Source organism: Myotis daubentonii, chromosome 6 (genome assembly GCF_963259705.1).
Source record: "Myotis daubentonii chromosome 6, mMyoDau2.1, whole genome shotgun sequence".
Lineage (NCBI taxonomy): Eukaryota > Metazoa > Chordata > Mammalia > Chiroptera > Vespertilionidae > Myotis > Myotis daubentonii.
Genome location: NC_081845.1, coordinates 10,233,278 through 10,353,697, shown reverse-complemented (window position 1 = coordinate 10,353,697; position 120,420 = coordinate 10,233,278). Strand labels below are relative to the sequence as shown.

Sequence of the window (120,420 nt, the reverse complement as noted above, 5' to 3'; positions counted from 1 at the left end):
GGGGATGCCCATCAGGGGCCAGAATAAGACAAAGAACAGGATCAAACCACACAGTAGTCAACAAAACACCATGGGCACTCTGAAGTGCCCAAGACCAAAGAGAGAGGCTGGCCATTCCATCCCTATAGCGAGAGTTTATTAAGGGACCTTACGAGGGGCATCTTGGCAAGATGAAGGAACAGCCTCCTTTCTGTGTGGCAGGCAGTAAAGAATGATCTAGAACAGAGCAGGGTGAGTAGGGGTACTGGGCGTGACCTGGCCCAGATAAGGGCAAAATGCCTTACATACTTGCCTAGGTAGGACACTGGCCTGTCCCAGGAACCCAGGAACCAGCACACCTGGCTGGGGCACAGGTGAGGGGTCGATCAGACAGTCTCTGAGGGGATTTACAGGCAGCGACCTGTTTGGGCCCTGATCTGCAGCAGTCACATCATGGGACACACTCTCCTCCAGGGTGACCGGTTCAAGGACACGCCATCAGCCAGTGGGTCGGGGCGGATCGGGCTGGGTTAGAACCTGGGAGCAGGTGCTAAGGAAGTAAGAATGGCACATGGTAACTGGGATTCACTTCTCTTCTTTATTCCCTCCTCATTTGTCTCCCACAGAAGAGTTGAGGCCATCTAGAAGATTAAAACATACAGAATGGGATTGTTGACATAAAAATTAAAAGTACAATCTGAAACCAATAGAAAAAGGAACACTTTCGCCCTGACTGGTTTGGTTCAGTGGATAGAGAGTCAACCTGTGGACTGAAGGGTCCTAGGTTCGATTCCAGTCAAGGGCATGTACCTTGGTTGCGGGCCCATCCCCATTGGGGGTGGTGTAGGAGGCAGCTGATCGATGTTTCTCTCTCATCAATGTTTCTAACTCTCTATTCCTCTCCTTTCCTCTCTGTAAAAAATCAATAAAATATATTTTTTTTAAAAAAGAAAAAGGAACATTTTGCTAGGAACCTAGATTAAGATGGTCACTTTGAGCACTAATTCAAGCTTCAACGGATTGTCTAACAGCAGCTACCATTTGTCAACGTAATAATGAAATATAACTTTAAAATGCATTCCTGCCATCTGCTGAGTTTGCAGAATTTGTGAGACCAGTTTTCTACTCAGGAGGTGCCCTCCACGTGCCACACGAGGGCCTGTTCTCAGGACCACAGGCCAGACCTCGCCACACTTCCTACAACGCAGATAAGGGGAGCACTGTCAACAAGCCAGTCTTCATTCTGACCCTACAGCATGTCAGAGTTTTCCTAAAAGCATGTCTGTCCATGACCAAGTTATTTGCATCCTATCTAATAATAGACAAAGAGGGTAATTGACCGTACCTTCGCAACGCCTCCCATTTGCTAATCAGCACGGTATGCAAATTAACCACCAACAAAGATGGCAGTTAATTTGCATACGTAGGCTCCAAGCGGCAGAGCGAAAACTGGAGGTGAGCCGGGACCGCGAAGACGGAGGACGGAAGGCGGCAGAGGAAAACCGGTGCTGGCAGCCAGAAGAAGGGAAGGCCTATTGCATGAATCTCTTTGTGCAACAGGCCTCTAGTTCCTTTCTATAATGCCAAATGAGTGATTATGTAGCAAAGATAGCAAAACGTTAAAGTTTTTTATTGTTGTGGTGCCCATTCCACATTCTAGTTCTGCAGCAACGTGGCTACCAATGCACAAGGTCTCGGCTTCCACATTGTCTCCCCTGGGAAGCCGGCTTTCATGGGAATCTGGATTGGGCGCTATCCAGAGATAGTGAACGAATGGGAGGCAATGCCATCTGAGGAACTGAGGGCTGGCCCTTAGGGAAGAGCCTGTATACAACCCCCAGAGCAACTTTTCTCAGCTCCCCAGTGCCACCCACATCTTTAACCGGGAATATGTTCTACTTTCCTGCTGCCTGAAAAAGCAAATCCATGCTTCTCAGCTTTGCACTCAGTGCACGCCCTTCCCTAATTTCCTCCTCCCTTCCGATGCTCACCACTCTTCCGTCCTCTCTTCAGTCACACCATCACATTGTTCTTCTTTCCATCTTGCCCCTGCTCTTGACTCACGTTTTCTGACTCAGAATCCCAAGCTCTGCCCACCAGACCAAGCTGCCCTTGGAGAAACAAAACAAAACAAAACTTTTCTCTTTTTCAAGAACCACAGGTGAGTGTGGTCTTAGATCCACGACAACAAAGCCACACTTTTCCTAAGTTCTCTCTTTATACAAGCTCTCTTGCTAGTGCGTTGCCATATTTGCAATCCTTTAGGTGTCTCAAGCTTCCCAGTGTCCTAAGCAAAATAAAATAATAGCAATACAACTTTTTAATTGCACATAAAACACCCCTCAAAACCCCCGCCCATCTGCCCATTCGATACACAAGGACTAGGAGAGGAGGCAAACAAAATTAACGCTAATCAGCAGTCTGCTGTGGAGTAAGATCGGTAAGAACAAAGATTGCCCCAGTAGCAAGAATTGAGAATTACCTGCTTAAAAAAAGAATTTTTTTTTTTGAAAATTAAGGGGATCTCCATATTCTATCGTTTAATAACAGGAAGCACAAGCTTCTCTAAAATTTCCCATCAAAACAGAGTTTCATAGCAACAGCCACTGAAAGGTAAAGGCCTCTGTGATTTCGATTTTACTAGCTATTATGCATTCTTTGTGACTCAGTCTAGATGGGTAAGAAACGTCAAACTTGAGATTAAAAATTTTTATGATCAGTGGAAAACAGATATGAAATATATTTCAATAACTAAAAAGCAACAAATTTATTAAAAAACATTTGTGTGAGTATAAACTTAAAGTTTCTCTGCTTTGAGCCTTTAATAGTTCAGACCAAAATCCTTCAAATTTCAACTGGTAAAGAGATTAACCCAGCCCAGCCGGCATGTTTCAGTGGTCGAGCATCAACCTATGAACTAGATCATGGTGCGATTCCCGGTCAGGGCACATGCCCAGGTTGCAGGTTCGATCCCTTCATCTCTAAAATCAATTTTTAAAAATTTCTTAAAGAGATCAACCTGAAACCTTGCAGCAAGTTATAATGAGTGAGCATTTTTAATTTCAAAATCACATGGTTGCTTTAACCTAGATGTTAATAGTAGTAACAGAGCCCCAGACTGCCCTGTAAGTCAAGGGTGCCTGATGGACACTGTGGTTAGGGGCCATCGCCATTAAAATCACTTCCTGTTAACAGAACTTTATTTCCATACATACATCTCTTGTTAAAACGACAGTTTTTCATACCTAAAATGCCAGCTTTTGCAATTAAGGAAAATTTTTCCTTAAAATGCTAGGTTCAGAAATTTTTACTACTTTTATTTTTCCCCACTAAACCTACTGAATTCAAGTTTCAGAAATCAGTAGGTTATTTCTTCTCACTACTATCATATTCAACCATTATTTCTCCCTTGCTCACTTCAAGGCCACATTTTAGAGTTCTGTATGGACAATGTTTATCTTTCTCTATTCAGGGTGGTAGTTTCTTTTTTAAATAGATTTTTATTGAGTTTTAGAGAGAGAGAGGAAGGGAGAGGGATAGAGAGATAGAAACATCCATGAGAATCATCAACTGGCTGCCTCCAGCACAGCCCCCATTGGGGATGGAGCCCATAACTTGGGCATGTCCCTGATCAGGAATTGAACCCGCAACCTCTTAGTTCCTGGGTCGATGCTCAACCGCTGAGCCACACCAGCCAGGTGGGGGTGATAGTTTCTTATGTAACGTCATTACCATTTTCTCTATTGATGGCTAAGAGTTATGTAGTGGAGGTTGGGGGCTAAAAGCCTCAGGCCAACAGTGAGGATGGATGCTGATGAAGACTAGGTTTGGGGCCTGAAAGAGAGTTGGGAAGCTGAGTCTAAAATCTTCACATAAGCCCTGGCCAGTGTGGCTCAGTTGGCTGAGCATCATCCTGTGCACCAACAGGTCACCAGTTCAATTCCCAGTCAGGGCACATACCTACATTGCAGGTGCATTCGGGAAGCAACCAATCAATGTTTCTCTCTCACACTGATGTTTTCTCTCTCTCTCTCCCTCTCCCTTCCTCTCTCTACAATCAAAACATATTTTTAAAAAACTTAAAAAATATAAAATCTTCACATACAGCCAGGTGATTAGAAGGGCTCACCTTCAGAGAAAGACTAGGCTAGAATAAAACATCTGCAGACATCCTCCCAGCTCTGCAATGATGGAGTCGGGGTAGACCTTAAAAGTAGACTTGTTTTCCCTAATATTTTTACACTGTGTATGTATACATATTTTTTAATAAGTTTTAAAATAATGAAGAAAAAAATATTATTTGCAGATATTATTTATCGCTCACATAAAACCTTACAGATTTTAAATTTAGTAAAATGGATGGATGTAAGAACAGTAATTAAAAATATAACTCACTTCAGCAGCACAAATACTAAAATTGGAATGCTATAAATATGATTAGCATGGCCCCTGCACAGGATGTTACACACATTTTTATTTTTTTAACCCTTTTGAAAATCTAAAATTAACTCAAAATAAAAAGTTACAAAATATATATGTAACTTCATAGGTCAGGAAAGAGAAAATCATATTTTTAAATTATACTATTTATAATAGAACATTACGATAAGGAAACCAGGCGTAAATTTAACAAAGAAAGTTCAAAAGCTTTATAAAGGAAATTCTAAGAATTTAAATAACTAAATGGAAGGATATGCTATCTTTATGAACAGGAAAATCCAAAATTCAATATTATGAAGATTTACCCCCCACAAAATGATCAACTATTTGAATGCAAAGGTAATTAGTCCCAACAGAATTCTTTGGAAAACCTGAGAAGTTGGTTCCACAACTGCACAGAACAAAAGGTAAAGGCATTCCTAATGAAACAGGTGGGGGACTTGTGTAAATACTTTCTATAAAGCTACAGAAATGTAGATGTTTGGGATTGGCAGTAGGATAAACAATAAACCAATGGAATAGAGAGCCCGTGAAGCAAAACCCAAACATATATAGAAACATATATGAAAGAAATGGAACTGTAGGTCAACCAAGAATAGACAAACCATTCATTAATGGAGTGTGGACAGTTGGACATATCCATATGTTTAAAAAAAAGGTGAATTTGGATCTCGATATCACACCATACACACACACACACACACACACACACACAATTTAATGAGGATTAAAGATTTAAATGTAAAAAAACAAAGCTTTATTTATAACTTTTAGAATATAGAATATCTTTATTAAAGATTTCTTAAACAAAATAGAAAAGGCCCAAAACACACAGAGAAAAGCAAATAAATTTGACATTAAACTTAGAAATTTCTACCTAAAATACAAAACCCAATTCTAATCAGACACCTAGTCCTAACTTCCAGTTTACAGGAAATAAAGAGGTTAGAAACACCATAATGATGCCATCAATTCCAGAAGTGGAACATTTTACAAAACAACTGGCCTGAGCTCTTCAAAAAGTCAACGTCAAAGGGACATCTGTAATACTTTCAACAATAAATTTAAACGTAAGTCATCATTAAAAAGAAGGGAGGTAGACATAGGTGGATGGGTAGGAAACTCTCCTAAATGAACAGAATAAACTGACAAGAACAACTTGCAGTGCTTGAACTTGATTGAGTTTAGATTTAAAAACAAATCAACACCTTGACACAATTGACATTCTTGACACAATCAGGGAGTTCATACAGGGTTTAGAATAGCTTTCATTCCCAACAGCCAGAACGGAGAAACCTCATACCAGACCAGGCACAGGGCAGATTATACAGAAAGGTTATTACCTAAGGCTTATCTGGAATTAGCCCTAACCAAAGGCTTTTCTAGTCCTACCTCATTAAGCTTAACAGGAAGCTATGAAAGGATCAAACTGCTTCCAAGTAACTTAATTATGTCCCAGAATAAAGCTCAACATATTTAAAGGAATATAAAAAACTCCAGCACCTAACAACGTAAATTTAAAAAATCATCAGGCATGTGGAGAAGATTATAATCTAATGGGGGGCGAAGGGGAGTCAACCAACAGAGACAAACCAGAAATGACACAGATGACAGAATGCACACGAACATTAAAACACCGATTACGAATATACTCCAGATGTTTCGAAGATAAAAAAAAATGCACGAGCATGTTAAGGAAAGACATGGTAGATATAAAAAAATAAAATTAAACTTCTAAAAAGATTAAAAATATAATGTCAGCCCTAGCCGGTTTGGCTCAGTGGATAGAGCATTGGCTTGTGGACTAAAGGGTCCCGGCTTTGATTCCGGTCAAGGGCATATACCTCAGTTGCAGGCTCGATCCCTGGCCTTGGTTGAACCTGTGATATCTCTCTCACATCAATGTTTCTCTCTCTCTGTCTCTCCCCCTCCCTTCCACTCTCTCTTAAAAAAAAAATCAATGGAAAAATATCCTCAGGTGAGGATTAACAAAAAAATGTTTAAAAATATAATGTCCAAGGTCAAAAATATACTGAATGGAATTAACAAGACATTAGATAGATACTTCAGGAGAAAAGATTAACGAATTTGAGGACATGATGGAAAATGTCCGACTTGGCATACAAAGAGAAAAGACTTTAAAAAAACCACCAGACTGTGAAACAATTTAATGTGGCCTAACATACAATTGGAGTCCCAGAGGGAAAGCAGTGAAAGGACAGGAAAGACAATTATTATTATTATTATTATTATTATTATTATTATTATTATTGAAGAAATAACAGCCAAAAATGTTCCAAATTTTATGAAAACCATAAAACCACAGGAAATAGCCCCAGCAGAAGAAACATGAAAAAAATCTACTCCAAGCACATCATAATCAAACTGCTTAAAACTCAAAAAGGTCAAAGCAGGCAGAGAAAAAGGACACATAACATATAGAAGAACAAAAATAAGAATAACAGTGCTCTTGCTGGACACCACAATAAGATGCCACTTAAACTCCATAAGATTGGCAAAATGAAAAAGCCTAGAATTAAGTGTTGGAGAAAATGTGAAAAAAGGTAACTCACATAGTGCTGGTAGGGTATAAACTGGTACAGCCACAGAAGAGTTGCATTATCTTGTAAAATGAAGACTTCCATACCATATGGCCAAGCAGTGTCCCTCCTAGATATACAATGTTCAGAGCAGCATTGTTTGCAATAGCAAAAACAAAACCAACAAACCCAAACATCCATCCACAGGAGAAGGGATAAACTGTGGTCTATTCATAGAACTATACGGCAATAAAAATGAGTGACTCCCAAAAAGTACTAAGTCGAAAAAAGCAAGTCATAGAAATGAGCATACATTATGCCATTTATATAAAATTCAAAAACATACAAAACTTAACATTTCATCTAGGGATACATATATTGTAAAACTAGAACAAGTGAGAGAATAACAAACACAAAATTCATAATAATTATTTGAGAAGGAGAGGGCACATGAGGGACTTTACCAATATTACCAAAATGCAGGTAATATTCATTTCCTAAGCTAGCTGATAGGTACAAAGATAATTATTTTTAATCCTTATATATACATGTGTGTGTTTTTTATGTATGAAATACTTCATTTTTAAAAAGTGGAAAATGTGAAAGACTTGAAAAATGAATACTATTTATGTTTAACAATAAAATTAGTGTAAAAAAATATACAAAGAAAATGTTCAATTCTTTATTGTCTTTCTGTGCCCCACACAATCAGTATTAATCTGTAAGGGGGACACTTAGAATACAGGAAAAAACCAAGTGGAGTCTTTAACTGTTTTGACAGAAAATCTGAACATCTATTACTCTAAGTTAGACAAGAGTAAGTATTTTAGCCACTCATGTCTGATTCTTCATGTTTCATCTGTACTTAGATTTTTCTTTATCTTTGGATTTCCTGGGACTCCTGCTTCGGTCTCTCTTTTTATTCCTTTCTCTTTCATAGGGATCTGTTTGGTATTTGGATTTGTGGCTATTACTGTAGTGACCATCCCTTTCTCGAGATCGGCTACGACTTCGGTTTCGAGGTCGGTCCTTCTTTTCACTCTTTTGTTTCTCCCAACAGCTTTCTTCTTCTTCAAAGTGACCAAACCCCATTTCCCTGTAGATATCCTGTCAAAGGAATAAAGAGAATTACAAGTGAATCCATGGAATCACTGTCAGTTAATAAAACTTAGACAAGCCCACCATTAGCAAGCAGTCGTAGTGGCTCAAATTTGAACACTACCACTAATGCCAGACATTTTGTAAATTAAAAAGCAAAAATAATTCAGAAAAAGATTTGACCATTTTTCTAATCGATCTCATTGGTTTGTATCTATTTCAGCCAAACTGAAGGATCAGAACTAAAAACAAAAAAACTGAAATTGCTCAATTGAAATTAGAACAGGTCTTTAGAGCAAAATTGAAATACTAAAAATTCTGGTTATGTATGGTTACCTTTCCACCTCCCCCTTCTCCACTCCCCAAAATGTTCTATTCTTCATATTAAGTAGCAGAGGTACTTTTCCCTATATAGGAGAGGGCTAATTATAATTCTATTTCTGCTTGTATTCTGCCCTTAATTAAAATGAGTTCTCTCAGCAAGAGGCTGAAATCTAAAATGACCAGAGCCAGTGCTCTTTGAAGAGATGGCTTATAAAATTCAACTTTCTTAAAAGATTTCTCAGAGGAAAGGCAAAATCCTAAGGATTGAACTACCAAGGGTCTCGCCTCTATCACCATAGATATTATTAAAGTAGATGTAAATGTCAAGGTTCAAAATCTAGAGTAATGGGTACCCCTGGTTAAAGACTGAATTTTAAACGAATGGCTCATAGTTATTCCATAGCTGTCTAGAGACTGTACAATACGCCTGTCATGGAGATTGCAGTATGTGAATAGAGATCTAATGGGATCACTATAATCAGTGTTTGTGAAATACAACATTATAAACATATTCACTATTTCCCACACAATCCCTATGGCTCTTATCATGAATTGGTATTTGGTTTAACCCTTTACCAATTATTTTCTAACAAAATATTTCATCTTTAGATAAAAGAATTTTTGTGTCCTGTAACAGATACAAAAAGTAGCCATGTACAATTCTGTCTGTACACCTATTTTATGAATTGGTTGAGACAATAAACTTTTAACATAAAGAGACAGTTAGCTGATGTATAACTTTGTAAAATTTATAGTACATTATTACATACTAGAAGCCCAGCGCATGAAATCACGTGGCCCCGCCCACCCACGCAGCCTGGTTGTGCTCGCAGCCCCACCCACCCGTACCGATCTTTGGTCATTATGGCATTAGGGCCACTGGGTTTTTTTGTTTGTTTGTTTGTTTGTTTTTTAAATATATTTTATTGATTTTTCACAGAGAGGAAGGGAGAGAGATAGAAAGCTAGAAACATCAATGAGAGAGAAACATCGATCAGCTGCCTCAGCTGCCTCCTGCACATCTCCCACTAAGGATGTGCCCGCAACCCAGGTACATGCCCTTGACCGGAATCAAACCTGGGACCTTTCAGTCCGCAGGCCGACGCTCTATCCACTGAGCCAAACCGGTTTCGGCATCACTGGGTTTTTATAATGTAGATATTGGCACTTAAATGCTTTAAGAGTTTAAAACGAGAGAAAGAGAGGGGGATTATGTAGCACTTAATTCTTTGAAAAAATTGAGGAACCTGAAAATCTAAAATGGACTGAAACCTTAAAACCTCTCCAACTTGGAGTAATTTCAAAGCTACACAAGCTTTGAAGTCAGGCAGCTTTAGGTTCTAATGGTCTTTGTCATTTCTTGAGATTAGGTTTATCAGAGAAGGTTTTATAGAAAAGTTAGAACTTGAGATGAGCCTCAAAGATTGAGAGGGTTTGGGTTGGATTGGCAGTGAGCAGGCTAATGTAAGCAGTGTACGTGAAAACTGAAAAGCAAGGAGAATTAGCACTGAGAGCATGAAGGAGGAAAGTGCAGGTGTCTGGGAGAAACCACATTAGAACAGGTCCTCGAAGTATGGGCTAGCACAGTGCTAAGTGCTTTTGAAGTACAATATCATCCTCATTCCAGAAATAAAAAAACTGACACTTGAGGTCTGCACAGGTTGGAAGCAATGATTTAACTGATCAATAATTGGATATATAAAACGGAAATAGGGGTGATAAAGAATAACGAAGAAAACCCACACCTGACTGAATCAAAATAAACATTAAACTTCCAGCTTTCCCACTAGCTATAAGGTCCACAGCCTGTGGGGCCAGGCTCTCATATCTAAAGTGAAGGAAATGAATCAGATGAGCTCTAAGTCCTATCCAGTACAGACTTTAAACAATTCTATCATTTTATATGTTTAAGACATAAGACAAGATGATTAAACTAGCATGTGGCTAAAAAGAAAAGAAAACATAAAGTGGCCAATTTAAAGTAACCAACCTAATCTATGATTTCAAAGTAAAAAAAAAAAAAAAAAAGTCTAATCTAACTAAAAATCATCCTTGCTCTGGTCACTGGAATTAAATCAAAGATTTAGCTAAATCTAAATCACTAAAATAACATTAAAGGATTAAAATGACAGCAAAAATAGAGTCCCAAATTATAAGACTACTAAACACCTATGAAAACCACAGAGGACTGACAACCAGTATGAATACATCTGAGCCAGGCAACCCACAGCTGAGGACTCATTTCCTGTAACCCTAGGAAAACCCAAACCTCAACAACACAGAAACCATCTTTGGAATTAAGACACAGGTGGAAAATTTAAATAGAGAAGTTTTCAAATTGAATAATAAGGTTGCCACTAAATAAAAAACAAAGAACTTGAAGAAATAAGTTAAAACATTCTTAGGAAATGAGGCTCACCAAGCAAAATGGCAACAAATAGAAGAAGTTGAGCTATACACAGAAATTACCTAGTATTGAAAATTCCCTTTAATGATTATATTTTTGAGACTGAAATCAAAAGGATGAGAATCAGAGTAATAGAAAAAATTGGGGCCCATTTAAATCTTAAATATAGATGTTGTTCTATTATAAAAAATAGTAACAGAAAATTAGTATAGCTATATTATTAAATGAAAATATAAAATAAAAAAACATTTACTGTAACTCAAAGATATAGACAACAGATTGGTGGTTACCAGAGGGAGGCAAAATTGGTACAGTGACGACTAGAAACTATACTGGTAAGCCCACTATAGTGTACACAGATAGCAAATTACAATGTTGTACACCTGAAATTTAAATAATGTTATTAAACAATGCTACCTCAATTAAAAAACATCCATCTGCTTTAATACACTTTAAAGGGAGAAATAAAGTTAGGAGATTACTATTTGGAATTTAACAATTTCATAGTTGTCAACTACCTTAATATTCTCTAAAAAACAACAGTATTCCCCCAAAATATCACTTGATGCTTTTTTGCTCTGTGCCAAATGAGGATATTTGCTAATGTAAAGTTTTAAGTAAGCAAACAGCAGGATAGAAAAGATTCATAAGCCCTGGCCAGGTGGCTCAGTTGGGTGAAGCATTGTCTCATAACCAAAAAGGTTTCAGGCTCAATTACTGCTAGGGGCATATGTCTAGGTTGTGGGTTCAATCCCCAGGTGGGGCACCTACAGGAGGCAACTGATCCATGTTTCTTTCTTTCTCTCTCTCTCTCTCTCTCTCTCTCTTTCTCTCCCCCCCCCCCACCACCCCCACTTTCCTCTCTCTCTAAAATCAATAAGCATATCCTTGGGTGAGAATTAAAAAAAAAAAAAAGAAAGATTCATAATAAGGGGAAGAGATAACAGACATAAAATGCAGCCAGTCTTTGGATTTTCTTTAAACCTTATCTCAGACACACCAGTGGGTGTCTCAGGCCTAGAGTCATTGATGATTCCATGTACAAGTGCAGGATGGTGATCTGTAGCTGAAGGCGACACATGGGGTGGGGGCGATAATTAAGGGGTTTTAGTGAAAAACATTAAATATTCGTAGAAATGTGATATAGCCACCATTTAAAAAGCTAAGTAGCCTGGCCAGTGTGGCCCAATGGTTGAGCCGCGACCTATAAACCAGGAGGTCACAGTTCAATTCCCAGTTTTGGGCTTGATCCCGAGTTGGGGGTGTGCAGGAGGCAGCCCATCAATGATTCTCTCTCATCATTGATGTTTCTCTCTTCCGCTCTGAAATCAATAAAAATATATTAACAAAAAAAGCTAAATTTATAAGAGTACAAACATTAGGAGGGAGATGTTCCTATTAGATCACACTAAATTATTACACTATGGGATAAATTGTATTAGACTAACAGTAAGATTTAGAAAAGAAAACTGACAAATATATTCCAGCTAAGAAGAGCAGCAGTAAATTTGTTAGGAGTACAAGTCTGAATTTAAATTGTGTCTCCACTATTTATTAGCTATAAAACTATGGACAAGCTGCTTGACCTCTTCCGTTTTCACAGTCTTTGTTGTGAAATGGGGCCAACAGTATCCACCTCACTGTAAAGACTCTGAAGATGTTAGCGATTACTGATTCATGTGCGGATCATTTAAAGGACTGACAAAGGTGTCACTTAAAAACAGAAACCAGGGCATGAAGGAGGGCAAGCTTTAAATAGCTAAATGGCTGTGGAAAGGAGAAGGTATACGTCTGGTTAGACAACAGCAAAGAATAAGAATATTTGCTATCCAGAAAATAGGGGGCTAAGAATATATATAAAATATATGCTTGCTGAAATCTTTTAAATGAAGAATAAATCATAAAACACACTACATGGTTAACTACAAGGGGGGGGGGGGTGGCATTACCACAAAGAAAGTACTTCAACTGATTTAAAACATCGTAATTTGACTATATAAATAAAAGTAGTAACAAAAGCCAGTGTAGAAAATGATTGCACACATTTTCTTTTCACTTCGTCTGAAGAACATGCCTGTGAAGTAAGTATTACCTCAATTTCACAGAGAGGAAACTGTGGTTCAGAAAGGTAAGTAACTTGTTGAGGTCCCATCAATGACGAGCAGTGTGGAAAGTTAAACCTGGCTTTTCTGCCAACCATATTGCATCTCTCCATGGTGTCTCTGCCTGACATCCTCCCCGTCTCGAGTTCCTTCTCACCTGGGCCTATGACACCTCCTCCTCCACCAGGGCCCAGATGCCTTCACTTGGTAAAACAAAAGCAGGAGCTGTAGTGCAATTTGTTTTCATTTAACTAAGAGCCAAAATGCAGGCTGGAAATGCTTTCTTCTCTTTATAATCCATTTTTCTTTGGGGAATTTTTACTATTTTTGTCTTAGAAAATGCATTGTTAAAGAAAGCTTTGGGATGATCAATTATGAGCACTGTTTTCATTTCATATATACAACACAGAAGGGAACAAATGTTTCACAGGTCCTAAGCCCTCAAGAGTTTTAAGTGCAGCACACAACACTTGGTGATAAAACGCTCAGTGAGAACTGTTTGAGCACAACCACACTTGCTTTCATGGGAACAGAGGAGTGTCCACAGGTGGTATGGAAATCACTCGCTTCACAATGGGAAACTACATACTAAGTTAATTCAAACGCAATCTTTTATAATTTGTGATACATATTCTTAAAAATTAAAGTTCATTACCCAGTGAAGCCATTCTACATGTTAGACTTAGAACATGCCCATCACTACAATGTAATTTATAAAGGGATAAAGTATTTATTTCTCCACCACTGAGCCTGGACATTAGCAGTACCTGATTTGTATTTTTGATTGGCATGTAGTTCTCATCTTCTTTTTCTTCGGAGCAGTGACGGGTTTTCTTCTTGTGTTTTTTACTTGTGTGTGAGTGACTTGATTTTGAGTCTTCTGACTGCTCCTCTAATATAAGATCATACTTTGCACTGCAGCAGCTAGTTAAGGACAAGCGTGAGAACGAATACTGGTACATCAAAACCTAAGAATCTAGTGAACAAAGGAGACCAAAAAGTTAAAGGTAACTTTTTAAAATAAAAGCATCTTACAAGTATAGTTTATTTCTAAAACAAAATGGATTCTTTTTTTTTCCCATTATATAGAAAAAAATGGGAAGAACTCTGATTGTATATAGGCAGTTAACAATTATAAGTGGGCAAAAAATATGGAGGGGGAAATATAATATCCACAAATTAAAATATAAGTATCTGAAAAATAAGGAAACATTTGTCAATAATGAGAAAACCTAAACTTAGAAAATGAGGCACATGTTTAACTAGAAAAAATTAAGATAATACAAACTCCAAAGCCAGAAAAGCTACATAAGATAAAAGGTACATTCATGTAACTCTTCTTCTTCTGAGCAAATTAGCTCACCTGATAGGAGGATATTTAGCAGTGCATGTCAACAGTTACTATGCTTAAATTCAATTAAGAATTTATAAAAATTCTGTGGCATTTCAGAGGGAAGGTGGAGGTGGATGGGAAGAGAGCAACCAAATAACTTGTATGCATATATGCATAACCTATGGACACAGACAATAGGGTGGTGAAGGCCTAGAAGGCGGACTGGGGCAAGTAGAAGGGGTCAAATGGGGGAAAAAGGGGAATATATGTAATACTTTCAACAATAAAGATTTAATTGTAAAAAAATTAAATTAAATAACAAGTTAAATGAACAAAGGAATACATAATAGGATTATTTTTAATGATAAACTAGGAACAATAAATAGCCTAGTAATAACTATAGATTCAATTATATTGTAGTACTTCAACATGATATTTTGTAAAAGAAGTTATTAACAATGATAAATTAATGCTATGAAAAACCTGGGAAGGTGTTTCTGAAAAATTAAAAGTGAAAAAAGCTCAAAGCAAAAACCATATATATCATACAGTGATTATAAGTTTACATAGATCACATCTTGAAGGAACAAGAAAAAATAAATATCATTTGTCTAGATGGTAGAACAATGACTGAATTTTTAAAATTCCACATAAATATGTTATAAAAATAGTGGTAATGTTTTAATTCAGAGATAGGTATTTTCTCTAATATAAATAAAACTAACCCATGTCTTAGAATAAGAGAAAATATAAAACTACTACAACCTCTGCTGAAAATAATCTCAATTTTGAGGAAGGCCAGAAGAGTGGTTTTCAAAAGAAAGCTTATGAGGAAGCCCCACACGCAGGGCTATTTTAGCGGCGTGGGGGCCTAGAGCAATCGCAGACCCACTTCCCTAAGGACCAGAGTGTCCCATCTGTTTCCACAATGCCACAGTCTATGCTTTCCTCAGGGGTGACTCACTTCTACCTCAGATTAACCAGGAAACCACTGCACCTTTTCACTTTCACAAGATGGCTAAAGACGCCTAGTCAGCCTGTACTGTCCTATTATTACTCTATTAGGGGCCCGGTGCATGAAATTCATGCACTGGGTGTGTGTGTGGTGGGGGGAGAGTGTCCCTCAGCCCAGTCTGCCCCCTCTCACATACTGGGAGCCCTCAGGCGTTGACCCCCATCACCCTCCAATCGCAGGATCGGCCCCTTGCCCAGGCCTGATGCCTCGGCCAGAGGAGTTGATCCTCATCACCCTCAGATCACCAATCACCGGATCGGCCCCTTGACCAGGCCTGAGGCCTCTGGCAGAGGTGTCAGCCCTGGGCAGGGGACCCCCAGCTCCCCCCGGTTGCAGGCTCCGCCCCTGCCCAGGCCTAACGCCTCTGGCCTAGGCGTCCGGCCCGGGCAGCGGGGACCCGCAGCTGCAGCGGCCCCGTGATCATGGGCTCCACTTTAGGCCCAGGCAAGGGACCCCTAGCTCCTGGGACTGCCAGCTTCGACGGTGCCCAGCTCCCATCGCTGGCTCCACCCGTACTTCCTGCTATCACTGGCCAGGGCGGAAAAGGCACCTGATTCTCCGATCATGGCTGGGGGGCAGGGCAAAGGCGGCCCCAGGGCCGCCTTTGCCCTGCCCCCCAGCTCTTAGCTCCCCCCTGGGTTTCAGATCACTGTCAGTGGCAGGGGGCTTCTTCCTGCTTTCCCTTTCGCCTCCCTGCATTGTGCCTACATATGCAAATTAACCGCCATCTTGTTGGCAGTTAACTGCCAATCTTAGTTGGCAGTTAATTTGCATATAGCCCTGATTAGCCAATGAAAAGGGTAGTGTCATACGCCAATTACCATTTTTCTCTTTTATTAGTGTAGATTATCTCTGACTTCTTTTCTCTTTTATACTATGGCATACCATATCACACTGTTTACAGGATACCTTCTGGATCTTCTCCTTTTTCAGATACAAATTCAATAGTCCTTGCCTATGACTTCATCTTAGTGTGTAGCTTTTCACATGCTTCTCCCTCTGTCCAAAAGGCTTTAGAGAGGTGTTTTTAAAAATGCTGGTCATGATCCAGCAATAGAGTTCGAAGTCTATTTAGTGGGTCACAGCCAGCATTGTTTAGTAACATAAAATAGGAAACAGAGTGCAGGGTCAGACTCATGAATTTCCTTTTTCTTGTTCAATATTCCGATTGAGGATAATTAGCAGTGGTTTACACCAGGACATATCTGTCTTCTCCATCAACTTCAAAAGCCTAAAGCAGTCACTGTTCACTGTAATTGTTTAAATTTAAATTCATTAAACATGTGGTTAGTAGCTATACAAGGCAGTGGAGACATAATAGGTTTCCATCACTGTACAAAGTCCTATTGGACAGGACTGGGCTAGAGGTTTATCCTCAAACATGCCTCATTTCCTTTCTTCACTCTTAGTAATCTATCATCTTGAATTCAAACCACTGTAACACTACATATTCTTTCTTCTCAGCCTGAGCTAATTCTATGGGGGAAAAGACGCCTGCTTCTATTTTATACTCTACGACTGTACTTCCTTTTATTTGTCCTACACACCCCTTTTCTTCCAGCTGCAGTTACTAGTATGTATCCTAAAATTAACTATAGTTAATTTTAAAGATTTGATAAATCTCAACTGTATTTCACCCATACCTTTTATGATTTTAAGATTTCAATCATATCCTCTCTGATGTTTATCTTTTCAGGCTAAATCTTAGCTCACTGTTTGGTCTGTTTGCAAGTGAAAGCCTCTCCTCATGCCGATTATGTCGGCATACATACTGCAGACTTTACCCACTCTAACCTCCAGAATGCTTTATCTATTGTAAACAACCAACACTGCTTTAAAAATCTATCCTATATAATAAAAGGGTAATATGCAAATTGACCCTAATGACAGAACCACCAGGACCGACTGCTCGGACACGCACTGACCACCAGGTGGCAGATACTCAATGCAGGAGCTGCCCCCTGGTGGTCAGTGCGCTTCCACAGGGGGAGCACTGCTCAGCCAGAAGCCAGCTCATAGCTGGCCAGTGCAGAGATGGTGGCGGGAGCCTCTCCCACTTCCGCGACAGCACTAGAGATGTCCAATTAATGGCTTAGGCCCGCTCCCCGCAGGCCTAAGCCATTAGTCGGACATCCCCAGAGGGCTCCCAGACTGCCAGAGGGATGTCTGACTGCCAGTTTAGGCTTGATCCCCCAGGGAACAGGCCTAAGCAGCCTGTCGGAAATCCCCCAAGGGGTCCCAGACTGTGAGAGGGCGCAGACTGGGCTGAGGGACCCCCCAGTCAAGTGCATGAATTTTCATGCACTAGGCCTTTAGTCTATAATAATAAAAGTGTAATATGCTGCCCTAGCCGGCTTGGCTCAGTGGATAGAGCGTCAGCCTGGGGACTGAAGGGTCCCAGGTTCGATCCCGGCCAAGGGCACATGCCTGGGTTGCAGGCACATCCCCAGTAGGGGGTGTGCAGGAGGCAGCCGATCAATGATTCTCTCTCATCATTGATGTTTCTATCTCTCTCTCCTCTCCCTTCCTCTCAGAAATCAATAAAGAAATATATATTTTTTAAAAAGTGTAATATGCTAATTAGATTGGACATTCTGGACGACCTTCTGGACGAAGCCAGGGCTGTGAGGGAAGCCCAGGTCCTGGGTGTCTGCCAGTGGCAGGAGGGAATGACCGGACAACTGGCTGGTAGCTATGGAGCGCACCAATCCAGACCTTGCTGCTGGGGCCCTGACAGCCCCGAATCTGGTTCACTGGCACCCCAGACCCAGACAGGAGGGAGGAGACAGCCCAATTCCTCGTGGAATCGGCTGTGCCTTACCTTGCTGCTGGGGCCCTGTGAGCCCTGAATCTGGTTCACCCACACCCTGGACCCAGACAGGAGGGAGGAGGGAGCCCAATTCCTCATGGAATTGGCCATTGGTTAACTTGCTGCTGGGGCCAACCTTCGGTAGTCCCTTCCCCTGTCCAGCTGGCCCCCCTGATCAACCCCAATTGGGGGGGGGCAGCCAGCCAACCTCCCGCAGTCCCTTCCCCAGCTGGCTAGCCCCCCAGATTGGACCCAATCACTGGCCACGCTGAGAGATCCCACCCGTGCACAAATTCGTGCACCAGGCCTCTAGTAAGTACATAACCGTCAGCCCAATATTCATCTTTCCTTGATGACTGCTTGGAAAAGAAATGTTCCATATACAGTACAGGAAAAGAGAACCCCTAAAACACCAACAGAAACTTGAAAACAAAGAAACCATTAAAGAAAGAATCCCAAAAGAAGTAAGCTTTACAATGTGTGGAGTGATAAATTTATAATGAAAACATCAATGAAAAATTAAAATGACATAATATGAACAGTATGCTTCATTGCTCCTTACTTGTCTCAACCTAAAACTTGGAAAAACCTAAATAAAATGGTCAAGTCAAAGACTTTCTTTAATCCTATAAAAGTCACCTCTTGCACACAAGTGAAGCCCAACATGTATTTGTTGCTAGACTGACAATGTACTAAGCAGAAAGCAGCCTAATTATGTAAGGAACGACAGGATTTTGTTGTCCACATATTCACCATCTCCAAAGTTAACTATCCAAGGAAGGTTAGCACAAAGGATTTGGTTCGCTATAATAAAGAAATTTCTGACTATGAGGAATTTAAAATATTGCAATTATATAGAGAAAATATGAATCTTACCTGAAGATCTTCTGCGAATAAGTATTAACTTTAATCTAAGAGTAGGGAGGGAAAAGAAGGCTAAAGATTTATTTCAACCCTAACTTTCTCCATGTAATAGAGAATACACTGAAAAAGCAAAGTATATATAAGACAGTAAAAAGAGATAAACATAATGCCTCCTTCACAAACCATCTGGCTTAGGGACTTTTCTACAGCCTTTGTGACTTTTTAAAATATATCGCACAGTACTCTACACAGAGTGTATGGTCAACACATATTGACTAACTGCTTCCTGAGAAGGATACTCCTGTTTGGGCTTTACTTTATCTTTCAGAACCAAATTAGATGATTTATCCTGTTCCTTTTCATACTCTTTGAAATCACTCTTGGTATATCTTCCACCTATTTATCAAAAAAAGAAGAAAAAACTTAGTAAGAAAAATTCCCTAATTAATCAAGGACAGAAATCACTTTATAAGAGGTATAATATACAAGAGCGATTTTATAAGTGCCATATATATCAGGGGCTAGAAAAAGGCTGAGAAGAGAACAAAAGAATCATAATAATTCATTCTCCATTACTATTTTAACTGGTAGCCATATGCTGCCACCTAATGAAATACATGAATATTACAACACCATACTTTCAAATCCTAAACAATTCAGTGCATACATACGTTCACTGGAAAATAATGCGGTGTTTAAGTAAAGCCATTATATCCATGAGAACATTAGATCCAAGGGAAGCTAAGGGTTTGGGACTTGAGTCTGAGATGCCAGAAACTTACAAGTTTGGAAGAAGTGAGGCTTTAAAGACCTATGATCTGTCAAAAGAAACACTGTCCCCAAATCTCAACAGAGCACCAAGCAGATAGGGGACAGCAGGATATGTGTAGAAGTTTGCTGAGAGATGCAAGATGGGAGGACTGGTGTCTCTGCTTTAAAATTCTTGCTTAAGAGCACCTTTATTCCTCCCAAGAGCCAAAAATGAAATCAACAATGATCTCTTCAGAAAAACAGGACCTGTTCCTAAATCCTGACTGGCCTACAGTGGCAGGGCAGGAAAGGAGAGAGCATTCCATGCAGCCTCTCTACTCTCAAGCCTAGTCTTCTGCCAGAGGAGGATTTAGCTCCTACCCATGGCCCAGACCTGCTGGCTGCCCTGCCTTTCCTGTCTCCTCCACAGAAATGAGGAAATGCTTCTAATGGGAGGGCTTCCTACAGAAGGGCCCAAGACTGAATGTACAAGTAAAGTAAACTGGAGGCACACAGGAAGGTGTTTTGATTGTATATAAAATATATACAAGGAAAGACATGAAATGAAAGGAAATTCTAAACATAAAACAAACTTTAGGCAAAACATATTAGGGGTTTTGCATCTAGAAGAACCAAACCACCACAAACATAATAATTGGAAAAATGTCATGCCTGAAGTGGGTAATTACAAGTAATTTATAATATAGTCAAACATAGAAAATATATTAATCATCAGTTTAAAATACACACACACACACACACACACACACACACACACACACACACACACGGACCCCTCTATCTTAGATTTTAGGAAACAGCAATGTAAAACCATATAGGGCAGGAGTTTTATCAAAGAGCATTTCTCCAAATTAAGAGGACTAAATCAGGGGACACACATACACACACACACACACACACACACACACACACACACACACACCATGGAAAACAGAACAGGAAAAAAAAAATAAACCAACATACCTTTTCCTTTCCATTTAACCTTTGCAACAGACTGGCTAAAATCCACATGTATTCTTCTGTCATCTATAAGTACATTGTCCATTTTGAAGAATGCTTTCTCACAATCTTCTTCCTATAGTTATAAAAAAATTAAGCATAAATGTTCCTGTACATTGGGATCCCAACTTTAAAAAAAAAATACTGATGCCTGAGTTCCTTTTTTCCTTCTCCATTTCAATGTAATTGGTCTGGGGTGCAAACCTGGGCATCAGGATTTTTCAAAGCCCTCCAGGTAGTTCAAATAGGCAGCAAAGCTAGAACCACTGCTTTATAGACCACACTTGGTGCTCTTGTGTCTTGTATGGTTGTTTATCATCATTTTCACACATGTTCTGTGTCCCCAACATGAATGTATTTTATATGGCAGCTTTCTTTCCAGGGTGCTTTCCAAGCACTCAGTAAACATTTGCTGTGACTGCTGCTGTTGAAATTGATGGTTTACTAGTGGTCGGCAAACTGAGGCTCGCGAGCCACATGCAGCTCTTTGGCCCCTTGAGTGTGGCTCTTCCTAAGCCTTAGGAGTACCCTAATTAACTTATTAACAATGTACCTACCTATATAGTTTAAGTTTAAAAAATTTGGCTCTCAAAAGAAATGTCAATCGTTGTACTGTTGATATTTGGCTCTGTTGACTAATGAGTTTGCCGACCACTGGTTAGCCGATCTGCAGTGGGGCTCAGGCATCGGTATTTTTGAAAAAGCACCTCATGTGATCTTACTGGTGCTATCAGGTTGCACATCACTAGGTTGGCTCCTACAGCTCCAGCTGATGGTTGCTATGGAGAAATTGGGGTGGAGGAGTGCCAAATGTTCTGATTTTTGCAGAAGAAACTTAAAACCCAGATTTTTATAATGTGTTGTCAACAAATTTAGATTTTTGAAAAAACTGTGTGCAAACAAAATAAACCACATCTGCAGGCAAAAAACAACAACAACAACACAACTAAATCTTTATGAAAATTTTTCAGAACAAATACTGAAAATACAAAATATGTTGTTACAAAATGAAGATTTGAATGCTTACTACAACCAAATGCTATTAAATTATTTGCATCTATTACCTCAATTAACTCTGATGACAACTGTATGAGGTACTATTTATTATTATCTTATATTTTCTCAAAGAGAAAAGAGAAATTCACAAAGGTACCCAAGTTGCCAAAGGTCACAGAGTTGGCAAGGGTGAGTCCAAGATTTGAACCGAGGCAGTCCAATTGTAGTGGACATACATATACTTACCAATTGACTTTTTTTTTAACATGCTTTTTATTGATTTCAGAGAGAGGGATAGAAACATCAATGATGACAGAGAATCACTGATCAGCTGCCTCCTGCACACTCCCTCCTGGGGTTCGAGCCCACAAGCCAGGCATGTGCCCTGACCAGGAATTGAACAGTGCATGACCTCCTAGTTCATGGTTGATGCTCAACCAGAGCCTCTTCTGCAGGGCACCAATTGTCTTATCTAAATCTACAAACCCTTTTAGTCAAAACCCATAAATATCCTGAAAATTGAAAGTTGTTTTTATAAATCTGGGGTTAAAATCCATTTGACAGCAAAACCTGACCTAATGGGAGGCTGTGGCCTTAAGTTATCCCATTTAGTATGACTATTCATTTGTTTCAATGAAGAACTGCTTTTGTGTTTGATTATGGATGCTGACCCAGAGGAGAATTATATCATTCACAGATTGTGTCAAACACACACTTATTACAATGAAATACCATGCAGAAACATATATAAATCTTACAAATATAACACTGAGCAAATAAAGCTGAATACAAAAGTACACACACGTGTTGACATATCACGTTTAAAATTAGACAAAACCAACCTATGCTGTCAGAAGTAGCAGTGATGGGGAAATTATCTGCAGGGGACACATGAGGGCTTCTGGGATCCCGATAATTTTTTCCTGCTAATGTTTTATTTCTTGACCTGAGTGATGGTTCTACATGGGTATGATAACTGTGGTAATTTGTCAAGCTGTTTACTCATGAGCTGTACATTTTCTGTATGTGTTTTACTCTTCAGTTTAAAAAATTGGGGGATCAGATTATCCAAAACATATAGAACTTGCCATACATGCAAAAATACAAACTAAATGATGAACACTTACAAAGAGGCTACGGGCCATGAGAAATTATGAAGCAGAATGATGTAGCTTAATCTGATTTTCAAGAAATGATAAAGGTCACAAAAGATCCACCTCAAAAACAGAAATGCTGAATCATGATAAAGAACTCATAGATTCTATAAAGTTGAACTGCACTACATATTCATGGAAAATGGTATATCTGCAGAAGACTGAAAAAACACAGGCAGTCAATAGTCTATGTGCTATAAATGAAATGAAATTATATTTGTGAGTAAATAAATAATATATCCTATAGTGTCAATGATGGAATGACACTGTCAGGTCTATAAGAAGTATCCATAGTAAACTAAAGCACCAATGTACCTTGTAGATACCATTTCTGGTACACCCAACAATATCTAGGTAAAATTTGTTAGGTGTCTGTCTTCCCAACCCTCCATTATTCATCTTGTAATCCTAGGACTTATCACACTGATATATAAAAGGGGTTCAATAAATACTTTGGGATAACTATAATTTAGAATGAGCTACTATTGGACATATATCAGTCCAAAGCTGCATTAAAAAATAGCCTTACCTAGCATAGTGGCAAAAAGCAATGTGAACTTATTTAAGTTCACACATATGAAAGTTCAAATCCCAGGTATGACATGATCTTAAATAAGTCACGTTATCACTATGTGTTTCAATTTACTTATTTGGAAAAGGAGGGCAGTACCTATCTCACAGAGTTGTAAAGATTAAATGCATAGCAAGTAGCATAATGCCTGGCTTAAAGAAAGTTATTTAAGTAACATAAGTTATCATTATTATTTTAGACCTAGAAGGTACCATCTAATCCAATACACAAGCTTTATTTATAAGGACGTTAACACCTGGAAATAAGAGTTCTAAACTGCCAAATGTCATACAATAGCTGATCAGTGACAAAGCTCAGATTAATATCTAGAACTTAACACCCAGTCCAGTTCTTTTTCGTTACTCGATTATATCTATGTAAATAACACTGAAACATCATTTATAGAGTGTGAAGGACTTTACCTAAAACTTTAAAGTTTTCAAGATTCATGAACACAGACTGCCTCTGAATCTAATGTAAAGGTACATACATTAACATCAACAGATGTTGAATTTATCCCCTATTTGACTATAATACAGTTAGTTTTCTTTGTTGCCTAAAGAAAGGGCACAATAATTTCCTAATCTTAGGGACTAGAACAAGTTCTTGCAATTTTCACATTTTAAAATCATAAAAGAACAAAAAAATACCAAACTTAATAGATCTATATTATGACCTACCTTTTCAAATTCAATAAAAGCATAACAGAGGGATTCTCCTGTCTTCCAATCTCGAATAACTTCACAACTGAAAGAAAGTTTGGGAGAAGTGACTTTTAAAAAAAGCATTCACTCTCACTCTTCATAACTGAAGAACAAAATAAGACAGTTATTAAAAGACAAAGTTAAATTTTTCCAATAACAATTTTTTAAATAGTTCACCAGGCTAGTAATCACATTATCTAATTCTACTCTAAATGCCCTATATAGGCCTGCAGCCCTAAATTCCCGAAGAACTAAAGGAAAAATAAGATAAAAATATTTAATTTGCCTATAACAAAAGTAAACTACTGCTAAAAAGTTTTTAAAATCATAATTCATTTCTAGTCCCCAAATGTAGATAAATTATAGAATATCTAATGTTACTATTAGGATAATGTATGCACATTCATACATGTATAGCACATGTTTAGTAAGTTTATGCTTTGGAGTTTTTGAATTTTAATACAAACCAAGCTCAAATTTAACCCCACAGTATAGCTAGTCTACAGAACTAATCCACCTTAACAACCAAGAGAAAGGGCCAATAAAGTTGAACTGAAAGGACCGGCTTGTCCCTTTCCTGACATATCCTAAGTCTCATTACATTAAATGGAACAAGAAAATAAAACATTATGAGAAAAAGGAAAAATAATCACATTAAAGAAAATGGTTCAGCTGTTACGGTAGTTACATACACATTAAAATGTACATATTGAACAATGACCTAACCATAATTATGACATAACCAAAGTAGCTGGAAGAAAGAATGAACATGGGGAGTTATTAATAGAAGTAAAATCCTCATCTTGTTTAGCAGGAAGTCAGCATATGTCTAAAACTGAAAAATAAAAAGCAGCAGTATAGGAATATTTTTTATAAAAATGATATAATGTAAGTAGGTGAAGGAATAAAGTTGGGTAATCATTTACAGAAAGATTTTTATTTCAACAGGAAGAGTTAAGAATGGCTTCATGGGAGAAAAACATGAAATGAAATTCTAAACATAAAATAAAAATTTTTTTAAATTGATTTGAAAAAGAGAGAAAGTGAGAGAGAGAAACATCGCTGTGAGAGAAAAACATCAATCAGTTGCTTCCTGTACGCATCTAACTGGGATCTAACCCGCAACCTTTTGGTATATGGGATGATGCTCCAACCAACTGAACCACCCTGCCAGGGCCATAAATTAATACTTTTTAATTAATTATAAAATATTTCCCTTTCTCACAGGAATACTAACTTAGTAGACTTTTGCATTAACAATGCAGAGGAAATTAGCCAAAAGAAATATTTGGGAAAATTTAGATTCAAATTAATTTTGATACAGATTGCTGGTAATTCTAAGGAGAATATAAATGAGATAAATGTTTTTAGTACTAGATTTAAACTGTTCCATCCACCTCCTGTGAAAATGTGTTGTAAATCATTCAATTATATATATACTGTATATGTATATGTATATATGCTTATATATACTTACACATATACATACATTATTTTTCTTCCCTCTGTCCCAAGGATTCAAGTGTAAAATTCACCTGTACAAAATTCACCTAGAATTCATAGCTTCATCGAAAATATGTCATTAGAAAGCCACAAATTAATACCTAGTTTTCCTAAAATCTTTCACTAATTCTAGAGATTACCTTCTTATTGGCCCAAATCTTGAGAATATTATCTCCAAATCCTCATCTGTGGTCACTGGATTCAATTTACACACAAACAGAACATTTTCTGGAGGTTTAATATCTGCATCAGGTAGGTCTCCCACCTAAATTATAAACAAACAAAAATATAAATCAATTCCTTTATTTATTTTCCATTCTAAATACTCTATCCACATCAAAATGCCAATTTTCCTAAAACATCTAAATTTACATTATAAACTGCAGGATCAGAAAAAGAAATCTAAATAACACCTCAAAATTCATTACGGACAATTCTTAAAATAATAATCCATTTTGTGAAAGTGGAATTCAAAAAGGTTAAATAACTAACTTGCCCCAAGCCACACAGTGATATGCAGCTGAGTTGCGATTTGACTCAAGTTTATCTGGGTTTTATCTTCACTTTTTCTTTTTCCTATTTGATATATTAAAACGGAATTTATGTAAAGTATATCTAAGTTATGAAGCATAAACATAAAAAACAGCCATGATGACAACTAGCTTAAGAACTAAAATGTCTCCTGATCCCATTATCCCTCTGCCTCTCTTACCAGATATAATAAATATCCTACTTCTTGGTTTTTCTTTTTGACCATCCCCTTGCATATCTTTAGAATTCAGCGGTTCTCAACCTGTGGGTTGCAACCCCTTTGGGGGTCGAACGACACTTTCACAGGGGTCGCCTAAGACCATCAGAAAAATATATAATTACATATTGTTTTTGTGATTAATCACTATGCTTTAATTATGTTCAATTTGTAACAATGAAATTGGGGGTCACCACAACATGAGGAACTGTATTAAAGGGTCGCGGCATTAGGAAGGTTGAGAACCACTGCTTTAGAGTTTTACCAGAGAGGTATGTATTCCTAAGCAATATATTATTTAGTTTTGCTTGATTTTAAACTTTTGAAAAATCTTATCTTATTGAATCTAGCCTTATGTGATTAGTAATGCCAGTTCTTTCCACATTATTGTTCAATATGGAACAGCAATAATTCCTGGATAGTGTTTCTAGCTTTTAACTCTCACCCTCACTATCATCTCCTTCAGTCACATTGAAGTCAACTGCACAGTCAACCACTACTCTGAGCAGAGCAATCCACTTCTCACTGAAGCAGCAGTGAGGGCAACAGCGAGAGAAACCCATAGTGGTATTGGTTTCATTGTGGGAAAATTATTATTTCCCATGGCCTTCATTCAAAAACTCTGAGATTATTTCTCATAAGATTATCACATAAAGAATTTCCTCTTTCAATAAACATGCTAAAACAAAAGGAAATCATGAAAATCAGAAACAGCAAGAAGAAACACCACCAGTAAGATCTGCTCAGTGTCTTCAAAGCCTTCAAAGACAAGCACCACTTATGTCCAGTAAGAAGTATCACAGCACATATGGGGAAGAGCAAATCAGTAAAATCGCCAGAAGCACCTACAGTGCAGAAATATCACATCTCAAGGAAGCACAAATAAAGAACTTTAATGTTAGGAAAATACTTACTATACTACTTGTCAAAGATAACAAGGAAATTTAAAATACTTTTAACAGTTATGAAGTTCAAAACACTGGTTAATAATGCAAAACACCAGTTAAATTATCATTATATTACTTACACACAAATAAGTAAGAGAAACTGATGTGCTTAGAAAATAGAAGATAATAGTGAGGACCAAAAAGGACAGGCTCATGTATTAGAATGGTTAAAATCCAAAACACTGACAACACCACATGCTGGAAACGAGACAGAGCAACAGGAACTCTCATTTATTGCTAGTTTGGCAGTTTCTCACAAGGCTAAACCATACAACCCAGCAATTGCACTCCTAGGTATTTATCGAAATGAGTTAAAAAAAGGTCCACACAAAAATGTACACACAAATGTTTACAACAGCTTTATTCATACATGTTAGAACTTAGAAGCAACTGGTATTTTAATAGGTGAATGGATAAACAAACTGTGGTACATTAAGAATCAAAAGACATGGAAGAACCTTAAATACATAATGCTAAATGAAAGAAGCCAGTCTGAAAAGCTACATACTGTATGATTCCAATTATATGACATTCTGAAGAGAGACAAAAATGATGCAGACAGTCAAAAAAGATCGGTAGTTATCAAAGGTTGTGGGAGATAGAGATGAAGAAGTGGAACGAAGAAGATTTAGGGGAGTAATGAAACTATTCTGTGTGATACTATAATGGTGGATACATGGCATCTGTCAAAATCCACAGAATGTACAACACAAGTTCATCCTAATGTAAATTATAGACTTTAGTTAATAATAATGGGTTCTATACTAATATATAAGTTCCACAAAGGCAAATCTTTTTTTCACTGATATATCCTATTAAACACAAAGATATGCATCACCCTTCTGGGCTTGACAGGTTTTGAAAGCTGGATTCTACACTGGGGTGGGGTAGGGAGGGCAGAGCTATAAAGAATATTTCCGAAATAACTTACAAAATTGTAGCATGAACTGCAATTTCTATTGATATTTAATTTCCTGATTTCAATAACTGTACGATGAATATGTAGAATGATAATGTTGATCTTAGGAAATACATAGTGATGTAGGAGGTAAAGGGGATGTTTGCATTTAATTTCAAATGGTCCAGAAAAAATAATAAGTGCATGTACACATATCATCAAAAACATAAAGAGGGGGAGAACAGAGAAAAAGAGAGAGGAGGGAGAGGAGTGGGAGAGGAGAGAGAATGAATGATCAGGCAGATGTGGCAAAGTTAAAAATTGGTAAGTCTGGGTAAAAAGTATATAGAAGTCCTCTACACTATTTTTTTGAAAATGTTCCATAAATTTACAATTATCTGCAAATAAAAATTTTTAAAAACACATTAGCCCATTTTCTTCAGGCATGAACTTCTTATACTTTTGCTGCTGAAAATTCTGATGATAATCTACTGTTCTTTTCCTTATATGTCACTTATTCTTGTTGCCCAGTTGTGGCTCAAAGGATTTTTCTTATAATTTGACTTGGTGTTGACTGTTCTGGGTCAATGTTCTCTGATACTGTGTGCTCATTAAAATGTATTAATTTCAATTTTTTTAAATCAATAATGTTATTCCTGAATTACAGTCTTTAATACTTATTCCTTCAGACTGATGATGCTAATATGAATTTTAAAACAGACTATGAGCCCTGGGCGGGTGGCTCAGTTGGTTGGAGCATCGTTCCATGCACCAAAAGGTTTCAGATAGGATTCCCGGTCAGGGCACAAATCTAGGCTTCTGGTTTGATCCTCCTGGTCAGGGATGAGGCAAGCAATGTTTCTCTCATATCAATGTTTCTCTCTCTCAGTTCTACCAAGGTTTATTTTATCCTGTAACTACTATTCTAATATTTAATCTCAATACTTGAGCTGTACAAAGAATTATTTGTTAATATATATATAAAATTGAATCCAAGAAATGCTCTTTTAAAATGATGAGTATAACTATTAAAATCCATTAAATATTTGTAAGTTGGATATCCCTTCCCCATTTTTTAAAAAGGCACTTGACACTTTATTAATAGTGGAATCAAATTTGTTTACTTTCATGTATTATTATTTTACACAAAATCTATCCAGAAAAAAACTCTTAGCTAAATGTTTATATTTTAAGACTATCAAAAAGCCAGAAATAGATAAACCAACAGTAAGTATGTATTAAATATATTACTGAACAACTATTTGAACAAATAAAATTACTTACCATTTCTAATAAAATAGCTTGAGTTTTGGCCTCTTTTTCTGCCTTTATTTCTTCTACTTCTTCAGCTGATCTTCCTTTGAAATCATCAATTTCTTCATCTGCTCCTATTCGACCACTCTGTAAGACAAAAGTTTCTCATATATATGTATATATATATAATTTAAAAAAAAACAAACAGAAAAATCTGGGACATTATACTTTATTCTTAGTTCCATCAAATGCATTAGAATAGAATTACTTCATTTGTTTCACGTATGTGAAACTTACCTCTGAAAATTAATGTAAATTCATTCAATATTATTAGCCAGACTAATCTTCTAATTTATTGTTACCTCAAAATAAACATTTATATAGAAACTATCTGTATCCAACTAACTGCTGAATGCAGAAGACAAATGATGTTAGAAATTAAGCATCAAATCCAATTATAAAGATAAATTTAGCTTTAAGGGAAGTCTCATAAGCAGAAATTTATACTTTAAAGTATCTGAGGAAAAACTGCATTATTCCACAGAAATTTCTGGGTTCTAGCCTGGCTTCAGAGTATGTCCCAGCTGAAAAATTATTTTAAAGGTTGATAGTTTAATTTAGCCTAAAATTCTTGAAATTTTAGTTAGGATATTAAAAAAAAAAAAAAAAAAATTTTCCCGAAGTAATCATATAAGCTTCCAGAGCTAAGGCTCTTCTGGTGGAACAGAAACTGAAGAAAGGATATTATGATAAAAGCATAGCTAGAAAAATGAATTGCCTCCATAGAAAAGAAAAAGAACTCTACACTTATCCTAGAATAATTGATCAAACAAGATAGGCATTCTGAAGAAATGTTTTAATAGGCTAAAAAGCAAAAGCTATGCAAAGCATTAATATGCATGAACATTCAATCACAAGAGGACTCAACTTACATCTAGTTGTTCCCTAGTAGGTTCTGGTGATCGATCAGGAATTAATAAATCCGGAGGGTCATCAAATGGATCATCTAAAATCACTGTATGATTAATCCTTACAAAATAAATCCATGTCAAAGGTTATGGTTACATTGCTTCAGAATCTGTTTTACTTTTTGCAAATATTTTAACAAATGTCTATGTATCCTTAAAGCCAAAAACCATAACCTCCTAAATTTTATTGCACCAGGAGGGTACTAGAGTACTCTGTCACAATTAATGTTACTGTTTTTGATTGTTTGATATTATATTTATTACTCTGCATTACTCTAAAATAATGTCTAATTCTTAGTACTTTTGCTGTATTTCTCAATAACCTATATTTTTAAATACTAAATTAAAGGCTTAATAATTCCTCCCAGAATATGCAATTATAAATAATTAGTACAAGTGTAAAAACATAAAAATGTAAAAACATAAAGATTCTTATAGTCTTTATTCAAGAAACAGTCTTACATATACCATCACCACTACCATGTCAAACACCACAGTATTAAAACATTCTAATACATTCAGATAGTAAATTGTAACCATACCTGATATCTTGATATGGTACAAAATCCTTGTCAACAAAGGTCTCATTAATTTTCTTAATTATGTCCATGCCTTCTGTCACCTCACCAAACACTGTATGAACACCGTCAAGGTAATCTAGATTATCTCCTGTAGTAATAAGAAACTATAAAGAAAAACACAGAACACAAAAGCATGTGTTTGTATGCATATATATGTAATATATATATATATACACACACAGTGGGGGCCTTGACTTACGAGTTTAATTCGTTCCGAGACCAAGCTTGTTAAGGAGCTCCTTAAGGAGCTTGTTAACTCAAATTACTCTATCAAATCAACGCAAAATATCGGCAGAGAGACAGCTGGTATCTCAAAAAACTCGCTAGTCAGGACACTCATAAGTCAAGGCCCCACTGTGTGTATATATGTATATATATACACACACACACATACATACACACACATACACATACATACACTGAGTGGCCAGATTATTATGACCACCCCATCAGTACTTCATTGACACTTCCAAAAATACTGAATATTGAAAACTTCCTAAGCAAATACTCTCAAGGTTTTACTATTATTATTATTATTTGCATAACTAATTCACTTCATTGTACTGACGGGGTGGTCATAATAATCTGGCCACTCAGTGTGTGTGTGTGTGTGTGTGTGTGTGTGTGTGTGTGTGTGTGTGTGTGTATTTCAAACTGAAATTAGTTAACAGACTGACAAAAAATACACAAAAGATTCTATATTAACTTCATGGATTCTTACCCATTTGTTACTAGTAGTAAGTAAAAAGTTTATACATAAAATGTCAACACATACATAGATGTTGCTCTGATTGTTTAAAATACTTGGCCAAAGCAAGGCTCAGTTTCTTCACGTGTAAACTGTGAGGGAATAAAAGCATCTTCCCCAAATGGGGTTTCAGTGAGTATTCAAGAAGGCAAAGAATGTAAAGTGCTCAACATGGCCCGTTTTGAAATAAGTAATAAATACAGAAAGGAAACGGGGCACAATGTGAACAGTGTTGATCCATGAATGGTAGCATTGGGGGTAATGTTATTTTCTTCTTTGTACTTTTCAGTGTTTTCTAAATTTCTCACGATGGACATGCCTTGCATTTAAAAGAACAAAATAATTTTTTTCTTTTTTTGTGATGTCATATAATTTTTGTTATAAAGAGTGTAGTATTTTTCCTTTAACAAATATCTTTGATTGAAATGTTCTCCTTACTGGGTAATTCTAACTTTGTAGGATCCTTATAGTCCCTCATTTTAAAGCAAAACCCATCTTTTCACCCACTTCCTAACCTGAGATCCATGCTGATCACTGCCATTGTTCACCATGGACACAGTGCCTTTCTTCTTGTGCTTAATTCTTGGTACTTTTTCTGCATCGAAAAACCTTGCTTGATCACCATACAGTTGACTGAAAATACATACAATAAGGTATAAAATATAAGTATTCTCAACACAAAATATAGAAGTACTAGTAACATATAGGGTTGCCATTTCTTTATAGAAATATCAGTATGATTCAAAATATTCCTCACTTCCAGTGGTCGCCAACCGGTGGTCCATAAGGTCCAAAAGGTTGGCAACCGCTGCAGGAACTTGGAAAAAATCTAATTTGAACCATATTTTAAAATGCAGACTGAAATATGCTAGTTAAATAATGTAAAGAGGCAATTCTATTTTACTCATTTAAAAATAAAAGAACTTACCCAAAAACAGACTCTCCTCCACGGCCAGTCCCTGTAGGATCACCAGTTTGGATGATAAAGTCCCTCTATAATATATAGGATACTTTATTAATTCACATAATTTGCTAGATGGTTCCAATAACAAAGAACATGACTAATATCCAGCAACTCACCTGTACATTGTGAATAAGGCAATAATTGTAATATTTTATCTTGCACAACTTCAGGAAATTCAAACAGGCTGAAAGAAAAAAATAGTAAATTTATCACAGTAGTTCAAATACATTTTAAGCAAGTACAAGAACAGTTAGTATAATTTAATTTCTAAATTACTATACAAAACCTCCCCCAAATGGTCAAATATTCAAAGCCATAAAAAAAAGGCAGTGAGCTTAAAAAAGAGCAATATATTTTAAACTATTTTTTTATTCTTTTTCTTAGGGTTTCTTGGGCATATGAGCTAATGCAGAAAACTGACAATTCTGAGATAAGCAATCATTTATAAATTGATTTTATAAGAGAAAAAAAGAAAAATTAGTTACAATACTGGCCATATCTGAAAATACCATTTCTGCCACTTAAATAGTAAAATGTAGGTTAAAAAAATGCCACAAGAGTTCAAGAGAGGGATTGTTTCTGGCTAGAGAAATTAGAAGACCTCGTAGAGACTTTTAAAAAAACTGGATTGGCAGAGAACAGAGAATGTACAACATGTACAATGTTACAGTCTATACAATAAAACCCTAATATGCAAATAGACCGAACAGCAGAACGACCAGTCAACGCGCACTGACCACCAGGGGGAAGATACTCAATGCAGGACTGGCCCCTGGTGGTCAGTGCGCTCCCACAGGGGGAGCACTGCTCAGCCAGAAGCCAGGCTCATGGCTGGCGAGCGCAGCGGTGGCGGGAGCCTTCCCGCCTCAGCAGCAGCAGCAGCAGCAGCGCTAAGGACCCCTCGGGGGTCCTAGACTGTGAGAGGACGCAGGCCGGACTGAGGGACTCCCCCCAGTTCACGAATGTCAAGCACTGGGCCTCTAGTGGTACAAATAAATATACAAAAGATATATGATGCTGGTAGGAAATAATGACAATTAGGGGATGCTGTACATGTGTGGGAGTAGGGGGTATATTGGACATCTCTGTATCTTCCCCTCAGTTTTTCTAAAAAGCTAAAACTGCTCTAAAAAAAGTAAAGTCTTAATTTTTAAAAAGGGAGGGGGAGAACCTATATATTAAAAGAGATCTAAGAGATATATCAACCAATATAATACTATATGGTCATTGTTTGGAACCTAAATTACCGAATATTTTTTAAATTCTTTATTGTTTAGCCCTGACCGGTTTGGCTCAGCGGATAGAGCGTCGGCCTGCGGACTCAGGGGTCCCGGGTTCGATTCCAGTCAAGGGCATGTACCTTGGTTGCGACCACATTCCTAGTGGGGAGTGTGCAGGAGGCAGCTGATCGATGTTCCTCTCTCATCGATGTTTCTAACTCTCTATCCCTCTCCCTTCCTCTCTGTAAAAAATAAATAAAATATATAAAAAAATTCTTTATTGTTTAAAGTATTACATATGTCTCCCCCCACTGACCTCTCCCAGGCCACCCCCACCCCCCAGCACATACCCTCACCCCCCTAGTGTCTGTGTCAATTGGTTATGCTTATATGCATGCATACAACTCCTTTGGTTGATCTTTTACTGCCCTGCCCCCGCCCTTCCCTGCCTTCCCTCTGAAGTTTGGCATCTATTCCATGCTTCTCTGTCTCTGGATCTATTTTTGTTCATCAGTTTATGTTGTTCATTATATTCCACAAATGACTGAGATCATGTGGTATTACCAAATATCTTCTAAATGTTTATGACACATTGGGAAAATACAAATGATACTAAGGAAATAGTTTTTTATAATAAAAAGTAAAAAGGAAAGAAAAAGAATGGAGAGAGGAAAAGAAGGAGGAAGAAAAATAAATCTGGATATGTTTATTATGGATTGATAAGTAGTTATACATATAAACAAATAACTGATCACATGCTTACAAATACATATAAACGGAGTGGGCTTATGTTCTTAGTGTTCCAAGGTATCTTTGCAAACCCATGCTTGTCTGTTCTAATTAGGTGTTGATTAGGTGGAGTAACCCTACCTCTCCTTAGTTCCTTATAGCTCTGGGGAAAGAGGCCCACTCATTTGCCAGGTGCTGGTCCATGTGAAAAGTGGCAACCAAACTCACAGGAAAGCAAAACCATAATAGGACAAATACAATTCCCTGTAACATCCTTTGATCCCCTGGATCCCACCATCCTTATAGCCAAGCTTACTCCAGTAACAAAAGACAATCATTTTCTTTCAGCCAGTTTGACTTGAATTTCTCCCACTTGCACAGAAAGTCCTAATACAACACACGTATATGGATGAGTCAATATAATGAACCTTCAATGTGTGCCCTCAAAGGGTCAGCTGAGCATTACACGGAGTGTTCAGGATATAGAGATAGATTATTAAGGCACAGTCCCTGCTCTCTTGGAGTTTATATTTTTTGGTTTGGTTTTGTTAATCCTCACCTGAGGATATTTTTCCCCATTGATTTTAGAGAAAGTGTATGGGAGGGGAAGAAAAGGAGAGAGAAACATTGATGTGAGAGACACACATCCATTGGTTGCCTCTCGAACACGTCCCACATGTTCCAACCCGGGATCAGGCCTGCAACGAGGTCCATGCCCTTTACCAGAACTGAACCCACGGCCCTTCAGTCCGAGGGCGGACGCTCTAACCACTGAGACAAACCAGCGAGGGCAGAGTTTATATCCTGAGAGGAGATAAGACTTGCAAGTAATTCCAGGACAACAGATAAACGTCTTAACAAAATCTGTGTTGTGTGATTTATAAAAGACTTGAGACAGAGCAGACGAAACAGATCTAACTCTGCTTAGGGACAATGGAGAGACAGCAGCGATCATACCTGACCCGAGATATGAACGATAAGCAGGAAGTCTGCCAAAAGGACAACAGAGACTGTGGGGTTGAGGCAACAGGATGAGAGGCATGGGTATACGGTTGAGTACCTAGTGGTGAGGGTGGGGGTGAGTGTGGGAGGGGTGTGTAACCCGAGGCGATCACTGTACTGCGCCGTGGCTTGTTTCACCCGCTCTGGTAGACTCTGCACCCCATGCGGGCAGGACCCTGACTGTAATAATCTCCCCGGGCCTCCAGATGGCCCTTATGCTGACACATTCTCCACACCGCTGCCTATTACCTTCCTAAAACAAGTTTGCCATGCCTCGATCCTGTTTTTAAAACCTTCGAAAGCTACTCTGGTCGTCGGTAGGGCTCGCAAGCCCACTCCCGATCTCACGCATACCACCAGACTCGCAGTCTGCCGTCCCGCGCCACACACCATTCCTTCAAGCCACACCAGGCTCCTTGCTGTTTCCAGAAAATTCCAAACGAACTCAAAGAAAACCCTCATTCCCACTCATCTTTGAAAGAGCGAGTTCAAGTGTTCTGTATTCTTTGCTTGCTTCCCTTCTCCCCACCCCCCACCAGAAAGACTCTGGTTTCCATAGCAACTCACACAACCTTCCTCTACACTGAAAAGTTCAATGGGTTCCAGCGTCGATCACTCCTCACCCACCCCCCGCCCACCCCATAGAAAAGTACACCCTCCCGGGAAGGCGCCTCCCCAAGGCTTGGCACAATCTTGCCCAGTCGGCGATGAATGAGCGCCTGCTCAGGCTCCGGGCACACCTCGGACAGCCCTCCCGCCATCCCGGCAGGATGTCCACGCCCACTGGCCGGAGCACGCCCTCCCGGCTCTCACCGACTCACAGTCCAAGGAGGACCGGTTGTGCTCGGGTCCCCAGGAAAGCGCGGTAAAGCCGCTAAAACTTTGGGGGCCCTGGGTATGCCCCCCTGGATATGCCACACACACACGCACTGGAAGACCACAAGCACCCGCCCCCCACTGGCCAGCACCAGGCCGGGGAGAAGGGCTGCGCCCCATGAAAACTTCTCTAACCGAGGCCCGCTCATCGGAGCCGGGTCGCGGGCACGGGGACCGGGCGGCACAGGGAGAAAGGACGCCGCCGCCCGGCGAGAGGTGCGCGGGGCGGGCCTCACCGCGCGGCCGCTCCTCGGTGTACAGGTCGATGACCACGTCGCCCAGGGTGGTCTCCAGCAGAACCGCCATGGCGCCCGCTCCTCCTCCGCAGCCAGCCCCGCGGTGACAGGCGCAGTGCCCGTCGACCAGGCCTCGCGTCACCCCCGGCGCGACGACTTATGACGTCATCCCTTCGGCGACACCGCCCCTTCCTGCGGCACTGGCGGCGGCCCCTCCCGTGGGTCCCGCCCCCGGCGCGGCCCGTTTTGAAAAATCTTGGTGCGCCCTGGGCTGGGGCGGAATCCCGTCCCAAAAGGGCCTCTGTGAAGGATTCGGTGTCCTGTTTATGTCCGTCTCAAGGGCCCGGGGAGCCCTAGCCGGTTTGGCTCACTGGATAGAGTGTTGGCCTGGGGACTGAGGGGTCCCGGGTTTGATTCAGGTCAGGGGCACAGGCAGGCTTACTCCCCAGTGCGGGGTGTGCATGGGGCAGCGAATCAATGATTCTCTCTCATCATTGATGTTTCTCTCTATCCCTCTCTCTTCCTCTCTGAAATCAATAAAAATATATTTAAAAAGAATAGAACCGGGCGGGCCTCTGAGCGACCTGTTCCTGCCCCTCAGGCCGCCTCAGTTATAGCTGAGGGCCACCGCGGTGCCACCCACTTGGGGGGAGGGGGGACACACGTAGGCTTCAGCCCCAAATCTCTACTGATTTTGTCAATAATCTTTAACTTAGAAGACATACAAACTACTTTCTGAAAGATCAGACAGAGGCCGAAAACCAGGACTACAGGCTTTATTAGAGGAGAAGGGCCTGCCGGCTGTCTCGCAAGGGGAGGATGGCAACTCGTGCAGGGTGGGCGCCCCTTTTGAGGGGCGGAATGGGAAGGAATGGGGGCTTAGAGTACTCGGGGCCGCTGATGGGTGGCTTACTGTATGATCCATATAGGAACAAGGGCTTAGGGTGTTATGCCCAGAATTCAAGATCCCCAAGAAACCATGCCAGGGAGCCAGTCGATGCAAAAGCAGAGGGTCTCTTATACAAGCTCGCTTGGTCCCCCCCCCTTGCCTCCATTACTGAGTGCAAGAGAGAGCCCCGAATCCCAAGAGAACAAAGAATTTATAGGGCTTGGGGTTGGGGGTGGGGGGGTTGGGGCAGGGTGCAGCTAGGGTCTGGTTACACAAAGACAGGGGGGGTGGCCAGCATACTTTTGGCCTTGGGCTAGTTTCCCCCGCTTTCCCATTGGCCGAGATAAGGGCAGGCTGAGTAACTTATACACTCTGCGGCTTTTTCTTGGAAGAGGGGTTAAGGACACAGCCATCAGTCCTGCTCTGTCCTTTCAAGGGCAGTGGTTCTCAACCTTTCTAACGCGTGATCCTTTAATACAGTTCCTCATGTTGTGGTGACCCCCAAACATAAAATTATTTTCGTTGCTACTTCATAACTGTAATTTTGCTACTGTTATGAATCGTAGTGTAAATATCTGATATGCAGGATGTATTTTCATTGTTACAAGTTAAACATAATTAAAGCATAGTGATTAATCACAAAAACAATATGTAATTATATATGTTTTCTTATGGTCTCAGGCGACCCCTGTGAAAGGGTCGTTCCACCCCCCCCCAAAGGGGTCGCGACCCACAGGTTGAGAACCACTGGCTTAGGGTATTTGGCAGGTGTGGATAGGTGGTCCAATGTATAGTCCATATAAGGTATATGGTTAGTCGCTCAGGTATTTCCCTGCTGCAGGTTACATCATACTCCGCCCACCAGTTGCGGGAAAGGGAGGATCTATCACTTTTGGCCTTGGTAGAGAGTTTCTATGCAAAGCTTATTCCCCAAACTCTCCAGGACAAGCTGATCACTCTCATTTATGCCATTTTTTACATACTTCTAACCTCCAATAACTTCATGTCTGACAATGGTACTGATGCCAATATGCTGGTGCACATGCAGCTTGCTGTCCTGCAAGAAATGATTGTTTGGCTCTGACCCAGGGGTCTCATATCTCACACCAGCACCCATGAAACTGGCAGGCTAACTTGTTAATTTGAAAATAGGGCAAAATCTCAGACTTCTCATGGTTTCTGACAATTACTTCCTAAATTCCAGTCATTATCTTACATATTTTTTATTAACGTCTTACTTATAGCGTTTTTCTCAGACACTAATTTACAATCTGCTTTTTAACAACCTTGGGTACAGAGGTCTTCTTGCTTTTAGAAACTCGGTGGCCTGGAAAACCCCAGAGACAGTAATTTTTAAAATTGCCCCAGGCAATTCCCCCATGTACAGCTAAGGGTGAGAACTGCCGACTTGATAAAATTTCCCCGCTCAACGTGATATATCTTCTTTTTAGTATATAATAGTGGTCTGACATACGGCAGTTATTTTCACTTTATAGACAGAGGTGAATATATATATATACACACACGGAGATATAGCTATGTGCATAGACAGTATAATACGTACTAATTTTTTTTTTAAATATATTTTATTGATTCCTTACAGAAAGGAAGGGAGAAGGACAGAGAGTCAGAAACATTGATCAGCTGCCTCCTGCACACTCCCCACTGGGTATGTGCCTGCAACCAAGGCACATGCCCCTGACCGGAATCGAACCCGGGACCCTTGAGTCCCCAGGCCGATGCTCTATCCATTGAGCCAAACCAGTTAGGGCTAATACGTACTAATTTTAAAATAATGCAACGAAAATGCTTACACTCGTGTAGGCGGAGAAATCCTCCAATCCAGAGCGCCCGTCTAATGACGCCAGAGGACCTTCTCCGACTTGACTCCGCCCCTCGACATTGTGCGGCGCCGCGCGTGCGTGGTCAGCTCTTCCCGAGCCGTCAGAGTCGCTCCTCTACCTTGCCCCGCCCCAAGCCCCGCCCCAAGCCCCGCCCCCAGAGTGGGTCCGCCCCGCCCAGCCCTGCTCGCACCTCGCCGGCCGCCGTTGGCCAGTCCAAAATGGAGGGCGCTCTGCTGGCGCCACTCGCACTCCGTCTGCTCTTGCTCGCGACATTGCCGGCCGCAGGGTGGCTGCAGACGGGAATCCCTGAGCCGCCGCCGCCCGGAGCTCCGAAGGTAGGACAGGGCGGGCGCAGTGTGGCCGCTCCGCCGCCTGGACCTTCCGGGGAGGCCAGGGCCGGGGGACCGCGGCGTCCGCCAAGATGTATCCCACCTCAGGCCTCCTGGCCGTGGACTGCGGTCCGGGCGCCCAAAGGAGAAATCGGGGAGAAGCGCCCCAGGAAATGGGGGGGGGGTGGAGGGGGTAGTGGGAGAGCGAACGGGGCTCTTGGATGTGTGGTTAAGCCTCGCGACGCGAAGCTTCGGGATCTCACGCAGTCTGAACTGTTGCCATCCGGATGGGGTTTCGCTCGAAAATGTACGCGATCGCGAGTGACCCCAGCCTTGGTCATGGCTGCTCCCTGAGTAGAGCCGGGCCTGGGACCGGGCAGCGTCTCTGTGCTCGGGAAATGTGGAAGTTGCTCAATCGGAGCGCGCGCCAGGGCGATTCCAGGTACTGTTTACCCGGCGGGCGGCGGGGTCGCCTCCCCCCGTGCAGGGCTCGGGCTGCGCGCCGGGCCGGGCGGCCGAAGGAGAGACGGAGGCCCCGCAAGTAGCCTGGCGGTGATGTTAGCGAAGTGGTTTTTGGTGGGACCAGCAGCACCGACATCCCCTAGGGACCCGGTGGAGAGGCACTAATCAGACGCTGTGCGGTGGGGCGCAGATCTGTTTCCGTGGGTGATTCGCAGGTCAGCTGAAGTGTGAGAACCACCGCATCCTGGTGTGGAAGGGTGTTTGGTCCGCACCGTTGTTGTTGTTGTTGTTGTTTGGTGTGTGTGTGTTTTGTTTTGCCCGGGAGTCCTGCATGTGTGTGTGTGTCTGTGTGTTTGCCCTCCCTAGAGTCGTGCTGACCTAAACCAAAATTTGCTTTTCATCTATTGAATGTAGGCTGGGAAAAGTTTTCCCAGAATGGAAAGATACAGTACAGGTACACCTTTTCTTACGAAACGGGTACGACTTTTCAGAGGATTTGAATACTCTGAACTCAGAGACAACTGACACTATGAATGTCACATTTTTACTTTCAGTTAATTTTTTAGAGTTATGATATTATTCTCCCGGGTACAAACATAAAACTATCTCAGTTTGAGTTTTGCTGAGGCATTCAGAAAAGCCACAACAGTGCAAGCCCTAAGGACCCCTGACAACTGGAAGTATATGGAAGACCACAGTTGCAGCTGGTCAAAAATATGAATGTGGTGGGCAATCACCAAGACAATAAATAAAAGGGAAATCATTTCTGAAATTCAAATAAGACATTGTTTTCCCCCTTTCCAAATTTTAAAGATTCATTATAGTCACTTTTGAACCCAAAAGACATTTGAGTCTGTCGCTATAATCGGAGAAAAATGCATTTTGACTTCGAGCTGAAAATACTCCATACTGTGGTCTCTTAGTTCATCATTTCAGTTCTCCTTACTACCCCTTCATTCCAGTTTGGAAAGTTCAGATCTAAACTTAGAATTTCGTAGATGAAATGAGTGTGGAATCACTAGAAGGAGAATCTCATTCTGTGGAAATGTTTATATGGGAAGCTGACAGCTGTTGACCTAAATATTTCATTGTTTTATTGACTGGGAATCAAACCCTCGACCCTTCAGTCCGCAGGCCGATGCTCTAACCACTGAGGAAAACTGGCCAGGGCTTCAATGTTTTATTGTAAAAAATTTCAAGTGTGCAAAACATTTGAAAAAATTTTACAGTGGTCACCCATATTACTTTATACAATGATGTTGTATGGTCTGCTCTCTCCATGACAGTAGCCATTGGACTACTGTGGCTATTGAGTATTTGAAATGTGGCCAATGAGACCGAGAAACCAAGTTTTAAATTTTTTATTTAATTAGTTTTGATTAATTTAAATGAAGAAAGCCACATATGGTTAATGGGTGCCGTATTGAATAGTATAAACTTAGACTACCATGAAGGTTTTACTGTACTTGCTGTATCACATATTTGCTCATTTCTTCATTTTTGTATCCACCCTGCTCTAAATGTAAGAACATTTGTTGGGAGGTGGGAGTGGGCGGGGAGAGGTTAATGGGGGGAAAGGAGATATATGTAATAGTTTCAACAATAAAGAATTTTTAAAACTTAAGATAAAAGAAAATTTGTTTAAGTCAGGAATATTTTCCCAATTTCCCCTCAGTGATTCAGATTTACTGGATTATAAACATTTTTGTTTTGTTTATATATGGAGTTGTCAGAAGTTGAGGTTAGATTATAAAACTAATAACATTTTTATAGTATATTCTCCTAATATTAAAATATATGGTCACCAAAAAGAGGCATCCAGAGGACACTTATTTTCTTATATGTGTTAATATTTATTTTATATATTTCCCTCAAGAGTTACTCATTTATTTTAAACTAGGTATCTATAGGAACAACAAATACACACCTATCAACAAGTGAATCTAAAAATCAAGTGAATAAATAATCTGATGAACAGAATAAACTGATGATTATAATAGAATCAGGAGCATAGAAAGGGAGTGGACTGACTATTCTTGGGGTGAAAAGGGGTGTGGGGGATGCAGGAAGAGACTGGACAAAAATCATGCACCTATGGATGAGGATAGTGGGGGGAGGGGAGGAAGGACCAGGAGAGGTTGGCTGGCTGTGGGAGTGCACTGACCCCCCCAGCAAACCACCTGCGGTCCCTCCCCCTGACCCTCCAGCCCCATCCAGCAGGCCCTGTCTGGCAGCTGGCAGGCCCCCATGGCCCGGCAGCCCCAGCAGCTCCACCCAACAGGACTGGGCAAAATGGCCCCCAATAGGCCCTGATCGCCGGCCAGGCCTAGGGACCCCACCGGTGCATGAATTTTGTGCACCAGGCCACTAGTCTTGTGAACAAAGAAATTAGAGGAAGAGTTGAAAATGGGTGAGGAGAAATTTCAGTTCTGCCACCCATTTTCTTTTTTATAATAGATTTTTATTGATTTTTAGAGAAAGAGGAAGGAGAGGGATAGAGAGATAGAAACATTGATGAGAAAGAAACATCATCTATTGGCAGCCTCCTGCACACCCCCGGGCATGTGCCCTCTGCCACCCACTTTCTAAGTATACATCACTCTGGTTGGTAAACCTGAATTTCCAGTTCAGTTAGGTTCTCAGGAAGAGTAACAAATACAACCTCTCTCTGAACTTTGCCTCAGGAGGCAATAAGGGATTAGAATCTCTTCTGAAATGTAATCATTCAGAAGGACCCCCCAAAATTGAACTTAGTTCTTTAGAAAATACACTATGCTAGTGTCTGTTAATTGTCTTTTACAAATCCCATCTTTTACTGGGCAAGTGATATATGTAAGTGCAGTTAATTATTAACAGTACAGTGTATGTTCACTACTGAAAGGCAGGAGCTATAAAGCAGTTTCTTAGAACATCGTCATTGGAAAGTTACCTCTGCGCTGTAAGAACAGTAGTCTACAGTTAACAGATCCTCTAGTTTGAAAACAGAAAATTTTGACTAGAATTTGTACATATACAGACAGTATAGCCATTAACTTGATGGCTTATTGATTATTGGTTTGTTATGGAGATGAGTTTATTGATTCTAGCTTAATTCTAGAGTAGGGTGGGTTAGGAGAAAGCTGGGCTGATTCTGAGGAATCACTAGTGCAAAAGCTTCCTAGGCTCCAATGGGAGTTGGGACGTGTACAGAGTCAGCTTTAGTGTATGGTGTGGGCCTTACCATGTTAGAATCCCGTTCTGCTGTTGGAATCAACTCAACCTCTTAAAATCAGTTCAGTCTTATCCTCTCATTTGTTGGAAATATAGGAAGTTCTGGGGATAGTCACAGTACTAAGAAATATACTTATATATTACTTTGATATTTATGAAGGATTTTCTTATTTTCAAAGTTAAGAATACCCCAAGTAAAAAGTATTTTAGAAGAGTATTGTTTTTTATGGAATAGCAACATGAATAAACTTAGAGAAGAATATGATTTACAAATGTGAAATTGTAATTCCTGTGGCCAGTGGTGAATACTTCTTAAAATATTGCTCTCTTGTCTATAGAAAGCATGTCATTAATATACTTCGCTATTGGAGTAGACTGCTTTTGAGCATATCTTGGGAGGCACTAAAGCTGATTGTACACTACACATAACTTGTCCGTGGGTAAGAGACAATTTTAAAAGGGTCAGAGAACTTTGTTTATGAAAACAAAAAGTTGGAAACAATTCAAAGGTCCGTTGATAGTGGAACAAATAAGTAAATTTGTAATCATTTGATGGAATTAATTATGCAGCACTGTAAATAACACTACATCTGCATGCATCAACAATTTTAAATAGGTCAGTATCTCTGATGAACATAGGTGCTGAAATCCTCAACAAAATATTAGCAAACGAGATCCAGCAATACATTAAAAAGATCATACACTATGATCAAGTGGGATTTTTTTTCTGGGGATGCAAGGTTGGTCCAATATCCACAAATCAATAAACGTAATAACATCACATAAACAAAATGAAGGATAAAAATCACATGATCATATCAATAGATGAGGAAAAAGCTTTTGATGAAATCCAGCACCCATCTATGATAAAAACTATCGGCAAAGTGGGAATAGAGGGAACATACTTCTGTGTAATAAAGGCTATATATCACAAACCCACAGCCAGCATCATCCTCAGTAGGCTGTCAGAGGGGAGGGGGTTGAGGGCAGAGTGAAAAAGGTGAAGGGATTAAGAAAAAAACAAAACAAAACAACAACTCATAGACACAGACAACAGTATGGTGATTATCAGAGGGAAAGAGGGGTGCAAAGAGTAGAGGGTTAAGGGAGGATAAATGTTGACATAAGGAGACTTGACTTGGAATGGTGAACACACAAGACACTATACAGATCTTTTATTATAAAACTAGCGGCCCAGTGCATAAAAACGGCAGTAAAATGAAAATGTGTTTTTTTTTTACAAGTGTTCTTTTAATGTTATCATAAGTGATTATACCATAAATATAATTGAGGGAGGGGGAAGAACAGTTAATTTCAGTTTGTGAAATGCATACATATTCAATTTATATCATATTTGATTTTCAGGACAGCATAAGAATTAATGTAACTACCCTGAAAGATGATGGGGAGGTATCTAAAGAACAGGTTTGTCTCCTTTGATTGTTTTTAATATCACTTAGCTAAATATTATGTAGCCTATTTTAATTTAGATAATGTACTTTTATATGAAGAGTTGTCATTTATAAACCATATGTATATGCTGCTTTATTTTAAGGTTGTTCTTAACATAACCTATGAGAGTGGACAGGTATATGTAAATGACTTCCCTGTAAATAGTGGTGTAACCCGAATAAGCTGTCAGACTTTGATAGGTGAGTACTAATAAATTATTTCCATAATTTTGCTGTTTTTAATAATTGTAAATTAGTAAATCAGTTCTTTGATGTTATATATTTTCATTTTTAATTAATAATTTACATTATTACTAATGTTTTAACACTGTTTTCAGTTTACATTGGTTATTTCTGTATATTCACATTTTTTCATGAGATTGGCATTGATGGAACTGCATTTGTAGTAGGTTGACAGCATATTAAGAATGTCCATAGAGGTAGTAAATGGAGATTTATAAGCAAGAGGCAAAATCCCGGGGAAGTGGCTTTTCACATTTGTGAAAAAGAAAAATTGTCTGATTCTTTAGTTTTCACTTTCTTCTACTCCTGTGCCTGCATAACATTATTCTTTTTAACTTTTAAGTTTTTTGAGTTGTTGAAAGACAAAATTTGTTACATTGGAATATGTACCATATTATTTGAATGAAATAAAAAATATGAGAAATACGTATATGTATATTTAAATGTATGCATTTAAGATAGTAAATTTTTCTCTGAGCACTTATAGCCTGTACTTGTTATAAATTTTTATTATCATTTAGTTTGTAGTGTCTTTTAAATTATTTGTTTTGATATTTTCTTGTTCTATGAATCGTTTCAGAAATAGATTGTTTAATTTCCAAATACTTTGGGGGTGTTTTCATCATTCTTCTTCATCTGATTGGTTTTTATATTAATTTACTGTTCTTTTAATGGTTACCCTTGAGATCAATAAACTAGTACTTTTCTCATTTCCCAAACAATGCAAGAATCTTAGAACACTTAAATTCCATTTATTCTCTTTCTGGTTTTGTGGTGTTGTCATGCATTTTAACTCTGTGTACATCATCATTACTGTTGTTGTTTCCTATGGTCCAGTACTCATTTTTGTTTGCCCTCACAGTTACCCTTTCCATTGCTCATTCCTTCCTGAATCTCTGTGTTCCTCTCTGGGGTAATTTTCCCTTTGCCTAAAGCAGTGGTCGGCAAACTGCGGCCCCTTGAGTGTGGCTCTTCCACAAAATACCACGTGCGGGTGTGCACGTGCAGTGCGATTGAAACTTCGTGGCCACACTCAAGGGGCCAAAGAGCTGCATGTGTCTCGCAAGCCGCAGTTTGCCGACCACTGGCCTAAAGAATTCCCCTTACTATTTTTTTTTTTTAGTGCAGATTTGTTAGCAATGAATTATGTAAGCTTTTGTTTGTCATCTTCTGTAATTTCTGCTGAGAATCAGTGTGTCATTGGTCCATTGGGAATATTATTTTTCTGGTTTTTTCTGGTTGCTTTAAAGATTTTTTTCCTTTGTCTTTGATTTTCAGTAGTTTTACTATGATGTGCCCAAGTGTGGGTTTTTAAATCTGTGACTTAATGTCTTATGTCAGTTTTGAGAAGTTTGGGGCCATTATCTTTTCAACAAATGAAACAGCAAAGTCAACGAGGAACAGTTTTATGAAGACAGTCAGATTGAGCTAAAATGCCAGGTTCTCAATAGAAATGTCTGCACCTATTTAAAAAATTTACAAAAGTGGGTCTATACCATCTAGAGATTTTGATTTATTAAGATTGAAGTAAGGCTCTGTTATCTATACTGTTCTAGGTGTTTCTGATGCACAGTTAGAATTTAGAACCAGACCAGGTGTTTGAACATTTATATTTACTTTAAATTAAGTGTTTATAATTGTGAATGGAGTCACTGTTTAACAAAAGCTATAGAACAAAAAGCTTGATGTATATTCCCAAGGAATTCAGCCTAGTCCCGGAGGCAGGTTTATAAGCAAAGAGCTACCATTAGTGCTTTAAAAATCAGAAAAGGTATGAACTCAGCATTGTAGGGATACAGTGCTAAACTTCCTAAGTTGGAATTTATTCTTAAAATGTGTTTGGGGGAGAGTGAGAAGTACAGAGCATTCCAGATAAAGGGAATAGCCCTCTAAAGGCACAGAATCAGTTTAAACCACTGGGTCTGCATTTAAAATATCTCTCTCTGTTGCATTTTAGCAAATAATCCTCAGATGATAACATTTGAGGGACAGAAACTAAATGTTCTTTTGTGACAGTTTCATTGGTGTCTGTTGATTTATCCTTTTTGTAGCTTTCTGCCTTAGTAAGTACCATGAACTCTGTAAACTAGCTTCAACTGCCACACCCCATCTCTGCTTGGGCGGGAGGGGGGTTCTTAGCTAGAGAGGAACATGGTCCGTAGCTAATCCTACCCTGCATCCATTAATAGGGAGTTGTTACAGGGCTTTCCCACTTTCTTCCCCTTTCCTTTCCTTTCCAACAGTAACAGATCACTTACTGGGGAAAGGATTGAGCAAAAAGTCAGTTGTCTTAGCCCTGTCTATTACTGGATTTTGTGAGTGAATGAATGAATGCATGAATGTGCTTACTTTGCACACGGCATTGATTGTTCTGACCTGCTTTGTAAATAGTTATGCCATGTTGGTTAGGAAGGATGTTGCCAGTGTGGTGTTTCCTACAAAATCTACAGACCATCAAGCAGTTTTCCCTTTCAAATGACTGTAAGCATTGTAATGATCCTCCAGGTCGTCTTTGTTTTCATAAATCTGAAATATCAATGAGGTCAGAGATGAAGAGAGCCTAAGAAATCAGCTTACAACTATCTTGTTCCATGTAAATGTCATCAAAATAATCAAATTCAGTAGCAGATTTATAGTCATTTTTTTGTTCAAAGCTGTCACTTTTTTTTTTATATAGTGAAGAATGAAAATCTAGAAAATTTGAATGAAAAAGAATATTTTGGAATTATCAGTGTAAGGATTTTAGTTCGAGAGTGGCCTATGACATCTGGTTCCAGTTTGCGACTAATTGTCATTCAAGAAGAGGTAGTAGAGATTGATGGAAAACAAGTAAGATAATATGCTTATTAATTGGGAACTAAATTGTAAAGATTTGTGCTAGTTTTTATGCATGTGTTCAATTATTTTATTATTTATTTCTGACTTCATAGGAGGAAAGGTACCCTTAATGTTGCCTATATTTAGTTAGAATTTTTTATTTGTTTTAGCATTTACAAGTAAGTAAAGAGATTGAATTTGGTTCATAACTGCTACCATTTCCTCTGGCTAAGTCTCTCTAAGTTAATGAAATAGAACTGAAAGCAAGCAGATATTAATGAGTGCTGCAGCACACAGGAGTATGATTAAAGTTGCAAATTAAATGCTTCAGAATGGGGGGGGGCAATAAAAAGAAATTGTGTGAATATGACAAGTTTCTTAGTTACAGAAATTAGGAGGGAAATTTCAGTTTTAAATTCTTAGGGGATTGTACCATTATTTAAAATAAAGAGTAATTGCCTTTTTCTTTTTTAATAGGTTCAACAAAAGGATGTTACTGAAATTGATCTTTTAGTTAAGAACCAGGGAATACTCAGACATACAAACTACACACTACCTTTGGAAAAAAGCATGCTGTATTCCATTTCCAGAGATGATGACATTTTATTTACCCTTCCCAACCTTTCCAAAAAAGGTACTTTAAAAGGCCATTATTGATTTCTTTAATTGGTAGCTTTTAAATCATAGTTAATATGTTTGAAATAAGCTTCTTTCAGAAATGCTTTATAACATGTATTACTTTATATATCCATTTGAGGACTCTTTAAGTCTTAATAGAGTATTATCAATGCTGATTGTATAGAGATATTTTACTGTAATTATCAATTCTTACTCTGGGTAATCACCATATAACATGTAATAAGATTATCATTCATTTAAAGGAAGAAGCGTTCATTTTTCCCAATGAAATGGAACTTCTTTTTTTAAAAATATATTTTATTGATTTTTTACAGAGAGGAGGGGAGAGGGATAGAGAGTTAGAAACATCGATGATAGAGAAACATCGATCAGCTGCCTCTTGCACACCCCCTACTGGGGATGTGCCTGCAACCTAGGTACATGGCCTTGACCGGAATCGAACCTGGGACCCTTGAGTCTGCAGGCCGATGCTCTATCCGCTGAGCCAAACCAGTTAGGGCAAAATGGAACTTTTGAAAATTTGACTATGTGACAGAATCATAACTGCTATAGTTTCCTTTTAATGGTCTTAGTTTATGGCTCCTTTCTTGCATTTAAATCTGAGTAACCAAATATGTTTATTTTTTCTCCGATGGAAAGATTTATATTCTTGCTATCTAAATGTTATCGGCATAGCAATCTTGGGACTGGTAGGAGAGACACCAGCATGCGCCTAGCATTTTGGTAACTTGGCTCTTCCTCCTCAGTAGAAAGTGTTAGTTCACTACAGACCACCAGCCAGTATCTTATCAGGAATGTGGAAACCACCGTAGATGGCGATGCTTTACCTGGCAAATTACCTGAAACTCCTCTCAGAGCAGAGGCTCCATCTTCCTATAAGGTAAATTAGGTATTTTGGATTATCTCCACATTATAAACATTCATGGTTTTTAAGAAAAGAGCATAATGAGATGAAAAGCATGTGGTTTGGAACCATGGGACAGTGTTAATAATGAACTCATAACTGTTTTAATGTGGTATTTTTAGGTATTTGTTTTTCTTTTTCAAGTTTCATTTAGTAATAATGTAGTCAGATAATGATTATCAAAGCACTGGATTTCGTTTTGTTTTGGATTTTCAGTTCCTGTCTTTCTCACATCCCCATTTGTCTGTTATTTTATGACTCCCACCTTGCTGCACACACATGCGTGGTGCCCTCAGCATGTTGCACAGTGGCTAAGCACACTTGGGTAAGAGTGCACTTTCTGGAGTCAGACTGCCTAGGTTTGCATTCTGGTTCTGCCTACCACTTACTAGTTGTGTGATCTTGAACAAGCCTGGTCTCTGTTTATCTGTGCAATGGGACACCACTTACGTCTGTAAACAGTGCCTATGTGATGCGGTTGCTGAAAGGATTAATAAATGGGTACAGATGTAAATATGCATTGGCACCTACTAAGTACTCACATATTACAAATGACATTCTACTGCTGATTGGGAAATATTCAGGGTTCAGAGAGAGTATCCTGATATCTCTGTATATATGGGCTAGGTCCTTTACTCACAATAATTTCCATTTAAATGAGCAGGTCTTTGGTTAGTCTTAGGATTCCAGAGATGATTATTGAAAGTTCTCACTCAAGATTGGGGTTGCTGAAAAAACCCAGGTCACCTTTTGCTGCCTGAACTCCTATGTAGTATCTTTACTCTGCCTACCTCGCTTCCCTCAGAACAGGATAGCCCAAGAACAGACTGCTTTCAAAGCCCAGGCCATTGGTGCTGCCTTAGCATCTGTCCTCTCTTTACTATAGCAACATGTTTTACACACAGCAAATTCCCCATGTGTTCCAGGAGCTAGTACTGTGATTCTCTTTCCTTTTCTCTTTTCCTTTTCTTGTCCTCCAACTGTTGGAAACACATAGTTGACTCCAGTGCATTTTGTATAAAGTAGACTAGCCTAACCTCTGGTTATTTAGCATTTCACTTGGTGTATAGTTAGAGAACAGTATACAGTGGGGCCCTGACTTACGAGTTTAATTCGTTCTGAGACCGAGCTCATTAAGGAGCTCGTTAACTCAAATTACTCTATCAACTCAATGCAAAAAATTGGCCGAGACACAGCTGGTATCTCAAAAAACTCATTAGTCGGGACACTCATAAGTCAAGGCCCCACTGTAATTGTAAAGGATAGTAATATTTCTGTGTCTTAGAATTTTAATATTTAAAGTTATAAATAACTTCACTGAGGTAAGTTTTAAAATGAAATGCACTCATTAAAAAGAACAGTTAAGTTTTGACAAGTGTAGATATCCATGTAACCACTACCACAATCAAGATACAGAATATTATCACCCCAAAACTAGAATATGATTTTTAAAGTTTCTTAGAACTCAAATGAAACTTGCGTATGTAATCAAAAGTCTTTTTTTAGGTGATGTGTCAGTGGATGGAAAAGTTCAGAAAAGATCTGTGCAGGTTCTGGAACAGTGTTTTCCCGGTATTCTTTATGTTTTTGAACATCATAGTGGTTGGAATTATAGGAGCAGCTGTGGTAATAACCATCTTAAAGGTGCTTTTTCCAGTTTGTGAATACAAGTAAGTATTTTTTACTTTTGAAACATGAGTATTTTTAGTGATTAATAACTGGGATGTAGTTACTTTATATTTCTTGCTTTTTAAAAAATTTTGTATTTTTCAATTACAGTTGACATTCAATATTATATTAGTTTCAGGTGTACTGCATAATGATTAGACTTTATATAACTTGCAAGTTGATCCTCCTAGTAAGTCCTGTACCCACCTGACACCATAGATAGTTATTACAGTATAATTTACTATATTCCCTATGCTGTACTTTTCATCCCGGTGACTATTCTGTAACTACCAATTTGTACTTCGTAATCCCTTCACCTTTTTTCACCCATCCTCACAAAAGTCCCTCCCATCTGGCAAACATCAGTTTTTTCTCTGTATCAGTTTGTTCTGTTTTAATTATAGTATTTGTAGGTTGCACACGTAAGTGAAATCATACAGTATTTGTCTTTCTCTGTCTGGCTTATTTCATTTAGTGTAATACCCTCTAGGTCCATCCATGCTATAGCAAATGGTAAGATTTCATTCGTTTTTAGGCTGAGTACTATTCTGCTGTATAAATGTACCACATCTTCTTTATCCATTTGTCTATCAGAGGACACTTAGGTTGCTTCCATACCTTGGCTATTATAAATAATGCTACAGTGAACATAGGGAAGCATGTATCTTTTTGAATTTGTGTTTTGGAGTTCTTTGGATAAATACCCAGAAGTGGAATTGCTGGGTCATATGGTAATTCTACTTGTAAATTTTTGAGGAACCTCCATACTGTTCTCCATAGTGGCTGTACCAGTTTAGATCCCCACTAACAGTGCACGAGGAGTTCCCTTTTCTCCACCACCTCATCTACACTTGTTTGTTGAGTTATTGATGATAGCCATTCTATCAAGTGTGAGGTGATATCTCATTTTGCATTTCTCTGACTAGTGATGTTGAGCATCTTTTCATAAGTCTATTGACTATCTATCTGTATGTCCCTTTGGAGAAAAGTCTGTTCAGATCCTCTGCCCATTTTTTTAATCAGAGTCTTTGGGTTTTGGTGGGGGTTTTTTGGTGTTAAGCTCTATGAGTACTTTAATGTATTTTGGATATTAACCCCTTATCGATGTATCATCGGCAAATATCTTCTTCCATTCATGTTAGTTCCAATAATGCTGTAGTGTTCGTTAATGTATGTATATATCTTTACACATGTATATTTATGTGGAATAGATTCCTAAAAATAAAATTACTGGATGAAAGAGTATATGTAATTAACATTTCCTCAACACTGGTAATAGTTTTTGCTGTGTGGCCAAAAATATAACCCATTTTAATTTACATTTTCCTCTTTTTAAAAAAAAATTTTTTTTTTATTGATTTCAGAGAAGGGAGAGGGGGAGAGAGAAACATCAATGAGCTCTAGCCAGTTTGGGCTCAGTGGATAGAGCACTGACCTGCGGACCAAAGAGTCCCGGGTTCGATTCTGGTCAAGGGCACGTGCCTTGGTTGAAAGCTCCTCCCAGGCCTGGGCCCTGTTCAGGGGGCATGTAGGAGGCAACCAATCAATGTGTTTCTCTCACATCAGTGTTTCTCTGTCTTTCCCTCTCTCCCACTCTCCCTAAAAATCAATGGAACAATATCCTTGGGTGAGGATTAACAACAACAAAAATTAGAAATATCAATGATTAGTATCTTTGATCGGCTGTCTCATTCATGCCCCCTACTGGGGATCAAGCCCCAACCCGGGCATGTGCCCTGACCAGTAATTGAACTGTGACCTTCTGGATCATAGGTGGACACTCAACCACTGAGCCACACTGGCCAGGCTGCATTTTCTTAATAGCATCTTTGCTAGTCTAGGTGTAGCTAATAGCATTTGCCTATTTTTTCAATTGCATTGCCTTTTATAATCATTAATATGTAGGGGCTCCTTTGTCTGTTATACATCCATAACATGTATTGCAGAAATACTTTTTTTTTTTTTATCCCAGACTACAGTTTGTCTTTTGCTCTTGTGTATGGTATCCTATATCATATGGAAGTTTTACATTTGGAGTGAAAGCAATTCATGTTTTTCCTTTATGACTTCTAGGGTTTTTGATGTTCTTAAGTAGACCTTTCCTATCTTAAAAAAACATGTTTTCTTAAAACTTATTTATCATCACTTTTGTGTATAGTTTAAGCTAGAGTAGTAACTTGCCCATTACTTGGAATGTTAACTTACTATGAACTAAATTCCAGTAAGCATTAGTCTTGTTTCTGGACTCTCTTCTTCCACTGATCTATTTAACTATTCCTATGACCATGGCAGTTTTGTTATGATGGTTTTTTTCTTTGTTCTTACAATTCTGCATTCTCTTATTTTTTATTTATTGTTGATAATATTATAGATGTCCCCCATATTCCTCCCCTTGGCCCCCCTCAGCCCCTGTAATTATATTTCAATAAAATCTTTGTTAGTTGTTTAGGGCAGATGTTTCTTCTCTCCACTGTTCTGTCCAAAAAATTGATACATCAGTTCTTGCAGTTTCTCTCCTATGAACTTTATAATCAGCTTGTTCAGTTTTATAAACTAACTTCTGTTGATGGTTTGATTAGGATGATATTGAACTTGCAGTACAGGTCTTGGATCCAATGCAAATATCTCCCCTCTGGTCAGGGATGTTAGTAGCAAAAGGAGAAATGCTGTCTAAAGATCTAAGGGTCCATTCAAGCAGTGAGTATTGTTTAGAAAGCTGCTTGGGCCTAGTCTTTTTGCCCAGCTTGTGCAAGTCTAGGGCTCTAACTACCTGTCTTGGAGATCTATTCTTAACACATTGTTTGCGGGTAGTTTTTATCGCGCGCTAACAGGTGGTGCGGGCCATTTTTGCTAATTTTTTGCGCAAATGGCAACGTTCAGTAAAATTACAATAACTTTAGTTTACGTATTTATACGTTACCCGCATTCTACCGCTAGTCTATAAAAAACGTATTAATATGTGTCCCGCGCTCTACTACACTTGTAGAACGTATAAATATAAAACGTGTAAACACGTTTCCCGCATACAATGTGTTAATCCTTTCCTTTCCTACAGTACCAAGTAAGGAACTTCCTCTTAGACCTTTATATTTTCTCAGTTTGCTTAAAGTGAACTTTGGACTCAAGAGTTTGTACAATCATTATAAACTAGATAAAATGAAGCAAAGCACCTAACCCCAGGTATATATTTCATTATTACTTGAAGTAGCCCTATCTTACTACCAATTTTAATTTTTATATTTCAGAGGAATTCTTCAGTTGGATAAAGTTAATATTATACCTGTGGCAGCTGTCAACTTATATGCAGATGGTCCTGAGAAAACAGCAGAAATCCTTGAAGATAAAATATGTATTTGAAACACCACCTCAAATCATGGACTCTGAATTAGTTTATTGGCTCTAAATTTGCCACTTGAATGTTTCTTTAAATCATTAAGAATCAGTTTACACACTAGAGAAATTGCTCAACTCCTAAAACTTGACCTTTAAAATGTCAAGTTAAAGTTCACCTTATTCTTTAACAGCACTGGCTATTCAGATGATGAATTAAGGAAATTTTAAACAAAGTGGAAGAGAAGACAAGTGACGAAACTTTGAAATTACCAAAAAGGAAAAAAAATGGGCAAGACAAAATGCCATGTGCCAATACTTTACAAGGTGCCTTTGTTAAGGAAGTTATATCCACTTAATTACTATAATATATAAGACTTTATGAAAAGCACTTTATGAAATTCTAATTTAAAAACTCAAGAACTTAACACTTATTTTTTTATTCAGTCAAATGTGCCTTTATATTGTCTGTGACTCAGTATAAAAATCACTGAAGTGTATCATGATTTCATTGTACCAAGACCACTTGCCTTGAATGCACTAGGATATAAAAATAATAGTGACATGTTCTCACTCTAAAATAAACGTTTTTTGAGGAAAAAATAGTCTTTTTAGCATAAAAACTTTACCCAAGCTCGAATTATTTCTGTATAATAGCTGCTTCACGTACACTGGCTGAAACCAACATTCAAGTCAGTTAAAAGGACCATCAGTATCATGGAATTAGAATATACCTTATGGTTCTAAGTATAGGACTGTTTATTCTACAGTAATGTTTGGCCTTTTTATTTTCTTTTTTTTTTTAACCATTACCCTATTGACTTATATTTTACAGTGTGACCTAGTTCATACAGTACTTATCTTTACTCCATGTGATAGATACCTTCTATTCTGTTTTATCAGTAAGGTTTTTATTGCAACCCATCATTTTAAACACATTGTCCAAGAAAGTTATGGCAAGTTTTTAAAGCCACTTTATGTGTAGGCTAAATAGATACGGATGTATGGGAGAAGCATGGCAGTAGAGAGTAAAGGAGTGATGCTTCATTTTGCCTGTTTTTAATAAGGAATAACAGCCCTGTGAAATGTACTATCTCCATATTATAGAATAAATAATAGCGTATAATGTAGATCTTAAAGTCACCCAGTTGGTCACACTATTTATTTTCTGTCCTTCCTCACTAAGTTGCTAGAAATGACCAGTTCTGACTCCAAATGATGACAGGGTCTTATTTCATCCATTCAGCATAAGCTTGTAGACTGTGGTGAGAACAATGTAGAAGGCTACATGGCCAGTTGGAGTGGACAGGCTTCGCAGTCAGTAGATCCCTATCCTGCCTTTTCTCCTTACCCGTGGGAGGGACCACAGCAAGGCACTCAGGCTTCTTGAGGCTCTGTTTTCTATGTCTGGGATGATACAATAAGTTTTTTGGTTTTTTTACAAGTAATCATAAATAGAAATCTTATTTAAAATTTTATACCATTAACTTGTATTTCACTTTTACTTACATCATCAACTATTAATTATGCTTAGTATCCTGAATGAATGAGTTTCATTAGAATATAGTGAGCAGCATAGGCTTAGAAGTATCTACTTGCCTGTAGTGCAGCCTCTCTTATGTAGGCAGAATAAAGTCAGGCAAGGTTGTATATAGATACATGTTTTTTCATTTTAAATGCATAGTGAAATGAAGGATCTTTAAAGATCTCCCAGGAAATGTAGGGAAGGTACCATAACACAGGCAGGAAGACACACTGGGCTTGGTTCATGTTTCAATTGGCTACTGTGTAAAAATGTTCCGGAATTTTCAGTTTTCCACTGGTACCCAAGGAACTAGAGCCAGTCTTACCACCTAGAAGAAAGAGCAGCCATGGATGCTATACTTACAAGTGCATATAAAGACAGTTTTCCAAACTAAGTAACAGAGACTGTATTACAACATTTGTAGTAAGTGAAAGAAATCAGGCAATGCTAAAGTAAAACAAATTGCTTACAGCTTTAAAAAATTGCCTTTATTCAGAATCATACGGTTTTTTTTAAAAAAATCTTACCATTATGAAAGTTTAAAAAAATATAGCACTCCGTGCAATGAAATACTACATTTAATTATTCAAACACTTAAGGCAGGTTTCTCACAGTTTACATGTGAGAATTAGCATGATCCAAATTCTAATATCCATTTCTCATATCTTTCAATGTCTGCAGCAGATACTGACTTAGAAACCTTTTTTAAAGCCATTTCAAAATCCTCCATGGTTGTGGGCATGTGCATTTCTTCTCTTGAAAGATTTCGGATTTCTTCTGGGGTCAAACCTTCAATACGCCTTCTCATTGCCATCAAGGATGCATCCCTAGGTTTTAAATTTTTTTAGAAAAATTGATATTTTGATTGAGTGAAAACCTATTAGCTAGAAAAATATATTTCCTACATGTCCAGGAAGGTGGTTTCTCCTCGTATTTCGTGCCTTTTTTTTTTTAAAGGAGAAACTTTGGATGCAAGCACCTCTTTCACCAAATTTTATTAATAGCAGCCACCATTTATGCAAAGGGATGGCAACATATGGCTACTTTTACACACCATCACTAATCCTCACAAGAGCCCTACCTGACAGGCTTACTTTTGAGAGGATGAGACTAAATCAAGCACCTTGCTAAATCATCTGAGTTAATACTTGGACTAGAATAAAATTCATGAATAAGCTGGATTAGAGGGGCAGTCTTTTCTCTTTTTTACTGCTATTCCTGTGACATTTAGGACATTTTCACTGAAAATGAGATTATACTCTACTTGGGTATGCCAAGTTAATTTATTTCACAATTCTATTTCCTTCATGACAGTATACTAAACAACTGCACCAACATTATTTAATCCAAGACAATTACAGATTTTCTATTTTACACTCTTCGTTGTAACATTAGCTTCTTGAACTTGCAGTTTTCAAATGAAGTGTAGACTTGATCTGTAAGATATACCGGTATCTTACTAGCACCTGCTAACACTAACTAAATACCAGAACTTGTGTCTTTGACTGTAGACTATATAGTGTGTCTTTTTCTTAACTTGGCATGAAAACGTCATAAGTTTAGACCCACAAAAACCTATGCTTCCAAAATAATTCATACCTGCACACGTTGGTAATGTCCGCACCGGAATAGCCTTCCATATTTTCTGCTATACGTGCAAGGTCCACATCCTCAGCCAGTTCCAGCTCACGGAGGCTTATCCGCAGTAGCTCCTCCCTGCCTTTCGCTGACGGAAGGAACACATGTAAAAATGTAAGTCTTCAACATAAACACAGTGTGTTGTTTTTCCTCAAGTCCACTTTGTATGATAAGTTGTCTACCAGTTCTTAGAGCTCAGTTGCTTAACAATTTAAGAGCTATTCCTCACTGAATTTTACATTTCCTAATATCAAGGCTTTCGGGCTCTAGATATAGCCAAGCCAGTTCATATGAGGAAAAACATGCCACATTTGTCTCTTGAAAGAAAGTTAATAACAAATTTTAAAATTTCTAAGAAAAACTAAGAGTTAACATGAGCTTTCTGACAAGATTCACATGAAGATACCTGATGGTAATGGAATATAGATTCTTTTTTCAAGACGTCGTCTTAAAGCCTCATCAATATCCCAGGGAAAATTAGTAGCTGCCAGAACCATAACCATTTTGGAAGGGTCATCATTTTCAGAAGCACCTCCAACACCTAAAAGAAGGGTAAGGGGAGAGTAAAATTATACTCAGATATATAAATAAAGCTCAACTACTTAAAGATCATCAAATGTTTAGCACAACATTACAAGGTAGTATAGTGGTCAATCCTCTTTAAAACTTCTAAAACAAACTGGTATATACGTAAACTTCGGTCCAAGAAAAACAAGTTCTTGTAGTATGCAAATAGTAAGACTCAAAACAGACTCAATCAAAAGACCAGCTCAACTACATACCTTTTTTTTTCCTTAATTTCAAAAGCATACATATCCCTCTCAGGCAAATTTATCTGCATTTATTTCAATTGCATGGCTAAAAATAAGAGAACAGCATATATGCCAAAGGGTGCCTGTGAACAGCCATCATTTCTGGCATGACTCCACTGTCAGTGTACTAAGTTAATGCTGTCAAACTCCAGCCCCCTTTAGTCACGGGGAGTTGTGTGGGCTAGCACCACGAGCAGAACTTAGTCAATTCACGCATATACACATGCCTACCATCCATTTGAACCAGCAGCTCGGCTTTCACCCTCCTGCTTGCTTCGTGCTCTTCAGAAGTCCCTCTGCGACTACAAATGGAATCAATCTCATCAATAAATATGGTGGCTGGAGAATAAAATCGAGCCTAAAGAAAGAAACCGTGCAACACCAGGTTTTTATTTCATTTAAAAGTAATTTATAAACATAATACTATACCAAAAGAACATTTTCATTACTAGTTATGCCTGTTCTGTGTTCAGGAACTTCTGATCCCATCTGCTCCACATAATTTTTCAAATAATAGAATTCTTTGAAACCAGATCAGCAAAGTTCTGTTTCAATGAACCATTTGTTCCCTAGGCCAGGAAAATAGCTTCTGCAAATATAATCCTATATTAAAAATGGTGTTTGCGAAAACATCATTTTACCTGTGATAATATGCAAATGTGCTTTGGAAATGAAATTGCCGTGTAAATTTTTTGTTGATGTGTAAAAAAAAAAAAATAAATAAATAAATAAATAAAAAAATAAAAGTAATTTATAGTTTAGCAACCACAAAGCAGCTGAGGTGTCTGCCACATTGTGTATCTTTCCCTCTTGTCCTAATATTGGGGGAGAGGATAAAATTGGAACAGGTAAAATATAGTTTCTAATACAGACTTACTTACTAAAATATATGGCAAATTTTTTTGCCATTCAATACTATAATGATACATACTTAGGAGTGATATAAATTCAGGATTAACCTGTGTACTACAAAAATATTAATAACTGGTGGGAAAACACAGATACTGGTTAAGGGTTCTAAAGTTCTAGAAAAAAAATTGGTTAAAGAGAATCATTATCTTAAGTAAAATTACATAGATTCCCTCTAAGAAATTATAATTGCCATTTTTCATTTGACAAGTACTTTTTAAAATCCTCTTAAGTAGTGAAATAGAAGAGTAAATTTATATGGCCCAAGTATTTTTGTTTGAGATAAAAATTCATATAAAATTTACCATTTAAACCACTTTAAATTGTACAATTTAGTATATTCGCTATGTTGTGTAATAATCACCACTATCAAATACCAGAATATTTTCACGCTCCCCAAAAAACAGCCCTATTTCCCTTCCCCCAACTAGCAATCACTAATTTGTTTTCTGTCTCTACACTATCGATTTGCCTATTCTGGACATTTCTAATAAATGGGATCATACAATATGTGGTCTTTTGTGTCTGGCTTCTTTCACATAGTGTAATGTTTTTGATGTTCATCAGCAGTTGGACATTCCCCGAGGGGTCCCAGATTGGAGAAGGTGCAGGCCAGGCTGAGGGACACCCCTCACCCCCGCCCTGGCTGCGCACGAATTTTGTGCACCGGGCCTCTAGTTTCTAATAAATGGGATCATACAATTTGTGGTCTTTTGTGTCTGGCTTCTTTCACGTAGCATGTTTTCAATGTTCATCTATACTGCAGCATGTACAGTACTTCATTCTGTCTTATGGTTGAATAACACTTCCCAAGTTTATTTGTGTACCTTAAATGCATTTCTTCCTCAAACCACAGAACAGGAAAGACTAATCCATTAAATAATGGATCTAGTCAAGTATTAATCTAGTAAATAGCTATGTAAGACTCAACACTATCACTCTTAAGAAGTCTAAAGAAATTTATTACAGTAAAGTTTGTTAGTCATTTTAAAAATGAAATATCCAAATTTATAGAATCACAGCACAAGAAAGAACTAAATGATAACAGAGATTTCTCAAAACAGAGCGGAAGTGAATAAACATCAAGTTAAAGGTTTTTTTTAAAATAAAAATCCAGCCTGGCCTGCATGGCTCAGTGGTTGAGCATCGACCTATGCACCAAGAGGTCACAGTTTGATTCCTGGTCAGGGCACATGCCCAGGTTGTGGGCTGGATCCCCTGTAGGGGTCGTACAGGAGACAGCCGATTGATTTTTCTCTTTCATCAATGATGTTTGTTTTTTGGGGGTTTTTTATATTTTTATTGATTTTTTACAGAGAGGAAGGGAGAAGGATAGAGAGTTAGAAATATCGATGAGAGAGAAACATCAACTAGCTGCCTCCTGCACACCTCCTACTGGGGATGTGCCCACAACCAAGGTACATGCCCTTGACCGGAATCGAACCTGGGACCCTTCAGTCCGCAGGCCGACGCTCTATCCACCGAGCCAAACCGGTTTGGCTCATCAATGATGTTTCTATCTCTCCCTCTCCCGCCTCCCTCTCTAAAAATCAATAAAAATGTATTTTTTAAGTCTATAATTAATATCTTTAAAAAATAATAAGCTGTTGGAGAGGCTTCATAAACCTTATTATAAAAAATAATGAGCCCTAGCTGGTTTGGCTCAGTGGCTAGAACCTGTGGACTGTGGACTGAAGGGTCCTGGGTTCTATTCCAGTCAAGGGTACATGCTGGGGTTGCTAGCTCAGGTCTCAGTGGGAGACATGCAGGAGGCAGCTGATCAATTATTCTCTCATCATTGTTATTTCTATTTCTCTCTCCTCCATTTCTCTCTGAAATCAATAAAAATATTTTTAAAAAGAAAAAATAATGCAATTTAGCACTTTGTCAAAGGCTTCCTATAGAAAAAAATGGTCCATTTTCTTGAATATAAACCCTACATTAGAAAATATATCAAATAATTCATAAAAAGCAACAGCTTAATATCTATGAGCCCTTATATGTCAGGCTCTGTATTAAGCAATGTATGTTTATTAGCTTGTTTCACCCACTAAACATTACAGGGGTATGTCCTCTATTATTGGTCTCTTCTTATAGATGAAGTAACTGAGGATGAGGAAAGGAATTTGCCCACAGTTAGCCAGCTAGGAAAGTGACAGTGGTGGGATCTGAACCCATGCCATCTGACTCTAAAGACCCCCACATTTAGTCATTCACTCTTTGTAACTTACATTTTTAAAGGCCTGGTTATTCTGGAATACTGGCAATATAATTTCCCCCACCCCCTAGCCCCAGAGCTAAAAGAAAACTAATTTTCTATAATGATCTCAGAGGTTCATTAGATTCCTACTGTGGTATGGGCTACTAGTAAGCCATTGAGAACTTCTTAGAATTTGCATCCTGCCTAATAAATTTTCAAATTTGAAGGAAAAATGAAACAGGAATTGAAATCAGAAGAAGCCTTTTTAAGAAAATAACCTGAAATTATGAGGATGTTTGTTTGCTGTTTTGTTTTATTCTGAGCCTAGGAAAGACCTGGTATGATATTAGCATGGTCCAAGGTTCTGTCCACCAAAAATAAGAATGCAAGTCTTTGTCACTATCTAGAAATAAGAATGTGTCCTCATAACAGCACCACTTCTTAAATTCGGCAAGACTGAAATAATCAGTAAAGCTTAGCAAAGTCTACTGAATTCAATCCAGAAGTTGTTAAGTTACATTTTCCCTACTGATACTAGATTAGTGGGAGTGGAAGAACATAAAAGAAATTCAAAGTATGGAGCAAAGAACTTAAGCCAAAGATTGGGTCATTAAACTTGGGATAGTTGGTATAGCTCATAGATTGGAGGTGATCTAAGTTCCACAAGTAATTAATGATGTTCAACTTTTTGCATTAACATACTGCATTTACCATGTTATAACTAAGCTTACTGATTTTAAAAAACAATTTCAAATTCCTATAGCAGATTAGTAAGGCAGATCCCATAATGTGAGCATGCTCATAAGCTAACAGAGGTGGCTTTTCCTCCAGAGGAAAGGGGACAAAGAGCAACTCAAGTTATTCATATCAGTAAAGGATTCTAGCTTCGGGGGCATAGGGGTCATACTCTGGGCACAATGTCATTCTTCCTAGCTATTCTAGACACTGGAGATAGTGACAACTCACTTTCTCCCCTTTTAGAGGTAAAGAATCAGAGCTGTCTCAAACATTCACCATTTCGAACAGAAGACGAACAAGCTTCTCAGACTCTCCTCTGTATTTAGAAGTCAGCGTTGATGAAGAGACATTGAAGAATGTTGTCTTGCATTCTGTAGCTACTGCTTTAGCAAGGAGGGTCTTTCCCGTGCCAGGTGGGCCAACCATCAACACTCCCTGTTGGGAATGTAACAGCATAAATGAAGGATTTATGTGCCATTGTTCTAATTTACTAGAATTCCATTACTAAGGATCACTTTTCAACCAACTTACACATATTAAGACAAAAGACAAATAGAAAGGTAAACAGAAGTATACTTTATCACAAATTTACTTTATCCATTACAAAAGTATAATAACAGCATTATTTAAAATATGTAACTCAGAACTGAGAAAAAATATAATCAATATTATAATACTGATATTACAATATCATATCCTACCACAGGTATTGTTACAGTATCTGGATATATTTTCTGCTAGTCTTTTTGCTCAAATAAATTAGTTATTTTTTTACATATTTATACTCAAAGAATGTTTATAATTTTTATCCTGCTTATCATTTAACATTTAAAGACTCAAAATTGCCCAGCCAGCCTGGCTCAGTGGTTGAATGTCGACCTATGAACCAGGAGGTCACTGGGTCAATTCCTGGTCAGGGCACATGCCCAGGTTGCAGGCTGGATCCCCAGTGTGGGGTGTGCAGGAAGCAGCCAATCAATGATTCTCTCTCATCATTGATATTTCTATCTTTCTCTCCCTCTCCCTTCCTCTCTGAAATCAATAAAAATAAATAACAAATAAATAAATAATAAAGACTTAAAATTAATAAGTGCTTAGCTATTAGCATATTTTCTAAATCTAAGAGTTTTTGACAGTCTCTTTTCAGATCGACCCATGACCTTAAAAAGTCCTTTTTAGATATAGATATGTGTTTTTTTAAATATATATTTTATTGATTTTTTTACAGAGAGGATGGGAGAGGGACAGAGAATCAGAAACATCAGTGAGAGAGAAACATCAATTAGCTGCCTCCTGCACACCCCCTAATGGAGATGCACCCCAACCAAGGTATATACCCTTGACCGGAATCGAACCCGGGACCCTTCAGTCCTCAGGCTGACGCTCTATCCACTGAGCCAAACCTATCAGGGCAATATGTCTTATTTCTTAAGAAAAATATCTTCAATAGATGCAAATATGTCTTAATTTCTTAAGAATAGGATACAAGTTTGCAACATGACAGATAAAATGGAGTGTTTTTGCATTAGGCAACTTGTTCACATTTGCAAATACAAGCTCATTCTAAATCTGCCATGTGTCCAACTATCCAAGATCATGTTGTACTTATTTATTATTCTGGGAACCTAGAAATAGCTTTTGGTCTAAACAAAATTCTGAATAACACAACATACTGTTTTTAATTTAAATTTTCTTTACCTACTCTACTACTTTCTCTCCTCACTTCACCTAAAACAGATAAATATTGACTTTCTTTAGCGATGTACTGGCCATTCACTTTGACTATGCCATAATAAACTTACTTTCCACGGTCTCCTGATGCCCTTAAAGAATTCTGGCATCCACATTGGTAACACCACAGCTTCCTTAAGCAACTTTTTAGCCTCTACCAAGTCAGCAATATCATCCCTGAAAGAGAAGATATTCTATAAACCACCTTTTAGAGAATATATTGAACTCTATGGAGTCATTCTTGAGAACTCCTGGAAGCACGCGATTTGACGTTGCTGACAGAATGCTCTCCTTTGGCTCTAGAGAACTAAGACACTGCGATGAGGCCCTGCCAACCAATCCACATACAGAGCACAATCTGTACTTTCAGTTTTTGTCAGTGATGATTCTCAGCTTGGCGAATGAGAACACATGTCGACAGGCCCACTCAAGTATTAGTATGCCATCTCAATTCTTGCTCTGATTGATGCTCATTCCATAAACTTCATGATTTAAAAACAATGACCCGTTTAAAAAAAACATAAAACAGAAAAGGCATAAAAGCAGAGACAAGTTGTAATACTGCTGCTTTGCTCCCAACCCTATTAAGAGGTAGACACCAAGGATAAAGGGTATTATAGAAATTGCTATGAAGTTGCAACCACAAAATTACCACCACCACTCCACACATAGTATTTTTTGTAATATGTTTTTATTGGTTTTAGAGAGGAAGGGAGAGGAGGAGATAGAAACATCAATGATGAGAATCATCAATTGGCTGCCTCCTGCAACGTCCCCTACTGGGGATCTAGCCCACAACCCGGGCATGTGCCCCAACCAGGAATTGAACAGTGACTTCCTGGTTTATGGGTCGAGGCTCAAACATTGAGCCACACCAGCCGGGCCACACATGATATTTTGAATGAAATTTCTGTGATCTTATTCCCATTCTGTAATTATTTTTCATCTAATAAAAAAAATATTTTATTATTTATTTTATTTAAAAGTCTCAGATAAAAACTTGGTACAGCCTGAACTGGAGTTTTGCATTATATGTAACACTCTCATTGCAAGGACTCTGGTTCTATTCCCAAGGACTGATCTTCAGTGCATGACCACATCTGCTCCATTTTCTATCCCAAAAAGCATCAACAGCACACCCAATTATTATAACTTACCATCGAACATTGGGATTCTGAGAAATTATATCTCTTTCCAAAGCTTCTACTAAGTCCTTATCATATCCAGTACTATCAAATTTATTGGTTTCTGGTTCTGTAACTGCGGCAGGTGATTTGTTCTACATTGGGACAAAAAAACAAGAGCTTTTGATTGACTCAAAAATTTTATTTTGTTTCTGTGAGTCAGAAAAAAAGATTGGAGTCAAGTGATATTTTTTAAAAAGCTAATATAATAGTACAAGTTATAAGGGCAGGATCAAAGACTAGAAGTCATCCTCTACATCAGAGTTTCATCCTCAATATTTAATTTTTATATAAAAAGTATGACAATGGTGTTAAAAACAAAATGATTATGTACATGAACTGATGAGAATAAAAAAAATTAATACTGAGATTAACTGTGGTCACTTGTGAACATCAGATATGTGTGATAGTCGTCTCAAAGCTTCAGAGGAGATAAGGTTAGAGACAAATGGATTATTCAACTAAGACTATGGTTCAATCTTTAACCAGTCCTCACTAATGTTCCTTAAATATCCCCTTTCACTATTCCCACCCACCCTCCAAAAGAGACATCTCAGTCCTTAGATGAGTGAGCATCTGCTCCCATCCTGTGATGTCAGTCATTAAGGCCATAGATCCAAAATATATACTAAAGTATTCCAGGGCATGATGGCAAACTCATAGGGCACTGAAAGATAATTAAAACAAAAATGTTTAAATTATTGACAGTATTACAGATGCCCCCATTTGATATTTTAAATTTTTGAGGGAAGCATGGCAACATCTGTTGAATACTGGATGAACTATCAACTCAAAGCAGTTCTGTTTCTACATGAAGACTGCTGCATTCCTTTCAGAAATGCCATATTTTAGAAAGTTAGGTTTTTGGCTATAACTGTGATAAGCTATATAATGGGAAAAATCAATGTGGAAGAGAAATAAGAATGTCCACTCTGCCTCCAAAGTCTGAGGAATCTACAGTGTCCAATAGGTGTTGATAGGACATAAACTAAGTTCTTTGAACCTAGCTTCCTCATAAATAGTAGGTATTCTTTTTGTCCTAGGAGTGCTGTGAAAAAAATTGAGACACTCATGAATTTTATGAACCAAAAAATTTATGAAGCTCTGCATTAGTGTAAATAATCATTTACTCGATCTGGTACTAGCATCATTATCCCATCTCCGTAACATTTCATTGCCTATAACATGATGATTTGTCAATGGTGCTGTCTACAGTCAACATTAATGTCTAGACTTATCCATATTTATGATATTCACAGTCTTACACTAGATGACTAAATAAGTCTGTTGCACAATTTACAGACTATTCAGTATCCAATACTAACATAAAAGGTATAGGGAAGGCATTGTTTAACATTTTAAAGAGGAGGTTATCTTTTCTTCCAAGTATTTATGAACTTGTTATTCACTCAGAGATTATCTACTAAGAATCTGTTCTGTGCTAGCAGCTGGGGGGGTAGAAAGAAGACACTGTCCCTGACTACTGGAAAAGTACACTGTAAGCCCAGGAAGATACATATGGAAGACACTTTCTAGTTTTCACTTTCTTTTCTCCCACAGAACACAGTGCTGAGGGAATGTTTGTAGCCAAAGCAAAACAAATTTAAGCTAGGCAGAAAGGAGAAACAATTCTATAGTACGTCAGGAAAGAGAAGGTATGGAATTTCAAATTTTGACATTTTTAATAGGATTTTATTGATTTAGCTGAACTAGTACAATTCTCTTTTAAGTATACACTTATGCAATAACTTGCTCTAAATTAACATACTAACAGCTGCCAGGAGATAAAAGAAAGCAGCAGAGAGATTTTTTAAAATGTAGACTCCTTTTTGATGCTCAAAATGAAGATGGACCAATTAACCAGGATATAAGTCCCTGGGTTTAAAATCAATTATTTTAAAAGCTGGCAAAATTATAAATGCAAAATCTAAATCCAATGTCTCAATTAAAAAAATTAATCTGGAGAGTGCCTGGAAGCTCTGTGTCCCTTCCCTCATTCCTCGCCCTATGCATCTCTTCCATCCAGCTGCTCCTGAGCAGTATCCTTTGTAATAAACCAGCAATCAATAAGTGAACTGTTTTCCTGAGTTCTGTGAGCTCTCTAGTGAATTATCAGCCCCAAAGAGAGAGCTGCCATAGTCTGGCAGTTTTAATGACTAAAAATTATTAAAATCTGTACAGACTTCATTTTTAAAGTTAAAACATAACTTTTTCATTTATGAAAATCAGTAACATTTACCTTTTCCTCTCTTCCTTTATTCTGTTCTTTCTTTTCCCGGCAACGCACAGCTTTCCCTCTGTCATTTTGAAGATTGAGTGCAGATGGACGGTGAACTCTGACAGTTGTACTTGGACGGTTACTGTGTGCTTTAGGGTCACTGTTTTGAGAAGATTGGCGTTTTCTAGGACCTGGTGAGGGTCTAATCAAGCACAACATCATTAAAATCATAATCAACCCCTGGAGTTGGTCCAAATAGAGATGAACACAAATAGTGTATAAGAGTCCATGAACTAAAGAAGCCACGGCAATAACTGCATACAAGACAGGAGTGAATAAACTTTTTTTTCCCCCTAAAAGGCATGTCTTTCTTGAAAGGTCTCTACTTACCTTCGTTCAACAGGTACAGGCAAGGACCAGACTTCTCCCTCAGAAGCTGGAAGCTCATGTTGTGCAGCTTTCAATGGAGAGCTGTCTAATTTAAAGCTCTCTAGTGTTTTCATGATATCCTTAACATGTTTAGCTTCCACATTTATTTCCTGCCACACCTGATGGTTTCAAAGGAGAATATAGCTATTTAAATTTTTATAACTGATAAATCACTGTCAAGATTAAACTAGTGGCCCTGACCCGTTTGGCTCAGTGGATAGAGCATCGGTCTGCGGACTCAAGGGTCCCAGGTTCGATTCCGGTCAAGGGCATGTACCTTGGTTGCGGGCACATCCCCAGTAGGGGGTGTGCAGGAGGCAGCTGATTGATATTTCTCTTTCATCGATGTTTCTAACTCTCTATCCCTCTCTTCCGCTCTGTAAAAAAAAAAAGATTAAACTAGTGCCTTTTATTAGAGATGTAGAAAACTCCATTTTTGCCCTGGCCAGTGTAGCTCAGTTGGTTGGAGCATCATTCAGTACATCAGAAAGTGGTGAGTTTAATTGCCAGTCAGGGCACATACCCAGTTTGCAGGTTTGACATCAGTCAGGACACATGCAGAGGCAGTCAATCAATGTTTCTCTCTCTCTCTCCCTTCCTCTCTCTAAATATCAATTTTTAAAAAAGAAACCTCCATTTTGACATCAAATATTCAATAAATCACACCAAGATATTGTTAAGATTTTAATAATGGTTCATTAATTCTTTGTGTTCAATTGCAAAATTAATTCTGATAAAATGAGTTAAATATTCTGGCTAATTAAGCCATGTTACTGACTTATGGTTCTTATTCAAATTGCATAACAAATTAAAAAGTTAGATGTAACTTTAAAGTTTGATAAAATATTATTTTTGTAAGCTGCACTTTGATGGGTTTTTAAATGCTATTTGACAATTTTTAAATGCTGATTAGAATCCACTAATTTCATAACTCACTAGTGGATTGCAATTTGGCTTCAGAAGATAAATGGCTCGATTCACATACAACCAAGATGTTTTTTATTTTATTTTTTAAAATATTTTTAAAATATATTTTATTGGTTTTTTACAGAGAGGAAGGGAGAAGGATAGAGAGTTAGAAACATCGATCAGCTGCCTCCTGCACACTCCCCACTGGGTATGGGTCCGCAACCAAGGTACATGCCCTTGACCGGAATCGAAACCGGGATCCTTTGGTCCGCAGGCCGACTCTCTATCCACTGAGCCAAACCAGTCAGGGCTCCAAGATGTTTTTTAAAAGCGATCTTGACTCAATTTAAAAACTATGCATATATATATATATGAAACATTGAAATGAAGTTGGTAATGTTTTGTCTTAAACCTAAATGACTTAAGTATCTTTACAAAAACGCTTAGACTTTTAAAGTAAAAGTCTCTGGCCTAAGAACAAAAGGTCTTATAAGTCTTTCAGTGACAAGCAGAACTCCTTATGAAATATTTTCCCCTTCCAGTAACGTCAGAGATATGCAGAGGCAAATTTAGGAAAAGAGGTTACATTTTAAAAAGTAGGATATTTTCTCTTTTAAAGAAACTAAGGACAAATATGGAATACTATAAAAAAAAAAAAAAAGCAGTTCAGTAGAATACTATTCTACCTAGAAGACCAGCTCAAAAAGACTATTAATTCTGTAACATTTCTTTCCTCTGTGACATAGTTGAACCTTATTATAAGTGCCACCTTCAACTGTACCTATAAGTTCTACAGTTTCCACCTGTGAATTTCTATTGGTCTTCAGTGACTAATGTTCCTTAAATGGAATTCAAATATGGTCTGTTTTATCCTGTTCTATAGAAAATATGGTATCCATGAGGTTCAGGTATCATCTGCAGTTTCGTAAATGGCTTAATAAAGTCAACTCTAATTTTACCAGATAAAAACATGATCTAGGAAAAAAATTGAAAACCATTACTTAAAAAATATTAGATTCCAACAATTAAAATAATTAAATAGAGCTTATAATACTGATGGTGGTGAATATAGACTATTACTAATATAATAAATCAAGTTTCAAGTAACATTATATACAAATCCATGTAACAAATGATACACTCTCAATGCGTAACTGCAAAAAGCACTGATAACTGAAATCTCCTGAGTATTTAAACCATTTAAAAGATACATAAGTCATGATTCTCACCTGTTGCCATTTCTGCTGGAGGTATGTATCTTTCACTGAGTATAGATACTTGTTCATTTGGTCAAGAACTCCCTGATAATAGACCATCGCAGAGTCATAGTTTCCCAACAACGCATATTCACGAGCCAATTTTACATTCTCACTAATCATAAGAAGACTCATGCTCACATGTAAGCTAAACAAGAAAAGAAGAAACATTTCATATTATATGTCTCTTAAAAATAAGTACTACAAAGAATTTTTTAAAAGTATACTTTCTAGGGCTCCCTCCAGAAGCTCACAAGCACATACATACTGCACTTTCCAGCTCTATACATTTGCTCATGCTATTTTCAATCCTTCAAAGAAATTCCTTAGTTCCCAAAGCCAAACGCTACCTATGTGTCAAAGCCCAGGTGAGATGGCAGTTGTCCCTGTATATCTACCTCTGAAATTCTCTGTTCAACATAAACCCTCCCCCTTCTAAAGTCCCCTGGCACTTTATTGGGAGATTCATCTCAAGACACTTGTCTACTTTGAATTATAGTTACTGATATGTCTATTCTCTACTAGACCAAGTTATTTGTGAGTAGGATTAGCATCTGGAAGGTGTGAGGCTGTATCCTCAGTGTATGGCAAATAAGTATTATTGAATATCTACAGAACAAATGCAGAATGTTAGATAGTTTTTGGAAGGCAATGTACTAGTACAGTGGTCGGCTAACTGTGGCTCGCGAGCCACATGCGGCTCTTTGGCCCCTTGAGTGTGGCTCTTCCCCAAAATACCACGTGCGGGCGCGCACGTACAGTACAATTGAAACTTTATTAAGTTAATTTTAGGGAATGTTGTAGAGTGGAAGAAGATGTAGTGTTGAGGATTGAGAAAGATATGTTGAGATGATTTGGACATATAGAGAGGATGAACGAAAGGAGATAGACGAAAGAAGTATATAAGACGAGTGTGGATGGGAGAGTTGGAAGGGGTCAACCTCAGCGAATGTACCTCAATCAGATTGAGGACATTTTTAGGAAAGGCCAGCAAAGGAGTACCCTAATTAAGTTAATAACAGTGTACCTTCCTAAAAAAGTTGGCTCTCAAAAGAAATTTCAATCGTTGTACTGTTGATATTTGGCTCTGTTGACTAATGAGTTTGCCAACTACAGTACTAGTAGAACAGCAGAAAGCATGTATGTTTTGAAGTTAGAAAAATGTTGGTTCCAATTCTAATTCTGCCACCTTGGTCAAATCAGTGGTTGAGCATTGACCCATGAACCAGGAGGTCATGGTTCAATTCCTGGTCTGGGCACTTGCCTGGGTTGCTGGCTCGATCCCCCTGTGTGGGGTGTGCAGGAGGCAGCCAATAATGATTCTCTCTCATCATTGATGTTTCTCTCTCTCTCTCCCTCTCACTTTTTCTCTGAAATCAATTAAAAAATTATTTTTTAAAGAAGCACGATTAATGGGAAATGTTGGTGGGTGGAAGAGCTAAAAACCAGCAATGCCATAATAGACAAGAAGGGGGTGGGTGCTCCTTAGGACAGAGATTAGAGTGAGATGGAATCACAACCACCCCAGGGAGAAGTAGGGATGTCAAAATCACACCAACCACCTCAGGCTTCTATTTTCTGCCAGTCTGATAGTTCTCATTCTTTAAACAATTGTCCCTTTACCCAGTTAGACCTGATTAATACATGTCATGTATTATGTATTAGGATATGTATTAGGAACTTCAAACTCAAACATCTTTAATCTCAGCTATTAGGTTCAATTCCTAAATACAAGGCAAGACAGACACCAAAGTAACTGCTGGCCCCTTTCCTGAAAACCAATCCTAGAAGAATAACAGTTACTTCACAGAAGGTTGATGGGTCCCAGAATTAAACATAAAATTCTGAAAAACAACTGAACTGACAGATGGTGATGGGGTCTTTGTGTGTGGGAGGTCCAAGGCAGCCCACAGGTAAAGAGGGCCAGGTGAGAGTTTTTTAGCTGTGCCCTTTCTGACTTCCATTGTCCTGGCCAATCCTTGCTCACCCTTGCAAGTGCAAGCCCAGCAGCACCCTCTTCTTTTTTTCTTAGTGCCTAGAAAAGGAAATTTTAATAAAAGACCTCCCCCTTTAAAAAGCTCCAGGCAGCCCTAGCCGGCTTGGCTCAGTGGATAGAGCATCGGCCTGAGGACTGAAGGGTCCCAGGTTTGATTCCGGCCAAGGGCACATGCCTGGGTTGTGGGCTCCACCCCCAGTGTGGGGGGTGCAGGAGGCAGCCAATCAGTGATTCTCTCTCATCATTGATGTTTCTATCTCTCTCCTTCTGCCTTCCTCTCTGAAATCAATAAAGAAATATATTTACAAAAAAAATAAAAAATAAAAAGCTCCAGGTCCAGAGGGATTTTTTTTTTTTTTTATGGGAGGGCTTTTACCTACCTTCTAAATAGTAAAGAAGGTAATTCCAATCACATAAAAGTTGATCCATAAAAAAAGAGAAAAACTGACTAACTCTTTTTTCTGAGGCTGGGATCACCTCAATTTTAAAATTTCAAAACTGAGTAAGAATACAAAGCCCATTTCAATTATGTATGAAGAAGTGGGAATCTATATACAGTGGGGCCTTGACTTACGAGTGTCCCGACTAACGAGTTTTTTGAGATACCAGCTGTCTCTCTGCAGATTTTTTGCTTTGAGTTGACAAAGTAATTTTTTTTTTTCTTACTGAAAATGCTTTTAATATAAAAGTAACACAAAACGCATTTCAATATAAATTTTTAAAACAAAAAAAGACAAAGCAAGGTTTCCCCTCTACCCTCACTACCGTCTCATTTCCTCACCCCCAATGGCTGCGATCCCAGTTTAGTAAATAGCTAATAAACATCATTGCCCTAATTTTCTGCTCTACTAAGTCAAAAAGATTAGAAAGGTTATACTTTTCTCTTCAAGCTAAAACTTCACACTTTAATTAAGAGCCTTTATCTTACAGTTTATTAAGACATTACTCACGCCCACTATTCAAACGTCATAGCGCATAGAAAGGGCTTTAATGACAAGCATTGCCTCGCGGTGCCCCCGCGTCCTCACCCCAAGTCCTACTGCTCAGAGGAACCGTTTCTGACTCGGTTCCTCTGGTGGTTCTATCCATCCAAACCTCTAAATAATATGTTTGCCCTTTATTTCTTGATTTATAATCTACTAGGGGCCCGGTGCACGAAATTCGTGCACTGGGTGTGTGTGTGGGGGGGGTGTCCCTCAGCCCAGCCTGCCCCCTCTCACATACTGGGAGCCCTCAGGCGTTGACCCCCATACCCTCCAATCGCAGGATCGGCCCCTTGCCCAGGCCTGACGCCTCTGACAGAGGCGTCAGGCCTGGGCAGGGGACCCTCATTTCCCCCCATCACTGGTTCTGCCCCCAGCCCAGGCCTGATGCCTCAGCCAGAGGCGTAGACCCCCATCACCCTCCGATCGCCTGATCGGCCCCTTGCCCAGGCCTGACGCCTCCGCCAGAGGTGTCAGGCTTGGACAGGGGACCCCCATCTCCCCCCGATCACTGGCTCTGGCCCCCACCCAGGCCTGAGGCCTCTGACCCAGGCTTCAGGCCTGAGCAAGGGGACCATCATATCCCCCCAATCCCCGGCTCCACCCCCCACCCAGGCCTGATGCCTCGGCCAGAGGAGTTGACCCTCATCACCCTCCGATCACCAATCACCGGATCGGCCCCTTGACCAGGCCTGAGGCCTCTGGCAGAGGTGTCAGGCCGGGGCAGGGGACCCCCAGCTCCCCGCGATTGCAGGCTCCGCCACTGCCCAGGCCTAACACCTCTGGCCTAGGCGTCCGGCTCGGGCAGCGGGGACCCGCAGCTGCAGCGGCCCCGCGATCTAGGGCTTCGCTTTAGGCCCAGGCAAGGGACCCCTAGCTCCCGGGACTGCCAGCTTCGACCATGTCCAGCTCCCATTGCTGGCTCCACCCTACTTCCTGCTATCACTGGCCAGGGCGGCAAAGGCGCCTGATTCTCCGATCATGGCTGGGGGGCCTTTGCCCTGCCCCCCAGCTCTTAGCTCCCCCCTGGGTTTCCGATCACTGTCAGTGGCAGGGGGCTTCTTCCTGCTTTCCCTTTTGCCTCCCTGCACTGTGCCTACATATGCAAATTAGCCGCCATCTTGTTGGCAGTTAACTGCCAATCTTAGTTGGCAGTTAATTTGCATATAGCCCTGATTAGCCAATGAAAAGGGTATCGTCGTACGCCAATTACCATTTTTCTCTTTTATTAGATAGGAGGATTGACTTCCTGCCACAATAGGTGGGGATTTAGCGAGCTCACTCCACCCTTCATATTGATTACCTTTCCAATTTCTAAAAAAATCACATAAATCTTCATTTCTTTTGCCTCCACCTTGGGTAGAACGTCTTAGCTTCCCACCTTACGGGATGCGGCTGTCCACGTTCCCCCTCCTGCCACCCAGGTCCAGGAGCTGCGTTTTTACCTTTTCGCTGTCAGATTCATTCCACTGGGATTCTGTCTCTGACTCCGCTAACATCTATGTTGGGCCACAGATCAATTCTGAACTCAGAAACCACTGATCATTGTTTGATGTAGACAGTGTTTAATGCAAGACCAAGCTCTTCTTAGGATTCCGTCCTCCTCTTTGCTGGTTCAATGTCACAGTCTCTGAGTCATTCAAAGAAAAATGTCCAAATGGGGGCTCCTTTCTAACTCTTCACCAGCTCAGAATCCGGCCACATATTTGTTTATATCACACTTGGCTTGAGGTACACTTTTTTTCTGGAGTTTCTCTTGAACTCAAAGTGTTTTTTTAAACAGGTCGTTTTAGAATAAAATTGAGCCTTTTAAACATGAGCTCTGTGGAGAGGAAAGGACCTTCTGGAAAATGCCCCTCCTTCGCTCCTGCTTCCTTGGTACAGGGCAGCAGATAAGAACTCCGCCTTAGAGTCAGAGGCTTGGTTTCAAATCCCAGGTCAACCACATAGAGCGTGTCACTTTGGGCACGTGCCGGGGTCCAACCCCAGCGGGTCCAGGGGTCCCCAAAGGCGTAGACGGAGTCGGCGAAGAAGGAAAGACTCAGAGACAGTGTTCAGTTCATCAGCAGCCTAGCCAGGATCTCCAGCCAAGTTCTGGTCTCGATCTCCAGAGAGGTTCTGCTTAGGATCTCCAGCCAGGTTCTGACAGAGTAATTTGAGTTAACGAGCTCCTTAACGAGCTCAGTCTCAGAACGAATTAAACTCGTAAGTCAAGGCCCCACTGTATACCAAAAGGCTAATATGCAAAGTCTCCCCTCGGGAGTTCGATTGCTCGCTATGACATGCATTGACCACCAGTGGGTGGCACGGAACGAAGGAAGGCCCCAGTTGGCAGCCGGAAGGCCCCAATCAGCCCTGATCACTGGCCAGCTCTAGGGACCCTACCTGTTCATGAATTTCATGCACCAGGCCTCTAGTCCTAAATAAAATGTTAGCTAACAGTGTCAACTAACTCTTTTTCCCTCCCTCCTTTCCCCCTCCCTCTCTTTCTCTTTCTCCCCTTCCCCTTCTCCATGATCAGGAAGATTTATCACAGGAATGCAAGAAAAACTTAAGATCAGAAAATCCATCCTTACAATTCCTCACACTAATGGACAAAGGGACTTCACACAAGAATGGGTAGAGAGCATTAAGGACAATTCATAGAAGCGAAAACTCGCCCTAACCAATTTGGCTCAGTGGATAGAGCGTTGGCCTGCGGACTGAAAGGTCCCAGGTTCGATTCCGGCCGAGGGCATGTGCCTTGGTTGGGGCCACATCCCCAGTGGGAGGTGTGCAGGAGGCAGCTGATCGATGTTTCTCTCTCATCGATGTTTCTGACTCTCTATCCCTCTCCTTTCCTCTCTGTGAAGAATCAATAAAATATATATTAAAAAAAAAAAGAAGGGAAAACTCAAGCTGGCTAAGAAGTACAGATACTAGTAACAGATGAATGCAAATAAGAACAAGAAGACACCCGTTTTACATTTACCAGATTTAAAATAATAATAATAAATCCAATAATACTAAGTATTTCCAAGGATTTGGGGGGCGGGAACCTGCACATATAATTTGTGGGTATAAACTGTTACAGTCATTTTGGAGAGCAATCTGGCAGTACTAAGGGGAATTATGTATGCATACATCCGATGGCCCTGCAATCCCACTCTTCTGTAAATATCACAGAGAGAAAATCTCACACAGATCCAGTAAGAAACTTGTTTGGGGATGTTAATGACATGAACTGTTTGGGAAATCAAGGAGTTGGAGGCAATCTACCTAGGGAAATGGATACAAAAAAGTGGTGGATACATACAATGGAATACCACATAGCAGATGGAAGCAAATTTTACAAATAGCATCATGGATAGTTCATCAAAATACAAGGTTGGGCAGAAAAAAAATCTTAGACATAGACCAAGATGTAAATTCTAATACATTTTGTAAATTTAAAATAAGCTATATTTGCCCTGGCCAGGTGGCTCAGTTGGTTGAATAGTTGTCCCGAAAACCAAAGGGTTGTGGGTTCACTTCCCAGTCAGGGCACATACCTGGGTTGAGAGTTTAATCCCCGGTCAGAGTGTGCCCAACGATATTTCTTTTTTCACATCGATATTTCCCTTTCCCTCTCCCCCTTCCTCTCTCTCTAAAATAAAAAATCCTCCAATGAGGATTTTAAAAAACGCTATATTTACTTATATGTGCTATATAAAACACTTTTTTAAAGACTACATACACACCTGAGAATATTTATATTAAGTATATTGAAGTGTCTGTGGAGGATAAGATAGGGAAATATGAGTGGAGAAAGAAGATGAAGAATAGGAAAGAAACAAAAAATAAATATAACAAAAGAAGAGCCTTCTATCCATTGATAATCACAGAGAGAGAACCAAGATGGCGGCACAGGTTAACGCCGGAGTTTGCTGCTTTGAACAACTACTTCAAAAGTGAAACCAAAAAACGGAAGGGACATCACCCAGAACCACAGGAACGCTGGCTGAGTGGAAGTCCTACAACTAGGAGGAAAGAGAAACGCATACGGACACTCAGAGGAGGCGCAGTGCTGAAGTCAAATTCTGAGGTGCGGAGTGCGCGGAGCAGGCTGGCGGCGGAGGGCTCGGTTGGCGTTTTCAATCGGGAGGGAGTCGCAGACTCTGAGCACCAGATCCGGGCGAGCCTTTAGGGACCCAGACTCAAACGGGAGAAGCGGGACTGTCTGGCTTCGGTCAGAGCGAGTGCAGCTTTCTCTCCGAGCTTTGCAGCGGGTGCTGGGACTCAGAGAGGCAGAGCCCCTTGGGACAGGACTGAGAGCCGCCATAACTGCTCTCTCCGGCCCACCCTGTTGATCCTGTACGACCCGCCCCGCCCAATCCCTGCACAGAGGCCTTTGCCGGATAGCCTCAGGCAAAGGCTAGATTAGCACCTCCCTAGAGGACAGAAGTTCTCTCACTGCTGAAACAGCTGATTCTCATAGCCACTTGGCCTGGAGGTCAAACCCTCCCTGGAATTAGCTACAACAATCAAGATTTATCTATAAGACTGCGAACAAAGACCACTAGGGGGTGCACCAAGGAAGCATAACAAAATGCGGAGACAAAGAAACAGGACAAAATTGTCAATGGAAGAAATAGAGTTCAGAACCACACTTTTAAGGTCTCTCAAGAACTGTTTAGAAGCTGCCGATAAACTTAATGAGATCTACACGAAAACTAATAAGACCCTCGATCTTATATTGGGGAACCAACTAGAAATTAAGCACACACGGACTGAAATAACGAATATTATACAGACGCCCGACAGCAGACCAGAGGAGCGCAAGAATCAAGTCAATGATTTGAAATGCGAGGAAGCAAAAAACATCCAACCGGAAAAGCAAATTGAAAAAAGAATCCAAAAATGCGAGGATAGTGTAAGGAGCCCCTGGGACAGCTTCAAGCGTACCAACATCAGAATTATAGGGGTGCCAGAAGATGAGAGAGAGCAAGATATTGAAAACCTATTTGAAGAAATAATGACAGAAAACTTCCCCCACCTGGTGAAAGAAATGGACTTACAGGTCCAAGAAGCGCGGAGAACCCCAAACAAAAGGAATCCAAAGAGGACCACACCAAGACACATCATAATTAAAATGCCAAGAGCAAAAGATAAAGAGAGAATCTTAAAAACAGCAAGAGAAAGAAACTCAGTTACCTACAAGGGAATACCCATACGACTGTCAGCTGATTTCTCAACAGAAACTTTGCAGGCCAGAAGGGAGTGGCAAGAAATATTCAAAGTGATGAATAGCAAGAACCTACAACCAAGATTACTTTATCCAGCAAAGCTATCATTCAGAACTGAAGGTCAGATAAAGAGCTTCACAGATAAGGAAAAGCTAAAGGAGTTCATCACCACCAAAGCAGGATTATATGAAATGCTGAAAGGTATCCTTTAAGAAGAGGAAGAGGAAGAAAAAGGTAAAGATACAAATTATGAACAACAAATATGCATCTATCAACAAGTGAATCTAAGAATCAAGTGAATAAATAATCTGATGAACAGAATGAACTGTTGATTATAATAGAATCAGGGACATAGAAAGGGAATGGACTGACTATTCTTGGGGGGGAAAGGGGTGTGGGAGATGTGGGAAGAGACTGGACAAAAATCGTGCACCTATGGATGAGGACAGTGGGTGGGGAGTGAGGGCGGAGGGTGGGGCGGGAACTGGGAGGAGGGGAGTTATGGGGGGGGAAAAAAGGAACAAATGTAATAATCTGAACAATAAAGATTTAATTTAAAAAAAAAAAAAAGATAATCACAGAGAGCCTCTGAAATGGTTCTCAAGGACCTCTGCCTCCCAGTATCCATACCCATGTGTACTCACCTCCCCTTGAATGTGAGCTTATAAAAAACAGAACATGCAAACTAACAGAACGTCATTTCTGAGATTAGACTGTGACTGGACCACTCTAAGGGAAACCAGTTACCTTGCTGAGAGCTGCCCAGTGCAGAGGCTCTACATGGCAAAGAACTGAAGGAGGGCCCCAGGCCATCAGCCAGTGAGGAATCGAGGGCCTCATTCCAGTAGCACAGAGGAACTGAATACTGCCAAGTACTACCTGCCGTGCAGAGAGGCTGGAAACGGATCCTCCCTGTTGAGCTTTGAGATGACTACAGCCCAGATACCTTGATTATAGCTCATGAATGACTCTAGATCAGAAGTACCTAGCTAAGCCAGGCCCAGAGCCTGACCAAAGAAACCATGAGTAATAAATGTCTGCTGTTTTAAATCATTAGGGTTAGGGTAATTTGCTATTCAGCTATGAAATGAGGTCTATAAGTAACTCAAGACTGAGCATCTGAGATCCAAAAGAAAAAGAAAAAAATCCCATGACCTAAATAACAACTCCCTGGAGTCACTTAGGTAATATTCTATCTTAATAAAAGCTCCATGACCAGTGATCATGGCTTTCTGTTACCTCTGCTTGGCACACAGCAGATACTCAATTAATCTTTAAATGAATGAACAGTGCCAAGTTTTTATCTTAACTATTAAAATTTCTTACCCTTGTCCAGCTCTTTACCCTCAGCACTTGCATTCCTTGACCCTCAAATCAGCCCTACCAGCGCTGTGATTGCCTCTGAAACTACATGCCCGACAGTGACACCTGGTCTCGGCAACATAGAGGCCAGCTGAGGCCAGCTGCATAGATCTGGATGAGCTTGTATATCAGGCTTCTCATGCCTTTCCCCTCTCCCTCCCTCTTTCCCTTAATAGACTTTCTCCTGATCTTTCTTCCCATTCCCCATTTAAAATAATAAAAATCTAAATTAAGTTGTTACTTATATATGTGTGGTCCTCATTTTTTTTTTTTTTAGGGCCATGAGTCAGTGGCCTAAAACACACAAACGCACTCCAGGCCTTCTTTGAAGGTTCTCTGTGTTGTGAATATTTCCTTCTAGTCAGATAAAATTCCTTAGGAGCCAATGAATTGACTCTTTTTCACAAACAAAAAAGTAAAGTCAATCCAAGGCCACATTAACAAATGACCTGAAAAATTCCTGGTTATCAAAGTAACAACATGTTTACTGAAAACAGTATCAAAATATCCTTAGCTGACTAAATGTTAGACAAAAATAATTCTCCCTGTTCTTTTAGTAGTCTCTGAACCAAAGACATTATTCTTCTCAAATAAATGTCAGCACTGTAAATATAAGATTCTCCAACTTTCAAGAATATATCCTTATCATTACTAAATTACACTCAGGAGGACAGAAACTGGGTCTAACGAGCACAATAACTGGTAATATATAAAGAAATTAATATATTTCAAGAAAAGCCCATAGACAAAAATTTAACCACCATGAACTGTAAACACTACCTACTGGTTCAATTAATTAAAAACACTTATAAAAATGAGATTGTCCAGCCTACCTGGTTTGGCTCAGTTAATAGAGCGTCAGCCTGCAGACTGAAAGGTCCCACGTTCAATTCCAGTCAAGGGCACATGCCCGGGTTGCAGGCTCGATCCCCAGTGGGGGGGGGGCGTGCAGAAGGCAGCCGATCAATGATTCTCTCTCCTCATTGATGTTTCTATCTCTCTCTCTCCCTTCCTCTCTGAAATCAATTTTAAAAAGTTTCAAGAAAATGAGATTGTCCAAAAATCGAGACTCTTGATTTACAGAGGTTATTAAAGAAAAAAATAACCTTAAGTGCTGATGCCTGCTTTACCTCACAGCAAACTTCCTTTCTATAAATCTATCAGAACCGAACCACCCTTTTTCTTACATGACTTGAGTATTTATGATTCAGCTAATGGCTAAACTCATTTTTTAAAAACTAAGTACGATACCCCATAAAATTTTTTTTTTAAATATATTTTATTGGTTTTTTACAGAGAGGAAGGGAGAGGGATAGAGAGTCAGAAACATCGATGAGAGAGAAACATCGACCAGCTGCCTCCTGCACACCTCCCACTGGGGATGTGCCCGCAACCCATGTACATGCCCTTGACCAGAATCGAACCTGGGACCTTTCAGTCCGCAGGCCGACGCTCTATCCACTGAGCCAAACCGGTTTCGGCAAAATTTTAATTCAAATAATAAAGTCAAATTTTTAAAAATTAAACACTCACTACAAAATTTCTAGCAAACTTAATTCTGATGTGGTATAGTGTCTCCACAAAGAGACTTAAAGTGTCTTTTTCTCCTCTAGGATTAGGGAAAAGCAGTGATCAAAGACACTGAAAAACAGGCAATAGACCCAAATATTTGAATTCAAAGATTTCTCTTCCAAAACAATAAACTCAGGGCCTTCCCTATTTCACATCTAAAAAGGATACCTTAATAATAAAGATCAGAGCAGAAATAAATGACATAGAGACTAAAAAAAAAAAACACAATGTAAAAGATCAATAAAAAGTATACCTTATTCACTTAATCGTTAAAGGAATCTTAGACAGGGCTCCACTTATAGTGCAGTTTTTACCATAATGTGCATAGGTTATTCAAAAAATATTTACAGAGCACCTACTGGGTTGCAAGGAATTTAACTGAAGACAAGAATAAGATGGAATGAGACCCTGAAATCCTTGCAGTTTAGTGAAAGGGATATCAATTTATTTATTCTAGGTGTATTTTTCCTTGCTTAGCACAGATTAAAAAATCAACATCAATGTTAAAAATATCTGCAAAACTGATGTCCTAAAATAAAAACAAAGTTCAATCATGTATATTCCTAAGGCATTTCAGTAAACCAAATGTATGTAACTTGAAAAGTGACAATACAATGTTAAGCAATTTTCAGTATGTTCATGTCTAGAATATGGAAGCAACAATAATGCTAATGGACAGTCACTGATGATTATGAATAAGCAATAAATGAGCAACCCATGACCAATTACAGCATGACAACCATTTTTCTTACTCTTATAATCATCATATGATAAATACCCAGAAGCACAAGCAAGTTCTTTGTATAAAAAAAGCAATGAAAAACAACCTGCTCAGAAAAAAATACATATATTAAATGTATTTTTTACATTTACCTTGAACAATGCAAAAATAAATTGGTGAACATGATTTAAATGTAATTTAAAAGCCACATCAACAAACACTACAAGCATAATCTACTTACATCAACACTGACCATTTTGATCTGATACATTATATTTGTTTGTTAATCCTCACCTGAGGATTTTTTCCATTGATTTTTTTCAAAGAGAGTTAAAGGGAGCGAGGGAGGGAGGGAGGGAGGGAGGGAGGGAGGGAGGGAAGGAGGAACATCTATATGAGAGAGACACATCCAGTGGTTGCCTCCTGCATGCCCCCTAACTGGGTCCCAGAATTGAAATGATACACTATCATTTTTAACCAGTCAAGTAGCTAAGGAAAAAAATAAATAAAGAAAGAAGCAAACATTGTTGCACACAGAAATTCAACAGTTAATACAGTAAATTCTACCAGATTCTCTAATCCTAGGGACCTGTCAGAACTGTGATACCAGGTTCGAAATGCGATGCAGAAACCACTGCAGACTCCCCAGCATGCCTAGTGCTGAAGCTATAAACGGTGGGCGCTTCCTGAATAACCAGGCCAGCCATCGAGGAGCTCGAAGTCGCTCCTGATCGCCTAGGACTGTTGGGACGTTGACGGGCACCGCCTTTTGCTTAGAGCCATGGCACGGGGCCGCCAGTGACCAGGATCAATACAAGAAAAAGCATGTCGCCGCTCTTTCCGTGTGTGAGAACTTCGATTACGCGGAGACAGGGCTGCGTTGACACCTGCAGGCATGACGGACACCGGGAGCCTTTCCTGGCACCTTCGTGTTCCGGCCTGGTTACGGTGCGGCAGCCAGGGGTCTACGGCACATTCCCAAACACTCGGGAAGGTTTCCGGCAGCGACCACAGGCCTGATTTCAAGGAGGAAGACGTGCACACGTCTCTCGAGAGAGCCGGGTGTAATACTGTGCTGCTGGAATTCAGTAGCTGACATAAAATTGGCACTTGGCAGTCTAAAGAGAAAATTACCGTAGGTCCCATACGGGCTTGCGCTTATCCGCCGGGAGGCACTTATAGGTCCACGTTTACCTCGAACTCCGACGTCACATACGATACTATATGAGCCCAATGTTTCGAGGGGTAACATTTTTAAAAGATGCCAACTCTAAACAAAAAGGGCCGTGAACTTCCCCGGCCCCGGGATAAACTAAACGAGCAACAACATCCGCAACCACGTCACACCAACCTATCGGGAGTTCTCCTAGGGTGGGGACTGCGGGGACGGGAGCGGGGACGGATGCGGGAGAGGACCCGTCAACAAGAGAATAGAAACATGTCCTCCTGGCCAGAAACTTCTCTAATGGCAGCGGTCTGGGGACGGGGTCCTCGGGAGCCCCCCGAGTCCCTGCTGGACGGGAGGAATCAGGTGAGGGGACCGTCACCGAAGCCACAGGTGTCAACGACAACAGCAAGGACCTCAGACCTCCGCGCAGACCAGGGCTGGCTCCCAGCAGGATGCGCAGCGGCCTCGCACCCAGGCCCCGAGGTCCCTCACCGACTCTGCCACGGGGGCCGGGGGTCCCCACAGCCCCGGGCGAGCCGACACTCACCTGTGGAGGCCGAGGCTCCTCAGAAACCGCCCACCGACAGGTGGAGGGGCAGGGTGGAGCGGGGCTCCGGGTGAGGAACGAGGGCCCTGCCCAGCCCCAACCACCCGGCTCGGTGCTCACCGTCCCAGCAGTGCCGGGTCCAACCGCCGCCAGTCCCCTACGAAGCTTCAGCGCACCAAGAATTTGAAGGCAAACTCGCCAGGGTCACTTCCGGTGCCGGGGGTGGCCTCGGCGACTTCGGCGCACGCGGGGCGACGCCCCGGGAGCGAGGACGCCGGGCGGCGTGCGCGCGCCGGGCGCGGAATGGGCGTGGCCGACGGAGGCGGGGACGGGGGCGGGATGCGCCTGCGCAGTCCTCGTCGCCGCCTCCTTGCGGGGTTGGGATGACTGTTGGGGTAGTAATGGCTTAAGCAAGTACCACGTCGCGTACCTCACTTTTCCGAAGTATTTGCTCATTTTTCCTCCCATTTGATTTTCATCATATTCCTCAGAAGGAAGTCAAAGTGTCTGTTTTTCGGGTGTCAAAGGTCATACAACTCGTCTATGACAAATTCTGTTTTAGAACCAAATACTCAGAATTTGGCTGGGGCGCTTGTCACGACATAACATGGATAACATAGGGAGTGGGTAAACAAATATTCGGACACGCTGCTGGCAGAATTTTATTCTCGTGATTTTTTTGGTCAGCGTTTTTAAATTATGATTTACAAACGATTTACAGATACTCACTGGACAGAACTGTGCTTCCTCTGATTTGTCTCCTGTTAAGATAGGTTTTCCTTTAGGAGTGAGTGCATGGAAATTAAAAGTCTAATTTTAGCCCTAGCTGGTTTGGCTCAGTGGATAGAGTGTTGACCTGCGGACTGAAGGGTCCCAGGTTCAATTCCGGTCAAGGGCACATGCCTGGGTTGCGGGCTCCATCCCCTGTAGGGAACGTTCAGGAGGCAGCTGATCAATGATTCTCATCATTGATGTTTCCATCCCTCTCCCTTCCTCTTTGAAATCAATGAAAGTATATATTTTTTAAAAGTCTAATTTTAAAGCATCCCAGCAATTTAACAGACTTAAAGGCGATTCAGTCTGCCAATATTTATTGAGCAATTACTATGTGCCAGACACTGTTGTAGGAACGGATATATAGTAGTCAACAAAATGCTGTACCTTGCGTTTAAAGTCTTATAAAATTCTCAACTAAGTAGAAAATAATAGTTTTGCTATGGTGGATATGACCTCTATTGTAATGGAGCACAGTACACTATAATTAATATATCTTTTTGAAATAAAAAGCATTTCAGGGAGGTACAAATGAGGGTATCAATCAAGTCAGTAACAAACAATGGGGAAGAAGATGATGAATTAGAGAAAAATGTACAAGATAAAAAAAGCTGAATTTCATGATTGATTGCATGGGAGATAGTCAAAGTACAAAATGACCTCCTTAAATTGATTTGCGAATTAAACACTAATACATATTATACACTCAGGGTGAGGTTCAGCAGCGGTAACAAATGGGTATATTGTTTTTTTCTCTAACATTCTACAGTTGAGATTAGGCTGGACAGACAGCTGTGATTCACACAATCTTGCAGGTAACTGGGTTCTATTCATTTTGTTGATCTACCACCACTAGGGTGTTTTCCTAGTTTTAATGGTCAACATCAAGTCCCAACTCTGCTCTTGTTCCATACTGTGGGAAGAGGGAAAGAACAAGTGGAGGGCAAGCAATATCAACTTTAAGTGTACAAGGTTGCGTTGGTGGTATAGTGGTGAGCATAGCTGCCTTCCGTAAGTGTACAAAATAGAATTTGCACATATCATGTCTGCTCATATCCCAATGGTGAAAACTTAGTACTGTGGCCACACCTAAGTACAAGGGAATATGAGAAACGAGGGCTCTAGTGGGGCGGTCAAAACTTGGGACAGGGTGAGGGAGGGCTCTGTTAGTGAAAGGGGGAACAAGAGCAGCCTTGTCATTAGTCAGCCTCTCTAGGGGATTAACTACTCAGGAGAACCCCCCTTCCCACCAAATTCAACCCCTCTCCAGGAAAAACTCAAAGTCCCAACAGATTCTGAATCCAGCAAATCGTTTAGGAGCTCTAGGTGACTCTAAGGAAGGAAGGAAAGACTGAATACTAGGGAGGACAATAACTATGTTTCAAATACAAATTTGACATCCTCCCTCTACCCTTCGCACACATAAGCAGATACATTGTCTTGCTTTGGCATAACAAGATATAGTCACAACTTTAAACATGCCAAACTTTGGTCTCCACAGTAGTAAAACGAGTCATAAAAATAATGCAATTTGCATCAGCTATACAATGCTTATGGAGACCGAATATAATTTTACAAGGGAATGCAAACAAGATAAAAAGAATGATGGTAATGCTTAAAAGAAAAACCCTAATTATCTCTGTATAAAGTTGATTTAAAATATAACAGTATATATGTTTTCTTGTAGGCAATTCATATAATAAAGGATTATAAAAACAGATTAGGCCCTGGCTGGGTGGCTCAGTTGGTTGGAGCATCATCCTATACACCAAAATGTTGAGGGTTCGATTCCCAGTTAGAACACATGCCTAGTTTTCAGATTCAGTCCCCTGAGGGGGTATCTAGGGAAGGCAACTGATTGATGTCTCTCTCTCAAGTCAATAAAAACATTTTAAAAAACCAGATTAGCCAACAACTTCACATTTTAAAAACTGGACTCAAATAATACAAAATGCAGAGATTAATAATTAAAAAGGTTTAAGTCTGTGATCTAAAGGAAGCCTTTAACATGGAATAACATGGAATATTGTATTTATGAAGCCATTTTCTGGTTCATACTAACTCTGTTCAGTTTGCCTTAACCTAACTAGGTATTAGTTTTACATATTTTTTAATTCCAAAGCATCAAATTTCTAATGATAAATTTTCTGAGAATAAAATGATTAAACTTTTGAATAAAAATATCAACATACTTAAGTGGCTTAAAAGTCAGCTTTTCACACAGTATTGAAAGATTTGAATTTTGCTTTTTTTTTTTATTATCCCAGCAAATGTTACACTAGATAAAATGATTGGGGAAATACAAATAGGTTCATTAAAAACACAGGCTGATTATTCATATCTACTACATTCAAAAGTATGCAAAACAATTTATATTGCAAAGCTGTAATTCCTTTTCCTAACAAAGCTTTATTTTATAAAATTGTAGTGTTGTACTGATTCAATTTTAATACAAAATACTTATATATACAATACAATATAAAAGTAAACTGTGGTACAGTGCCTTCCACGAAGGGATATATTAAGGCGCTTTACAAATATACTAATAGGTTGACCAACATTACTTTTTTAGATTAAAACAAATAGGCTATTGTTTCACTTTAAATACCAAATGGTTTTTTATTTTTGTTTATTAAAGAAATTGTCTAAAGTACCTTAGGTAACAGCAGCAGCAATATCTAAAAATCCTCCCACTGTATTTTCTAGTTACTAACATATTATTAAGTCAGAATAAAACATTTCCACTCACAGTTTTGCACTTTGCAACAGCAGAAGGTAATCACTTTTTTAAAAAGTCAATCTCAAAGTGACTTCTTAGTCATACATTCTATAGTTTCTATTACAAATAAGGTAGAAAAGATACAGCAATAGGGCCCGCCTTAGGATGTCACTGAACAATACATAACAGTATCTACAATTACATAATTATAGAACACTTTATAAATACTATTGATATGCATAAAAGGGTAAGTATAACAAAAACAGTAAGATTTTAACGAGTGGGAAAATTTTTTAAAAAGAAAACATGTATAACCAATGTTTTCACTCCATTTCAATTGAAGGCATATAGAATTTTGTTCTCACCTTTTTGGTCAGGAAGCACCAGATTCTATACTGGAAGAACTGAATATAGTTTGGGAATAAGATAGCTAATCAGTATATCCAAACTATTAAAAGTACAGATACTAAAGGCTTGTACATGGCTTCGGATAAACACAAAAAGTTTATTCTGTCAGGAAATTTCAAAAGAATATAAAATTTGTAGTGTCTGTTACATTTGAGAAATGAGGGCAAAACAGATTTGTGGGGAAAGAGAGGAAGGAGACAGCACCTTAGTTTTTCTATTACAGAAATTTAACAAAGTTGGTTTTATACTGTATTACACCATAGTAAAACAACTAAATGGAAACTTAAATGTGACTGAGAAAGCCCAAGAGCAAGAGGGATGTCTTAAAATTTTGAGTAGTGAGCTAAAAATTCTTGAACTAGTTTGTTTTTATAGAACTAATCAAATGTTCCATGAAATGCAGACCGCCATCTCATAGTGCATTTTCTTACGACTGTCTGATTAGAAGTCCTTCGCAATTATTTCTATATCAAGTCTGTAGAGCCAACCATATCAGTGCCCTTAAAAGGGTGTGTTTAAAATGTCTCAGTAAAAAAAATAAAAATAAAAATAAAATGTCTCAGTGCTGTACCAGCAAGAGAGGCATTCATAAGGTTATCTTATCGCATGGTACAGACCTTTTCCATCACAAATTATCAGTGTTTATACAAGATGTGCTAATCTGAACATTAACCAGTAAATTTAAAGCAAAGTTCTTAGTTTAATATATCAGTGTTCTTATAGGACAGAGGTCTTTAATCAAGAGTTGATATGTTTCAACATGTCCAGAGCCCCTAAAACTGCACACATTTTATTCATTATGTGTTGATGTCCATTATTCTGGGAAGAGAGTCCACAGCTTTCATCACATTTCAAAATGATCCCCAAAGACCAGTCCATTACATAGCGTGTTGTGCAGTGGTTTACAAGCTGAGCTCTGAGAGGGCTACCTAAAGAAAGATGAGAATTGTGAGCTAATAAATCTTTGCCCTCCCCAGTTCAACTGGAATAGCTTTGACTTGATTTTACTTACGTATATGATTTCCATTAGCTTTCATATAAAAAAGGCTAAAAGTCTGAAAATCACTAAAAGTATGCCTCTTATCCACAATTATTGTTTTGATAAAATTCCTTATCAGTGGAGCTTAAGAAAAAGAAAATATAAATTTTACTAATAATAAGAATAGAACCCTTTTCCCTAAAAGATAAGTTAAGTATATTTTGGTATGAGAGCACAAGTCTCCTTGTAACCTAAGCCTATATAATAGGAATGTTGAAAACATATTATTTAACCTTAAAATAGGTTAGGAGGACTTGAATTTCTACTAAGACCACTATGTAACTTTCCCTGATTACTAATGGCCCCTAAATTAAGAGTTAAGTAATAATTTTTCATCAATCAATCGCCCATAGGGAAAATATTGCCAAATAGCCAGCTTTTCTTTTGCCAATAAACAATCCATGTATGCAGCACTGTTCTGAAAGAGGAAGCCTGCAACATTAGTGATGACATAATCAAAACTATCACAATATAGAAAAAGTACTGTTCTAGTGAGTATCCATAAATAATTTTTAATCAGTTTTATATGAAACTGAAAATCTCTGCTTAGGATGGTGGAAATACTTTTTAAATTTCAAAGCAAAAATATGGAGAATCTTAGCTTTTAGTATAAGAAATTTTGATTCATGGCAGCTCTGTTCCCCTTTTAAAACTGGAAGCAGCACAAACAGCACATGTTGGAATTTTTAATAAATAGATGCAAATAGACATGTAGTAAATAAGATGAAAAGAACAGCCCTCATACTTGATGTAAATATATATCCACAAATATAGTCAGGCTTCTTTTCTAGCAACATATTGATGTCTTTTTCCAAGATAACAATGGATTGACGGCAGAAGAATATGCTCCTGTTAGTGGTTTTAATTTCAAGACCAAAAAGTCTTCTAAGAGTAGTAATTTAAGATGTACAGGAATCTCCAAAACATCATGTAATATATCAACCCAAATAATAAAAAATTTCATATAAGGCAAAACACAAACCAAAAAAACCACCTGGAAGCAGCGTTAAAAATACCAAGATGTAAAGAAAAATGGCAGTGCTTTGTTTCCTTTAATGACAGTTATTCTTGAGAAACAAATGCTAGATTAAATATTCCAAGGTGGGAAGTAAATGACGTTTATCTATTTTTCCCTTCTGATGAGCATCCTGTTTCAACCCTGTCACCCTGTATTTCTTAGTTCCAAGACATGAATTATACAAATTATCATTAGCCTAGGAACACTCACCACCATGATGGCTTCATTTCTATAGCTTATTTTGTACCAAAAACAAGGTTATGGGAGTGAGGAATGGGGGGGACTTTGTAAATGTGGGGTATATTTCTTATTTGGTTAAAGCAAAATAAAACTAAAACTGTCTTTCAAAAAATTTTCAAAAACTCTTATCTTTTAAAATGATTTAGCATATGTACAAATAGATACCAGGCTTCTCCTTTTAAACAAAGCACACAATTTTTATTATTTATTATTTTCAGTACTTTAAGTACCAAGAACCGACTATAATATTCAGTTCATAATTTACTTTATAACAATTTTTTTTCTAAATTACTGATTATAAAGGCTGGAATAAATTAACATTTTAAAAGGATTTTTCCATAATTTAGGAAAATAAAATATTGTGCACAGAGCACACACACACGAGCTCTGTCACATTTGCATAATTTTACTCAGAGCCTCAAAACCCCTGCATTTCAGGCCTTTTTGCAAATCCTCATTACAGTTATTTCCTAGTGTGTTAAACATACACTAGATCACGATTTTTGATCTCTGAGCCTGTGTGCTGATCATCTTCATCTGACTGTTGCCCTGAGTCTTGCGAATTAATATATTCATATTCAATAGGCTTTGGATAATTATATGGGTAGCCATTGTCATCAAAAAACCTCCTAAAGGTAAATTCATAGAAAGCATGTTCAGGGTGCTTTCCATTTTTATACCATCCATTGAGAGTGTCATTCACATTTTCTTCCTCTTTATCATCACTCCATAATTTGTCAGGATCAACAGGATCAAAATTTGATGTATCTGTTGGGTGTGTGATTTTAGGAATATATGAAGCAGGTTGTTGTCTCAGGTCACTGGAGAAATCAATTGTTTTAAAAAATGGATGAGCTTTTATTTCATCAGCACCATTCTTGCCTAAGCGATCATCTGGTCCTCGGCAAAGTTTGATTATAAGATCAGAGGCTTCAGGACTCAATTTAGCTTGAGGAGGAATGTGAAGAGATGTTGGCCAGCTGATAACCTTTAAAAGATTTTTAAAAATTAGGAGGGAAAAGATAAATAAGAAATCCAAAATTTTCTCCAGATTTTATACCAAAAGTCTTACTGAACTATTTATAAAAATTTTTAAAAATATATTCGTATTGATTTCAGAGAGGAAGGTAGAAACACAATGATGAGGGAGAATCCTCAGGGGGTCAAGCCTGCAACCTGGGCATGTGCCCTGACCGGGAATTGAACCCAGAACCCTTCAGCCTGCAGGCCAATGCTCTATTCCACTGAGCAAAACTGGCCAGGGGCTATTTGTAAAGTTATACAATAAATTGCATGGTATTTAACCTTCCTTACCTTTAATAATGAATCAGTGGTGGGAAATAACCTTTCCTCTCATTCCCTCCTTTTCAGGCAACTTCATATTAGAAGACTCACTGCAAGTTTTAGCACTACTTGTAGAAATGACTTTCTATTGTGCCTCCCCTGTTCTATATATTTACTTGTATCATAATATCTCTAATACTCTGTGGTACCTATTTATGCCTGTGCTTTTCTACTACAGTATAAAATTCCATAAGGCTATAAAGCATGTATTGTCTTTGCATTTCCTAGTGCTTGGCAAATTGCCTGGCACATAATAGATGTTCAGTAAATACTTACTATGGTTTTGAAGAAACCAGAATGAGGAAGGAAGGAAGGAAATAAGGGAAGGAAGGAGAGATGTATGTAGGAGGAAGAAAGGGAAGAAAGGTAAATAAATATCTGTTAAATAAATGAACTGCATTCTTCCTTATTTATATAGGACTTTATCAACTAGTGAAGAAGGAACAAAAATAAATCACCTCTTCTAGTATCCGTTAATCTTAAAGTTTTCTCCCAGATTAGAAAAAGGAGATGCCTCAAGTAATAAAATGTCTTTGAATCTTTTTGAAAAAACAAAACAAAAAAAACATGATGCAGTAATCGTTACAGTATTATGCCTGGTTCCATAATCTACTTCAAATAAGGGAAATTAATATATACAAGCAGCTGGACAAGTTCTTCGATTTAAAGTTACATTCAGGATTATTTGGTTTAAGGTAAAAATAAAAAAAAAATAAAAGACTAGACATAGCAAAAAAAAAAAAAAAGATTCCCCATTAATTCAAAGATTGGTCAATAGAAATTAATGTAAACTGAAGCACAGAAAGAAAAAATGGAATAAAAAATAATAAAGCATGATACATGTAAGACAATTATCAAATGTCTACTATTTGTATGAATACTAAACTAAGTAGAGTCCCAGAAGGAGAGACGAAAGCAGAAGAAATCTTCAAAGAATAATAACGGAATTTTCCAAACTTGATGAAGGTCACCAAGCTACAATTCAAGAAACTTTATGAACCTCTGAAAGAAAACATCACACGAGTATATAATGGTGAAATTGCAGAAAACCAAGGTGACAGAGAAAAAGTCCTAAAAGCAGCCAGAGGGAGAAAGGCTCCAGTTCCGAATAAAATGTAATAGGTAAACTCCACCCTGTCTTTCCTACTGAATGCAGCTATACACCTGTGCAGAATGCATGGAGCAGCTACTTAGGTCCCTGTAGTAAAGAGTAACAGGCAGACTGAGGAAGATGATATGAATTTGAAGTACCAATGAAATGATGGTGAGTTTACCATTTTTTTCCATCTAGAATCCCTTGACTCAGGAGCCCAAACCCTAAAGATGTATAATACAGAGTGAGCTCTAGGAAAAGTCCTTCTAGTTCAGGCCTAAGATTGGGAAAGGGGTTTCCTGGCCATAACAGAGGTGCAGTAAGAGTCACCTGAAACTTCCTCTTCAATTGGAAATTAAAGCATGTGGCCACAAGAAGATAGATCGAATCCCTGGTGCTTTTTCTCTCGTGTGCTCTTGCTACCCTATCATGAGATGTGTGTGGCAGAGTAGGATAAATAAAGTCTCACTTTCTAGTCAAGGAACTGAAAAAGGAAACCCAAAGGAAATGAAAAGTACCAGGGATATGACAGTGAAGGAGAAGAGTATAAAGTTATTTACAAACAGCTGGGCTCACGTCCCAACTGTACCTGTATGGATCTAATCCTAAAGAACACATCAAAGTCTGAGAACTGAACTAAGTAGAAGACCATAGCTGCTTTGACAATGAAACTGACACTGGAGTCACAAGCCACAGAGGGTGGTTAGTACTTGTGGACTGAATCCAACCAGGTTTAATGCCAAAACAATACCAACATTCTCCATAACATTTAAACAAAACCCTGACTCTCATAACATAAAATGTCCTGGATATAATCCAAAGTTACTTGGCATACAAGAACCACAAAAGTGTCAACCCAAATAATAAAAGAAAATCAACAGTGTTGAGATGACATAGATTTTAGAATTACCTGACAAAGACTTTAAAGTAGGCATTGTTAAAATGTTCTAAATAAGGATGAATACTCGTAGAATGAAATGAAGACAAAGTCTCAGCAAAGAAATTGAAGATATGAAGAGGTACTAAATATACATTTTAGAACTGGAGAATGCTATAACCAAAATAAAAAACTCAATGGATGGGCTCAATCAAATGGAGATGTCAGAGGAAAGTGAACTTAAAGACAGACTGATAGAAACTATGCAATCTGAACAAAGAGAATCAAGAGTTCAAAAACAGAGCCCTCAGTAATCTGTGGCGCTTTACCAAAGGTTTAACATTGGTGTCATTAGAGTTCCAAGGGGAAGAAGTTGTGATATAGAAATTCAAAAAGCTCAGTCAACACCAAACAGGATAAGCTTCAAGAAATCCATGCCCAGACATTCCATAATTACAACACTGACAGCAGCCAGTGAAATGATGCATTACTTAAGGGAACAATGATTTGAATTGAATGACTATAGATTTCTCATCAGAAACTATGGAGAACAAAAAGAAATGGCTATTTTAAAGTGCTGCTAGAACTGAAACTGAGACTTCCATACCAATGCCTTTTTTTTTCATTGCTTTCAGAGAGGAAGGGAGAGGAAGGGAGACAGAAACATCAATGATGACAGTCATTGATTGGCTGCCTCCTGCACACCTGGCCTGCATCCACTCGTGATCCAGGACCCCTCGGGGGATGTATTAGTGCACCAAGCCGCAGGCGGCCAGGGAGGAGGTGGGCCGGGTGCCGCACAATTGTACTCATCCCACTGCATCTGCCACTGCCTCTTGGTAGCGCTGCCACAGTGTCAGAGAGGCTCCCAACGCTGCAGCAGCTGCGCTCGCCAGTACAACCGTGAGCCCGGCTTCTGGCTGAGCCATGCTCCCCCTGTGGGAGCACACAGACCACCAAGGGGCAACTCCTGTGTCCTGTGTTGAGCCTCTGTCCCGATGGTCAGTGCGTGCCATAGCGACTGGTCAACCGGTCGTTCAGTCCTAAGGGTCACTTAGGCTTTTATATATATAGATAGTAAGTCCTAAAATCAAGTAGTTGATTCCTCTGTTTTTTTTAAAAAAAACTGTTTTCTTTGTCCAAGTTCTTATGTCCACCCATATAAATTTTAGAATCAGCTGATCTGTATCTGCAAAAATTCCTGTTGAAAATTTTTATTGCAATTGAGTTAAATATACAGATTTTTTTTGGGGGGGGGGGATTGATAGTTTTACTATGGTGAGTCTTCTAATCCATCAACACAGTATCTTCATTTATTAAGATTTTCCTTTCATCAATTTATAGCTTTCAGCACACAGTTCTTGTTCGTGTTCTATTAGATTCATACCTAAATATTTCATTTTGGGGAAGCTATTGCAAATGGTAGTTTTAAAATTTCAGTTTCTGATTGTTCCCTGATTAAATACAGAAAAACAATAGATTTTTATGTATTTTCCTTATATCCTACAATCTTGCCAAACTCATTAAATCTGTGGTTTTTTCCTTTGATTCCCTGGGATTCTCTATATAGAAAATTGTGTTATCTTTTGAGTAGGGGAAATTTTTATTTCTTTCTAATCTATATGCCTTTTATTTCTTTTGGTTGCTGTGTAACACTGGCTAAGACTTCCTGAACTATGCTGAATAAGACTGGTGAGAACAGACATCATTGCCTTTTTCTTGATCTTAGAAAGCTTTCAATTTTTCACACACACACACACACACACACACACACACACACATACATACATATACATATAGATATTAAAATGAAAGTAAAATAAAGACACTTTTAGACAAACAAATCTAACACAAACCTGTGAGAACGCATTACCAGTATACCTATACTAAAAGAAATTCTAAAGGAAAATTTAAAAATAATATATTAAATGCAATGACAGAAGTAATTACAACTTGGTAGGGAGTATTATAGAAAAGATGATATCTCAAGACACTCTCAAAGAATGATTAAAAACAATCAGAAAATTAAAAACAAAACCACAATCAAGAATTAACCAAGCTTCAGAAACAGGGGAGGGCTGTGGAAGATAGGATAGAAAGGACACTCCAGACAAAGAGAATGGTGTGAACAAAGGTACAGAGGACAAATTTGGACTTTAACCATGAACAAAGGAACCACTAAGGATTTTTAATGGGACAGTTTATGGTAAAAATTGTGGGAAACTTCTCATTTAAGTGCCAGAGGTAGTTTCAAGTGGAGGTACAGTAGTCCCCTCTTATTTGTGGGGGATATGTTGCAAGACCCCCAGTGGGTGCATGAAACCACGGATAGTACTGAACCCTACATATACTATGTTTTTTCCTATACATACATACCTTTTCTCTTACAGGAAGCACTTTACAGCTCCTCTTTGTTGTATCTGAATTGCCAACATCACTACACTTTCATTTGGGGGCCATTATTAAGTAAAAGAAAATATTATTTGAATGTAAGTACTGAGATACAACAGTTGCTCTGGTTACTGAAAAGGCTACTAAGTGACTCACAAGTGGGTAGCATATACAGCATGGATGTATGCTACACAAAGGATAATTCATGTCGCAGATGGGACAAAAAAAGGACAGCACAAGATTTCATCATGCTCCTCAGTATGGGACACAATTTAAACCTTACCAATTGTTTGTTTCTAAAATTTCCCATTTAATATATTCTTACTATGGCTGCCTGCAGGTAACTGAAACCTCTGAAAGTGAAACAGTGAATAAAGAGGAACTACTTTATAGACATTTATTTGTGGTTTGGGGCAATAATGTGCATGGAAGGAAACAAAGCCATGAGCCAACAGGTAACAAAGAGTAAATTGAAATAAATCTTCAGAAGATACTAAAGAACCCAGCCGGTGTGGCTCTGTGGTTGAGCATCAACATATGAACCAGGAGATCACAGTTCAATTCCTGGTCAGGGCACATGCCCAATAGGGGCATACAGGAGGCAGCTGATTGATGATTTTCTCTCATTATTGATGTTTCTCTCTCTTTCTCTCCCTCTTCCTCTCTCTGAAATCAATAAAAACATTTTTTTCAAAAAAAGGTACTAAAGATTTTGATGAGAATGAAATATGAGTATAGTTTATAAATGAGGGAAAATATGAGCATGATGAGGGGATGAAGGAAATTTGAGTTCATGCATAGAATATTAGTGCGTTTCTATATCTTTCAAGTTCATTCATTTAAAAAAAATTTTTAATTGATTTTGTTGAGAGTAAAAGGACAGAAAGAGAGAAAGACATCAATTTGTTGTTCCACTTATTTATGTAGTCATTGGTTGACTCTTGTATGTGCCCTGACCAGAGATTAGACGTGCTTGGCATATCAGGACGATGCTCTAACCAACTGAGCTACCTGGCCAGGACCAAGTTCATTCTTTAATTCTAGAATAAGATGCTCTATGCAAAGGACTGATAAACATCTGTAATATAAAGGACTTTGTGACAATTCTTTTGGTATAGATTCTATACCTTACCTTCATTTGTGTTTCTAATGGTGTTTGTGCCAAAAAAGGAGGTTGTCCCACCAACATTTCAAAAAGAATTACACCAACACTCCACCAATCACATAACTGTGTATAGCCTAAAATAAGATACCAAAGTTATAGTTAAATAGTTATTTATAAGCACTTTAATTAATATAATCATAATTAATATTGTCATAAATTATACTATAAAATTAAGTTTTATTATAAACCTGAACACTAAGCTATATTCCAATCAAGTTTCAACTGGAGATTGTTTATAAAACAAATATTTTACCTGTTCGTAACAACACTTCAGGTGCAATATAATTGGGAGTCCCAACCAAAGAATGTGCTAGACATCGCTGGTGCTGGCGTGCAGCTCTCCGTTCTAGTGGCTTCAATCTATCTCCACATCGACAGTTAGAAGGGTCACCCCATTCATTACTGAAATCCATGCTATCTTGTCGTGAATGGTCACCTGTAAAGTAAAAAGAAATAAAAGCAACAAGAGTAAAAGAACAAGAGCAAACCAAGAGCCTGTTTAATTTTTTGACATCATGGTTTATAGTTAACAACACTCTTCCCTTATGACAAACTAAGATACAATGTATACCAAATCACCGATGGTGTTTATTAATGACTGCAGCTTGTGATCCACAGTATTAATAGGACAAATGTTACACTAAGAAAAATTAGCCCAAGATTCAGAAATGTATTCAATGTTAAATGATGATAAAGTCAGGAGTAGGTAGGATTAAGAATTTGTTACTCAGACTGCTCCCCATTACTACTCTGGACAAAGTTCTAAACAAATTAGATCAGTGTTTCATTCATTCAACAAGTGACAATGATAAGAAAGACAGGGTTGTTCTCTCAGGCAGCTTCTCTGTAGGGAAGAAACACAATGAACAAATACATATGTAAGAAACAGGGCTTCTGGTCAAGATGGTGGCATAGGTAAATGGTACTCGTTGCCTCCCACAACCACATCAAAATTTATAACTAAAATACAGAACAGCCATCATTCAGAACCACCTGAAATCTACCTGAATGAAAGTCCTACCACTAGGGAATTAAAGAAGCAGCACATCAAGACGGGTAGAAGGGGCAGAGATGTGAGGCAGAATCTCGGGAACCCTGCTGGTCCCACATCCACGTGTGGCGGTTTAAAATTGGGAGGGATATCTTGGCAGCAGAGGTTTCCCTGAGGACCATGGGGTCCGTGCCCCACACCATGTCGCCAGCCCAGGGTTCCCGTACCTGGAAGAGAAACTGCCACAACTTCTGGCTATAAAAACCAGCAGTGATTGTGGCTGAGTGACATGGAGGCTGCAAGGAGTTCCAGGCAGTTCCTTTTAAAGGACATAGCATGGGACTTAGTCTCACCCCCTCTGAGCTCCAACACTGGGGCAGCAGCTTGAAAAGAACATGGGACATTCAGGGAGGAACTAACTTGTCTCAAATCAGGTTAAGAGATGGAAGGGCAGTTTTCTCCCAGACAGAAGTGTTCCTTTGCTCAATCCTCCCTACCACAGAGATGACAGGCTGCACCATATCTGAATCTCCATTATACTAGCTTACACTTTTTGCCCCACCTGGTGATTCCCTGAGACCCCGCCTATCCCTACTTGCAAGCTCATCCAAGGCATTTCCAGTGGCTTTTCCATACAACTGGCCTCTCTTGCCTCATGCTTTGGACTTTCCTAAATTTCTCAAACAAACATCAGCTGGCATCAGCATGCCCAGTATCTCTCAATAAGTGGCCCCAGGCCCAGCACTGGCAGCCGCCTACCCTGGTTCACAGCTTGGCACCTCCTGGGCACCTCCAAGCTCAACACAAGTGGCAGCCATCTGTAGATTGCTTTGTAGCTCATGCTGGGTGTCCCTGGGCACAGGCAGAGGCTGACTTTGCACCTCCTGGGAGGCCCCAGAGCCAGTGCACCCAATGGTCAACTTCAACCATGCCACATTACAACCCTACCACCTCCACAAGTAACACATTCAAGGGGAGGACTCAGTGAGCACCACAGTTCCACTGAAGCAAGTCCTGTTCCATAGGGTTGGCTCCTGCACAGCAGCTGTTCCACAGAACCGACTGGCCTGGGGGTAAATCCCTCCCAGTGACACCAACATCAATCAAAGCTCAACTACAATAGGGCAGTGCATGTAGCTCACACAGGGGCACATCTGGAGTGCCAGCTCAGGTGACTGGGGAGGCTAAGACATACTAGATTCTACCAAGTCTGGAGACATACCAGATTTACCTAATACAGAGAAAAAAAATACAGGGAAGAAGCCAAAATGCAGAGACAAAGAAACAGGAGAATGAAAGCACAGGAGAAATCTCCAGAAAAAAGAATTGAATGAAATGGAAGCAATAAAACTACCAGATACAGAATTCAAAACAATGGTTAAAAAAATGCTCAAGGAACTTATGAGAACTTCAAAGAACTTAGTAAGAATTTCAAAGCAATTAGTGAGAACAGCAACAACATAAAAAAGGACCAGACAGAAATGACATGTACACTAACTGAAATAAAGAATAATTTACAGGGGATCAACAGTAGAGGATGCCAAAATCAAATCAAGAGTTTGGTATATAAGGAAGCAAAAAACACCCAATGAGAACGGCAAAAAGAAAAAAATCTCAAAATATGAAGATAGTGTAAGGAGCCTCTGGGCTAACTTCAAGTGTACCAACATTCACATCATGGGAATACCAGAAGCAGAGAGGGGGCAAGAAATAAAAAACCTGTTTTAAAAAATGACAGTAAATTTCCCTTACCTGGTAAAAGAAATAGACATACAAGTCCAGGAAAGCAACTATCAGCTGGTTTCTCAACTGAAACTTTATAGGCCATAAGGGAGGCAAGAAATATTCAAAGTGATGGTTGCAAGGATCTACAACCAAGATTACTAAGGTCACAGGACTTTAGAGCTGAAGGTCAGATAAAGACAAGGAAAAGCTAAAAGAGTTCATCACCACCAAACCAGTATTACATGGTATGTTAAAGGGTCTTCTTTAAGAAGAAATGAAAGATCAAAAATATGAAAAATGGCAATAAATGCTTATCAACAATTGAATCTAAAAATCAAAATAAATGGACAAGGAATCTGATGAACAAAATAAACTGATGAATAAAATAGAACCAGAGGCATGGAACATGGAACAGACTGACGAATATCGGAGGGAAGCGGGGAGAGGGGCCAGGAAGAGATTAACCAAAGAACTTATATGCACATATGCATTACCTATTGGACACAGACAATAGGGTAGTGAAGGCCTGGGAAGGGGCGGGAACTGGGTGGAGGGGAGCAATGGGGCGGAAAAAAGGGGGACATCTGTAATATTCTCACCAATAAAGGTTTAAAAATAAATTTTATTTTATTTTTAAATATATTTTATTGATGTTACAGAAAGGAAGGGAGAGGAGAGGGATAGAGTCAGAAACATCGATGAAAGAGAAACATCGATCAGCTGCCTCCTACACACAACCCCGCCCCCCCCCCCCCCCGCCCCTGGGGATGTGCCTGCAACCAAGATACATGCCCTCGACCGGAATCGAACCTGGGACCCTTTAGTCCACAGGCTGACACTCTATCCACTGAGCCAAACCGGTTAGGGCTAAAAATAAATTTTAAAAAGAAACATAGTGATGCATCCCATGTTGAGAATCAACTGGGGTGATGTGACAAATTGAAGCGACATATGTAAAAAACCAATGGGAATCAACCATTTAAAAACTAAGGCTATTAATGGGGGGGATGAGGACACATTTGTAATACCTTAACTAATAAAACAAAAAACAAAAACTAGGGCTAGGCATTCTATACAGAAACAACAGTAACAGAGAAAAGACCAGTGTAATTATAAAAGAGGAGAATGGTAGGAAATGGAGTGGGAACCAGTGCACATGGATTTTGTAAGCAAAAGACATGGTTTGCCTTTTATTCCAAGTACAGTGAGAAGACAATGGAGAGTATGAAGCAAGAAAATGACAAGATTTGATTTACACTTAAACAGATTATAAGGGAGGACAAAAGTGAAAAACCAGGTAAGAGGCTATTACCCCAAGTATACAGCTTAACATAAAAGTTAAGCTTGGTGACTGGGGAGGCTGAGTCCAGTCACTTAAGGTAATAGTAGTGATGGAGAAAATTTCAGGATATATTTAGAGGTGGAGTAAGCAGGACTTATTGATGAATTACATGTAGAGGGTATAGGAAAAAAGAATCATGACAACTAGGTGTCATGATGATGGTGGTATAACTTACTAAACTGGGAAAAACTGGAGGGGGAAGGCTGGAGGGGGAACAAACAAATTAAGAGTTGTTTATTAGTAATGTTAAGTCTGAAAGGCCTATTAGAAATCCATGTGAAAGGGAGACACCATTTCTGGAGAGATTTGGAAGTCACTGACATAGAGATGGCATTTAAAGCCATGATTAGATAAAATCATCTAGAAAAATATATCTAAAATTAACCTAGCTGTAATCATCTGGGATGTTTGATTAAAACACAATTTCTATACTCTGAAGATTTTCAACCAGTAGACTGGAATAGAGTCTAAAAATCATATTTTTAAGAACCCCAAATAATTCAGGTGAATCTGGAAGACATTATATTACATTAAGCTGAACATTAAAGTAGGTTCAGGTGTCCCAGTTCTATCCATTTACTGTCAATCTACTCTTGTTCACAGAAGGCTAATATTACTTACCTCAGAGGATTGCTCTAAGCATTAAATTAGAATATATGTAAAGCATCTAGTAAGTATTCAACAAATGTCAGATCGACTTACACTTCCATTAGCACATGAAGGGATCTTGGCACTGTGGTGTAGCAGAAATAACATGGGCCCTGTAATCAGACAGCCTTGGTTCAAAGCCTAGCCCTTACACCTATTTTCTTGTGTGACCTTGGGCAAGTTACTTCATCTAATTCAGCCTTCGTTTCTTTATTCTGCCTTACAGTGACGTTGTGAGGATTAAACAGAATCATGTACATAATGTACATAATGTATTTAAGGTTAAATAGTTATGTAACAGTCATAGAATGGAATCCTAAAAACAGTGAAAATAAATGTTACATGTAATTAACACAGATGAACCTCAAACATACAAGTTAACATAGAGGAATACAAAGAGAATTATTACATTTAAATAAAGATTCCAGAGTAGGGAAAATGAAATAATATATATATTTTTAGGGATACATACATATATGGTAAAAATGTAAAGAACTGATTACAAAGTTCTGAAACACTGGTTATACTTCCCTGGAGGAAAGAAGGTGAAATGATTATTTAAGGGTTTCAAAAGTACTGACTAGTTCTTAAGCTGAATGGTGGGAATAGGGCTTCATTTAAAAATTATTTTTAAAATGTCTGACATATTTCAAAATAACAAAACATAAGATAGTTAACTAAAAAATGTTAATGATATTTGGAAATAATTGAAGCTAATACACTCCTTGTTTAAGTCTAAATGTCTGTAGGATGCATCCATGGTTATCCAACAGAGTCAAGATCTGACCCAGGATTTCTGTGTCCCATCCCATAATAATACCATCTTATATTTTATTGCAATACATCATATTAATATATACAAATTTTATGATTTTACTCACCACTCTGGTAGTACTTAGAATCATGTGTCCATCTGAAGCCAGTGCAGAGGCCGAAGTCAGTCAATTTAATATGACCATCACGATCAATCAAAATGTTATCAGGTTTAATATCTCTATGAATAAAACCCATTTTATGAACACTTTCAACTGCACAGGTAAGTTCTGCTATGTAGAATCGTGCCAGATTTTCTGGAAAGATGCCCATTCTAATTAGTAGGCTCATCATATCACCCCCAGGAATGTAGTCCATTACAAAGTATAAATTGTCCTTATCTTGGAATGAATAATATAGACGAACTACCCATTCATTGTCAGCTTCGGCCAGGATATCTCTCTCAGCTTTAACATGAGCAACCTGATTTCGAAGTAGAACATCTTTCTTTCGAAGAGTTTTTGTTGCATATAATGCCTTAGTATCTACTTTTCTTGCTAGACAGACTTCACCAAATGCTCCTATTCCTAGTGTCTTTATCTTCACAAACATAGACTTGTCCATTTTAGCCCTCTTAAGACGGATGTAATTAGACTCTTTTTGGCAAAGCATCTTTCTCATTTGATCCTGGGCTTCTTGAGATAATCCAACCTAGGTAAATAAGCTAAATGTTAAATGAAGAATTATTTTTTATACAAAATATTAAGAATAGCTTGGAAAAATCAAGCATATATTTAAAGGTTAAGTGCATAATTTTTAATAAAGCATGTTAGAAATCTAGAATATATTTCAGAGAAAAATCAATTATCAAAAGTGCAAATTAAGGGATAGTTAAGAGAATATACAAAGTGAGTGTAAGATCCTACTGTGGAGAGCAAGAAGATGATACCAATGGTCAGCTTTCTACTCCTAATGTACTCAAAAATGTTCCCAATGTGCAAAAACCAAACCTCTGTTCACATGCATCCTCATCTATCCTTTTATGCGTATTCATTCCAAATTACATGATTATTTTGCCTTCATTATATGCTTCTCTTTGAAAATATCTGGTCCTGAGATACTCTTCCTTCCATTTTACCCTTCATGAAAAGAAATTCTTTCAAGTTCATTTATTCTAAAAAATTGATGTATTAAGGACAGAAGAATATCTTCTCTAACCTAACCATTAATAGTCTTTCCTTTATCTTTCTCAAAATATCAGAATTAAGGGTAGGACTCACAGCCATCACTAATACAAAATGCAAAGAGTTTCTCCTACTTTATTTTTCTTTCCTACTTTGTTTTAAACTAACTTGTGTGATTACCAGGTATCTTTAAGATCTTTTGGAACATTTCAAAGAATAATCAGTGTGACTTATTAAGATACACAGGTAAAAACCAAAACCAACTTCTAACTAGATATGAAATATCTAGATTTAGAAGGAAAAGTTTATTTTTGGCTAGCTAATAACTAATGAAAAGTAAAGTCTAATTCAAGAAATGTAAGACTAAAAAAAAAAGAAATGTAAGACTAATGAAAATATAGCAATCTCATGCTTCTGTTAGGATGTGTATTTGCATGCAAAATATTTTAAGAAGGGTGGCATGCCAGTAGTATAGAACTGTTTCTCTTAAAATCTTACTTGCCTACACAGTAATGGAGGCTACAGAAGTCAGCAAAGCTTCCAACACCATAAAAGTTTAAATCAGCTATTAGTGAAAGTGAAGAGGAAAAAGGAAAAATAAACTAAGAAAATACATACAGACAGACTTTAGTAAGAAATCTTAAGAGCTAAAATATGGATAAATCATATAATCATGGTATTTATCTAACAAAATTCCATTTATAGCAAGAATAACAACACTGTGGAATCAGATTTAGAGAAATAATTTTAAAAGAGTGGCTTCCTTAGGTTGTGTGAGGAAATTTCATTACAAATTTAAGCCTCTTGGACTTTGAGCGATAGATGAAATATTAAGTCAAACCTTTGAACTGTAAACACATGATAAAAATAATAGTAACAGTACCATTATATCTAATGAAGGCATCTATATGGAATCACAATAGAGATTAAATTTATTCTGATCTCCTTTTAAGTGGACTTTGATTTAATAATTTCAGCACATTTTTCCAGTACATTATAATAATGAAATTAGATGGGTAAATAACTGGAGGGAGATGTCTCTGACATTTTCAAATAAGGCCAACCTGATGAATAAACCCACAAGTTCAAAATTACTAAGTAAAGGGGGGCGTGGCAGGCTAGAAGGGCTCAATGGAGGAAAAAAGGAACGTATATAATACTTTCAACAATAAAGATTTTTTAAAATTACTAATTAAAAATGAATTTTTCATAAATGTATTGAGAACCAGATCATTTTTAGCTCATTTTAAAAAGTTGTAAGGTAACATGTAAAACCTAAAAAATAACCCTTGTTTCAATTTCCAATTACACCTAAACCGTAAATTATATTTTTAACTTATTAGAAGAACTTTATTACAGGAATTCAGAGTAAATCTTGAAATACTAAAATGAAATGCTATAATTAAAATACTTTAATGTTTACTGACTTTTAAATAGTTGATAATATATTTAGCTACAAAAAGAAAGAAAAATACTGGACCACAGTATTTTAAAATAAATGCCAAGGAAATAGATGATCAAGTATAAAAATGGACATTTTAAAAGGTTTTACCCGCATCATTTCATTCTCTAATTGTTTTTTACGATGTAGACGTTGCTGATGAGATTTGAGAACATTTTCTACATGTTGCTCCATAAAGAATTTAAATGCCTGAGGAGAGTAACTTTGAATACGAGATTCCCTTCGCTCTTCATCTTTCTTGTTTTTCCTAACAGTGATAGGTGAAGTTGTAATCTGTTTCTTTTCTTTATCCCCACTATCAACATTTTCATAACTTTTTTCACCCTCATCTTCCTTGGGCACAGTTGACTGATCCTCTTTGTTAGATTTATTGATTGATTCATATGGAGGAACAGATGGGTTTTGGTGTAGCAGATGTTTTGGATAAGGTGGCGGTGGACCTTGATAGTTTGGAGCTTCAGCAACAGGTGACATAACAGTCATATTTGAAGTGGTACCCTCAGAAAAAGGACTAGGTTGAACAGTTTGAATTGGCTGTGGTATCCAAGAAGGATGAGTAGGTGCTAAAGCAGTCTGTAGCTCTGGTTTTAACACGCGTATGCTTTTCACGGGTTGTTGTATTGGAGCTGGTGTAATTGCAGTGACTGTTGTGGCTGAAGGCTGAGAATTAGCAGAATGAGTTGTTCTATTTCCTAGTGGGTTATTAAAAGAATTTGACCTCACTGGTATGTTAGGTTGCCATGTAGGGATTTCATGCCCAATGCTTGGGGATGACTGGGCTGGAGCTGAAGATGACTGAGGCCAAGTTGTTTGAAGTCCAGGAACACTAATGTTATAAAGTTCCATATTATGACTATTCCTATTTGGCACCATCATAGATTGAGGAATATTTCCATTTGTATATGATGAAGGAGCAGCAGATCCCCCTGTTTGTAAAGCAGAAGGGCTTTGTCCATTAGTTGGGGTCAGAGGATATGGAGGGGGTGGTTGCCGATTCACTGCACCAGTAGGGACATTTTGGTGTATCATAAAATCAGTTTGACCACTACCATTCTGAATTCCGGGTCTCCCCGGTGGGTAGTTAAATTTGTTAGAACTCTGCATGATGATTGGTTGTCTGCCAACAGGAACAGAACTAATGACTCTCTGTCCCTGATTAGGAGGATTCATTGGGGACATGTTCAGAGGTGGTGGAGGATAGCTCTCCTGCCAGGCTCCAGGTGGAACAGGAGAGATTCGAGAGATTACATATTCCATATTCCCAGAATAGCGCTTTGTTTGAGAGTTTGGTTCCCATGAGGGGGGAGGTGGAGTTGTACCTCTTGGAGGAGGAGTCTGGCCTCTTGGGGGTGGTGGAGGAGTGACACTCCTTACTTGAGGAGGTGGTGGGGGGTTCACTCTCTGTCCGTTGCTAGGGTGAGCTTGAGCAAATGCTGTGATACCAGATCCTGACAAAGGTTTTCCTACATCTGTTTGTGAGTTGGGACTTTCGGAACGATAGGCCACACTTTCTGCTAGTGGTGGGCCATGTCTCTGAGGAACTAAGGATTCTTTAGAACCTTTCCAGCTTTGTCTGCGGTTAACCGATTGTTGCACACTCCCTATGATCATAAAACAGAGGGGGAAAAACATTTTTAACTTCTTATTTTTGAAAAATTTAGTTTGGAATTCTGACACTACTAAATGATCATCCTCTTTCAAGAATCATACAAATCAGGGAGGCAAAGGGGGGAATATGGAGAACATCTGTAATAGAGTCAACAATAAAAAAAAAGAATTATAAAAATCAAATTTCAGTAAGTGGTTTTATTTTACCTTTTAAAATTGTATTTATTTTTGACTAGGCAATACATTCTCATAACTCAAAATTCAAAAGGTACAAAGGAATACCCACTTCTGTCCACAGCCAACCAGTTTCCTTCCTTGAAGGTAACCAATCTCATCAAATATCTTGGGGATACACAAGTAAACAGTATACTTCTTATATATACTATAGTGCCTTGCCCTTTTCATTAAAAAACTGAAGATTCTGCCCTAGCCGATTTGGCTCAGTGGATAGAGCGTCGGCCTGTGAACTGAAAGGTCCCAGGTTCAATTCCAGTCAAGGGCACATGCCCGGGGTTGTGGGCTCGATTCCCAGTGGGGAGCTTGCAGAAGGCAACCAATCAATGATTCTCTCTCATCATTGCTGTTTCTATCTCTCTCTCCCTCTTCCGTCCTCTCTGAAATCAATAAAAATACATTTTAAAAAAATTAAAGATTCTGTATCAGTATAAAAAGTGTTTCCTTACTTTAAAAATGTTATCTATTTTTTTACTGTATAGATATACCCAAATTTATTTAATCAGTTCCTGTATTGATGGATATTAAGGTTGTTTCTAGTCTGTTGCTTTACAAAAAAAAAAAAGGCAATGAAAAAATTTCACTTCAGTCTGGCAGGTTTGGCTCAGTGCACCAAGAGGTTGGTTGCTATAGCATATGCCCAGCAGGGGGCGTGCAGGAGGCAGCCAATCTATGTAGATGTTTCTCTCTCATCAATGTTTCTATCTCTCTCTCCTTCTCCCTTACTCTCTGTCTAAAATCAATAAAAACACATTTATTAAAAAATTTCATTTTATGCCCTAGCCGGTTTGGCTCAGTGGATACAGCATGGGCCTGCAAACTGAAGGATCCCAGGTTTGATTTTGGTTGCGGGCTCAATCCCTAGTAGGGGACGTGCAGAAGGCAGCCGATCAATGATTCTCTCTCATCAATGTTCCTATCTCCCTCCCTCTCTGAAATCAATTTTAAAAAATAACATTAAAATTTCTTTCATTTTATAAACTATTAGAAGTGGCATTAGTGAGCCAAACATGTCCATTTGTAATTTTGTTAGATACAATAACTAATTTTAAATACATTTCAATATGGCTTTTAAAACAAACAAAAACCCCAGCAGGGCATTATTAGCTGAATACTAAATAAGGTATGGATTTTACAGAATCTCTCTCTAATGGAATTTCCAAATAAATGAAGTAGGCAAGAAAAAATGTTACAAGAAAAAAGTACTTAAAATAGTCTGGTTACTTGGCAAAAGATATATATTTTATATATAAAGAGAGTTGTATAAAAAACAATAATATAAATTAATACATTCCAGAATAATTAAGCATTTAAATATTAAAGATGAAAAAAACAAGTACTAGGAAAAAACAAGTGATCCCTGAATAATATTGGGATACCTCTTTGGAAGGTCTTCCCAAGTATGACAAAGGTAGAGAGCATACAGTAAAATACTAACAGATGTAAACATATAAAACACTTATCACCATTAAAACAAAATAAAACAAACAGAAACGTCCAAATTTGAAAGGCTATTATCATCCTGGGAGAAAACATATCTAATAACACATGAGGAAAAAATAGTAAATGTTCAGAATGTAGTTTATTTCATCTAGGCTGGCCAGCATCTTGGGTCTATGACTTCCGGGCAAGCTAGGTAAGTCCTCTGGCCACCTTCCTCAGATAACCAGCGGTTAAATATACCACATCACTCACACTGCTTTTACCAATAAAATGTAAGACACTGCAACCCTCAAGTAGACTACAATCCCTGTTATTCTCTTCTTCCCATAAAGCTCTGCGCTCTCCCACCTCCCAAACCCTGCCACACAATTGCCCTCTAGACATGTTCTGCTTTACAACCACCAAATGCTCCTATATCCCTAACCTCTGCTCCAAGCTTTCCTACCACTCCTTACAGCTGGTTATCTTCTGCTGACACTACTTTCCTTTCAGCCTTTTGCAATTATGGTTTTCATTAAAAGTAAACTGGCTAAAATGTGGGATTCTATGTCTTTGCTCTCTAATTATACTTCCACATCATCACTTTCCTTTATACTCTTTTTTTTAAAAAAGCCAGCTCTTTAGAAATTCATGCCATCTAGGAGCCCAAGTTCATTTCTCTTAATGAACTCTTGCTTGCTCGCCTTCAATCACCCGTAACTTTGGTCTACCCTACTACGCCTTGCCAACATTCTATAACATCCACATGGACAAATCATCCATAACCCTCACCTCTCAGTTTCTCCATTCCACCTCAAATATCACTCCCCAGATCACATTTCTAATTTTGATACCACCCATGTTTCTTTTTCAAAATCACTAATTTAAGGTTTATACTCTTAGACAACTTCTCTTTCTCATGTTTATTCCTACTGCAAATGTTCTTCAACCTCATCAAGACCTATTAACCTTCTACATCAGTCCTCCTCTTTCCTTTTCTAAAATATATTTTTATTGATTTCAGAGAAGAAGGGAGAGGGAAAGAGAGAAAGAAACATCAATGATGAAAGAGAATCATCACTTGGCTGCCTCCTGCATGCCCCGAATGGGGATCAAGCCTGCAATCCTCACCCATCACTCTTAGCAGATGATCTAATTTTTCTACTTCAGAGAAAACTTACTGGAAAGTAATTCCCTTATCTTACCTACATAACCTAAGCCCATTTGCCCATTAAAGCAAAAGGGTTGTTTCACTTCCTTTGTAGGGCTAATAAGCTCTCATTCCATGCTTTCGATCCTTTCTTCTGGATTCTCAAGAATCTTACTTGATCCTTCTCTCTTGAATATTTAATATATTTTAAAAAAAAATTTTTATTGATTTCAGGGAGAGAGATAGAAATATCAATAATGAGAGGGAATCATTGATTGGCTGCCTCCTGCACACCCCCACTGGGGATTGAGCCTACAGTGGCTCAATCGAACTGTGGCCTCCTGATTCATAGGTTGACACTGAACCACTGAGCCAGGTCAGTCAGGCTTAAATACTTAATTTCACCCTCTTAACTGGAATCTTGTAATTATCTTTTAAACTTGCCTAAGTCTTTGCCACTAAGAAAAATAATAATGAGGCTCTCCATCCACTCCAATATAGACTACTTTCTCAAGGTGTTATTTGGTGCTGGTTCACAAACTGATATTGACATGATAGGAAATAAGTATGAAAATTGAGAATAAAAATTTAGAGACTTACAGAAATTTGACAAAATAATTTTGTCTGTTAAAATGTGGTAATGAAATATTTGGACTTACATTTGGCATGTCATTTAAAATTTTAATTTTTCTAATAGTTCATTGGTAGTGTATTTTATAAAATTACTAATTCATAATAAATTAAAAATTAACAAATAAAAAGATCTTCGCCACAGTTAGGAAACACTATTCTTACTAATGTCCTCACTCTACCTTCATAGAAAAACTTCTCAGAGAATCATTTATACTTGAGTTCTTTTTACTTCATATCCATTTATTACTCAACTCCCACCTATCTGAATTATGCTCCTATCACTAAACAAAAACAAGTTACTCCATGTCTTATGAGCTGCATCGTGCCCCCCTAAAATTCAGTAAGTTCTGGTAAGCCTTAATCAATATGACTGGGAACTTATGAGGAAATCTGGACACAGAGAAAGGCACCAGACATGTGCATGCAGAGGGACGACCATGTAAAGACCCAGTGAAGATGGTCATCTGCAAGCCATGGAAGGAGAAACCAAGTCTGCTGTCTCCTTGATCTCAGACTCTGGCCTCCAGAACAGTTAGAGAATATATCTGTTATTTAAGCCACCCAGTCTTTGGTATTGTTATAACAGTCCTAGCAAACTAATATACCATATCATTAAAGCCAACAAGGTACTTTCTAGTTCACACCTTGGTCAACCTCTTTCCCTCTATTCCTTCCCCTTCTTTAACATTCTCTTCTGTAGGCTTTCAAGATACTAAAACCATATTGGTTTTTAAACTCCTTTTTAGTTAAATTTTCTGTCTTCTTTGCAGTTTTATCCTCTCCTATCAGCTACAAAGCAGTAAGCTTGGTTAAAGTCCATATTGTCATTTTTGTCTATGTTATTACCTCCTTTAGGTGACCTATTTCATATGTAAGGCTAATACAAGAAATGTATATATCTAACTAGCTTCCTACTTGGCATCTTCATTTGGATAACTCAATGAACCTAACTCAAACTCATGTCTACAACCAGACTTATGATCTTTCTTCTCCAAATCCTGTTCTCTCTTAGTGTGTATCACCATCCGTTTTCCAAACCAAAAGCCTAAAGAGTCATCCCTCTCTAGTATCATCGCCCATATACAATCACCAATCCTTGTCAATTTTACTCTCCCCATCTCTCTTAATTCATTCACTTTACTGCACTGCCATTGCCCAGTCCAGAATACTTCCATTTCCTGTGAACAGTCTCTTATCAAGTCTATCCAGATACCATCTCTTGCTCTCTCTAATCTGTTCTTCATCCCCTGCAGCCATGTTTTAAAAACACAAATCTAATCTTGTCATCACCCTACTCAAAATGTTTCCATAACTGCCTGCTGCTCTTACGATAAAATCAATACAGTCCTTCTCCAGTCATATCTCATACTTTTGTTGTCAGTGCTTTAGCCACTATCATTTCTTCGAATGTGGTATCAAAACCTGTCAAACAGGCCATTCATAAGGACATTCTTCCTCACTAAAGCCATTCCCTTGTCTTTCTTCAGATACTGGCTCTATTATTAGTTTCACAGGAAGGTTTTCTCTGATCTCCTTGATTAGGTAAAAAAAAAAAAAAAAAAAAAAAAAAAAATCACTCTATTCTATGAGTTCACAGTACCATGGAACTCTCCCCTCTTCATTCACACTTATGCAGTTATAATTCCACATGTATTTGTGTATTTGATCTTCCTTACTAGAATGGCAACTCCATAAAAGGGCAAGAACTTTATACCCAATGCCCAGCAAAGGGCCTGAAACAGTTGTTCAATAAAAATGTGCTGAGCCCCGGCTGGTTTGGCTCAGTGGATAGAGCATCAGCCTGTGAACTGAAGGGTCCTGGGTTCAATTCCAGTCAGCAGCACATGCCTGGGTTGTGGCTTGATCCCCAGTTGGGGGCATGCAGGAGGCAGCCAATCAATAATTCTCTCTCATCATTGATGTTTCTATCTCTCTCCCTCTCCCTTCCTCTCTGAAATCAATAAAAATATATTTTAAAAAATAAATAAATAAGAATAAAAATGTGCTGAATGAAAGAAAAAAATGAGTAAGGCCTCTTATCTATCTATCTATCTATCTATCTATCTATATATATAAAAAGCCAGCGACTGTAACGCCATAACAACCGTAATGACCAGTTGCTATGATGCCCACTATGGCCAGCAAACCAGCCTGATTAGGGGGCGGGGGGTGGCCAGCAGCCAACCTCCCGCCATCTCCTCCTCCGACAGGCCCGGCCCCGATCCACCCTGATCGGGGCCGGGCCTCCCGGACCCACCCATGCACAAACTCAAGTACTGGGCCTCTAACAAACACAAGATTAACAAAGAATTAAAATGCCAATTCAAAAATAACCTATAAATGATGTAAAATGATAATACTGTCCTGTCAGTGTGGCTAAGTGGTTAGGTGTTGACCTATGAACCAGGAGGTTATGATTCAATTCCCAGTCAGGGCACATGCCCAGGTTGTGAATTTGATCCCTAGTGAAGGATGTGCAGGAGGCAGCCAATCAATAATTCTCTCTCATCATTGTTATTTCTATTTCTCCCTCCCTCTCTCTGAAATCAATAAAGATATATTAAAAAACAACAACAAAAACCAATAACAACAAAAAATCCTCCATTTAAATAAAACAATTTGGATGGCCCATGGAGTTCATATTCTTTTTAAAAATGGTAATAGCCCTGACCAGTTTGGCTCAGTGGATAGAGTGTCGGCCTGCGGACTGAAAGGTCTCTGGTTCAATTCCGGTCAAGGGCATATACCTTGGTTGCGGGCACATCCCCAGTGGGAGGTATGCAGGAGGTGGCTGATCGATGTTTCTAACTCTCTATCCCTCTCCCTTCCTCTGTAAAAAATCAATAAAATAAAACAATTAAAAAAAAAATTTAAAAAATGATAATACCTAAGACTTACAAATATAGGAATTCTCATATCAAACTGATTGGGAGAATATAAAGTTGGTAACATCTTTCTGAGAGCAAAATCTAAGAGAAACCTTAAATTTTTGCAAGTTTTAAAAAATTTAACAAAATCATTAGGAATGTACAAATATTTAGGAACAATGCATTTATAATGGCAAAAAAAAAAAGGGAAACAAGACAAATGTCAAAATTGAGAGACTGGTTAAATAAAGTATGTGATAAATCTATTTTAATGTAGCTGTTAAAATCATTCCATTTAATAATAAGGAAAGTTATGCATGGTATATTAAGTGAATGAAGTAGGTTTGGGTATGACCCATTTTTTGCTTAAACAAAAGAATCAAAATACACATGTATAAACCTACCCAGGTTTTCCACAGGAAAAAAGACTGAGAAACAAAACACAACAAAATCTTGTGGGTATAAATAGTGTTTTCTTTTTGCTTATTACTTTCTAAATATTCTATGATAAACATGTTTTTACTCTTATAATAAAAAATAGTTTGAATTGTATTTGTGGTTAAAAAGAAATATTTCAGTTGCAATATAAATAATTAAGTAGTTCTTAACTACTGCTGCCTATCAGAATTACCTATGGAACTTTAGGGCCCATCCTCTACTTCATTTTGTTCTAGTGTAACACTGTAACGTTGTTATCCTAATCTGAGACTTTCACTTACTGTGATGCTTTTACCAACTTCTTAGACTAAAGATTTGATATACTTATATTTTAAAACAATGCTATAAAATAAAAGTAGGGGAAAAGTTTGATTAATCACCTGGTTTCAAACTGGCATTAATAGGTCTGGCAGCTGCTGTAACCATCTGTTCCCGTCGAGGATCTTGGTAACTCATTTTACTAATGAATTCAATTGCAGCTTCTATACTTCTGTTATTAGTTTTCTGAAGAGCTTGTATAACCATATCCTGACATGAAATTTAAAAACAAGAAACAAAATTTAAATCTTATAATTAATACGAGGGAAAGAGCTATGAGTTCCACTAAAAAAATCCAATTATGAAGAACAGGACCCCAAATCATAATATTCATGTCCTATTTTTAAAACTACTATAAAAATCCATACATTTTCAAATTACTAAAGAAAACAAAACAAACCCTCAAATCCTTCAACTGTTTAATATTTTCACCTCTATGTAACAATTAGTTGGGTTTTTTTCCCCCTAGGATTAACTTCTTCCAGGTAAATCATAGCAATATGATTCTGATTATTTCTCTCTCTTTTTTTTAATATTTAGAGAGAAAGGGAGAGGGAGAGCAAGAAACATTGATGGGAGCGAACATTGATGTGCTGCCTCCTGTATGCCCATTCCCTCCACTCCCCCCCCCCCACTCCCCCCGCCCACCAGGGATCGGGCCTGCAACCCAGGCATGTGCCTGACCAGCAACCTTTTGGTGTAGGGGATGACACCCAACCGAGCCACACCAGCCAGGGCTATTTCTCATTCTTTTTTTAAAAAATTATTTTTTGAAAATATATCTTTATTGATTTCAGAAAGAGAGAGGGAGAGAGACAGAAACATCAATGATGAGAATCATTGATCAGCTGCCTCCTGCATGCCCCCTACCCCCACAATGGGATTGAGCCCAAAACCCAGGCATATGCCTCCACCAGGAATCAAACTGTGAAACTGTGAACATTCTATGCTGATACAATATGCAAATTTGTATACATATTAAAAGAAACATTTAGGCAGGAAGTCACTAAAAATGTGTAATGTAAGAAAAATCCTTTCTTTTGTTTTTAAAAGTTCTTACCTCATCGAATCCAGCAGCTTGTAAGTCTTGAAGCATTTGTGGATTAACCTCTAAAGTACTCCGACTTGTTTCATTTGCGAATGGTTGCAGAGAGTTTCGAATTTCCAGCAAGGCTTTATGATGAGTCCCAAATTTGGGTGGATTTCTGACTTGTCGAGGATCTTCAATTGACATTTTACTCATGTTATGTTCAGCCTTTGCAGCATCGGATGGTTTGGATAAATTCCTAAGGGATTCCCGAATTTCTTGCAACATTTGCCGGCTACTGCCAGTATAGTTACTGGCAGGAAAGGTCTTAGGCCTCATTTGTCTATATCCTTCTGGCTTTTCACTTCTCTTCATGAAAACATCTATATGTACAACCCACACAAAGTACTTTAAGGGCCACTTGACAGATTCAGAGCCTTCTCTTGAGCAAAACTGAAAAAGGTCCTTTGCAGAAGTACCCAGGAATGTTAAAGTTCTTTACAATTTAAATAATTAACCCTATAAAAGAAAAATAGATAAAAGCTATAAAGTGATTTACTGATAAAGCAGTACCCTGAATTGGGGATGGGGGGGGAAGGGAGGACACACTGATTTAGGAGGTAGAGTTCTAGGTTATCTGCCTCTATTATGAATTACTGCATGATAAGGACAAATTTAATTAACTTCTCCATGCCTATGTCTTAATCTATAAAATTACATAAAGTAGTGGTAATAATGATAAAAAATAATTTTAAGAGTGCTTTAGTGCCGTAGCCAGTTTGGCTCAGGCCAATGTGGCTCAGTTGGTTGGAGTGTCATCCCATACACCTAAAGGTCACAGGTACAATTCCCAGTTCCGGCACATACCTAGGTTTCAAGTTCAATGCCAGTTGGCACATACTAGAGGCCACAGATTGATGCTGCCCCTCCCTTCTCTCTCTCTCTCCCCCCTTTCCTCTTTCTAAAAATCAATAAACATATCCTTGGCCGAGGATTCGTTTATATAAAAAATATAAATCTATTTTCTCCCCACCCAGATGAGTTAATGGATTAAGAGAGGTAAGGTGGCCTGCCTAGGGCAATGGTCAGCAAACTGTGGCTTGCAAGCCACATGCGGCTCTTTGGCCCCTTGAGTGTGGCTCTTCCACAAAATACCACATGTGGGCGCGCACGTACAGTGCGACTGAAACTTCGTGGCCCATGCGCAAAAGTCAGTATTTTGTGGAAGAGCCACACTCAAGGGGCCAAAGAGCTGCATGTGGCTCGCGAGCCGCAGTTTGCCAACCACTGGCCTAGGGTCATGTAGCCAGTTGAAGATCATACTAGGAATCGACTCCACACATCCTGAACCAACCCAGTGTTGTTCTCGTTATACCTACACTTTGAGTTTCCTAAAAGCAGGGATTAAGACTCTCTCATTCTTTGAAGAGGCACATATACAGGGGTGGGCAAACTTTTTGACTCGAGGGCCACAATGGGTTCTTAAACTGGACTCAGAAGAAGGAGCTGCGGCCGTGTTTCCCGACGTTGCCGTGTTAGCACTGCTGCTGGTGAAGGAGCGGAGAGGAGAGCAAGAGAACCCTCCGCTCTTTCGGCTCCGCGGGCCGGATAGAACAGGCGAAGGGGCCGGATCCGGCCTGCGGGCCGTAGTTTGCCCACGGCTGGGTTAGAGTGAATAGACAAAACTTCCATTTCTTTAAAAGTTCAAACCTTCATCAATTATGCAAATATCAGTAAATCCAAACAAATATTGTTGATATTTTGTCCAACTTAGAGGAAAAAATAGGTATCATGACCTAAAGAGATTTTGGAGTGTTACCTTGGGTTGAATTAGGTTTATAAAAATTATGGCCTATCTCAATGCTCTGACTAAAATCAGTTATGAGAATAGCAACAGTCATATGTACGGTTTCTTTCTTTGCAGCATAGTTCTTAGTTTAGTCAGCAATATTCAAGAATCTCTGCATAATGATGGCATTTCTTTCAATTAGCTTTCTAAGAATTAACTAATCAAAAGTGAAGAGAAGCAATATAATTTATCTTCATGCTGAAAAATTACTGCCATTTCTACTCGATAAAAAAGTTGTTCAATGACTAAATAACTGTTATGGTCTACAAAAATCCCCCACTAACCTAAATCTAACATTTAGAATGAAAACTAAATAACCAGAGTTGGAAGTTACAAGGCTATCCTATATAATAAAGAGGTAATATGCAAATTAACCCTCATGCCATAACGCCATCACAAGATGGCAGAGGGTACAGCGGGGGCGGAGCCGGCTGCTCCATGCTCCTGCTGCCCGTGGTTCCCTCAGCCCTGCTGGGGGGTAGGTCCCCATTGCTACTCCCCACAGCTTCCCTGGAGTTCCCTCAGCCCCGCCGGGGGGAGCGGGTCCTGGCTGCTGCTCCACGCGGCTTCCACTGGGGTGACCAGGCCAGCAGGGGAGGGCAGTTGGGAGCCATCAGGCCAGCAGGGGAGGGCAGTTGGGAGCCATCAGGCCAGCAGGGGAGGGCAGTTGGGGGCAAGATCAGGCCGGCAGGGGAGGGCAGTTGGGGGTGAGATCAGGCTGGCAGGGGAGGGCAGTTGGGGGCGATCGGGCCAGCAGGGGAGCAGTTAGGTGTCAATCAGGCCAGCAGGGGAGCCGTTAGGGGGTGATCAGGCTGGCAGGCAGAAGCAGTTAGGGGCAATCAAGCAGACAGGCAGGCAGGCAGGCGAGCGGTTAGGAGCCAGCAGTCCTGGACTGTGAGAGGGATGTCCGACTGCCGGCAGTCAGACATCCCCCAAGGGGTCCTAGATTGGAGAGGGTGCAGGCTGGGCTGGGGGACAGCCCCCCACCATTGCACAAATTTCATGCACCGGGCCTCTAGCCCTATCGAATAAAGATGGAATATGCAAATTGACCGTAACTTCACAACAAAGATGGTGGTACACACAGCCAATAAAGAGGGAATATGCAAATTGATGTGGGAAGGTGAGAGGTGGAAAGGCCCTCCGGGCTGGAGTGAAGGCGGTGCCGGCAGCCAGGGGAACCACGGGCAGCAGGAGCATGGAGCAGCCGGCTCCACCCCCGCTGTACCCTCTGCCATCTTGTGATGGCGTTATGGCATGAGGGTTAATTGTGCCTATTCTTGCACAAATCTTTGTGCATCAGGCCTCTAGTATTTATATAAAACATCAAGGACTATCATTTAAAAAATAAATAAGTAAAAACTTAATCTACAGAAGGAAGTCTAGATAATACCATACCAAGAAAATGTAGCAGTATTTTTTTATTTGCTTTTAGAGATTTGCAAGGCATGTTCAGTAAATACTAGGGCATGGAAAGACTGCACTTTTCCCAGCATGTGCCATGATCTAGTTTCTTGCAGAAGCAGCTGGTCAGAGGAACACAATGCTACTTCTTTTGCTGTTAAATCAAATTCTTCCACTTGCCTTAGGGAATCAACTAGCCCATTTTACCTGTCTGTCAACTTATTAAAGGAAAAGAAATGAACTTAGTTAAATCACAAATGTGGCTATCTTAGCAGAGAACATTCATTCTAATGATAATTTCCTCTTCCTGGAGGAAATTTGATTAAAAAAAAAAAATTTTAAAACTTCGTAAATAATCCACAAAGGCCTGACAAAGTTCATGATCTCCGGCATTCAAATCCATCTCCCAAACTGGAGTGATACCCTATCATTTGTGTGTGCAGCTATCCTTCCTTCTCACTCGGTTTATGAATCACTTGCACATGATGACATCTTTTAAGTCCTATTAACATATGGGCCAACAAACATTAAACTTTGTTCCCTTGGAAAATAACTTTCCATTGGAGAAGTCAGAGAACAGAGTGAAGTCACCTGAGAGCCGTTCTTCAACATTCAAGTTCTTCTCGACGTTAAAACAAACCATGCTCCCTTAGTTTTCTTCCCTCCATTCCCCGCATTTACACCGATTCTCGCTACATTCAGATCCCTCCGTCTCCCGCACTCCCTGGGACTATGAACAGCAGCCGGCACCACCGCGGGCTGTGAACTGAAATTCCCAGGGCTCCTCCCAGGTGCGTCCGCCCCGGTCCCTCCAGGCGGCCGAGAACGGCAGCTCTTTCCCTGCAATTTTCCCTCAGAACCACTTTCGCTTTCCTTCCCTCCTCAGCCCCGCGGACCCGTGCGGGTGGCGGAGGCGAGAGGCAGTAGCCGCAAGGAAGGCCTCGGGCAAAGCAGGCTCATCCCCGCCTCACCTGCACCTCCAAGGCCGCAAGGCCTGGGGCTCTCCCTCCGGCCCGGGGCGCGGCCAACCCTCGCTTCCCCGAGGCAGGGCTCGGCTCGGTCCCTGCCCCCGGCCCCGTCGGCCGGCCACCCGCCGGGCCGCGGTAGCCCCTGGAGCCCCGCCAGCCGGGATGGGCGTGGGCCCCGGCGGCCACCGCCCCGCCAGCTCCGGCTCCGAAGGAGAAAGTGCGCCCCTCCCGCTACGCCAGCCCCGACCAACCTGCGAGGGAACGCGGGGCTCCTGGACAGCGGCCGCGGGCCGAAGGCGGGCGCCGAGGCGGCCGGAACCCCTCCCGGGGACTCCGATGATGCCGGGTGGGGCAGGGCGGGGAGAGACGCTGGGGGGCGGCCGCGGGCCAGCGCGGCCCGTCGCGAGGGTCGCGGGGACCTGGCTCTCCCCTCAGCACCAGGCCATTGCCGCCGCCGCCATTTTGCCTTCCACTCGGTGTCGCCGCCGCCGTACTCCGCCGCAGGTTTCCCGGATGTGGGCATTTCCCGGCGTCGCTTGCGCGGGGGCCGAGGACTGGGGGCTTCTGCCCGCCCGGCAGCCGGCAGAGAGCGCCGCCTGCGGCCTCCCGCCCTCCGCCCTCCGCCCTCTGCCCTGCGCCCGCCGCCCGCTCCCCTGCGTGGCGGCCAGCGTCGCCCCGCGCCGCCCCCGCCCGCGCTGCCCAGGTGACTCGCCCCGGCGCGGCTCGTGGACCGAGCTCTCGCTCGCCGAAGCCCACGCACGGACCTCACTGTTGTTATTTGTCAGTCGAGCTCTTTCTATGGCGAGTATAGAATAAAGATGCGCATCTCAAGGAGCTTAATTCGCAGAAGGAAACAGCAGTGAGTTGCTCTCTGAAACCTCGCTGTGTTCATCAGGATTCGGGATTTTTAGAGGCTTTGAAATAAAATGATTTTTGAAATAAAATGAAAGGTCTCGTTTCCTTGAATTTAAGTATTTTCCAAAATATATTCTTGAGCCAAGAAAAATTAACCGAGTTTCGAGATTTTTATGTCAACCAAATCAGCAGAAAAGTCTTTATTGCCATAATTGGAATAACAGTGACGGTGAGGTTTTATTTTCTGTTAAATTGTGAATTTGGGTTGGAATCATTGGGCACATGATGTTGGAAAGCACCGTTTGTAGACCGCCTTTGCCAGTTCTGCCTCTTGAAAATGTAGGCAAGTTGGTGTTTTGAAATCCCCTTCCATCATTTTTCTACTAGAGTTTACCAAAAAAAAATTTTTAATTATTAAGACTTCTTTTTCTGATGTTAGTTACTGCCTACTGTATCAAAAAGAAAATCAAATGTGAAAAGAAAAGACTATATTAAAAGATTACATTCTAAGAGCACTTGGTTGAAAATCAACGTTCCAGCCAAAGCCAGTTTGAAGTCCAGTCAAGGACACATGCCCGGGTTGCAGGCTGACCCCCAGTAGGGGGCGTGCAGGAGACGTTATTGATGTTTCTATTGCTCCCTTCGGGTTGCAGGCTGATCCCCAGTAGAGGGCGTGCAGGAGACAGCACCATTGATGTTTCTCTCTCCCTTCCTCGCTGAATTAAATGAAAATACATTTTTTTAAAAGAAAAATCAATGTTTCACAACACAGAGTTTGTGCAAGGTAGAGGATTTGACCCAAGGTG

At 39.2% G+C, this 120,420-nt stretch overlaps 4 protein-coding genes and 1 pseudogene across 13 annotated transcripts; 2 read left to right on the top strand and 3 right to left on the bottom strand.

The window, feature by feature from the left end:
• Positions 1 to 4,370: 4,370 nt before the first annotated feature.
• On the top strand, positions 4,371 to 4,471 carry LOC132237780 (U6 spliceosomal RNA; annotated as a pseudogene).
• A 3,125-nt stretch (positions 4,472 to 7,596) lies between these two features.
• PPIL4 (peptidylprolyl isomerase like 4) lies at positions 7,597 to 36,939 on the bottom strand. Of its 2 annotated transcripts, none has more exons than XM_059700085.1 (13): positions 36,781 to 36,939; positions 32,834 to 32,901; positions 32,682 to 32,746; positions 32,269 to 32,386; positions 30,967 to 31,109; positions 30,389 to 30,485; positions 29,487 to 29,603; positions 25,750 to 25,874; positions 24,083 to 24,149; positions 20,646 to 20,757; positions 19,211 to 19,307; positions 13,658 to 13,805; positions 7,597 to 8,066 (listed from the first exon to the last, which is right to left on the bottom strand). In XM_059700085.1, exons 1-13 carry the CDS (start codon positions 36,848 to 36,850, stop codon positions 7,815 to 7,817), a joined length of 1,479 nt encoding a protein of 492 aa, XP_059556068.1. In that variant the 5' UTR covers positions 36,851 to 36,939; the 3' UTR covers positions 7,597 to 7,814. The 2 variants fall into 2 exon arrangements, with proteins under 2 accessions (XP_059556068.1, XP_059556069.1); XM_059700086.1 differs by lacking the exon at positions 7,597 to 8,066 and adding an exon at positions 12,875 to 13,093.
• A 2,749-nt stretch (positions 36,940 to 39,688) lies between these two features.
• Positions 39,689 to 55,169, top strand: GINM1 (glycosylated integral membrane protein 1). 2 transcript variants are annotated; one of them, XM_059700083.1, is made up of 8 exons: positions 39,689 to 39,848; positions 44,880 to 44,939; positions 45,070 to 45,166; positions 47,886 to 48,037; positions 48,503 to 48,659; positions 49,414 to 49,544; positions 51,075 to 51,238; positions 54,482 to 55,169. In XM_059700083.1, exons 1-8 carry the CDS (start codon positions 39,732 to 39,734, stop codon positions 54,591 to 54,593), a joined length of 990 nt encoding a protein of 329 aa, XP_059556066.1. In that variant the 5' UTR covers positions 39,689 to 39,731; the 3' UTR covers positions 54,594 to 55,169. The 2 variants fall into 2 exon arrangements, with proteins under 2 accessions (XP_059556066.1, XP_059556065.1); XM_059700082.1 differs by having other exon boundaries at positions 49,411 to 49,544.
• A 1,388-nt stretch (positions 55,170 to 56,557) lies between these two features.
• KATNA1 (katanin catalytic subunit A1) lies at positions 56,558 to 83,964 on the bottom strand. Of its 5 annotated transcripts, none has more exons than XM_059700081.1 (11): positions 83,845 to 83,964; positions 70,089 to 70,263; positions 67,912 to 68,069; positions 67,543 to 67,723; positions 65,277 to 65,398; positions 64,191 to 64,296; positions 62,665 to 62,823; positions 58,773 to 58,899; positions 58,136 to 58,270; positions 57,691 to 57,817; positions 56,558 to 56,918 (listed from the first exon to the last, which is right to left on the bottom strand). In XM_059700081.1, the coding sequence occupies exons 2-11, from the start codon at positions 70,248 to 70,250 to the stop codon at positions 56,720 to 56,722; spliced, it is 1,476 nt and encodes a 491-aa protein (XP_059556064.1). In that variant the 5' UTR covers positions 70,251 to 70,263; positions 83,845 to 83,964; the 3' UTR covers positions 56,558 to 56,719. The 5 variants fall into 5 exon arrangements, with proteins under 5 accessions (XP_059556064.1, XP_059556061.1, XP_059556060.1 ...); XM_059700078.1 differs by having other exon boundaries at positions 83,789 to 83,946; XM_059700077.1 differs by having other exon boundaries at positions 83,669 to 83,945.
• A 2,704-nt stretch (positions 83,965 to 86,668) lies between these two features.
• Positions 86,669 to 119,148, bottom strand: LATS1 (large tumor suppressor kinase 1). 4 transcript variants are annotated; one of them, XM_059700072.1, is made up of 8 exons: positions 119,011 to 119,148; positions 114,572 to 115,057; positions 113,574 to 113,721; positions 104,932 to 106,442; positions 102,324 to 102,906; positions 96,990 to 97,172; positions 96,704 to 96,810; positions 86,669 to 90,854 (listed from the first exon to the last, which is right to left on the bottom strand). In XM_059700072.1, exons 2-8 carry the CDS (start codon positions 114,911 to 114,913, stop codon positions 90,345 to 90,347), a joined length of 3,384 nt encoding a protein of 1,127 aa, XP_059556055.1. In that variant the 5' UTR covers positions 114,914 to 115,057; positions 119,011 to 119,148; the 3' UTR covers positions 86,669 to 90,344. The 4 variants fall into 4 exon arrangements, with proteins under 4 accessions (XP_059556055.1, XP_059556056.1, XP_059556058.1 ...); XM_059700073.1 differs by lacking the exon at positions 119,011 to 119,148 and adding an exon at positions 118,383 to 118,527; XM_059700075.1 differs by lacking the exon at positions 114,572 to 115,057 and having other exon boundaries at positions 119,011 to 119,143.
• Between the last annotated feature and the right edge of the window lie 1,272 nt (positions 119,149 to 120,420).

Coding starts and splice junctions, on each gene's coding strand:
- KATNA1 (XM_059700081.1), bottom strand. CDS start 70,250: ATGAGTCTTCTTATGATTAGTGAGAATGTAAAATTGGCTCGTGAATAT. Junction 64,297..65,276: donor CAGAATCCCAATGTTCGATG/GTAAGTTATAAT, acceptor CTTCTCTTTCAG/GGATGATATTGCTGACTTGG. Junction 62,824..64,190: donor GCATCAGGAGACCGTGGAAA/GTAAGTTTATTA, acceptor CATTCCCAACAG/GGAGTGTTGATGGTTGGCCC.
- PPIL4 (XM_059700085.1), bottom strand. CDS start 36,850: ATGGCGGTTCTGCTGGAGACCACCCTGGGCGACGTGGTCATCGACCTG. Junction 30,486..30,966: donor GTACCATATCAAGATATCAG/GTATGGTTACAA, acceptor TTATTTTGTAAG/GATTAATCATACAGTGATTT. Junction 25,875..29,486: donor AAGCTATTTTATTAGAAATG/GTAAGTAATTTT, acceptor TTTATAATTTAG/GTGGGAGACCTACCTGATGC.
- GINM1 (XM_059700082.1), top strand. CDS start 39,732: ATGGAGGGCGCTCTGCTGGCGCCACTCGCACTCCGTCTGCTCTTGCTC. Junction 48,660..49,410: donor TCCCAACCTTTCCAAAAAAG/GTACTTTAAAAG, acceptor CTTCCTCCTCAG/TAGAAAGTGTTAGTTCACTA. Junction 49,545..51,074: donor AGGCTCCATCTTCCTATAAG/GTAAATTAGGTA, acceptor GTCTTTTTTTAG/GTGATGTGTCAGTGGATGGA.
- LATS1 (XM_059700072.1), bottom strand. CDS start 114,913: ATGAAGAGAAGTGAAAAGCCAGAAGGATATAGACAAATGAGGCCTAAG. Junction 97,173..102,323: donor TTCTAAGTACTACCAGAGTG/GTGAGTAAAATC, acceptor TTTACTTTACAG/GTGACCATTCACGACAAGAT. Junction 90,855..96,703: donor CATTAGAAACACAAATGAAG/GTAAGGTATAGA, acceptor AATCTTTTAAAG/GTTATCAGCTGGCCAACATC.